The sequence below is a fragment of the Cajanus cajan genome, chromosome 2 (genome assembly GCF_000230855.2).
Source record: "Cajanus cajan strain Asha chromosome 2, NIPB_CcT2T_4, whole genome shotgun sequence".
In the NCBI taxonomy this organism is placed as follows: Eukaryota; Viridiplantae; Streptophyta; class Magnoliopsida; order Fabales; family Fabaceae; genus Cajanus; species Cajanus cajan.
Genome location: NC_138518.1, coordinates 30,230,008 through 30,374,186, shown reverse-complemented (window position 1 = coordinate 30,374,186; position 144,179 = coordinate 30,230,008). Strand labels below are relative to the sequence as shown.

Here is a 144,179-nt window from a genome sequence, read left to right as displayed (position 1 = left end):
TCTTCAGCTTGTACAGTCACCAGTTTGTCACCCACTATGAACTTGACTTTCTGGTGGAGCGTAGAGGGTACAGCTTTCGCATCATGAATCCAAGGTCGGCCGAGGAGACAGCTGTATGCAGGAGTAATATCCATCACTTGGAATTCGACATTAAAGTCGGTGGGTCCAATTTGGATTGGAAGATTGACTTCTCCCACCACTTCTCTTTTAGAGCCGTCGAAAGCTCGAACGATCATGTTGCTTGGGCGCATTTGGACTCCCTTGATTGCCACTTGATCAAGAGTTCTTTTGGGCATCACATTCAAGGAAGATCCGTTATCCACCAAGACTTTCGCGATGTGATACTCCTTGCACTTTACAGAGATGTGCAGGGGCTTGTTGTGATTAGGTCCCTCGGCGGGGATCTCTTCATCGGTGAAAGTGAGGTGATCATTAGCCGTGATGTGGCTAACAATTCCCTCAAACTTGTCTTGGGAGATGGTATGCGACACATATGCTTCGTTCAAGACCTTCGACAGAGCTTGCCGATGCGGTTCGGAGCTTAGGATCAACGACAACAAAGTGATCTTTGCTGGTGTCTTGTGAAGTTGATCCACAATGGAGTACTCGCTTTGTTTGATGAACTTTAACAGCTCATCAGTCTCCTCCTCGGATTCTCTATCTTCCTCGGTTTTCTCCTTTTCTTTTCCTTTATTCTTGGGAGCTTTATCGTGCAGATCTTCGGGAGTGTAGATCCTGCCACTCCTAGTCATGCCCCCAAGTCCAGCGATGTTGGAGATATCGCTGTCGGCAGAAGAATGGACGTCGTATATCCATGGCACAGCCTTATTTGTTTTGTAGGGGAAAGGCCTTGGAGCGATGATCCTTAACGGTGTCGGACCTTCCCTTTCGTCTGTCTTGATTACCAACAACGGAGTCGCCGTGTGTTCGCTTTGCGCAGTTGTTGGTTTGCATTTTATCACAAATGGTGTGCGATCCATTCTGAACATACGCATCGATTAATTCTTTCTTTTTATTAATCTTTATTATTAATTACCAGGAGAGATAAATGCAAAATGAATGACTAATGAGATGCAAAGGCAATAAATCTCAAAAATACGATTTTATTCATTAAAGAAAGTGTACAACTTTTATACAATGCTTTGAAGCAATTTTTTACAATAAGAGAAAAGCCGGTAAAAACCCACAGGCGGGTTCATATTTCTTTGCCATTCATCTTCGGCTTCCTCGACATGACGACCCATTGCTTCAATCTGCGTATGGACCGCTTGGCTCATATCGTCACTGATTTTCTGAGCCTCCTTCGCTTTCTGAGTATAGTAGTTGATCATGGCCTGTAGCTCATTAAGCTCGTCTTCGGCTCGATCCTTCTCCTCTTGGAGTTTGGCCATTTGTGCCAATCCTTCCCTTTCCTTTCTGCGGAAATCGGAAAGGTTTGCGGCTTGTCGTTGAGCGACTTCCCGCCATTGCTGTGCGTCGGATCGAGTCAGAAACAAATCATCTTGCATGTCCTTGATCAACTGTGCCTGCTTTGCATGCTCGGCTTCAAGGCGTGCTATCTTCACATTGACTTCTTGGAGTTGACTACTCGGTTCAACCTTTGGCATTTTGGATGCCCGAGTAGTCTCCTCGTTGAGGTTAGCACACTCATCCTTGAGCCGCTCTATCTCATGGTCCTTCTTCTTGCATTGCCTTTGAAGACCATCAATGGTGAAACTGGATTCTTCGTTTTTCTCTTCAAGAACTCTCATCTGAGCTCCCATGATTTCCAGTTTCTTGGTCAAGGCGTCGACCTGTTCTTGCAACACCCTCCTTGTAGTCGTGGTTGCACAAGAGGTGGATGGTTGTGACACCCCCCTCTCATTCCTCCATTTCTCGTAATTGATGGAAACGGACACCCGAGGCTTTTCAAGCTCGAGATCTCCCTCATAGGTTGGTCTCTCCCACGCTCTTATAACAGCGTGCATATCTCTCTGATGCTCGGGATCGAAAGAGAAACACAACCCTCCCAGCTCCTCTATGGTAGGAACGATTTGGGTCCTCATTAGTTGCCTCATAACCAATTTAGGTGAGTAGGTTATGCAACCTCTGAGGCCCATCAACGGTATGCTCGAATAACTGCCGCATCTTGTCAATACATGGCTCGGACGGAACCAAGGGCAAACCCACGTGAAGTGCTCGATACTCCACTGTTCCATCTCATCCTTCCACTCAGAAGCATATCGGCGGCAGACGGGGATCTTTGAGAAGCTTCTCAACGGATCGGGCAAAGTCCCCATGTGACTAGAGGCGTAGAAATGTGTGATGCCCCACACATATAACAAGGAGGTGCAGCATCGGATGATCTTCCCTTGCTTTTGTTGAGATAGATGAACAGATAGCAAGGTGTCGGCAAGAATAGCGGGCACGGGACTCTTCAAATGCACGTCCCAAGCAAAGAAAGCGTCCATCGCAGCATGGTCCACTGTGTTAGCGTGAAAGGGGAATAGGATCGTCCCAAACACGGCTAACGCAAGAGTCTTGTTGAAAGCTAACCAATCTCCCTCACCAGCCAAGGAAGAAAGGTGGTCTTCGATCATAGCAAGCTTCCAACCCTTGATACTGCCGTTCCCTACTAAGGCAGCTGATCGTAGTGGTAGTTTGACCTGAGTGGCTACTCTCTCTACGGCCACATAGTTCCCCTGAAAAAGGTAGACCCTAGCTGATTTAGGCCACCGTAACATGAGCTCGTACTCCTCTAGAGTAGGAACCAGGTCAAACTGGGGGAACTCAAAACAGTGCAGATCGGGACTCCAGAAGTGAACCAATGCCCTCAGAAAAGCTGGATCCACACAAATCCTCATCAAATCGAGAACTCGCCCATAAGATTTCTCAAACTCGACGCGAGCCTCTCTTGACATCAAGGTACAGAGGTGATCCAACCTCTCAGCACGGTATAATAGGAAGTCCACTTTCTTTAATGGCCTTTGCACCTCCCTAGACCTCTCCATAATCTACAATACAATGCATGATATGAGATGATGGCGATGAATATGCATGCATAGTGTTTATTTGACTAAGCATTATCATGTTTTTCGGGATATTCCTAAGATGATGCATGATATTGCTTGGTTTGGATAAATACGTATTTTTTTCTTTTTGAGTATTTTGTATTTTTTGTATATTTTGGGTGAAAAGGGAAACTACCTATATGAATGCAATGGAGGCAGATGTTAACACCATGTACTAGAAAATCTTTATTTCTATTTATTCTTATTTTTTATTGTAAACAAGAATGTTGTATGTTTAAAAGGTGCAAATGTATGCTCATACAATGTCACATAAAAAATGCACACACAATTCACTCATCCACGAACAGTCACGAGCGAATCACGAGGTAGGGGTATCCTGCAGAAATGGTGCATATTCAAGGTGGTTCTAACTGTTCTCACCAGTCCAAGGCCCCCAAGGTGCCCCCATTATAGGGACCCAATTCCTCTCATCGTAGGTCGATGGAAAGCTCCAACGCACCGTCGGACTCAAGTTCATGGTTATCACCTTGAGTGATGTTTTCCGACAACGGTCTACGGGCACCTATAGACCCATTCGACAACCGGCCGTACTAACATCCACTCCCTATGGTTAATCACTCATGCCCCCCGGGTATAGAGGGAACTGTTGTGTGCAAAGGTTTGTGTGCAGTTTGTATTTCAAACAATTGCGGAATTTAAACATACAACAGTTATTTAAAGCCATATAATAAATCATGTTATCATACAAGCAAGGGGTAACGAAGTAATTTTTAACTATTATTTGTTAAAAACAATCTGTCACTAAATGGGACTGACTCTCGAAGCTTCCCCAGTGGAGTCGCCATCTGTCGCCACCGGCCCGAAACGGGCCTCGGCGGTCGCGAAGACGGTCGAGCTCGCTTTTATTTTAATTTTGAAAATATATTGGATTATTAGAACGACTTGTTCTCAAACTGAGACCTTGTCGATCTTATCCAATTTATTTATTAAATGTCTCACCAATCCATGTTAATCCCAAGCGGGACCCTCCACGGATTAGTGGTTTTCGTAGTAAAAGGAAGGGTTCGTGGAGTCGCCACCAATGTTTTACTCAAAACATTGGAAAAAGGGATAAGGCAATTGATTTTATAAATCAACTTTGGCCATTACAACCAGAGTTGGGTAAGGGAGTCGGTTACGCGTGGGGAAGGTGTTAGCACCCCACAGCGCCCCTTTCGGGTTCCCTATGACAGATTATTTCTAAAATAACAGTGTAAAATTACTAAATTACCCCTATTTATTCTAAGCAATTATAAATTAACTATCTACATGATGAAAGTTTAAATATGCACACAGAAAGCAGTAAAAGGAAGGACTTTAAGAAGAAACCTTTGAAGCGTGCTTTTATATATTTCGTAAAACTGGGAAGCTTTTTGGCGTTCCCTCGCTCTACAAGCCCGCTCGCTCCCTCCTATAAAATTTCGACTACGGAAATCCGGAGGATTTCCCTTCGACTAGGTTCGATCCTCAAGCAAAATGGCTCGGGGCTCAAGAACTTCGTCGGATCAACTCTCCGAGTGATTTCTAGTGCAGAACACTGCTCAAAAACCCCAGAATACTCAAGGAGAGGGTTGAAACTATGTGTAAAAGTGTGGAATGACGTCCAATTGACGTCATATTTATAGGGAATAGGCGCAATACGGGCTACAGAATCAATACGGCCGTATTGAAATTTTTGAACTTCAATACGGTCGTATTGAACTTCAATACGGCTGTATTGAAATTCAGAAATTTCAATGCGCCCGTATTGAGTTCACTGCGGTTGTATTGAAGCTTCAATACGGCCGTATTAATTTCAGTACGGCCGTATTGAAGTTTCAGAAACTTCAATACACCGTATTGAGTTCACTGCGGCCGTGTTGAAGCTTCAATACGGCCGTATTAAGTTTAGTACGGCCGTATTAGGCTTCATTCCCTCCACTTCCTTATTTTAAGCTACTCTAAGACCTCTAAATCTACAGATAGCCATCCTATGGTCTTCTAGGAGTCCTTCTGGCTGACTTTCCTTCGATCTTTGAGGGTCTTCGAGTTTTATTTCCGACCCGGACAATTTTAGGGGTCTACAGCAATTAGCTGATATTTTTACAAAACCTCTACCAAGGGAAAGATTCAATCATTTGAGAATTGAATTGGGAATAATCAATGAATCATGTTTGAATTGATTATGCTTTGAGAGTGAAAATTAGAGATGTTTGGAAGAAAGTATCAGTGACAAATAAGACTTGGTGAAATTTGACAAGTGTTAAAATTTCTGAGAAGCAAAACTTCTCTGGAAAAATCGATTATCTTAAGATATAATCGATTATCTTAAGTAATCCCATGGAAATAATCGATTATTTGGGTAATAATCGATTATCTGGAACATGAAGAATTCCAAGAGTCTCTGAAATAATCGATTATCTGGAACATGAAGTAATTCCAACAGTTCCCTCTATACCCGGGGGCATGAGTGGTAATCCATAGGGAGTGGATGTTAGTACGGCCGGTTGAATGGGTCTATAGGAGCCTACGAGACCGTTGTCGGAAAAACATCACTCAAGGTGATAACCATGAACTTGAGTCCGACAGTGCGTTGGAGCTTTCCATCGACTTACGACGAGAGGAATTGGGTCCCTATAATGGGGGCACCTTGGGGGCCTTTGACCAAGTGAGAACAGTTAGATCCTCCTTGAATATGCACTTTTCTGCAGGAGACCCCTACCTCGTGATTCGCTCGTGACTGTTCGTGGATGAGTGAATTGTTTGTGTAAATGCTTATGTGCAATTGTTTGTGCATTAATAAATAACCTCGTGATAAGGTCTAAAAAATAATCCCCATGCATGAAAATGTCATGACATGAGAGGAAAAACCAATGTGTGAAAATATAATAAAGGAGCATAGGCATCATTATCAATAATACCTCATGCATCCTCATCATCATTTATAGGTTCACTAATACCCTCTCGATGTGAGTGAAAGAGACCCGTGACTATTGAGATTCTCCGTTGTGGAGAGATAATAGCCTAGGGAGGGTGATAAACTTTCATCTTAAAAAGGCAGCGCCTCAAAGATGAAAGATTATCAAGCTCACATCAAGAGTGTATTCATATCATAAATAAGCTAATTAGAATAAACATTCATTTTAGAAAGTGGCTGGTCATCTCTCTGTCCTCACACGCGCAAAGAAAATCAAGAAAATGGAAGCGCTAGAGGAACAAAACAAGAAGCTCACGACCGAGCTTTCACAGCTCAAAGAGCAGATGGCGCAAATGTTGGAACTCATGCGTCACCATAACATTCATGGATCTCATCACAGTGACCATGGGTCCCATCATGAGGGAGAGGAGGAGGAGCATGAAGAAGATCCTCCACATGCCATACCTCTTGGGGCTGGAATTATGATCAAAGAGCCCGAGGTTTCAAAAGAACAATTCCACACCCTAGAGGATCGGTTGAGGGCTATGGAGGGGCATGACTTCGATATTAAAGATGCCGCCGACATGTGTTTAGTGAGGGATATTCAATTCCCTCCCAAATTTAAAGTGCCAGATTTCCCGAGATACGTGGGATCGACTTGCCCCAAGAGTCATCTCACCATGTACTGCCGAAAGATGGCTGCATATGCCACAAACGAAAAGCTCTTGATCCACTGCTTCCAAGAGAGCTTGGCTGATACCGCGCTCAACTGGTATATGCAGCTAGATGGAAATCAAGTATGTACATGGAGGCAGTTGGCCGACGCCTTTCTCAAGCGCTACAAATACAACATCGACCTAACACCTGATAGGTCAGATCTTCAAGCCTTGAGTAAGAAAAATGATGAATCTTTCAAGGCGTACGCCCAACGATGGAGGGAGTTGGCGGCACAGATAGAGCCCCCGCTGTCAGATAAGGAGATGGTGTCCTTATTCATCAACTCGTTGACTGGTCCCTATTACGATAAAATGATAGGGAACACAACGACACTCTTCTCGGACATCATCACCATTGGGGAGAGAGTGGAACAAGGACTTAAAAGTGGGAAGCTGGCTAAGCCTTCCCAATCATATGAAGCTAAGAAGGTCTTCGGGAAGAAGAAAGAGGGAGAAGTCAATGCTATAACCATACCCTCGGCTACTTCCACTTCGAAGTCGGGAAGATCGCAATTCACCCCTGTGAAGAAGTTTGATAAACTTCCGACCACTTATAGCGATCTCCTGCCGAAGCTAGTAGAAGCCAAACTTCTAGCTCTTGTTCCACCAAGGAAGATCGACCCACCTTACCCCGATTGGTACAAGCCACAAGACAAATGTTTATACCATTCGGGGGCACCAGGGCATTCAACAGAGAAATGCCTAGCTCTCAAATACAAGGTCCAAAACCTTATTGATGCCGGGTGGGTCACCTTCGATTCGACAGCGCCCGACGTGAGCAAGAATCCTCTGCCAAAGCAGGAGTAGAGAGAAGAACAAGCCACGATAGGGCCCCTTCATATTTCTCTTTTAGGGACTCATGATCAGTACCCGAGATCATGAGAACCTTTTCATGTAAATAAGGGTTTTTGTACAGTTTTAATACATATCAATAAAGAGGCATTTTTCACATTATTCTCTTTTTTGTTCTTTTCTCTCTTTCCTCATTAACATTAATAATTCTAAACCTAAACAGAACCAATAAAATAATTATGTCTGTAATTGTTCGCTCTGACCGGGATCCAAAAGTTGAGGATGAATGGGTTGAGTTGGACAGTGATGAGGAAACCATTTCTCCGGATCTGCAAAGATTGCTAGATCAAGAAGCTTGTCAAGAGAAATTGGAGACTATAAATTTGGGGCATGGCCGAGAGATAAAAGAGGTCAATATTGGGACCCATATCAGTGATGAAATAAGGACACATGCTTCCGCTATGATTATAATAAAATCATTCTTCATTGCTTATTTTCTTGCTTATAATAAAATTCTAAACCACATTATCTTTAACCCTGTTTGAATAAACATGAATGAGGTTAAAATCATCTTAATAATAATAAACCCACATCATTTTTATGTGGAAGTGTGTGTGACAACTTGGAGCACCTTCCCTTGGCCTTGACAAGTGCCATCATGGATAAAAATAAATCCTTCAAAATAAAAGAAGCTCGGCAGGAAACCCAAAAAGGGGTCTGCGCAAAAATAAGAGCAAAAGACCCGCTAGGAATCCCACAAAAGGGTGACCTAGGCAAAAGTTAGGGTTGCAAAAATGAACAAAAACAAAAGTCCGCTAAAACGCCACAAAAGGGTGTTTTAGGCAAAAATAAGGACAATCAAAAAACAAAAGAAATCCATGATGGTACCATGAACCGAATTCAAAAAGAAAGGTTCAAGAGCAGCTATCCAAGTTGTCAAAATCACAACGTCAATAAACAAAGATTTTCTTAACTTCATAAGTGTTTAATCAAGCAAGCCTAAACACATAAGCCTACCTTGGCCATCCATTCTTACAAAAACCATTTTTGAAAAATAATCCCCTCTAAAACACAAACTTCAAAACAAAAATATCTTTCCCTTCTTTTCTCTCTTGTCCCAAAAGATTTTAGAATAATCTAGTGGAAGCATGGAGAAATAAATCATCACTGATAATGGATCTAATCTGAACAACAAAATGGTGGAAGAACTGTGCCAAGAATTCAAGATCCAACACCACAACTCTTCCCCATATCGGCCAAAGATGAATGGGGCAGTCGAGGCAACCAATAAGAACATCAAAAAATAGTGCAAAAGACGGTTGTCTCATTTAAAGACTGACACGAGATGTTACCCTTCGCTCCTCATGGCTATAGGACTTCAGTACGTCCATTTACAGGAGCTACTCCATTCTCACTCGTTTATGGGGTGGAGGCAGTTCTACCCATCGAAGTCGAGATATTCTATCTAAGGGTAATCATGGAAACAAAACTTTCCGAGGCAGAATGGGTTCAAAGCCAATATGACCAGTTGAACCCTATCAAAAAGAAACGGCTGAACGCCATATGCCATGGTCAAGCCTATCAGAGGAAGATCAAAAAGGCTTTTGACAAGAAAGTCCACCCTCGAGTCTACCATGAGGGAGAGTTGGTAATGAAGAAATTACTACCAACTCAAAAAGGGCAAAATCGGAAAGTGTGCCCCAAATCACGGAGGACCATACGTGGTAAAACGAGCCTTCTCAGGAGAAGCATTGATTCTCACAAACATGGACGGAGAAGAACTTCGATACCCAGTCAACATTGACGTGGTAAAGAAGTACTATGCTTGAAGACGTTGCTTGCATAGGCCTGCTAGGATGAAAACCCAAAAAAGGCGTCCTAGGCAAAAGTTAGGGCAAAATAAAAAGCCCGCCAGTACAAGGGTACTAGGCAAAACAACGGCAAAATTATCCCCGCTAGGATACGTCCTAGGCAAAAGTTAGGGGCAAAAGAATAAGATGTAAAAGCAAAGCAAGCAACGATCGTTTGAATCGAAAACCGAAAGGCGGTTCAAGCGATTATCTTCTAGAAGCAAGCGTCTTGCAGCATCTACACTCCTGGCTCAGGCCGAAGCAATTAGGGGAACGTAAAGAGCAACAATTACAGATATAATTGTTAAGCCCAATGTATATAGCCTACCCTGGCCAGCCATTCTTCAGAAATTTCCTTCTGTATATCTTTCTGTAAAAACACTTGTGAATATCAATAAAAATATCCATTTGTTTCTTTTCTTTCTTGACCATGTGATTATACCTCTGAATTGGTTTTTCATAAAAATTGTACGAAATTCCATTAATAATCGGTCAATAAAAGAAAATTGGAGGGGTTCCTGTAAAATCCATAATCTCCTGCATAAAGGCTCACAAAAATACTCCCTCGCGTCAATGACAGAAAGTCCTCCAAGAAGAAGAGGATAGGGAGAGCCACTCACTTTTCTAAATAAATGAACAAAAATAAAAAATTGTATTGCATTTGTGCATCACACACACATTAGTTGCACATTCAAAGACCTTATCATGAGGCAACTGCATAAAATAGAAAAATAGAAAATTGCTTGTGTATGACAGCAGCAAGCAAAATACAAAGATTCAGAAAATCAACAGCATCATACAGAATAATTGAGCCTGGAGAGGCTTGCCGAAAGAATACTCTCAAAATAACTGAGCCTGGAGAGGCTTGCCGAAATAATACTCGTACAGAATAATTGAGCCTGGAGAGGCTTGCCGAAACAATACTCCCACAGAATAATTGAGCCTGGAGAGGCTTGTCGAAATAATACTCCTTCAGAATAACTGAGCCTGGAGAGGCTTGCCGAAATAATACTCTCTCATAATAACTGAATTTAATTTCTTTAGCACTTTTAATTTCTGTACAGCAAAAGCCAAAAACATAAAAAAGGCAAAATACAGAAAAAGCCAAATCAGAAGAAAAGGCAAAATACAGAAAAAGCCGAAAATAAAAAAGGCAAGGATATAGAAAATCCAACAAACAATTTGTACCGAATAACTAAGCCTGGAGAGGCTTACCAAAATAATACTCCACATCCTCCACAGTATGCAGAATAACTGAGCCTGGAGAGGCTCGCAGAAATAATACTCCCCAGAGGGAACCTCAGCTCAAGCTCACGGAAAAATCCCCAGCGAGAGCTATCAAAGCAAAATCGACGCAATCCCCAATGGAAGTGCGATCATCCAAACAGTATATACAAGTCAAAGGACTTCACACTTCCTCAGTGGAAGATAGCTCTCTAACTCAAGTGTCGAGTGAGGCTAAGCCTGTAGAGGCTTCCTAAATAATACTCTGGGATACATAAGATCCCTCATTCCCCAATCGCCTACATAAGAGGCACTCCTTCAAACAGAAAAAAAATCAAAAAAAATCAATAAATATTCCCCAAGCGGAATTTGGCACTCAGCCGAACACTGAACTCCAATTCCTCAGTCGCCTACATAAGAGGCACTCCTTCAAAAGGAAAAATCATAAAAAAATCAATAATCATTCCCCAAGCGGAATCCGGCTCTCAGCCTATCATTGAATATCAAGATGATCTGCCTAATAGAAGAGGCCAATCACAACCAATGACAAAACCCCCTGGCGGATAACAGCCTACACAGAGGCAATAAAATCCAAAAATTAAAAAGAGTTACCCGAATAAGGATAACCGGGATACTCCACCAACGTCAAAAGGACGTCAGCCAATCATAAGGCACTGCTCATCTCAGAAAGAGCATCTTCGTGTCTACACCCCAAGGAAACAGAAATTCCTCAATGGGCGCCAACTACTCAATGGAAAGTTGGGACACAAGAACCTATGAGTAACTGCACATCCCCTAGACGGATCCCTGCGTTATCCAGCCCTCAGTGGCACAAAAATCAAAAACAATCGTCGAAACAGCATCGTGGACTGTGGAGACAAAATCAACATCCAGAATCCCCAGCGGATAACAGCCTACACAGAGGCAGCAAAAATCAGAAAATCAAAAAGAGATACCCGAATAAGGATAAACCGGGATACTCCACCAACGTCAAAGGACGTCAGCCAAACATAAGGCATCGCTCAACTCAGAGAGAAAGAGCATCTGTGTCTATACCCCAAGGAGTCAGAAATTCCCCAAGGGTACCAACAATGCAATGCAAGTTGGGGCACAGGAACCTGTGAATGACTGCACATCCCCTAGATGGATCCCTGCGTTATCCAGCCCTCAGTGGCACAAAATCAAAAAATAACCGTCGAAGCAGCATCGTGGACTGTGGAGACAAAATCATCACAAATCCCTGAAAAGGAGATATTCACACTACCCCGTCGTCACAAACACGGAGGTACACAGCTTCTGGCTCGAGCAATGAGCGAAGCTATCTCTGGAAAGGAGGCACTCACTGCTTACCGTCGTCACAAAGGTACTTAGCTTCCGGCTCGAACAAAGAGTGAAGCTAAGCCTGGAGAGGCGGTACTCACAGCTTCCAGCTTGGGCAGCAAGCAAAGCAAAGCCTGGAGAGGCGAAACTCACACTGCTCACCGTCGTCACAAAGGTGCTTAGTTTCCGGCTCGAACAAAGAGCGAGACTAAGCCTGGAGAGGCGAAACTCACACTGCTACCGTTGTCACAAGGGTACTTAGCTTCCGGCTCGAACAAAGAGTGAAGCTAAGCCTGGAGAGGCGGTATTCACAGCTTCCAGCTTGGGCAGCAAGCAAAGCAAAACCTGGAGAGGCTACTCGACAATTTTCCACCGGAAGACACTACAAGTCAGAAGGTTGGCTTATTACCCGGACAATTGGGTCAACTCCTTTACTTGTCAATCGATGCACTAAAAAGACCGTTTGACTAAGTAAAGGGGGGGCAGCTGTAGACCCCTAAAATTGTCCGGGTCGGAAATAAAGCTTGAAGACTCTCGAAGACGGAAGGAAGATCAGCCAGAAGGACTCCTGGAAGGCCCTAGGAGGGTTCTCTGTAGGTCTAGAGGTCTTAGAATAGCTCAAAATAAGGAAGTGGAGGGAATGAAGCCCAATACGGCCGTACTGAACTTAATACGGCCGTATTGAAGCTTCAATACGGCCGCCGTGAACTCAATACGGCGTATTGAAGTTTCTGAAACTTCAATACGGCCGTACTGAAATCAATACGGCCGTATTGAAGCTTCAATACAGCCGTATTGAACTTAATACGGCCGTATTGAAATTTCTGAATTTCAATACGGCCGTATTGAACTCAATACGGCCGTATTGAAGTTCAAAAATTTCAATACGGCCGTATTGCTTCTGTAGGCCGTATTGCGCCTATTCCCTATAAATATGACGTCAATTGGACGTCATTCCACACTTTTTCAGAGAGTTTTAACCCTCTCCTTGAGTATTCTGGGGTTTTTGAGCAGTGTTCTGCCCTAGAAATCACTCGGAGAGTTGATCCGACGAAGTTCTTGAGCCCCGAGCCATTTTGCTTGAGGATCGAACCTAGTCGAAGGGAAATCCTCCGGATTTCCATAGTTAAAAGTTTTTAGAAGGAGCGGGCGAGCTTGTAGAGCGAGGGAACGCCAAAAAGCTTCCCAGTTTTACTCAATATATAAAAGCACGCTTCAAGAGGTTTCTTCTTAAATCCTTCCTTTTACTGCTTTCTGTGTGCATATTTAAACTGTCATCATGTAGATAGTTAATTTATAATTGCTTAGAATAAATAGGGGTAATTTAGTAATTTTACGCTGTTATTTTAGAAAATAATCTGTCATAGGGAACCCGAAAGGGGCGCTGTGGGGTGCTAACACCTTCCCCACGCGTAACCGACTCCCTTACCCAACTCTGGTTGTAATGGCCAAAGTTGATTTATAAAATCAATTGCCTTATCCCTTTTTCCAATGTTTTGAGTAAAACATTGGTGGCGACTCCACGAACCCTCCTTTTACGAAAACCACTAATCCATGGAGGGTCCCGCTTGGGATTAATATGGATTGGTGAGATGTTTTAATAAATAAATTGGATAGGATCGACAAGGTCTCAGTTTGAGAACAAGTCGTTCTAATAATCCAATACATTTTCAAAACTAAAATAATAAGCGAGCTCGACCGTCTTCGCGACCGCCGAGGCCCGTTTGGGCCGGTGGCGACATTTGGTGAGAAGAAACTCAAGAGTCACTGTAATAATCGATTGTCTTGGGAAATAATCGATTATCTGAGTAGTGGAATTTGAAGGGCCACTGGAATAATCGATTATTCTATGAATAATCGATTATCTGGGTTGTGTTAGGAGAAAATACCCTCTGTTATAATCGATTATCCTTAAAATAATCGATTATCCATATCAGATTGTGTTTTTAAGGGATTTTACTGATGCAAATAATCGATTATTTGCATAAATAATCGATTATTTGGACTGCTCTTAAAATTCCTGAAGCATTTTTAAACGGTTATCTCCGCGCCAACTTTTAAAACCACCCATTACTCTTATACCCAGACTGTGCTAGGGCATAAAACACTTCTCCCAACTTCTCTTCTCTCATTCTCTCATTTTCTCTCAACCCACAAAACCCTAACTCTCTCAAACCCTCTCAAATCTCTCATCTTCTTCATTTTCTTCAAGACCCATCCATGGCTTCTTCATCCAAAAGACCAAAGAAGCTTGAAGTGAGGGGGAAGAAGCGTCCTCTACCCTCTAGGCAGCTGATAACTAAGTGGTTTGCTGATGAGAAAGCTCAAGAGTACTATTTTGAGTGGTATGCCGGACGGAGAATCATTCCTCCAAAGACTCTTAAACTTGATTGGTTTAAGAATGAGGGTTTCAGTTTTTGTTAAGTCTCAATTTTACCTCTTTTTGGATGAGACTTATTGAACAAATTCCACTCATCCTTTGAACCATTGCAATATAATTGTTCTATTTTTGGTTCATTTTGTGTGTAGATATAACTAACCTAAATTTAGCTAACAATACCTTAATACACCTCATTTTTGTGCAGGTATTGAGCTAGAGAAGTGAGGATTGAAGATTCTTAGGATTGGGAATCCAAGAGGCTAAGGAGCAGAGAAGAAATTGCGCCGGGCGCAAGATGACTCGCGCCGGGCTTGAGAAGAACAGAGTCTGGAAGCCATGGCGCCGGGCGAGAGAATACACGCGTCGGGCGTGGTCGAGACAGAGAGTGCATGAAACTCTCTGGAAGGCATCGCGCAGGGCGTAAAAGGAAATTGTGCCGGGCTTACACTGAGGCAGAAAATGCACAGAAGAGTCCGCGCCGGGCGCGAAGACTTACACGCTGGGCGCGAAACCCTAATCTGATCTCCCTGGCTCGTATTTGAAGCCATTTTCGGGGGAGGAACCCTCATTCTCGCATTGGGCGCCTCCAGGAGCTGCGGAAGGGATTCCCAGGGCTTGGGATCGTCCGTGTGCGGATCTTTCCTTCGGTTCTTCACTTCCTCTTCCATCTCTATTTTTATATTTGCCCTCATTGTTGTGAGTGGTTCCACCCATTTTTGTGGGGTTAGATGTAACCAACGTACTCTATTGTAATCCTTATGGTTTTAATGATATATATACATGTTGTTTTATTCTTTGTTGTGTTTGTTTCTATTCTTAATGCTTGCTTTGGATTGATCACCCTTTGCATGATTTAAGGTTCCATGGGTATTGGAAAATAACCTTTGAAACTAGTTCTGAAACATATGCCTAGTGGTGATTGTATCTAGGGATAGAGCTTGACCCATTAGTAGTCTTAAACCCTAGCCCGTAATGCGGGTGTAGATATTGGGTACTCAAGGGATTGATATTCAATATCCGCACCTAGGCTCTTTCTCTAAGGGATTAGGTTTGAGTAAACTCTTGGGTTGACTAAGCAATGAATTCAACAAGAGAATTACGTTTGGTGAAATCTTACCCCCACAACCTCACAATACCACAATACCATTCCTTACCTTTTCCACTCACAAAACAATATTTATTTACAGCTTTCATTCCAATAGTCACAACTTTGAATTCACTGCACAAACTATGAAATTGGAATTATTCTTTAGTCACGAATAGTCAATAAATGCTTATATTACCTTCTAATCCCTGTGGATACGATATTTTTACTACTTGAACGGCCGGTATACTTGCCGTGTGTTGAGACCGTTGATATAATTAAATGAATTTACAACTATTAACAAAAGTGTTTCAACGGAAATCTCAACAGTTTTCCAACCCTTCTAGAGCACCAGGAGCTGAAGGGGTTTTTGGAAATGGAAGGTCCCTACTATCCTGAGTTAATCAGGTTATTTCTCTGTTTCGCCTCGAGTAATGAAGGAATCATGCAATCGGTGGTGAAAGGAAAGCTGATTCAGTTGGACGGGCCAACTTTGAAGGCGGCTGCAGGTTTGATCGGTACTGGACAAGAGAAACCCCAACCTTTTAATTTTGGGGATTTTGAAGAAATGATTACATTCCGGGACTGTCAAAGGAACCCGTTGAACACCAACTACGAGAAATTCTTGGCGGGAGGTATGAAAAAGAACTCTCGTTTAATTTCTTTTATTATTGCCTGGATGTTGAAACCTAGGTTGCACAATCATGCTCAAATGTCAAGGGATGACATTTTGTTGATGCATGTTATCAAGAAGAAAATCAAGATCGATTAGGTATCGGTCGTAAATGACTGTATATGGAAAGCAAGGCGAAAGGAAGATAGTCCGATTCCATATGCTCTTTTGTTGTCTAAGATTTTTGAAATTGCTGGTATAGATTTATTTGGGGAAAGAAAAATAATTTTGCATGCTTCGAATAAAATAGAGAAGTCTTCGTTGCATCACATGGGGATGCTTAAACAAGAAGACAAATGAGTGTTTAAAGGCGATGTACCCCCTACCCCGGAGCCGGCAACTGATGAAGACGGTGTTCCGTCACAAGATGAGGATCAGCCACCACAGGTGGAAGCTGAACCAAGCAGGGAGTCTGAAGCGGAACCAAAACCATTTTCACCGTTTGAGCAAATAATGATCAACAAGATGGATGTAGTGATGGAAATATCGAGAAGACATGAGTCTTTGTTTTCCGGTATTCTTGACAGATTTGATGACCTGGACCATGAAGTGAGGCTGATCAAGACTCAACTTGGCATACCGGAGGATGAAGATTGATCTTTGTTTTGTTTAGTTTTAATTAGGATTTTAAATTCTGGTTTGAAACAATTAATTTCGATTTGGTTGTAAGGTTTCTAATTTCTGAACAATTTTAATGCTTTTTGTTGAACAATTAAATTTTGATGAATTTGGAGTTTATTTTGCTGTTATGATGGCTTGATTATGATTTCAAAGTGTGATTTGGAATGCTGGTGCTGAAATGCTCTATTTTTGTGAGCATGTGTGGTGATATTTTAGTTTTGATTTTGCTGATTGGAATGCTCTGTGTGTTTATATTGTGGTAATGTGTTTCTTGGCTTGACTTGTTCTGAATTGGTGTACAAATGATTTAATTTGGATTGTTGAACCAAAGTTTTTTTACTTGGTTATTGCTGGACATACTCTGTACATGGCTTATAATTGTCAAACTTGGCTTACTTTGTTTTTGATAATGCCAAAGGGGGAGAAAAGGTTAAAAGGTTGTGTGTATAGTTGTTGTTTTTGCAGGTATTGTGTAGGTTTTATACAGGTTTTATATGCTGGAATTAAAGGGGCAATGGCTAAGAAGCCTTGAAGCACAATATCATTAGCATTGGATTGATATAATATGAATCATGGGTTGTCATCATCAAAAAGGGGGAGATTGTTGAGCTTAGTGAGTTTTGATGATCACAACACAAGTGTACAACAACAACTTGGAAGCACAAAGACAAAGTCAAAGAAGAGTCAAGAGAATGTTATGTAATAGTGCTATGTAATAAAGTATAGAGTTTATAAATTGTTTTGATTGAGTTTTTATGTTGTGTATGCTTTGTGCATGATCAAATCTATATCTAAGCTAAGTAGAGAGTATATGATGATGAGTTAAAACATTGAAAAGTTATTTTGAGACTTAAAATGATGTTTTAAGTACTAACTCAAAATAATCGATTATTGTTAAATATAATCGATTATTTCAGCAAATAGGCTGAGTAGAATGTCTTATCGATTATTTGCCAAAATAATCGATTATCCTAGGAGTAACTCTCTGGAATAATCGATTATCTAGCTAAATAATCGATTATATTGTTCTTGGTTGATTTCCAGAAAATCAGAAGAACAAAATATTTGATTATTCTTTAAAATAATCGATTATCTCGGTCTGAAACTTTTATAAATAGTTTGAACTTTGAGAAACTTCAGACAAGAGTTAGAACTGATAATCAATTTGCGAAAAACGTTTTGTGGAGTCTTTGTGACATCTTGGAGAGTTTTCTTTGTGAAATCCAAGAGTGAAAACGTTTGTGAAAAGCTTGTGAGAAGATCATCATCATCATATTTTTGAAAGGGGAAGATAAAGATTTGTTCAAGAATTCCAGGTGAATTCGTTCCTTTGTTCTTTGTGAATACTTGTAAATCTTGAGAAAGGTTTCTCAAGTGGTAAAGTTTCTTGTAGTGGGTTTCTACCAGAGGTGCTTTCTTGAGGTCAAGATAGTGGTTATCTTTTAGTGTTGAAGTATATGCATGTGTGTGTGCTTGTAAACCTTCTTGCTTAAAGATAGTGGAGCAAATCTTAATCAGGTGTTGATTAAGGACTGAATGTAGGTCACATGTGGAGTGGCTGAACCAGTATAAAAGACTTGTGCAATCTTCTTCTACCTTATCTTTTACATTGTGTAATTTCTTGGTTAAACTTTAAAGAAGATAAAACTTGATTAACAAGTGTATGTGAATTTTGTTGGTTTAAATCTGAATTAGAGCATTATTGTTGAACCTTATTATGTTGTAATCAAGTGAGCATATTGCATTCATATTTTCATAACAAGTCTTTAGAAAAGCTTCATTTGAAAATTCAGTCTTAGAAAAGTTTAAAAGTGAAATAAAGATCCTAAATACTCTGATAATTTTTAAAGGTTCATAGATTTCAATTCACCTCCCCTCTTGGATTGTGTCATTCTTTTCTAACAACCGTCATGCCACCCTTCTTTGGAACCACTTGTACAGGGCTCACCCATGAACTATCAGAAATAGGGTAGATCATACCGGCATCCAACAACTTAATCACTTCCTTCTTCACTACCTCCTTCATCAGAGGATTAAGCCGCCTCTATGGTTGAGCAACCAGTTTGTACTCATCCTCCATAAATATTTTATGCATGCAATAAGCTGGGCTAATTCCCTTGAGATCAGAAATATACCAACCAATTTCCCCTTGATAGAACTTCAATACTCTCACAAGCTTCTCCTCCTCCAATGTGGATAAGGAACTACTTATGATGACCGGTTTACTTCCACCTTCCTCTAGAAACACATACTTGAGATGAGAAGGAAGTATTTTTAACTCAAGCTTAAGGGTATTCACCTCCCCTTCCTCTTTCAAAACTTCTATATGCACCGAATTAGGTGTTACCTCCTTATATGAGTCAAGGCTCTTCAGCGAAAATGAATGACTAGCGGAAATGGATTTTCATTGTGAGGCCCACCATGAATGATAGACTAGCGGAAATGAAGCCTGCACTCCTACAGCTTATCAGCTCTCATCAATTTTCTGGTCTGGATCATGAAGACCCACATACTCATCTCTACACTTTCTATGAGTTGTGTGGTTCAGTTGGAGTCTCAGGGGCTGATGAAGAGGCATTGTTCATGAGGTTGTTTCCTTTTTCTTTGAATGGGAAGGCTAAGGCTTGGCTTTATTCTCAGCCAAACCAAAGCTTAACCACTTGGAGAGATGTGGAGACTAAATTCTTAGCCAGGTTCTTTCCCCGTCCAAGAACACTAAGGCCAGAACTGCTAAGGTGCGGATGAGCCATTATGTGAAGCATGGGAGAGGTACAAATCACTGTTGAGGAGGTGCCCTAATCATGGTTTTGAGGTGGAGTTGCAAGTTCAAACTTTCTGTAATGGGTTACAACCTCAAACCAAGATGATACTTGATGCTTCTTTTGGGGGTTCAGTTATGTTCAGAATCGCAGAAGAGGCTATCACCATCATTGAGTCCATGGCCTCCAAAGATTTTAGGAGCCAGCATGGTAGAAGCTCTTCACACAAGAGGGGAGTTTTGGAGTTGAGTACTCAAGATGTAGTGTTAGCTCAGAATAAGCTACTTTCCCAACAAATTGAAGCCGTGAATCAACAGATGGCCAAGCTACCTCAACAACTTGATAGACCATGGGCCAAGGGCCCAGTGACCAGAGCTATGGCTAGGAGGATACAGGAAGAGCTGGATCTAGAGAAGACTAATGGGCTTGTCAGGCCCAAGATAATCTTCACTTGGAATGCTCTATCATGAAGAGAAGGCCTTAGTTCTACTTGTTTATATTGTACAGTTTATACATAGTCTTGTGTATAGGTTATTTTTGCCTTTGTATTTGTGAGGCACTTTACTAGCTTTTTCTAGTGTTTGTATATTGATTTTGAGGTAGGTTACTTGGAGAGTTTAACTCCATTTAACCTCCCTAGTTGACACACTCATTCTTTATTTTTCAGTAGGAAAAAGGGGGTGACATTTAGCAAAGTTAGGGAGTGTGCTTAGAAATTGGGCCAGAGTTGGGCCTAGGCAAAATTTTACATATTGGACTCTTTTTGCTCCTAATTTTTCATAGATTTGATTTAGCTAGGTTTCATCATCATATGATGAACCTAACTAAACCAAATCAAAGAATTTCAAATTAAATCAAGGAGCAATTTGAACCATGGGCCGCCTAGCTTGTTTCCTTCTCCTTGGCCGAATTTTTCAAGCATTCTTACTTGAGTTTGAAGCTTGTCTTGCAAGCTTCTAAACTCAAGCAAGGTTAGCTTAACCTTACCTTGGTTCCTAAAAGAACCATGGTCAAGGTTTAGCTTCTCCTAGAAGCTAGCTAAACCGTAGGAGTTTAAGTTAATCCTACCATGGTTCTTAATGAACCATGGTTAGGAATAACTTCTCCTACAAGCTACTATTCCCTATATATTTGATTTTCCTACACTTGTACTCACTTTTGAACATTTGGAGAATAAGAATTCTGATTTTTCTCTCCCACTCAAGAGTCTCAAAACCGAGAGAACTTCCACTCTAGGTTTTCTCTCAAAGTTCTTCTACTTTGAACTTGGTTCCTTAAGCTTCTACCCCAAGCTAAGGAGAACCAAACCTCCTTCAAGGTCTTCCACTCCATTGAAGCTTCTTCAAAGGAGATTTCAGAGTTCCTAAGGAGTAAACCTCAAGAAGCATCACGGTCCAAGCATGGAGCTATTGAAGATCAACAATCATCTTCAATCTAGTTCCATCATTTTTGGTATCTAGAGCCTAGTGCTCTTGAGGTTATATCTTCTAAATTTTTCTTCATTGAATCCGTGTTGTTCCTTCCTTATTTTGTCTAAAATTGTGTTTGCTGAATGGATCTAAGTCTAATACATATTTTGATGGATCCTTATGTCACATATGAAATAATTGATTCATGATTTTTGCTTGTTCCTAATTCCTTGAATCAATTCGGTTTGTGCTTTAGGTTCATGTACTTGTGCTTTTGATTTTTGTTTGAGTCTTCTCCATTCCTATAACATGAGTCCGTGATTGGACATTGATAATGTTTAGTGTATTTTTTTTTTTTGAATCATATGTTTTGTCTAGAGTCATGTGTAGTCCTTTGAATGTCATTGATTCCTAGACTAGCTTGTTTGACCTAATTTTTTGCTTTGTGTTTTTGTGTCCGAAAATTATTGAATATTTTCTTGATAAATCTGTACCTTACTATATGAGCTTTTGATTTACATGTTTGAGTTCCTAATTTGCTATTAGTTCTAGCAAATTTCCTAGAGTTAGGTTTCCTTTATGTCATATTAAAAGTTTTGTCAAGAAAAGTTCATAAACACTCTCCTATTAGGTTTCCTTGTGTCTTGTGTTGTGGCTGAAACTTATTGAAATTTTTTGGACCTTAAAACAGAACCAAAACAGAGGTGTGAGTGTCCTAATTGCTTGAGAAAAACAAAGAAACAAAGTGCTTAAAAATTTGACCTAAAAAAATACTACAAAATAGTGAAGCACTAGTGAAAACATACTTGTGAACACCTCTTGTTTTGTGTCATAATTTTGCTGCAGTTTTTCTATATTGAAACCGAGACATATAAGTGCTTAAAAGGCATTGAAACTCCTGAACATACAAAGAAAAATAAGTGAAAAATAATTTGCAAAAGAAAAAGAAAGAAAATAGCAAAAGAAAAGCCAAAGGAGTGAAAATTTGAGAAAATATTGCTCTCGGTTTTGATCTATTTTGTGTGACATTTTTGTGTTGGTCCAGCCACATATTGTGTCTTGTTTTTGTTCATAATCTTAGCTTTTAATTTTGTAATCCATTCTAGTGCCTTTCCTAGGTTACTCTTGTGTGTACTAGCTTCCAAATTTGCCTTAATTTTTGCTTGTCAATTTGTGGAACTCTTTCTAGTCTTGTCTCATTTTCTTCTACCACTTGGTGTAGCCATTCTAAATTGTTCATTTTCAGTTTTAGCACTAATATTCAGTCTTGAAGGTGGTTGAGTGCTTCTTGAAAGGTGTAGGAGGCCAAGGCAAAGGACATCCACTTGAAGGCTTTGGTGGTTGCTTAGGGAGTTTGTTCTCTCTTGGTGGCTAGGCTCTTGGAAACACCTAGAAGTGACTAACATCAAAGTTGCTTCTAAAGAGAGGAGTGAAACACCTTGTGAGGCTGCAGTTGGTGGCTGATTTGGAGCAACAAGAAACTAAACCAATTGTGAAAATTTTTGTGAAAATTTAGAACTAAATTTAGTGACGGAAATTTTGGTTTCTAAAACCTAGTTTTTCATTACAAAATTCGTCTCTAAATTTGTTCTAAATTAGTGGCTAATTTGTTTTCCTTGAAATTAGGTTCAGCCACTAAATTCATTTGAGAGTGAATTTACATTTCATTTGGAGTGTAAATTTACATTTCATTTGAAGCAAATTTGAATTTCATTTACCTTGTAATTTTGTTTTCTAAATTTTTGTACAAGGCCTTTATTAAGGAGTGTCTTGGAGTGCCTTTGGTGTATCTCCATCTCTCCTTAAGAACTTTTATAGTAATCCACGTTTAGTACTTGTGAGAGTAGTCCTTGAAGGTCTTTGGTGCCTTTCAAGCTCTCACTTAGGTTTACTTGCTTTCAACGTCTAGTTTATGTTTTCTTGTCTTTAAGTTTTCAAGCAATTTATGTTTTAAGCAATTTATGTTTTCAGTCATTTAAGTTTTCAAGCAATTTATGTTTTCATGCTCTTTATGTTTTCAAGCATTTTATAAATTGTACACATAGGCACTTGCTTGTTATTTTCTTTAGAAAAGTTCTTTGTGAAAATTGTTTTGTGCAAGACAAAAGTACAAGGGGGTTTAGAGATTTTTACTTGAAGAGGCTTGGTTATTAAGTGGCTCTTTAGTAGCTCACCTCCCTCCAAAGTTCAATTTGTACTCTTAGACCTCTAAGTTCCAAGTCTAAAGCACTCCAAAACCTTATTTTCATAAAAACTATTTTTGTGTGAAAAATATCTCTTGAATTAAAATGTCTCAAGATTCCTCCCATAGTGAAAGTGATGGCTCTCCAAAAAGTCTTTCTTACATTACTAAAGAGCTCAAATCACTTAAACTGTGGAAAAAGCAAGAGTCCATTCAAAGAGAGAAGGAAAGAATTGAAAGAGAATGACAACTTGCTTATCTTGAGGAAGAGTTGAGAATTTTAAGACAAGAGGAGGAAAAATTGAAAGAAGATATGAAGAAACATAAGAAAAAGAGTAGGAGCTCACATTCCCAATACACATCCCCTAATGAAAGCATGAATCAAGGGGATCACTACCAACATACTCCTAGGAGAACTACTAGGCCAAGGGAAGTCAAGGTTGACCTCCCACAATTCTTTGGCAAAGATGATGTGGAGTCTTATTTAGATTGGGAAATGAAGGTTGAGCAACTCTTTGCTTGCCATAGGGTAAGTGAAGAGAGGAAAGTACCTTTGGCTGCCCTTAGCTTCCAAGGGCATGCCATGTATTGGTGGACAGCCCTAGAGAGAGAGAGACGCCTCCACAATGATCCTCCAATTCAATATTGGAATGATCTTAAAAGTGCAATGAGGAGGAGGCACATTCCCACCTACTATGGGAGGGAGCTTATGAATAAGCTCCAAAGGCTCCAACAAAGAGACATGTCTGTAGAACAGTACAGGCAACAAATGGAGCTATTAATGATGAGGGCTTGTATTAGGGAAGAGGAAGCTACTACTGTAGCTAGATTTTTGAGTGGTCTTAATTTAGAAATAAGAGACCAAGTGGAGCTACTACCCTACAGGGACCTAAATGACTTGGTCCAACTTTGTGTAAGGGTAGAACAACAAAGAATGAGGAAATCTTACAAAAATAGCTCCAACTCTTCATTTCTAAAGAAAGATTCCAAGAAGGAGGAAAAAACTTTTGAAAAGAAGAAATCTTTTGAACCCTCCAAAAATTTAGCCACAGAAAAAGATAAGGGAAAGGGAAAGGACACTACACACACTAGTTCTAGGACTAGTGATATTAAGTGCTTTAAATGTTTAGGGAGAGGCCACATTGCCTCCCAATGCCCCACAAAGAAGGTAATGATCATGAGGGGGCATGACATTTATAGTAGCCAAGATGAGGCTACTACTTCCTCTAGTAATAGTGAGGAAGAAGCAAGTGATCAAGAGAAAGGTGTAGAGTCTACTTTTCCTTATGAAGGGGAGCTCTTAATGATTAGGAGACTCCTCAACAACCAACCTAGTGATACTCTATCACAAAGAGAGAACATATTTCATAATAGATGCAAAGTTTCAAACAGTGCATGTTCTCTCATTGTTGATAGTGGCTCATGGTGTAATTGTTGTAGCACTAGGCTGGTTGAGAAGTTGGGTTTAACTACTAATTCCCATCCTAAACCTTATCAACTCCATTGGATTAATGAGGATGGTGATTTAGCAGTTGACCAACAAGTAAAGGTCAAAATTTCCATTGGGAACTATGAAGATGAGGTGCTATGTGATGTAGTACCAATGGAAGCTTGTCACATCTTATTAGGAAGGCCATGACAATTTGATAAGAAAACCATGCACAATGGCCTTACTAACGAGATTACCTTTACTCATAAGGAAAGAAAGTTTGTGCTTCATCCTCTTTCTCCTCAACAGGTGGCTGAGGATCAAGCACAAATGAAACTCAAAAGAGATAGTGAAAAGAGATTTATAAAAAAAGAAGAAAAGAGAGAAAAAAAAAAAGTCTGTGAAACTTAAGGATAGAGAGGAATCTAGGGAGAAAGGAGTTCCCTCCCTAGAGTTCGTTAATCAAGAGAATAAAATTTCCAAACAAACCCTCTTGATTCAACAACCCTCTTATTTCCTTCTCTGTAAAGGAACTCTTTCTTGCACTGCCACATCTAGTGGACATGAGACTTTACCTAAGGGGGTAAAAACACTTTTAAAAGAATTTGATGATCTATTTCCTCCCGAGGGTCCAATGGGCCTTCCTCCTTCTAGAGGAATAGAACATCAAATTGATTTGGTGCCTGGAGCTAGCCTACCTAATAGGCCTGCCTATAGGACCAACCCCCAAGAAACTAAAGAAATTGAGTCTCAGGTCCAAGATTTGTTGGAGAAGGGCTGGGTTCGAAAGAGCTTAAGTCCTTGTGCTGTTCCAGTGTTGTTGGTTCCAAAAAAAGATGGCAAGTGGAGAATGTGTTGTGATAGTAGAGCCATCAACAACATCACTGTGAAATATAGACACCCCATCCCTAGGCTTGATGACATGTTAGATGAGCTTCATGGAGCCATCATATTTTCTAAAGTTGATCTTAAAAGCGGATACAATCAAATTAGAATCAAAGAAGGAGATGAATGGAAAACCGCTTTCAAGGCCAAGTTTGGATTATATGAGTGGTTAGTGATGCCTTTTGGGCTCACCAATGCTCCTAGTACATTCATGCGTCTCATGAATCATGTCCTTAGGGATTGTATAGGTAGATTTGTAGTAGTTTATTTTGATGATATTCTCATATACAGTAAGAGTCTAAGTGATCATATAGGACACTTAAGGCAAGTTTTTGATATTCTTAGGAAAAATCAACTTTTTGGAAATTTAGAAAAATGTACCTTTTGTGTAGATAGTGTAGTTTTTCTAGGGTTTATAATTAGTAAAAAAGGGGTTCATGTGGACCCCGAGAAAATCAAGGCCATCCAAGAATGGCCCACTCCTAAAAGTGTTGGAGATATTAGGAGCTTCCATGGTTTGGCAAGCTTCTATAGGAGGTTTGTTCCTAATTTCTCCACACTAGCCTCCCCATTAAATGACTTAGTCAAGAAGAATGTGGAATTTATATGGGGAGAGAAACAAGAAAATGCCTTCATAACCTTGAAGCATAAGCTTACCCATGCACCACTTCTAGCTCTACCTGATTTTTCAAAAACTTTTGAGTTAGAATGTGATGCCTCTGGAGTTGGTATAGGGGCAGTTTTGTTACAGGGTGGGCACCCTATTGTATATTTCAGTGAAAAACTCAAAGGTGCCTCCCTTAACTATCCTACCTATGACAAAGAGCTCTATGCCTTGGTTAGGGCCCTTCAAACTTGGGAACATTACCTTATTCCCAAAGAGTTTGTCATTCATAGTGACCATGAGTCACTTAAATATTTGAGGGGCCAAGGCAAGCTAAACAAAAGGCATGCTAAGTGGGTAGAGTTCTTAGAACAATTTCCATATGTGATTAAATACAAGAAAGGGAAAAATAATGTTGTGGCTGATGCCCTTTCTAGGAGACACACTTTGTTAATCTCCCTTGGATCTCAAATCTTGGGATTTAATCACATTAAGGAATTGTATACTAATGATCTCGAATTCAAAGAAAATTATACCCAATGCTTAGCAAAACCTCAAGGAGGTTTCTATATTTCTGAGGGGTACTTGTATAAAGAGGGAAGAATTTGTATACCCCAAGGATCTATAAGAAAACTCCTTGTTCAAGAAAGTCATGAGGGTGGTCTCATGGGGCACTTTGGAGTTGAAAAGACTCTAAGTTTTCTAAAAGAAAAATTCTTTTGGCCCCATATGAGAAGGGATGTTGAGAGGTTTTGCTCTAGATGTATAGCTTGTTTACAAGCAAAGTCTAAAGTAATGCCTCATGGCATCTATACACCCTTACCTGTTGCTAACTCTCCATGGGTTGATATCAGTATGGATTTTATTTTGGGCTTGCCCAAGACCCAGAGAGGCATGGATTCTATTTTTGTGGTAGTGGACAGATTTAGTAAAATGGCCCACTTTATACCCTGCCACAAAATAGATGATGCAAGCAACATAGCAAGACTCTTCTTCAAGGAAGTGGTTAGACTTCATGGTCTACCCAAAACTATTGTCTCAGATAGGGATACTAAGTTCCTTAGTCATTTCTGGAAAACTCTTTGGAGTAGGCTAGGAACTAAATTACTTTTCTCTACTACTTGTCACCCACAAACTGATGGGCAAACGGAAGTAGTTAATAGATCCCTATCTACAATGTTAAGGGCAGTCCTTAAGGGTAACCATAAATCTTGGGATGAGTACTTGCCCCACATTGAATTTGCTTACAACAGGGTAGTCCATAAGACTACCAAAATCTCACCTTTTGAGGTTGTATATGGTTTTAACCCTCTTACTCCTTTAGACCTAATACCCCTACCAGATTCTTCTCATTATTTTCATAAAGAAGGGGTATCGAGGGCTGAATTTGTTAAGAAATTGCATGAGAAGGTTAAAACTCAAATACAACAACAAAATGAGAGAACTGCTTTAGATAGTGTCGCCACCGGCCCGAAACGGGCTTTCGGCACTCGCGAAGGATGGTTGGACTCTTTTATTGTTTTGAAAAGTATGGATTGCTAGAATGACTTATTCTCAAACTGAGACCTTGTCAAACGAGCAATTTTATTAAAAGGCTCACCAATCCATGTTAATCCCAAGCGGGACCCTCCATGGATTAGCGGTTTTCATAAAAAGGAAGGGTTCGTGGAGTCGCCACCAATGTTTTACTCAAAACATTGGAAAAAGGGATAAGGCAATTGATTTTTATAAATCAACTTCGGCCATTACAACCAGAGTTGGGTAAGGGAGTCGGTTACGCGTGGGGAAGGTGTTAGCACCCCACAGCGCCCCTTTCGGGTTCCCTATGACAGATTATTTCTAAAAATAATAGTGCAAAATTACTAAATTACCCCTATTTATTCTAAGCAATTATAAATTAACTATCTACATGATGACAGTTTAATATGCACACAGAAAGCAGTAAAAGAAGGGATTTTTAGAAAAGAAACCTCTTGAAGCGTGCTTTTTATATATCAAGTAAAACTGGGAAGCTTTTTGGCGTTCCCTCGCTCTACAAGCCCGCTCACTCCTTCCTAAAAATAATTTTTGACTATGGAAATCCGGAGGATTTCCCTTCGACTAAGTTCGAATCTCCAAGCTAAATGCTCGGAATTCCAGAACTTCGTCGGATCGACTCCCAGAGAGATTTCTAGGGCAGAACACTACTCAAAAACCCCAGAATACTCAAGGAGGGAGTCAAAACTCAGTGGAAAAGTGTCAAATGACGTCAAATTGACGTCATATTTATAGGAATGAGGCGCAGTACGGCCCCTGGGGTCAATACGGGCGTATTGAAGTTTTTGAACTTCAATACGGCCGTATTGAATTCAGTACGGCCGTATTGAAGTTCAAAGACTTCAATACGGGCGTACTGAGTTCGCCGCGGCCGTATTGCAGTTCAAAATACTCGATACGGCCGTAGTGAACCTCTGGGAGGCCGTATTGAGCTTCATTCCTCCCACTTTTCTTATTTTTGCTATCCTAAGACCTCTAGACCTACAGAGAACCCTCCTAGGGCCTTCCAGGAGTCCTTCTGGCTGATCTTCCTTCAGTCTTTGAGAGCCTTCTAGCTTTATTTCCGACCCGGACAATTTTAGGGGTCTACAACTGCCCCCCCTTTACTTAGTCGGACGGCTTTTTGGTGTACCGGCTGACAAGTAAAGGAGTTGATCCAATTGTCCGGGTGATGTGCCGACCTTCTGACTTGTAATGTCTTCCGGTGGAAAATTGTTGAGTAGCCTCTCCAGGTGAGTGCATACCTCGGCGCTTCTGACATCCTCGGTAGCTGAGTTTACCCTCTCCAGGGTCAACTTCACTCGACGCCCGAGCCGGAAGTTGAACACCAATGTGCCTCTGACGACGCTGATGGTTGAGTACTGTCTCTCCAGATCTTGAGTACCGTCTCTCCAGACTTTGAGTACTGTCTCTCCAGACCTTGAGTCCCGTCTCTCCAGACTTTCTTTGAGTACCGTCTCTCCAGACTTTGTTTGAGTACCGTCTCTCCAGACTTTGTTTGAGTACCGTCTCTCCAGACCTTGTTTGAGTACCGTCTCTCCAGACCTTGAGTACCGTCTCTCCAGACTTTGAGTACCGTCTCTCCAGACTTTGAGTACCGTCTCTCCAGACTTTGAGTACCGTCTCTCCAGACTTTCTTTGAGTACCGTCTCTCCAGACTTTCTTTGAGTACCGTCTGTCCAGACTTTCTTTGAGTACCGTCTCTCCAGACTTTCTTTGAGTACCGTCTCTCCAGACTTTGTTTGAGTACCGTCTCTCCAGACTTTGTTTGAGTACCGTCTCTCCAGACTTTGTTTGAGTACCGTCTCTCCAGACTTTCTTTGAGTATCGTCTCTCCAGACCTTGTTTGAGTACCGTCTCTCCAGACCTTGTTTGAGTACCGTCTCTCCAGACCTTGTTTGAGTACCGTCTCTCCAGACCTTGTTTGAGTACCGTCTCTCCAGACCTTGTTTGAGTACCGTCTCTCCAGACCTTGTTTGAGTACCGTCTCTCCAGACCTTGTTTGAGTACCGTCTCTCCAGACCTTGTTTGAGTACCGTCTCTCCAGACTTTGTTTGAGTACCGTCTCTCCAGACTTTGTTTGAGTACCGTCTCTCCAGACCTTGTTTGAGTACCGTCTCTCCAGACTTTCTTTGAGTACCGTCTCTCCAGACTCTGAGTATCGTCTCTCCAGACTTTGTGCATACCTCGGTGCTCTCGACAACTGGGTAGCTGAGTATTGCCTCTTAGGCTTTGAGATGATTTTGTCTCCATAGTCCACGATGCTGCTTTGACGGTTTGTTTTTGATTTTGTGCCACTGAGGGATGGATAACGCAGGGATCCGTCTAGGGGATGTGCAGTCATTCATAGGTTCCTGTGCCCCAACTTGCATTGCATTGTTGGTACCCATGGGGAATTTCTGAATCCTTGGGGTGTGGACACAGATGCTCTCTCTTTGAGTTGAGCGATGCCTTATGTTTGGCTGACGTCCTTTGACGTTGGTGGAGTATCCCGGTTGTCCTTATTCGGGTGACTCTTTTCAATTTTCTGATTTTGTAGCCTCTGTGTAGGCTGTTATCCACTAGGGAATTCTGTCATTCATTTCTTGACTGGCCTCTTCTGTTAGGCAGATAATCTTGATGTTCGGTGCTTGGCTGGATGCCGCATTCCGCTTGGGGAATATTTATTGAGATTTTTTTATTTTTTCTCCTTTTGTAGGGATGCCTCTTGAGTAGGCGATTGGGGATTTGGGGACCTTGTGTATCCCAGAGTATTATTTAGGAAGCCTCTGCAGGCTTAGTCTCACTCAACGCTTGAGTCGGAGAGTTATCTTCCACTGAAGAAGTTTTAAAGTCTTTTGACTTGAATATACTGCTTGGATGATCATACTTCCATTGGAGATTTTGACGATCTTGCTTGATAGCTCTTGCTGGGGATTTTGAATCCAAGAGCATGAGTTGAGGTTCCCTCTGGGGAGTATTATTTCTGCGAGCCTCTCCAGGCTCAATTATTCTGTTTACTGAGGAGTATTGTTTCGGCAAGCCTCTCCAAGCTTAGTTATTCTGTACAAACTGATGAGTATTGTTTCGGCAAGCCTCTCCAGGCTCGGTTATTCTGCGGGAGTATTATTTCGGCAAGCCTCTCCAGGCTCAGTTATTCTGTGCAATCTGTTTGTTGGATTTTCTATATCCTTGCCTTTTTTCATTTTCGGCTTTTTCTGTATTTTGCCTTTTCTTCTGATTTGGCTTTTTCTGTATTTTGCCTTTTTTATGTTTTTGGCTTTTGCTGTACAGAAATGTTTCTGAGGAGTATTATTTTGACAAGCCTCTTCAGGCTCAGTTATTCTGAGAGAGTATTATTTCGGCGAGCCTCTCCAGGCTCAATTATTCTGAGAGAGTATTATTTCGGCAAGCCTCTCCAGGCTCAATTATTCTGTACGTTTTATTGATTTTCTGAATTTCTGCATTTTATTTGCTGCTGTCATACACAAGCAATTTTTCTATTTTTTCTATTTTATGCGACTGCCTCATGATGAGGTCTTTGAATATTTCTTTGTGGCCAATACGGCCATATCTATTTCAGTACGCCCGTACTGAGTTGAAAATTTGTTCTTAACCCTGTTTTTAGTACGGGTGTACTGAACATGATACGGGCGCATTGTTTTTTCTGAAGTTTATATTTTTTTGTTTTTTTTTTCAATAAACAGAGAATAAGTGATCTTCCATTACACCTATCATCTGTATGCATGTATGCAGTATGATGCACCTAATTCTATTTGATTTACTTTTCAAAAGAATTAACCGATGCGTTTCTCTGTTTGGATTTTTGCCACTCCTCTAGACGGGCTGTGTGCTGCCGATTTCTGTAACCGAGGAATGATGCATGTTATATTGAGATTTGGTGTCATCAACCAAATGATTTTCCTTTCCTTTAGAAGATGTGTCAACCCTCCTATTGACTACTATATCTCCATGTTTCCACTAGATTATTCAAAAATCGTTTGGGACAAGAGAGAAAAGAAGGAAAGGATATTTTTTTTCGAAAGTTTGTGTTTTAGAGGGGATTATTTATTTTTTGAAAAATGGATTTTGTAAGAATGGCTTGGCCAATGGTAGGCTTAAGTGTTTAGGCTTGTTTGATTAAACACTTATGAAGTTAAGCACGTCTTGGTTATTAACATTTGTGATTTGACAACTTGGATAGCTTTTCTTGAGCCCCTTTGTTGAATTCAGTTGGTGGTACCATCATGGATTTATTCTGTTTTTCGATTGCCCTAACTTTTGCCTAAAACACCCATTTGTGGAGTTTTAGCGGGCTTTTGTTTTTGTTCATTATTTTGCAACCCTAATTTTTGCCTAGGTCACCCTTTTGTGGGATTCCTAGCGGGTCTTTTGCTCTTATTTTTGCGCAGTCCCCTTTTTGGGTTTCCTGCCGAGCTTCTTTTATTTTAAAGGATTTCTTTTTATCCATGATGGCACTTGTCGAGGCCAAGGGAAGGTGCTCCAAGTTGTCACACACACTTCCACATAAAAATGATGTGGGTTTATTGATTATTAAGACGATTTTAACCTCACTTATGTTCATTCAAACAGGGTTAAATAATGTGGTCTAGAATTTTATTGCAAGCAAGAAAAGAAGCAATAATGAATAATGAAGAATGATTTTATTATAATCATAGTGGAAACATGTGCCCTATCGAGGCTCGGGGGTCGGGCTGTCCCCGAGGAGTAATCTCTAATAGTCATCAGGTTTACACATCCCTATCGGAAGGAGGAGAACACTTGATGCCGACGACCGGCCTTGACGCTTGTGAACCGGCCTTCCTAAAGATCTGGCTTAAAGAACGTCGAGAAGGATCTTGATTCCTCTTCGTTCTTTGATCTTTGTTAGGGTTGTATCCTAACCCTTGTTTCCCCGGATTGTCCTTGATAATGGGTAGCTCCGGGATTCCTTGGGAGTCCTTGCCTAATCCTTGTCCCGGCAAGTATCCGTTCTTGGTGAGCATGGAGGCTACCTTCTTCATTTCTCGGGGAAACGTTTCGACATCGGCGATTTCCAATGCTTGGAAGGCGGTTTCTAAAGCTTCCTCCGCTGCATCCACGTAAGGTATGGTGGATGGTTTGCTGATGAGTATGTCATCTTCAGCTTGTACAGTCACCAGTTTGTCACCCACTATGAACTTGACTTTCTGGTGGAGCGTAGAGGGTACAACTTTTGCATCATGAATCCAGGGTCGGCCGAGGAGACAGCTGTATGCGGGAGTAATGTCCATCACTTGGAATTCGACATTAAAGATAGTGGGTCCAATTTGGATTGGAAGATTGATCTCTCCCACCACTTCTCTTTTAGAACCATCGAAGGCTCGAACGATCATGTTGCTCGGGCACATTTGGACTCCCTTGATTGTCATTTGGTCGAACGTTCTCTTTGGCATTACGTTCAAGGAAGATCCATTATCTACCAAGACTTTAGCGATGTGATACTCCTTGCACTTTACAGAGATGTGCAAGGGCTTGTTATGATTCGGTCCCCCAGCGGGGATTTCTTCATCGGTGAAGGTGAGGTGATCACTAGCCGTGATGTGACTAACAATCCCCTCAAACTTGTCTTGGGAGATAGTGTGCGACACATATGCCTCGTTCAAGACTTTCGACAGAGCTTGCCGATGCGGTTCGGAACTTAGGATCAACGACAACAGCGTAATCTTTGCTGGCGTCCTATGAAGTTGATCCACGATGGAGTACTCGCTCTGTCGGATAAACTTTAACAGCTCGTCTATCTCCTCCTCGGATTCTTTTTCCTCGGTTTTCTTTTCTTCTTTTTCTTTATTCTTGGGGGCTTTATCATGAAGATCTTCGGGAGTGTAGATCCTGCCACTCCTAGTCATGCCCCCAAGCCCAGCGATGTTAGAGATATCGCTGTCGGCAGAAAAATGGATGTCGTATATCCACGGCACAACCTTATTCGATTCGTAGGGGAAAGGTCTTGGAGCAGTGATCCTTAATGGTGTTGGACCTTCCCCTTTATTCGTCTTGATTACCAACAACGGAGTTGATGTGCGCTCGCTTGGCGCGGTTGTTGGCTTACAGTTAATAACAAATGGCGTGCGATCCATCTTGAACATACGCATCGATTATTTCTTTCTTTTTATTAACGTTTATTAATGAATTACTAGGAGGGATGTATGAAATGCAAACCTAGATCCCTCCATGATCTTTGATAAGAATGCATGATATGAGATGATGGCGATGAATATGCATGCATTGTGTTTATTCAACTAAGCATTATCATGTTTTTAGGATGTCCCTAAGATGATGCATGATATTGCTTGGTTTGGATAAATAACCCTTTTTTCCTTTTTTTTGGGTATTTTGTTTTTTGTATTTTTTTGGGTGAAAAGGGAAACTACCTACATGAATGTGATGAAGGTAGATGTTAACACCATGCAATGGAAGATCCTTATTCCTATTTATTTTTATTTTAAAAGAATAGGAATGTTGTATGTTTAAAGAAATGCAATGTATGCTCAAACAATTTCACATAAACAATGCACAAACAATTCACTCATCCACGAACAGTCACGAGCGAATCACGAGGTAGGGGTTTCCTGCAGAAAGGTGCATATTCAAGGTGGTTCTAACTGTTCTCACCGGTCTGAGGCCCCCAAGGTGCCCCCATTATAGGGACCCAATTCCTCTCATCGTAGGTCGATGGAAAGCTCCAACGCACCGTCGGACTCAAGTTCATGGTTATCACCTTGAGTGATGTTTTCCGACAACGGTCTACGGGCACCTATAGACCCATTCGACAACCGGCCTCATGGCATCTATACACCCTTACCTGTTGCTAACTCTCCATGGGTTGATATCAGTATGGATTTTATTTTGGGCTTGCCCAAGACCCAGAGAGGCATGGATTCTATTTTTGTGGTAGTGGACAGATTTAGTAAAATGGCCCACTTTATACCCTGCCACAAAATAGATGATGCAAGCAACATAGCAAGACTCTTCTTCAAGGAAGTGGTTAGACTTCATGGTCTACCCAAAACTATTGTCTCAGATAGGGATACTAAGTTCCTTAGTCATTTCTGGAAAACTCTTTGGAGTAGGCTAGGAACTAAATTACTTTTCTCTACTACTTGTCACCCACAAACTGATGGGCAAACGGAAGTAGTTAATAGATCCCTATCTACAATGTTAAGGGCAGTCCTTAAGGGTAACCATAAATCTTGGGATGAGTACTTGCCCCACATTGAATTTGCTTACAACAGGGTAGTCCATAAGACTACCAAAATCTCACCTTTTGAGGTTGTATATGGTTTTAACCCTCTTACTCCTTTAGACCTAATACCCCTACCAGATTCTTCTCATTATTTTCATAAAGAAGGGGTATCGAGGGCTGAATTTGTTAAGAAATTGCATGAGAAGGTTAAAACTCAAATACAACAACAAAATGAGAGAACTGCTTTAGATAGTGTCGCCACCGGCCCGAAACGGGCTTTCGGCACTCGCGAAGGATGGTTGGACTCTTTTATTGTTTTGAAAAGTATGGATTGCTAGAATGACTTATTCTCAAACTGAGACCTTGTCAAACGAGCAATTTTATTAAAAGGCTCACCAATCCATGTTAATCCCAAGCGGGACCCTCCATGGATTAGCGGTTTTCATAAAAAGGAAGGGTTCGTGGAGTCGCCACCAATGTTTTACTCAAAACATTGGAAAAAGGGATAAGGCAATTGATTTTTATAAATCAACTTCGGCCATTACAACCAGAGTTGGGTAAGGGAGTCGGTTACGCGTGGGGAAGGTGTTAGCACCCCACAGCGCCCCTTTCGGGTTCCCTATGACAGATTATTTCTAAAAATAATAGTGCAAAATTACTAAATTACCCCTATTTATTCTAAGCAATTATAAATTAACTATCTACATGATGACAGTTTAATATGCACACAGAAAGCAGTAAAAGAAGGGATTTTTAGAAAAGAAACCTCTTGAAGCGTGCTTTTTATATATCAAGTAAAACTGGGAAGCTTTTTGGCGTTCCCTCGCTCTACAAGCCCGCTCACTCCTTCCTAAAAATAATTTTTGACTATGGAAATCCGGAGGATTTCCCTTCGACTAAGTTCGAATCTCCAAGCTAAATGCTCGGAATTCCAGAACTTCGTCGGATCGACTCCCAGAGAGATTTCTAGGGCAGAACACTGCTCAAAAACCCCAGAATACTCAAGGAGGGAGTCAAAACTCAGTGGAAAAGTGTCAAATGACGTCAAATTGACGTCATATTTATAGGAATGAGGCGTAGTACGGCCCCTGGGGTCAATACGGGCGTATTGAAGTTTTTGAACTTCAATACGGCCGTATTGAATTCAGTACGGCCGTATTGAAGTTCAAAGACTTCAATACGGGCGTACTGAGTTCGCCGCGGCCGTATTGCAGTTCAAAATACTCGATACGGCCGTAGTGAACCTCTGGGAGGCCGTATTGACCTTCATTCCTCCCACTTTTCTTATTTTTGCTATCCTAAGACCTCTAGACCTACAGAGAACCCTCCTAGGGCCTTCCAGGAGTCCTTCTGGCTGATCTTCCTTCAGTCTTTGAGAGCCTTCTAGCTTTATTTCCGACCCGGACAATTTTAGGGGTCTACAGATAGAAGCAAGGGAAAGAAAGCCCTCATTTTTGAGGAAGGGGATTGGGTTTGGCTTCATTTGAGAAAGGAAAGATTTCCTTCTCAAAGGAAGTCTAAACTCAACCCAAGAGGAGATGGTCCCTTCCAAGTCCTCCAAAGAATAAATGATAATGCTTATAGGTTAGATCTTCCCAGTGATTATGGAGTGAGTAACACTTTTAATGTGAGTGATCTTATTCCTTTTACAGGCTATGGTGAAGAAGATGAACCTACAGATTTGAGGACAAATCCTTCTCAAGAAGGAGGGGATGATAGACCATGGGCCAAGGGCCCAGTGACCAGAGCTATGGCTAGGAGGATACAGGAAGAGCTGGATCTAGAGAAGACTAATGGGCTTGTCAGGCCCAAGATAATCTTCACTTGGAATGCTCTATCATGAAGAGAAGGCCTTAGTTCTACTTGTTTATATTGTACAGTTTATACATAGTCTTGTGTATAGGTTATTTTTGCCTTTGTATTTGTGAGGCACTTTACTAGCTTTTTCTAGTGTTTGTATATTGATTTTGAGGTAGGTTACTTGGAGAGTTTAACTCCATTTAACCTCCCTAGTTGACACACTCATTCTTTATTTTTCAGTAGGAAAAAGGGGGTGACATTTAGCAAAGTTAGGGAGTGTGCTTAGAAATTGGGCCAGAGTTGGGCCTAGGCAAAATTTTACATATTGGACTCTTTTTGCTCCTAATTTTTCATAGATTTGATTTAGCTAGGTTTCATCATCATATGATGAACCTAACTAAACCAAATCAAAGAATTTCAAATTAAATCAAGGAGCAATTTGAACCATGGGCCGCCTAGCTTGTTTCCTTCTCCTTGGCCGAATTTTTCAAGCATTCTTACTTGAGTTTGAAGCTTGTCTTGCAAGCTTCTAAACTCAAGCAAGGTTAGCTTAACCTTACCTTGGTTCCTAAAAGAACCATGGTCAAGGTTTAGCTTCTCCTAGAAGCTAGCTAAACCGTAGGAGTTTAAGTTAATCCTACCATGGTTCTTAATGAACCATGGTTAGGAATAACTTCTCCTACAAGCTACTATTCCCTATATATTTGATTTTCCTACACTTGTACTCACTTTTGAACATTTGGAGAATAAGAATTCTGATTTTTCTCTCCCACTCAAGAGTCTCAAAACCGAGAGAACTTCCACTCTAGGTTTTCTCTCAAAGTTCTTCTACTTTGAACTTGGTTCCTTAAGCTTCTACCCCAAGCTAAGGAGAACCGAACCTCCTTCAAGGTCTTCGACTCCATTGAAGCTTCTTCAAAGGAGATTTCAGAGTTCCTAAGGAGTAAACCTCAAGAAGCATCACGGTCCAAGCATGGAGCTATTGAAGATCAACAATCATCTTCAATCTAGTTCCATCACAACTTCAAGCTATGCAAACTAATGTCCCTCCTATGCAACAAGTGTTATCTTGTGATTTTTGTGGAGGTGACCACCCTAATGGTTATTGTGCCGGATCATCCAGTTCCCAAGGTGAAGAAGTGAATTATATGGGAAATTAAGGGCGGAAAAATTTCTCTCAACACCCCTATCCTCAAAACTCAAATCAGGGGTGGAGAAATAATTATGGTGGAAACAAGCCAGATATGAATGCTTCATCAAGTAGCAGGCCTCCACATCAACACCAACACCCACCTTTATATGAGAGAACCACCAAGTTGGAAGACACATTGCAACAATTCATGCAATTGTCTATGTCCAACCAAAAGAACACTGATGCTTCAATTAAAAATTTGGAGATACAGGTGGGGCAAATAGCAAAGCAGCTAGCAGAGCAGCAAAAAGGTTCTTTCTTAGCCAACACCGAGCAAAACTCGAAGGGGCACTTGAATGTAGTATCTACAAGGAGTGGTCGGGAATTTGTGGTGAAGGAGAGTGAGAAGAAGAATGAGAGCAAAGAAAAAATGACATGGGTGTGGAAGATGATGCTAGTGTCGATGAAGAGATCATCTTAGAGGGCCCAGGAGTATGGAGAAGGAGTGAAGGAAGTGAGATGGTTGATGAGAATAAAATGAAAAATGAAAATGATAAAATGAATGAGAAAAAGAAAGAAATTGAAAAAGAGAAAGACGGAGTTAGTAGAGAGAAAAAGAAAGCACCCATGGAGGAGAGGAGTATTGTAAAAGTGCCACCCACCAAGAGCCTACCATATCCTCATGCACCTTCAAGAAGAGATAAGGAGAGGCAATATGCTCGGTTCTTAGAGATTTTCAAGACCTTGCAGATCAACATTCCGTTCTCCGAGGCATTAGAGCAAATGCCTACTTATGCCAAGTTCATGAAGGAGCTACTCACCAAAAAGAGGAAATATTTTGAAGAGGAGACTATTACATTGGAGGCGGGATGTAGTGCCATTATTCAGAAGATGTTGCCAACAAAATCTAAGGACCCTGGTAGTTTCACTCTTCCAGTCACTATTGGGAGTTTAGCTATTGGGAAGGCTTTGCTTGATTTGGGGGCTAGCATCAATCTTATGCCCTTATCTATGCTTCAGAGGATTGGTGATTTTGAGGTGAAACCTACTCGCATGACTTTGCAGTTGGCTGATCGATCTGTGAAGTATCCTCATGGCATAATGGAGGATGTTCTGGTGAAGGTGGACCATTTTTTGTTTCCCACTGATTTCGTGGTGATGGATATAGAAGAGGATATTGATGTACCTCTCATTCTTGGCCAACCATTCATGAAGACTGCACAAGTTCTAATTGATGTGGATGATGGGAAACTTAAGGTGAGAGTGAATGATGAAGAAGTCAACTTTGATGTTTTTGATGCCATGCACTACCCCAAGGACAAGAGTAGTTGCTTCCGGGTCGATGCGACGGCCTTATTGAAGATACCAGGAAGCATGTCTCTTTTTCCACTCCTTTGGAGAAAGTCTTAATCAATGTGGTAGAATACCTCCATGAAGAAGAAGATAGAGAGATTGAGGCATGTCTGAAGATCCTTGACTCATATAAGGAGGTAACACCTAATTCGGTGCATATAGAAGATTTGAAGGAGGAAGGGGAGGTGAATACCCTTAAGCTTGAGTTAAAAATACTTCATTTTCATCTCAAGTATGTGTTTCTAGAAGAAGGTGGAAGCAAACCGGTCGTCATAAGTAGTTCCTTATCCACATTGGAGGAGGAAAAGCTTGTGAGAGTATTGAAGTTCTATCAAGGGGCAATTGGTTGGTCTATTTCTGATCTCAAGGGAATTAGCCCGGCTTATTGCATGCATAAGATATTTATGGAGGATGAGTACAAACCGGTTGCTCAACCACAGAGGCGGCTTAATCCTGTGATGAAGGAGGTAGTGAAGAAGGAAGTGATTGAGTTGTTGGATGCCGGTATGATCTACCCTATTTCTGATAGTGCATGGGTGAGCCCTGTACAAGTGGTTCCAAAGAAGGGTGGCATGACGGTGATTCAAAATGAGAAGAATGAGTTGATTCCTTCTAGGACGGTCATGGGTGGAGAATGTGTATTGATTACCGAAAGCTCAACAAAGCTACAAGGAAGGATCATTTCCCACTCCCATTCATGGATCAGATGCTTGAGAGATTAGCTGGCCAAGCTTATTATTGCTTTCTCGATGGGTATTCAGGCTACAACTAGATTGTGGTTGATCCGGAAGATCAAGAGAAGACCGCTTTCACATGTCCTTTTGGTGTATTTACTTATCGAAAGATGCCATTTGGACTGTGCAATGCTCCTGCAACATTTCAAAGATGCATGCTAGCTATATTCTCCGACTTGGTGGAGAAGAGCATTGAGGTTTTCATGGACAATTTCTCTGTGTTTGGGTCTTCATTTGATGAGTGCCTAACCAATCTTGAAGTGGTGCTTAGAAGATGCTTAGAGACCAACCTTATCCTCAACTGGGAAAAATGCCATTTCATGGTGACCGAGGGGATAGTCTTGGGGCACAAAATCTCTCACAAAGGCATTGAAGTTGACCCCGCCAAAGTGGAGGTAATAGAAAAACTCCCTCCACCCATCAATGTCAAAGGTATTAGGAGTTTCTTGGGGCATGCTGGCTTTTTCAGGAGATATATTAAAGACTTTTCAATGATAGCCAGACCCCTAGGTAATCTCCTAAACAAAGACACTCCTTTCTGTTTTAATGATTATTGTCTGAAAGCTTTTGAAGCTTTGAAGGCTAGACTCACCTTTGCACCCATAATCACTGCACCGGATTGGAAACTTGATTTTGAACTCATGTGTGATGCTAGTGATTATGCGGTTGGGGCAGTCTTAGGCCAAAGGAGGACTAAAACTTTTCATGCTATTCACTATGCGAGCAAGGTGTTAAATGAGGCACAAATTAATTATGCCACTAGTGTTTGCATTGGAAAAGTTTCGGTCTTATTTGATTGGTTCCAAAGTGGCAGATCATGCAACAATTAAGTATTTACTCACCAAGCTGGATTCCAAGCCAAGACTCATTAGGTGGATTCTTTTACTTCAAGAGTTTGATTTGGAGATCAAAGATAAGAGTGGCAAGGAAAATCTGGTTGCTGACCACCTCTTAAGGCTTATAAATGATGAGGTGACCATGAAGGAGAGGGAGATCCTGGAGGAGTTCCCTGATGAAAAACTACTTATGGTGCAAGAGCGGCCTTGGTTTGCGGACCTAGAAAACTTCAAGGCAGCTGGAGTTATACTTGAAGATTTCACATGGCACCAGAAAAAGAAGTTCCTGCGTGATGCTACCTATTATGTGTGGGATGATCCTCACTTGTTCAAGATTGGTTCAGACGGCCTACTGAGGAGGTGTGTTTCAAGAGAGGAGGCCAAGAGTATTCTATGGCACTGTCACAATTCTCCTTATGGAAGACATTTCAATGGAGAAAGGACAGCTGCTAAGGTGCTTCAATATGGTTTTTACTGGCCGACGCTCTTCAAAGATGCCCAAAGTCATGCCAAGCAGTGTGATAGTTGTTAGAGGGCCAGGGGAATCACAAGGAAGCATGAGATGCCCTTACAGAACATGCAGGAGGTTGAGGTGTTTGATTGTTGGGGCATAGACTTTGTTGGACCACTGCCTTCTTCCTTCACAAATGAGTACATTCTTGTGGCAGTGGACTATGTCTCAAAATGGGTTGAAGCTATTGCTACACCCAAGGCGGATGGCAAAACAGTGGTGAAGTTCCTCAAGAAGCACATTTTTAGCAGATTTGGCACCCCTAGGGTACTTATCAGTGATGGAGGTTCACACTTCTGTAATGCTTAGTTGGAGAGGGCTCTAGAACACTATGGAGTCCATCATAAGGTTGCTACCGCCTATCACCCTCAAACCAATGGTCAAGCTGAAGTTTCTAACAGAGAGATCAAGAGGATTTTTGGAGAAAACTGTGTCATCTTCAAGGAAGGATTGGTCTACAAAGCTTGATGAAGATTTATAGGCTTATAGAACCGCCTTCAAATCTCCGATTGGAATTGGTGTATGGGAAAGCTTGCCATCTTCCTGTAGAACTTGAGCACAAAGCTTATTGGGCTTTGAAGATGTTAAATTTTAATCCTCTCAGTACTGGTGAGAATAGGAAGTTGGAGCTGCATGCTCTTGATGAATTGAGGCTTCAAGCCTATGAATCATCCAAGCTGTACAAGGAGAAAGTCAAGAGCTATCATGACAGGAAGATTCTCAAGAGAGAGTTCAGGGCAGGCTAGTCAATGTTATTGTTCAACTCCAGGCTCAAACTCTTCTCTGGAAAACTAAGATCTAAATGGTCTGGCCCTTTGAGAGTCAAGGAGGTGAAACCCTATGGTGCCATAGAAATTGAAGATCCTGAGGCACAAAGAAGCTGGGTTGTGAATGGACAGCGACTGAAACCCTACTTGGGTGGAGAAGTTGAAAGACTCTGTTGTATCCTTTCTTTCAGAGACCCTTGAAGTCTCTTCTAGTCAGGCTCGAGACATTAAACAAGCGCTTCCTAGGAGGCAACCCAGAGATCTGAACTTTGTTTCATATGTTTTTCAGTTACTTGGTGTTTTAGTTTTGATTGTGAATGTGTGTTATAGTTATATGCTATAATTGTTTATGTGACTTGCATTGTGATTGTTTGTGTTGTATGCAATTGTGTGAATCATGCTTGAATGGGTAGATATAGATTAGATCCTGTTAGGAGTGTGAGGAGTGGAAAAGTCAGGTAAAACCTTCATAGAGTTGACCACATCGGGCGCGACATAGCCACGCCCGGTGCAACTAGAGCCATTTGGTCTCTGCCAAGCCTCACGCCGGGCGTAATTCTATTTTGTCTGGCCTAGCATTCATTAGAGACCCCTTGAACAACCACGCCCGGTGCATTTTTATTGGCACGCCGAGCGCATTAAAGGCTAGAGGCTCTAGGGGTAGCACGCCCGGTGCACTCATGAATGCGCCCAGCGCATTAATCACTGGAAGATCCCTGCCTTAAATACGTCGGGCGCGTATCTGTCAAGCCCGGTGCATTGAATGCTTGCTCGTGTTTACCCTAAATACGCACGGCGCGATACCAGGTAAGGGAAACCCTTGGGCTTCTTCTGATAGCAAGCCCGGCGCATGAATTGCATGCCCGACACGTCGTTTTAGTTGCCCTTAACCACTTTCCCCTCTTCCCCACTCTCATTTCAACCTCTCAACTACCCACAACACTCCCTTTTCTCTCAACTTCTCCTTCACCTCTCTTCCCTCTCTCACGCCCCATCACCTCTCTCAACTCTCTCACGCCCCCTCTTCCTCCCATCACTCTCTCTTTTCTCCCATAAACATCTCCTTCCCACTATCTTTTCTCCACATCCTTCATCCCTCCGGCGTGGTCAACGTTTCGCACTCTCAAGAGCACGCACCTGCCTCTATTTCCTCCTCAATCAACTCCACATTCAAGTAGGTTTTCGTGCTTAGTGTTTTCTTTTCTTTTGTAACTGGTTCTTCATTTTTTCTTAATTTTGGGTTGCCATGGGGGTTCCGCTAACCTGCATTGGGGGTTTTGGCACCAAAAGATGGATTTTTTTATGCCCTTGTACGCAAGGCTGTTCTGTAAAACCTTGGGGTTTTGAACATGAGCCAGGCGTGAAGAACTACGCCCAACGTGCTTAAATAATATAACCCCTCTGGTATTTTTGCGCCCGACGCAATTTTGTTTTGCGCCCGACGCATACACCTCTGGCCCCTTTGTTTTTGTTGTGTTTTATTTTCTTTTTATGTTTCTGTGCTTTATGTGGTTAGATTGTTCTAGTTTAGTTTCTTTTTTTTCCAATTCATGTTTCAATTTCGGTCTAAGGCTAGTCTTCATTTTGCGTTACCTAAAATGTTCATCCTTGTCTATCTTGTTATTCTCATCTGTCTGCCTGGGATTTCTTGTGTTATTTTCTACAAATGGCCTCCGCAAGCAAACATCCCCGCTCCGACCAACCGGGTCAGCCTCCCCGCAAGCAGAGTCACCCTATTCCTGCCAATTCCTCACCAAACGTAATGAGGCACATTTTGAGTCCATCATTGGCAGGAAATTCATTTTAGAGAGGCAGGTTGAGTTGGCGACGTCGAGGCACAAGAGTTCCAAATTGAGCTGCATAGGTGCTGGTGGGACAAGCTTGGCTCCTACCCCTTCCAGCCAATATAGTTGTAGTCAAGGAGTTCTATGCCAATGCCCTGAGACCAAAGGAGGGCATTGTGCCATATTCCAGCTATGTGAGGGGTGTGCGAGTCCCCTTTGACGCCCAGACGATTAATGACTTTTTGGCGACTGCACTGACGCTTGAGGAGAAATGTGAGTTTGGGAACTAATCGGGCACGACGATGGACCCTGTGGTGGTAGAGGTTGCCATATGCATGCCCGGGGCAAGCTTTCACAAGAATCGAGCTCAGCAGCCTCTCCACGTGAAGCGCCAGGATCTACTACCGGTTGTCAGGATTTGGTCCGCATTGGTGCATGCCAACATCCTCCCGTGCTCACATGTTTCTGACTTGCACTGGACCAGGGCCATGCTGATGTACTGCATCATGAAAGGGAGGACCGTGGACCTGGGCAGGATCATCTGTGTGGAGATCTCGGGATGCGCCAACTCTCCTCCCTCCGCCGCCCTTGGACATCCTTCTCTCATCACGTAGTTATGTCAGCTGGCTGGTGTCGATGTCCACTCGCCACCATTTGAGGGTCCTGGCCGGTCGATTGATAGCAAGTACATCTCTACATATTGCCAAGACTGCCCACCACCGGCCATTCCCACACCAGAGCCCATTCATGCTGCTGGGCCTCAAGAGGACGTGCCCATGGATGATGCTCCTGCTCCAGGCCCTCCACTCACTATCCATCAACATTTTGACGCTCTAGAGGGCCGCATGGACAACTTTATGTAGAGGCAGGAGGGACGGATGGACACCTTTATGCAGCAGCAAGAGTCCCTCCACCGTGGCCAGATCTTCATTTTAGATGCCTTCAAGAATTTCACGTTGCACTCCGCTCCCGGCTACCAGTTCCCTTCCACTGCGGATTATCATGCCTACACTGGTTGGCCTGGGGACAAGGCCCCTTTCTTTGGGGGGTGGAGCTGCTGAGGATGCTAGAGCTGCTGCTGATGAGGGTGGAGCAGACCCCGGACTTGATGATGACCAAGCTCCATAGATGGATGCAGATGGAGCCTACCTTAGACCACTTATTGTTTTTTGCAGTTTATTTTTGTGTCTTTTAATTTTAGTTGTTTAATTATTCTTGTTTAAGAACTCTGTTATATTTAGTGTCTTTTTGGTGATTACTCTGTTCGTTCCTTTTTGTGAATATTATGCTTTAGCACGGTTTTTAATCTTGTTGATACTTGCTTTGCTTGTGGTCGATTATGGATTGTGGTTTGCTTGATGTTTGTGGTACGTGTACCTTAGACATTTTCAAGTCACGTTAGATCTTTAGTTCATGACTAGTTGCATACGGGTTTCAATGTTGTTCATAGTATTGAGCCGAGTTTGGTAATCTGTGGATGCATAGCTGGGTGAGGTTTGAGCCTAAATACTGATGAGTGAACTACGCTTAAGTTGCATGATAGACTTTGCTTGAGTTTCCCTGGTGGTTGCTAGTGTTGTGCATTTATATGATCAAGGCATTCATATTCCTTTATTTTGCTAACCATCTAAGCCAAAAAAGCCATTTCCACTTTTTACTTGACCCATAGCTTCCTAAGCCTAAACACCACACCTTCCACTTATCCCAAATTGTGAAAAAAATTAACCATAACCTTTGCTTTGGTTAAGAGAGTAAATTGATGACATTAAACAAGTTTAGGAGAGTTGAAGAATGAGGAATTTTGGGAAGAAGAAAGTATGTGGTCAGCCATTAAAAAAAACAAAACAAAACAAAACAAAACAAAACAAAACAAAACAAAACAAAACAAAACAAAACAAAAACAAAAATATTAAGATGCAAAAGTGTAAATATGCATCACATAAAGGCTAATGGCTTGGATCCGGTTAAGGGCATGTACTAAAATGTTGTATTGGGGTATGGAGAGGGACATCATTGTAGAATCTCAATTGCTCTCTTAAGCCATAACACCTTCAATCCTTGAAAAACCATAAGATTGTTATTGATTTACCTAGATTGCCCTAATAAAGACCTTGTGATAAGTGCCTGCATTTGTATTACCATTGGTTCCATTTGGAAACGAATAGCAAAGTTGAATTATGTGGTGTGAGTAGTAGACTTGAGAGAAACACTCACCATGATACACTAGTATGCATAGAGAGAAACACTTTCCTAGTGAGGATGCATTCATAGATGGTCATTAACTTTTCTCAGCTCTTTGATCTCTTTTGAAACCTTTATTTGCACCTTGTCATGTTCTATTGCAATAATTGTGACAAAAAATTCATCTAAGGTTCATGCTTGCGAAAAGAAAATCCAAGGGAATTAGGATGTAGAATTTGACATACATGCATTGATTGGTATTTGCTAGATCAATTACCTGTTGCTTGAGGGCAAGCAAGGTTCTAAGTGTGGGGGAGTTGTTAAGTCTCAATTATACTTCTTTTTGGACAAGACTTATTAAACAATTCAACTCATCCTTTGCACCATTGCATGATAATTGTTCTCTTTTTGGTTCATTTTGTGTGCAGATATAGCTAACCCAGAATTTAGCTAACAATACCCTAATACATCTCATTTTTTGTGCAGGTATTGAGCTAGAGAATTGAGGATTAAAAACCCATAGGATTGGAAATTTAAGGAGTTAAGGAGTAGAGAAAAGTAACTGCGCTAGGCGCAAGACTACCCGCACCGGGCGTGAGCAAAACAGAGTGCCACACCTCTGCAAGTCATACCTGCGCCGGGCACGAGACTACTCTCGCCGGGTGTGATCGAGACAGAGAGTAACTCAAACTCTCTGGAAGGCATTGCGCCGGGCGTAAAAGGAATTGTGCCGGGCGTGTCCTGAGGCAGAGAGCAACTAAGCTATCTGGAAGGCCCTGCGCCGGGCGCAAAGACTAATGCACAGGGTGTGTAATCCTAATCTGACTCCCTAAGCTCGTGTTTGAAGAAATCTTCGAGGCTTTGCTCCTCATTCGCACATTGGACGCATTCTAGGAGCTGAGGAAGGGATTCCCGGAGCTTGGGGTCGTTCGTGTGTGAGTCTTTCCTTCGGTTCTTCATTCTCTCTTCCATTTCTATTTTTGTTTTCCCCTTATTGTTTTGAGTGGTTCTACCCAATTTTTGTGGGGTTAGATATAACCAAAGAACTCTATTGCAATCCTTACGTTTTTAATGATATATATACATGTTGTTTCATTCACTGTTGTGCGTGTTTCTATTCTTAAGGCTTGCTTTGGATTGATCCTCCTTTGCATGATATAGGTTCCATTTGCTGTTGAAAAATAACCATTGAAACTAGCTCTAAAACAAATGTCTAGTGGTAAATGTATCTAGGAATAGAGCTTGACCCATTAGTAGTTTAAAACTCTAATCCGTAATGCAGGTGTAGATATTGGATACTCAAGGAATTGATATTAATTATCCGCACCTAGGCTTTTTCTCTAAGGGATTAGGTTTGAGTAAACTTATGGGTTGACTAAGCAATGTATGTAACAAGAGATTAAGGATTCATTAGTGTAACGTTCGGTGATATCAGACCCCACAATCTCACAAAATCATATACCATTTCTACCCTTTTCCACACACAAACAGATATTTTTATAGTTTAACATTCCAGTAGTCATGACATTTAATTCACATTCACATGACAAACTACTAAATTAGAATTATTCTTTAGTCACGAATAGTCAATAAATGCTTATTTTACCTACTAATCCCCGTGGATACGATATAATTTACTACTTGAACGTACGGTACACTTGTTGTGTTTGAGACTGTTGACAGAATTAAACTGATTTACAATTATAACAAAAGTAGTTCAATGAAAATTTCAACAATTGTCCTCATCATCAGATGTAAGTTCTTCGTCTAGAAGAACCATTTTTTGTCTAGCTGTTGTTGCTACAGCAACTAGAGGTTCAAACTGTTAGAAAAGAATGGCACAATCCAAGAGGGGGGGTGAATTGGATTCAATGACCCTTTAAAAATTTATCAGAGTATTTTGGATCTTAATTTCAATCAAAACTTTTCTATGACAGAATTTCCAAATGAAGCTCTTCTAAAGACTTGTTATGAAAATATGAATGCAATATGCTCACTTGATTACAACATAATGAGGTTCAAAAATAATGTTCAATTACAGATTTAAACCATCAAGATTCACATACACTTGTTAATCAAGTTTTATCTTCTTTGAAGTTCAACCAAGAAATTACACAATGTAAAAGATAAGGTTGAAGAAGATTGCACAAGTCTTTTATACTGGTTCAGCCACTCCACATGTGACCTACATCCAGTCCTTAATCAACACCTGATTAAGATTTGCTCCACTATCTTTAAGAAAGAAGGTTTACAAGAACACACACATGCATATACTTCAACACTAAAAGATAACCACTTTCTTGACCCCAAGAAAGCACCCCTTGTAGAACCCACTACAAGAAACCTTACCACTTGAGAAACCCTTCTCAAGATTTTCCACAAAGATTCACAAAGAATAAAAGGAACGAATTCACCTGGAATTCTTGAACAAATCTTTATCTTCCCCTTTCAAGAATATGATGATGATGATCTTCTACCAAATCTTTTCACAAACGTTTTCACTCTTGGATTTCACAAAGAAAACTCTCCAAGATGTCACAAAGACTCACAAAAATGTTTTTCACAAATTGATTATCAGTTCTAACTCATGTCTGAAGTTTCTCAAGGTTCAAACTATTTATAAAAGTTTCAGACACAGATAATCGATTATTTTAAAGAATAATCGATTATTTTGTTCTTCAGATTTTCTGGAAATCAACCAAGAACAATATAATCGATTATTTAGCTGGATAATCGATTATTCCAGAGAGTTGTTCCTGGGATAATCGATTATTTTGGTAAATAATCGATTATTACAGCAAGGCATTCCACTTAGCCTATTTGCTGAAATAATCGATTATATTTAACAATAATCAATTATTTTGAGTTAGTTCTTAAAACCTCATTTTAAGACTCAAAATAACTTTTCAATGTTTTTAACTCATCATCATATACTCTCTACTTAATTTAGACAAGATTTTCTCATGCACAAAGCATACTAAGTACACAAAATATAGAAACACATTCAAAACAATCTATATCCTAAGTTCTATTACATAGCTCCATCTCATAGCATTTTCTTGATTCTTCTTTGACTTTGTTTTTGTGCTCCAAGTTGTTGTTCTCATGTTGTGATCATCAAAACTCTTCAAGCTTCTCCTAAGCTCAACAATCTCCCCCTTTTTGATGATGACAACCCATGATTTCATGACAACCCATGATTTCATATAACCCAATGTTATAATCTTCAGCCATTGTGCCTTCTTTAGCCATGGTGCCTTTGAATTCATTCCAACCTGCACAATACACACACACAAGCACAATACCTGCAAAAACAACTAACAACTATATACACACAATATACATCAACTATATACACACAATATACATTTCTCCCCCTTTGGCATTATCAAAAACAAAGTAAGCCAAATTTAACACTAATAGGCCATATATAGAATATGTCCAGCCACTTTCCAAGAGAGAAACAAAAACATTGGTTCAGAAATCCAAACCAAGTTATTCGTGCATTATTGAGCCACAATTCAAACCAAATTAAGCCAAGAAAATATGTCCATAAAAAACAGAGTATGCCAATTAGAACCAAAAATAACCACACACATGCTCACACAAAAACAGAGCATTTTGCGCCAGCATTCCAAATCAAACTTTGGAATCAAAATCAAGTCAACATCTCAGCAAACCAAACTTCAAATTCATCAAATTTTAAATGTTCAACACCATAAAGCAGATAAATTGTTCAGAAATTAAAATCATTACAACCAAATTGAACTAAATTGTCCCAAAACAGAATTAAAAACTCCTAATTAAAACTAATCAAAGAAACAAAACATGGATCAATCCTCATCGTCCGGAATACCAAGTTGGGTCTTGATCAGTCTCACTTCATAATCCAAATCATCAAATCTGTCAAGAATTCCAGAAAACAAGGACTCATGCCTTCTTGACATTTCCATCATTGCATCCATCTTGTTGATCATTATTTGCTCAAATGGTGAGAGCGGCTTCAGTTCCGGTTCAGACTCCCTTCCAGGCTCAGCTTCCACCTGTGGTGGCTGATCCTCATCTTGAGACGGAACACCGTCTTCATCTGTTGCCGGCTCCGGTGTAGGGGGTACATCACCTTTAAACACCCACTTGTCTTCTTGCTTGAGCATCCCCATGTGATGCAAAGAAGACTTCTCAATTTTATTTGAAGCATGCAACACAATTTTTCTTTCACCTGTCAAATCTACTCCAGCATTTTCAAAAATTTTAGATAGCAAAAGAGCATATGGAATTGGTCCGTCTTCCTTTCTCCTTGCTTTCCAAATACAGTCATTTACTACTGACACCCAATCAATTTTAATTTTCTTCTTAATGACATGCATCAGTAGAATGTCATCTCTAGACATCTGAGCATGGTTGTGTAACCTGGGTTTTAACATCCAAGCAATAATAAAAGAAATTAAACGAGAGTTCTTCTTCATACCTCCCGCTAAAAATTTCTCGTAATTGGTGTTCAGAGGATTCCTTTGGCAATCCCGGAATGTGGTCAGTTCTTCAAAATCCCCAAAGTTGAAGGGTTGGGGTTTCTCCTTTCCGGTGCCGCTCAGACCCGCAGCCGCTTTCAATGTCGGTCCATCCAACCTGATCAGCTTCCCTTTGACCACAGATTGCATAACCCCTTCATTAGTTGAGGCAAAGCAGAGAAATAACCTGATTAACTCAAGATAGTAGGGTCCATCCATCTCTAAAAATGCCTTCAGCTCCTGGTGCTCCAAAAGGGTTGGAAAGCTAAAACCCTCGTTCTTGAACCAATCAAGCTTCAGGGTCTTTGGAGGAATGATTCTCCGACCAGCGTACCACTCAAAGTAGTATTCTTGAGCTTTCTCATCTGCAAACCACTTTGTAATCAGCTGCCCAGAGGGAAGAGGACGCTTGCTCCCCCTCACTTCAAGCTTCTTTGGTCTTTTGGATGAAGATGCCATGGATGGGTCTTGAAGAAAATGAAGAAGAAGAGAGATTTGAGAGAATTTGAGAGGGTTAGGGTTTTGAGGGTTGAGAGAAAATGAGAGAATGAGAGAAGAGAGGTTGTGGGAGGTGTTTTTATGCCCTAGCACGTTCTGAGTATAAGAGTAATGGGTAGTTGAAGAGTTGGCGCGTAGATAACCGTTTTAGGAAATTTTAAAAGAACCGACCAGATAATCGATTATTTATGCAAATAATCGATTATTTGCATCAGTAAAATCTCTTAAAAACGAAATCTGATATGGATAATCGATTATTTTCAAGATAATCGATTATTACAGAGGGTAGTTTCTCCTAACACAACCCAGATAATCGATTATTTACAGAATAATCGATTATTCCAGTGACTTCTCAGATTCCACCACTCAGATAATCGATTATTTCCCAAGATAATCGATTATTACAGTGACTCTTGAGTTCCTTCTTACCTGATACTTTCTTCCACACATATCTTACTTCCATTCTCAAAGCATAATCAATTCAAACTTGATTCATTTATTATTCCCAACTCAATTCTCAATTGGTTGAATCTTTCTCTTGGTAGAGGTTTTGTAAAAATATTAGCTAATTGCTTGCTTGTTTCCATAAACTCTACAACACAATCATTCTTTTGAACATGATCTCTCAAAAAGTGGTGTCTTATTTCAATATGTTTTGTTCTTGAGTGCAACACAGGATTTTTGGTCAAATTTATTGCACTAGTATTGTCACACCTTAAAGGAATTTTGTTCAACTCAACTCCATAATCTCTTAGTTGTTGTTTCATCCAAAGAATTTGAGCACAACAACTTCCAGCAGCTATATATTTAGCCTCAGTTGTACTCAAAGCAACACAAGCTTGCTTTTTGCTATGCCATGAAACAAGTGCACTACCTAGCAAGTGACAAGTTCCACTTGTGCTCTTTCTATCTAGTCTACACCCAGCATAGTCTAAATCTGAGTAACCTATTAGACTTATTAGTGAGACTCCCTTTGGATACCACAACCCAACATTAGTTGTACCTTTCAAATACTTAAGAATTCTCTTCACACTCTTCATATGAGATTTTTTAGGATTAGCTTGGAATCTTGCACATAGGCACACAACAAACATTATGTCAGGCCTACTTGCTATCAAGTACAAGAGTGATCCTATAATGCCTCTATACTTTGAATTATCAACAGCAATTCCTTTCTCATCTCAGTCAAGATTGCAATTGTTTGATATTGGTGTGGCAGCCTCCTTACACCCTTCCATACCAAACTTTTTCAGAAGTTCATTGCAATACTTGCTTTGACTTATGAAAATTCCATCATGCATTTGTTTGACTTGCAATCCTAAAAAGAATGTAAGCTCTCCCATCATTGACATTTCAAATTCTCCTTGCATGATTTTTGCAAATTCTTTACATAGAGAGGAATTTGTAGATCTAAACACAATGTCATCCACATATATTTGTACATACATTGTATCATTTTTAAATTTCTTGACAAACAATGTATTATCCACCTTTCCTCTTTCATAATCACTCTCAATTAGAAATTTGCTCAGCCTATCATACCAAGATCTAGGAGCTTGCTTCAAGCCATAGAGTTCCTTTTTGAGCTTGTACACATGATTAGGATTCTTGAAATCCACAAAGTCAGGTGGTTGTTCCACATATACTTCCTCTTGTATAAATCCATTGAGAAAAGCATTTTTCACATCCATTTGATAGAGCTTGAAATTCTTTATAGAGGAATAAGCAAGAAGTAGTCTAATGGCTTCTATCCTTGCTACAGGGGCAAAAGTCTCATCATAGTCAATTCCTTCTTCTTGATTATACCCCTTAGCCACTAGTCTTGCCTTATTTCTTAGAATTATTCCTGATTCATCAAGCTTATTTCTGAAAACCCACTTAGTTCCAATAATTGGATGATCTTTTGGTGATGGCACTAAATCCCACACTTCATTTCTTTCAAACTGATTTAGTTCCTCTTGCATGACCATTAACCAATGCTCATCTTTAAGTGCTTCATCAATGCTCTTAGGTTCAACTTGTGACACAAATGCCATGGTGTTGCAAATATTTTTAATTGCACTCCTAGTTGAAACACCCTTACCAATGCTTCCAATTATGTTGTCCATTGATAAGTCTTTTGTGGTTTTCCATTCCTTAGGCAATTGTTCACATGTTTCCTTTGCTTTCTCAAGTGATTCACTCTCCTTAGGCACTTCATTAGGTTCATTCTCCAATAGGGATTGATCAAGCAACTCATTTAAATCTTCAATTTCAGTTTGCCTAGACTCTTGCTTATTTGACTCATCAAATACCACATGGACAGATTCTTCTACAACTAGAGTTCTCTTATTATAAATTCTATAAGCCTTACTGTTTGTAGAGTATCCTAGAAATATTGCTTCATCAGCCTTTGCATCAAACTTCCCAAGTTGCTCTTTCCCATTGTTCAGCACATAGCACTTACACCTAAACACTCTAAAATATGAAATGTTAGGCTTCTTTCCTTTGTATATTTCATAGGGTGTTTTCTTCAATATAGGCCGAATCAAAACTTTGTTTAACACATGACAAGCAGTGTTAATAGCATCAGCCCAAAAATATTTTGGCAAGTTTGTTTCATTCAACATTATTCTAGCAAGTTCATCTAAGGACCTATTCTTTCTCTCAACAACCCCATTTTGTTGAGGTGTTCTAGGTGCTGAGAAATTATGGTTTATACCATGTTCCTCACAGAATTTCTGAAACATCAAGTTTTGAAACTCACCTCCATGGTCACTTCTTATAGAGGTGATGTTTGAGCACTTCTCATTTTGAACAAGTTTGGCAAATTTTCTAAAGGCATTAAAAGCATCATTTTTATTTGCAAGAAACATGACCCATGTGTATCTAGAATAGTCATCAACAATTACTAAGCCATAGTAGTTTCCGCCTAAGCTCATGGTTCTTGAAGGACCAAACAAATCCATGTGAATTAATTGCAAAGGTTTAGATGTGGAAATCTGATTTTTGCTTTTAAAGCTAGCCTTCACTTGCTTGCCCTTTTGACAAGCATAACATAGTTTGTCTTTTCCAAACTTGAGTTTAGGTAGACCAACCACTAATTCTTTCCTACTCAATTTATTCAAAAGGTCCATATGAATATGTGCAGCTCTCCTATGCCAAAGTCATATGTTTTCTTCTTGAGTTATTAGACACTTAGTGTTTGACATTGTTATAGAGTGTTCTAAGTCAAGCATGTATATATTGTCAATTCTTTTACCAATGAATCTGATTTCTTTACTCTTTTTATCACATATCAAGCAACATGTATCATCAAATTCAATTTTAAAGCCTTTATCACTCAATTGACTAATACTCAGCAAATTATGTTTCAAGCCATCAACAAGCAAAACATTTTCAATCAATGTTTGAGAAGAGGGATTACCAACATTGCCATGGCCAAGAATTTTTCCCTTATTATTGTCACCATAGGTAACATAACCTTCATTCTTCAATTTCAGATTTGTGAATTTTGAAGGATCCCCAGTCATATGCCTTGAGCAGCCAACCAAAGTAGATTTTTGGCCCTCAAGCATTCCTACAACAACAATTCAGAGGAAAAATTTAGGTACCCATGTGAAGGGTCCTTGTAGGTTAGTTCTCAGCCTTTGACTCTTTTCAACCCAAACCAACTCTCCATTTGGAACTCCATATTTCCTAGAATAACAGTTCCTAATTGTATGGCCCTTTTTGCAGCAATAAAAACAAGTTGTTTGTCTAGAAAAGTTACTTTTGAATTTTCTAAAGTTTTGACTTTTCACAAAAGCTACTTTCTTTGACTTAAATGGCATGCTCATACTTTGGTTAAAACCAAGTCCACTCCTATCAAAAGTGTTTCTTTGTTTTCCCAAAAGAATGTTCAAGTTTTCATTTCCATTAGTGAACCTTGCAAGTGTAGATTTTAAATCAGCATTTTCTTTTTCAAAAATTTTGCAATGTTCACAACCATCTTTTGAGGAGTGAGCTTCACTAAAGTTAAACATAGTTTGAAGATTTTCATGCTCATGCTTCAAATCTTCAAGCTTTTGTTCAGCTTCAATTAAAGCATTTTCATACCATTTCAGCTTGTTTTTCAGCTTTGAATTTAAGGCTCCTAATTTAACAGCTTCTTCATGGATTTGTATAAAAGCTTCTTGGAGCTGATCATAATCCGGATTGGATTCAAGGTCAGAGTCACTTACAATTGTGTCATGGTCAGTTCCAGCCATCAAACACAAGTTGTTCTCCTCACTTTCAGATTCTTCATTTGTTGTGCTTGAGTCATTGTCTTCCCAAGCAATATAGGCTCTTTTTCCTTTTCCCTTTTTCTTAACCTTCTTCTCCTCTTGTTGCTTCGTCAAGAGATTTGGACACTCAGCTTTCATGTGTCCCGGTTTTCCACATTCAAAGCAATTAAAGGAGGATGTGCTTGCTTCCTCTTTCTTGTTTGTCTTTTTGTTGAATTTATAGGGAGAGTTCTTCTTTCTTCTCATGAACTTTCTGAACTTCTTTACCAGCAGATTGAAGTTCTCGATTTCGGAATCATCGGAGCTTGTTTCTTCACACACCTCTTTACCTTTGGCAGATTTCAAGGCTTTTAATGACACTCATTTGCCTTTCTTATCTTGCTGCTCATGTTCATCAAATATGTGCAGCTTTTGCTCATGCTCCCTCAACTTCCCAAAGAGAGTAGCTAATGTCAAGGAGGTCAAATCCTTTGATTCTTCAATGGCTGTCACCTTTGCTTGCCATGATCTGTCCAAGCATTGCAGCACTTTTAAATTCAGCTCTTCCTTCTCAAATTTCCTGCCAAGGTCAACAAGGTGATTTATCAAGTGTGTAAATCTCTTTTGAAAATCAGAAATAGATTCACCATTTTGCATTCTAAACAGCTCATATTCTCTTATGAGAGTATGCTTTCTCGATCTCTTTACATCACTTGTTCCTTCATGAGTGACTTGCAAAGTATCCCACATTTCTTTAGTAGATATGCATTGTGAAATTCTAAAAAATTCATCAATAGACAATGCAGATGTTATTATGTTTTTGGCTCTCTTATCATGTTGGGCTCTTTTCTTTTCCTCATCACTCCACTCACTCCAATGTTTTTCCTTAAGCCCACCATCATCATCTTTTTTCATAGGAATATAGGGTCCATTTTCTATAGCATCCCATACAGCAATATCAATAGCTTCAATGAAAATTCTCATCCTAATTTTCCAATAGACATAGTTTTCACCATTGAAAACAGGAGGTCTATGAATAGACACACCCTCACCATAGGGTAAATTGTTGTTGGCCATTTTTGAAATCTTGAATAACTCTCAAGAACCTTGCTCTAGATACCAATTGTTAGAAAAGAATGGCACAATCCAAGAGGGGGGTGAATTGGATTCAATGACCCTTTAAAAATTTATCAGAGTATTTTGGATCTTAATTTCAATCAAAACTTTTCTATGACAGAATTTCCAAATGAAGCTCTTCTAAAGACTTGTTATGAAAATATGAATGCAATATGCTCACTTGATTACAACATAATGAGGTTCAAAAATAATGTTCAATTACAGATTTAAACCATCAAGATTCACATACACTTGTTAATCAAGTTTTATCTTCTTTGAAGTTCAACCAAGAAATTACACAATGTAAAAGATAAGGTTGAAGAAGATTGCACAAGTCTTTTATACTGGTTCAGCCACTCCACATGTGACCTACATCCAGTCCTTAATCAACATCTGATTAAGATTTGCTCCACCATCTTTAAGCAAGAAGGTTTCAAGCACACACACATGCATATACTTCAACACTAAAAGATAACCACTTTCTTGACCCCAAGAAAGCACCCCTTGTAGAACCCACTACAAGAAACCTTACCACTTGAGAAACCCTTCTCAAGATTTTCCACAGAAGATTCACAAAGAATAAAAGGAACGAATTCACCTGGAATTCTTGAACAAATCTTTATCTTCCCCTTTCAAGAATATGATGATGATGATCTTCTACCAAAGCTTTTCACAAACGTTTTCACTCTTGGATTTCACAAAGAAAACTCTCCAAGATGTCACAAAGACTCATAAAAACATTTTTCACAAATTGATTATCAGTTCTAACTCATGTCTGAAGTTTCTCAAGGTTCAAACTATTTATAAAAGTTTCAGACACAGATAATCGATTATTTTAAAGAATAATCGATTATTTTGTTCTTCAGATTTTCTGGAAATCAACCAAGAACAATATAATCGATTATTTAGCTGGATAATCGATTATTCCAGAGAGTTGTTCCTGGGATAATCGATTATTTTGGCAAATAATCGATTATTACAGCAAGGCATTCCACTTAGCCTATTTTCTGAAATAATCGATTATATTTAACAATAATCGATTATTTTGAGTTAGTTCTTAAAACCTCATTTTAAAACTCAAAATAACTTTTCAATGTTTTTAACTCATCATCATATACTCTCTACTTAATTTAGACAAGATTTGCTCATGCACAAAGCATACTAAGTACACAAAATATAGAAACACATTCAAAACAATCTATATCCTAAGTTCTATTACATAGCTCCATTTCATAGAATTTTCTTGATTCTTCTTTGACTTTGTTTTTGTGCTCCAAGTTGTTGTTCTCATGTTGTGATCATCAAAACTCTTCAAGCTTCTCCTAAGCTCAACACAAACTTCATGGGAGATGTAGATGATTGACGCTTCCTTGTTGAACGCGTCACACGCTGCCCTTCTCCGATTTCTTTCTTTATTTCTATTTCTTCAGTGGGATCAGGAATGGTGTAGTTTACAGGCATTTTCCCCATATTAGACTTTCCGAATATGATAGGATTTAGTCGTTTGTTTGACCCCATATTCATGATCTTCTGCTTCTCTTCCTTGTTTTTAAGAAAGTGGAACGTGTGATAGACGTTTTGATCCCAGAGGATTTTGTTTAGAAGCATGGTATGTACTATGAAATTTTTGTGATCTTTCAAACATCCTTTCCAATGTTGAAATAGTGTTTGAGGCAGGTCGAAGGCGGTTCCTGTCATCATATGGTATAAACAGAATTTGTGCACATCTGATATGCTATCTTTGCCACCTATCTTGTGGAGAATTGATTTGTTTAGAATTTGTTGATAAATCTTGGCCTTTTCTTCAAGCTTGTTGTAACCAATTGGTTATGTTTAACCTTTTTTGTGAAGAGCCTTGGTGATTTTTGTCAGCCCACCAACATCAGACATCCACTCTTCCTAGTAGATGTTTTTGGCTCTCTCGCATCCTACTGCTTGAGTAATGGTGGAAGGAGAGATTTTGACCATTACCCCGAGCACCGTTCCTTTGAAGTACCCTTGATGGATCCTCAAGGATTCGTAAAACGTCTTTATCAGCCCAGGATAAACAACTTCCTTAATGTTGAAGTACCCAAGTATTTCGCAGTTGGCCAAGTCCTCATAGATAGGTATACCCCACTCCTGCATTTTGTTAATGTCAAAGCAATGCTCTAAGTACATAACTAGTTTTTCCTCTATAGAGAAAGTATGAGCACAGTCAGTAGCTTCGCGCATTTCTGCGAGAATGTCCACATTTTCAGCGTTTCCAGTTTGTGCGGCCATTGTAGAGGAAAATAGGGTTTCTGAGATGAGCGATTAGGGTTTAGAGATTTGGGACAGAAATGAAGAGTTTTGAGTTTCAAAGATATGAGGCGTAGGGAGTACGTTTTCGAACACGAAGGAAGATATAAAGTTTTTTTTTAAACAGAAGAATAATTTCTGTTTTTATTTTCCATATGATTCACATGACATGGCGCCTTTTTGCCTTCCTTATGTATAGAGTCGTGCAGCTCACATTAATTTTAGGTTCGAGGATATGTCTTTTCAATTTAAACGCCAAATTACTTTTTGTTACCATTTTTTATGACCAAAATTAATTTTTTAAATGCAGAGAATGTTTGTCTCCGACTATCCTTAACAGATTTATTCATCTATTAATGAGGGACATTACTTGGGAATATGATAGGCTGAATTTTCAGATGCAAGAGCCGAGTATTTAGACGCATGGGAAATCACTTAGACAATTCATCAGACTAAGATTCTCAGACGTAGTAATTTCTTACTGCCTTCTGAGGAATATTCAAGCACTGAAGTTCTGTCAAGCTTTTTTTTTGTATTACAGATGAAACTGAAATAGTTATGACATCAATATTCTAAAGTATTATCATAAACAACACTTACAACATTTAGCATATACTTAAATGAGGTAAAGAAGGATATACTTACTTGGTTAGTTGATTCTCTTTTTCTTTATTTGCTTTGGTAATCCTTCGTTCTTTCGTGGATCATTATATTCCCCTACATTGTTAGATGCTCAACCCAAGGGGTCAAGCTCTGATACCAATTGAAGTTAGACATGAAACACATAAAAAGGGGGGTTGCATATGTGTGTGTTGGTATGAAGGAATTTTATAAACATTTTTGCAAGAGTAATGTTCTTTATCCAATGTACTTTTAGATACCAGACGGTTATGGAGAATTTGTTTAACACAAGGTCATTGCGTTGGAAAGATTTATCGTCTATTGAAGGAAGATATTTCATATAACAATAATGATTGAAGCTCTTGCATTTTCCTTTTCAAGATAGTTTCATTTAAGGATAAGTAGTAGATAAAGCTTTTCAATGTAATATATTTGTTAAACGAAATTTGCGTCTTCGTCTGAAAAGTAGTTTAACAGAAGAATTGACACTAGACAATGTTTTTCACATGGTTTGTCAATTAAGAAGAATTTGCGTCTCCTCCAGGCTTTACAAGTATTATTTCCCTAGTCTCTTCAGGCTTTACACATGATAGCTAGACATGTTTGGTTTGAGTGTATGGTTTACTCTCATAGACAGGATACATAAATTGGCACACTCACTATGGTTTGATCCTAAGATGTACATATTTGAAAAACTTTGTAGTTTATAGAGACGAATACATTAATGTACATTTGACTCTATACACTCTATCTCTGGTTTTTGTTGCATCATGGGCTAGATATCACTCTTTTTCTCATTTGCACCATTTCGGGCCAAACAACCAACCTTTTAAGGTTTGATGTTGAGACTTATATATAGTCTTGTGAAATCTTCCCGTTGCAAGTGTTCGTTGAAGCAGATATAGTCGTTCACGACCAGTTTGATCTTGTCATTTAATGCTCAGATTCTTGCATTAAATGTTGCTCTTGTGATAGACCTTGTTTGAAGTATTCTTTATCTTGGTAGCAACAGTGTCTAATTTTAGCAGAGACCTAAGAACCCTTTTGTCTTTTTCTAGTCTCATAGCTGTGGAATTTTGTCCTTGTTTGAAAAAGTAATGTACTTTTTCTGACACATGCATGCTTTTAGTTTTAGGCTTGATTTTCTCCTTTCTTCTTTTCTTCTCACAATTTCGATGACTTCGTGTGTTCTCCTGTGAGTGTGGACGACATTCAAATTGTCCTATGAAACTTGATTTCTCAGGTGGTTGCGTGACAATTTTCGTCTGCGTCTGGTAGTAATCTATGTGTAGCTCAAGGCTTGTCCTTCATCTGAGCATTTGTTATTAACGCATTGACTTTTTCTTTTATCTGGTCAACTTGTATATGGTTAGATTTTCAAATGATCTTTGACCATCCTTCATCTGAATCTTTATGTTTCGCTTTAGATTGTGCTTGACGCGCTTTCGTCTTGTTCTTGATTTGGCTTGTTGGATGCTTGTGTTGGCCTTTCGTCTTTCGTCTTGTATCATTTGATGCATATGCTTGTTCTTCATTTTTCCTGTACTTATGTTCTTCTGAAACACTAGCACACTTGTTAGAGATAACCACATACATTATATTTATCACACTCAAAACCTTTCTGGAAATTGCTTCGTCTAGCTTAACAGATGTAGGAGTAACACTTGCTTGTCGTGCTAGCTAATAGTCAAATATGTATCTCACAAGTGTACTAACCTTTCGACCTCATGGTAAGAGTAAGGATGTCTTTGGTGAAGTAGTTTGAGACATATTCGATACACTTGTAATTTTAGTTTCTACCTGACCTTTCTATATGTACTTTAAGCATGAGTGAGACGTATTATCATTCCTATATTGTTTTTGTGTTATTTATTTTGTTTGGACTAAATGCTAATTTCATGTAAGACACAAGTTGATTATGATGAGCATGCTAGTGGTGAAGTTTAGACTTCTTAGATAATTGTTTTACATGGAATTTATTTTGCATAATGTGACATGGAGGATTGAGAAATAAATTATAATCCTTTATTATATAATTGTCGGTTTTATTAATGTTTTTGTTATTTATTTTATCTTTATATTGAGACCTTGTAAGATCCTTTGGAGTGACTATTTTTTTTTCTTCTTGTTATTAAGTTTTTCATTTAATTTTTTATAAGAATAATTAATAATGTGAACCCTTTGCCCTTCAAAAAATGGATATAATTATATTTATTTTTCATAAATTAGTTAATTTAATAATAACATGGGAAAAAATTATATCAGCAATAATTTCTAGTCATATAAGATAACAAGGAAAAAAAAAATTACATGTCAAATAAGAAGAGATAAGAGAGAAGGTAAAACTCATCTTATAGCTAATTGGAAAAAAGAAATTGTATAATAAACAAGTTGAAGAATAATAATAACAAGATTCAAATTTATGTCGTTAATTCAAACCCACTAAAGATAGAAGCAAAATAGAAATTATATTTGATAAATTTACGGTGCTTTGATTACTATTTTAATTTTCAAGTTTGTTTATTTGTTTTGGTTTAAGTTTACTTATAAATAATTGATGCATAAATTATGTCTTTCATTTTGAAGTGTAAATTCATATAAATATGAATATTTTGGTTTTCACTAATATGAATATTTTAGTTTTCACTATATCTTATGGTTTACCTATTTTTGAGTATGGTTATGATGCAGTAATATTTTTTGTTTTATAAATTATTTTTGAATTATATATTTAAATAAAATTGAACATATTTTTGTCATAACTATGTATTAATGATATTATGAATTTAGTAAAAGTTAGTTCGTATATCGCATGCCACCAATTCAATAAAAATAAATTTGATAGAGTTTATGTAACAAAAGTTTTTTTATCATCATATTTTTTTTATCATCTATTTCTATCAATTTATCCTTTTTATTTTTACTACACTTCGCACCTCTATTTTTCTGTTTAAAAATAAGTATAAAAAAATGTTTAAAAATAAAATAAACTAAAATAAGGAATTTAAAAATAAAATACAATAAAAATAGGAATTTAAAAATAAAAAATAAGATAATAAAAGTTATTTATAGTAAGTTATTTATATGTAGAAGTTTAATATTATGTAGTTATTATAAATCACTTTTCATCGAATCACATACTATTATAAGTTGTTATGTTAGTCGATTTTTATTGAGCTTATAAAACAAAATCATGATATACTAATTTTACACTTCTTGTCGAAACTTATGCATTGAAAATTGATAAATGACAATGGAAAAGTTTAAGAGGCGAGAGAGAATATTTATTTATCAAATTCTGTTCTCATTATTTAATAACAAGATTCATTTTTGAGTCTCATCCATCTTTTATTTTTCCTTTGTTACTTGCATATTCTTCTACTTTATTTTTTCAAGTTAATGCTTAGTGTTTTGGGCTTTTAGCCCCCTTGTTTACCAAAAAAAAAAAAAACATATATTTCCACAATCTTTAATAGGAGAAAAAATAAAAAATAAAATTAATACTTTATAAAAATTGTAAAGAGCCTTATAATAAAGATCACAATTTTCTTTTAAATTGTGCCTTATAATAAGAAACGAGAGAATAATATGGAGTAGTCATAGAAAATAAGAGATATAATGGTCCTAAAAAAATAGAGAACAAAAAGATGTTACTTAGCCAATATTCTAATTATATATTGCATTAGTTTTTAAATTTAATTTCAATAATTTTTTGAAAACATTTATACCTATTATAACGGGAATATATTTTGGTAACCATCCTTTTGATTTTCATTTTTATATTAGACATTATTATCTTTAGATTTAACAATTATCTTCTTTCAAAATTTCTTCCAAAATCTAAACTTATTATAAAGAAGATAAGTTTTGGTAATTACTAACCACCTTTTTTGTTTTCATTTTTATATTAGACATTATATTCCTATATTTAACAATTATCTTCTTTCAAAATTTCCTAAAAACCCTTTTAATTTCCATTTTTATATAGGACATTATTATCCTTATATTTAATAATTATCTTCTTTCAGAATTCCTTCAAAAATCTATATTTATTATAATTAAGGAGATAAGTTTTGGTAATCATTAACCACCCTTTTGATTTTCATTTTTGTATTATTAGACATTATTATCCCTAGATTTAATAATTATCTTCTTTCCAAATTCCTTCAAAAACCCTTTTAGTTTCCATTTTTATATAGGACATTATTATCTTTAGATTTAACAATTATCTTCTTTCAAAATTCCTTCAAAAATCTATACTTATTATAAATGAGACAAGTTTTGATAACCATCCTTTTATTTTTTATTTTTGTATTTATCATTATTATCCAAAAATTTAACAATTATCTTCTTCCAAAATTCCGTCAAAAATAAATATATAAAGACATGAAATATCTCTTTCTCTACTAATTTATCAATAATAGTAAATCATACTGTAAATTATTAATTTAAAATATAAAATATAATTTATATGTTAAAATTATTTATTATAAAATTTATTTATAGCAAATTATTTATATATAGAAGTTTAATATTATGTAATTATTATAAATCACTTTTAACCAAATCACATACCAATATAAGTTATTATGTTAGTTGATTTTATTGTGTTTATAAAACAAAATCATGATATACTAATTTACACTTATTACTTATCAAAACTTATGCATCGAAAATTGATAAATGACAAGCAAATAATTTAAGAAGTGAGAGAAAATATTTATTTAGTAAATTATTTTCTCATTATTCAATAACAAAAAACACATATTCCCACAATCTTTAACTGGAGAAAAAATGAAAAAAATTAATACTTTATAAAAATTTAAAGTGCCTTATAAAAAAGATGACAATTTTCTTATAAATTGTGTTTTATAATAAGAAAGGAGAGAATAGTATGGAGTAGTCATAGAAAATAAGAGATATAATGGTCTTAAAAAATAGAGAACAAAAAGGTGTTATTTAGTCAATATTCTAATTATATATTGCATTGATTTTTATATTTAATTTCAATTATTTTTTTTATAGAATCTAACCCTATTATAAAGGGAATAAGTTTTGGTAACTATCTTTTTGGTTTTAATTTTTTATATTGCACATTATTATCCTTAGATTTAACAATTATCTTCTTTCAAAATTCCTTAAAAAATCTATACTTATTATTAAGGAGATATATTTTGAATCCCAAACATGTGGTTCAGCGATAGAGGTCGATCCACGCTTAAGCAAGGTCAGGATTCGAATCTTGTCTTGTGTATGTAACCGCGTTAAATCTTGGGGCTTGCTATCCCACCCTTTGAGGTGCCTAGTCACTGCTATCGGCCCTGATATAACAGGGACGAACAAAAAAAAAAGAGATAAATTTTGGTAACTACTAACCACCTTTGATTTTCATTTTTATATTGGACATTATATCCCTATAGGTAACAATTATCTTCATTCAAAATTCCTTCAAAAATCCTTTTTATATTGAACATTATTATCCTTAGACTTAACAATTATCTTCTTTCAAAATTTCTTAAAAAATCTATACTTAATATAAATGATAAGTTTTGGTAACTACCTTTTAATTTTCATTTTTGTATTAACCATTATTATTCATAAATTTAACAATTCTCTTTTTTCAAAATTCTGTCAAAAATAAATATATAAAGAGATGAAATGTCTCTTTTTCTATTAATTTATCAATAATAGTAAATCCTAATATAAATTATTAATTTAAAATATAAAATATAATTTATATGTTAAAATTATTTATTTTTTATAAATTTTAATTAATATAATTAAATATATAAAATATTTATTTATGATAAATTTTAATTATATTAAAATAAAATACTAAGCTCTGTAAATAATTACTTAAAATTTTTCACACCTTTTAATTGTAATTATTTATGCATATTTAAATTTAATTATTTTTATCATTTATTTTATTTCATTTTAAAAAAAAATATAAGAAGACATGTGGTATTTTTTACGTAGTTAAAATAAATACTATATTATGTATAATTTAAAATATGTTATATTTTAAATTTATAATAATAATTAAATTGTAATTTAAAATCATTCTGCAATAAGAAGCAAGTCTTACTAATACTATATATACCCCTCCCTTTTCCATTTTGCTTCTTTCCCACTGTGCTTCTCTCAATACCAAAATCAAACTTCTCTCTTTTTATCGAACAAGAACAACTTGTTTTGGTTTCCTTCTATTTGCTGCAATGGGAACCTCTCTTCTTCGCTCCCACGATTGTCTTCATGGCCACAACGCAATGCCCCTCTATTCATCTTCCATTAGATCACAAAGAAACCCTAACCCTAACCCTAATCCCAATCCTTCTCACACTCGCCGGCGGAAGCTCTACGACGGCGATCGCTCCGGCATGGTGGTGAAGGGCCCCGGCGCGAACCTCGTCATGGGCCAAGTCAAGATCCTGAAGAGAGGCGAGAAGTTAAGCCCCGACGACGCCCGCACCGCTTCCGACGAAGGTTTCGATTTGGTCTTGGGATCCACCAACCGCTTGGGGCCGGATCCGAGTTCCGTTCCGGTCCCCGGATTCCTCGCTCTGAGGCGGTGATGATGCGTTGCTTTTGGTTGATTCTGTTCGGATTTCGGCGATCGTCGCACGCACTTGAGGCGTCACGTGAGGACTCAGGAGTGGTTGTTTGTTGGGAACTTTCTTGATCGTTTGATTCAATCGCGTGGTAACTCGGAGCTTTCCTTTGGCCGTTGGTGCGAGCGAATGGGGAAAAAAATTCAAGGCGAAAGGGCGAGGCTTGTAGCGATCAGGGTTTAACTTTTGGTGCCGTGAGGGAGGGTTTAGGTCACTGTTGAAGACAAGAATATGCTATCCTCTTATACATTGTTAGTGTTGTTTTAGTATTTGAATTAACGCTTGTGTGTGTGTGTTTACTGCGTTGGGTATTGCTTATTGGATGCGTTTGTGGTGTAGTTGTGAAACTTAATGCAATAAAATTTATAGTGCTGTACATTATTGTGTGATTGCCATGATAGTTGAGATGAGATATCTCTGCATGATTTGAGTTGAACTTTTTGTGTTGTTCTTTGCCGGGGAAAAGTTGATTGGATTCACTGATCAGGGGTGATTTTAGTATTGGCAATTGGTGAAAATGCAAAATTGACGTAGCCAATAAAACTTACCAAATTCCAGACACGTGTTAAAGGAACAGCTTGATGCTTGTTTGAGTTGATTTGAGTGAGTTTACACTATTCTGCATTTATCATTCAATTTGTTGGTTCGATCATTGTATGGATAATAGGTTTGAGAGTAATTTACTGGAACTACTTCATGTTGAATGTTGGTGAATTGTAAATTAATTTTATTTCGCGAAATAAGAGATTGATGTCATACTATTTCGTTTATTAACCTTCCTAATTCCTACTAATTTTTCTAAGGTAGAAGGCTATTTAAATTTTTGGATCCAACTTAAAATGGCATGCTCTAATGGACTTATATAGCATATGTTTCGCCACAAATTTAAAACTTTTGTGAGTTTATTTATTGGAATTAAAAAGAACATTTTTTCGGAGGAGCTGTTAGAAGCTGTTATCTCCTATTAAAACAAGTACTTACTACCCATATTTCTAAATTTGCCAAATCTCAAGGAGCTTTGGTTTTTGTGACCTTTGAAAATTATATACGAATTCCAAATACGTTCTATTTGCAAATTTCCCTATTCTGAACTTAGAAATTTTGCATCTCATTTTACATTCATTTCTTGTTCTGTTATAATTTTCATGTCATCTATTATGAATTATGAATACGACTGAACTGGATGTTGTAATGGTTTCACTACGGCGTGTGTTTCAAAATTGTTGTTTAAGCATTTCAATGCCTGCTGAACGGTAATTGAAATGCAAGCACCGCAATGCTTTGGTATCAGTTTCAAATTCCAATTACGCAACAAAAGAGAGAAGAAAAAAAATGTGGGTATGCAAGTTAGTCTTAGCCTCTTATCTCTGGCTGTTTAAACTGGTGATGAATTAAATTTAAATTACCTTCATCTTTTTCTTTTGTTACAGCTTGTACGGTTGTACCATTATAGTATTTCATTGAGACGCTAATACACTAGCATGGCGATCGTACTCTGTGGACACTGACCTGATGGGTAATTGAAGGGTTTTTCACCATAATAAATTAAAAAAATAAAAATTACTAAAATAAATTAATAAAAAAAAATATTTACTAAACTAAATAGTTTTGACTACGATGGAACAGGAGGAAGACAAGAAAATGTTAGGTTCGGTGACGATTTTTGGAAAACGTCAATTTGAACGATGATTTCATGCATGCTTGTAGGAGGGAGGGAGTTTTTTTTCATGCAATAATGAACACAAAACGCCACCATAGTTGACGTTTTGTGCACATGCACAACTCAACAGAAAACGTCAACTATATAGACGTTTTGTAGACATTTAGGCTGAACAAAAAACGTCAATCCTATTGACATTTTGTATACATCTAGGCTTGAACGAAAAACGTCAACCCTATTAACGTCTTGTACACATCTAGGCTTGAACGAAAAATGTCAACCCTATTAATGTTTTGTACTCATCTGTTTGTCCCCCTAGTACTCAGTGTCCCACTCCTCAATGCTTAGTGCTCCTTGCAGTAGAAAATTACAAAGCTTGTGAACTTGAAGTCTCATCCGCGTGAACATGAAGTCTCATCATTTGTTTGGCTACACGTGAAGGTAAATTCATTATCCTTGACTACCCATGAAGCTTTGTAGTAGAAGTTTTTTCATATATAGATGAAGGAAATGTTCTCACTAATATTTTTTTAAAAACTTAAAATAAACATAAACACAGACATACTATAATTATTTAAAAACATAAAAAAATTAAAAAAAAAAATAAACATACTTCTTCTCTTTTCTCCTCTTTCTCTACTCCTTCTTCTTTTCTTTCTTTTTTTTCTCCTCTTATTTCTTTTTCTTCTTTGAAACACTACTCACACCTCTTTTCTCTCCCTCGGCCTTACCATCTTTTTTAAAGGGATGAAGTGCGAATCTAACACTTCATGGACCATGCATATTGCACCAAAGATGAGACTCATGCATGTTGCCTCTGTCAATCAACACACTACACTCATGCATGTTGGCTCTGTGTGAAGAATGGATTACAGGAACACAAAAAATGTCACCTGCCATGACATTTTCTATTTACTGTGCGTAGGAAAACAGACAAGGCAGTGTGGCAAACACAGTGTGGTAGAGGCAAGTGAAAGGCAACAACTCGTCAATGAAATTGACGTCTTCGACTACCAACGAAAGTCGTCACAGTGGTTGACACTTTTTTTTGTATTTGTTAAAACTGTGCTTTTGTAATTGAAATTTAGTTATTATTATTTTTTATTAAGCATTAACGGAGTCAATAAGTGGTTCCTAAACGTTAGGAGCAAGATAATTATGTTTTAATTTTGCTGAAATCCTGGTTAGGTGCATTTTGTTTTCAAATTATATATTGTACTGCAGCTCATTGAAATAAAATGTGAGAGAATAATTATTCATTTTACTCTTCCACAATACGTATTGTCTTTCTCTTCTTCTCTCAGTTTTACGATCCTCACCATAAAACCTTCAGATTGGTATCAAGAGCTTTCTTCTTAGAAGGACATGTGAGTGAACCTAGTAAAACCCACCATAAAAGCCTATACACCTTGTTTCAGTTCATCATAGATGGATTCTGAAACTCCTTACACAGCACTAGCACCGCCTGTGTTTGATGGTGATAATTATCACATCTAGGCAGCAAGAATGGAGGCACACCTTGAGGCAAATGACCTTTGGGAAGCTATTGAGGAAGACTACGATGTTCCTCCTTTACCAACCAATCCAACTATGGCTAAGATTAAACATCATAAGGAGAGGAAAGCAAGAAAGTCAAAGCAAGAGCTACTTTGTTTGTTGCTGTCTCACAAGACATTTTTACCAGAATCATGACAATCAAATCAGCATTTCAAATATGGAATTTCCTCAAGGATGAATATGAAGGAGATGAAAGGATCAAGGGAATGCAAGCACTGAATCTGGTTAGAGAATTTGAGATGCAAAAAATGAAGGAGTCAGAAATAATCAAGGAGTATGCTAACAAACTTCTTGGCATTGCAAACAAGGTGAGATTACTAGGTACTGAATTTTCTGATTCAAGAATAGTTCAAAAAATATTGGTAACAGTTCCTGAAAAATTTGAGGCTTCTATTACCTCATTGGAAAATACTAAGGATTTGTCAAAGATCACCTTGGCAGAACTTGTAAGTGCTATGCAGGCCCAAGAGCAAAGGAGCAAAATGAGGGATGAAGTTTATGTGGAAGGAGCATTGCAAGCTAATTTGCAAATCAACCAAGTAGAAAAGAAAAAAAATGAAGAATTACAAGAAGAACTTCAAAGGTTCAGAAGCAGCCACCAACACCAGCAAAAATAACGAAAAAGGGAACAAAGAGTTTCCTCCTTGCAAGCATTGTGGCAAAATGGGTCATCCTCCTTTCAAATGTTGGAGAAGACCCGATGTCAAGTGTGAAAAGTGCAACAAGCTAGGACATAATGTGAGAATTTGCAAAAGCAATTTTCAATAGAAGAATGAGGCTCGAGTTGCTAGCCAGCAGGAGGAAGAACAATTGTTTGTAGCAAAATGTTTTACAAACAGTAGTTCAACTCAATGTTGGTTAGTAGACAGTGGTTGTACCAATCACATGACCCATGATCAAGAGCTTTTCAGAGAGCTGGACAGATCAAAGGTATCAAAAGTTAGAATTGGTAATGGTGTTTTCATTACTGTTGAAGGAAAGGGAACTGTAGCAATTGAAAGTTGCAAAGGTACAAAATTAATTTATGATGTTTTGTATGTGCCTGAAATTGATCAAAACTTGCTTAGTGTCGGACAATTACTTGAGAGGGGATTTAAACTCAAATTTGAAAATAAGCATTGCTTTATTAAAGATGTCAATGACAAGGAAATTTTCAGTATTAAAATGAGTGGCAGAAGTTTCACACTTGATCCGATGGAGGAAGAGCAGGCAGCATATCCAGCTACTACAAATAGTACAGAGATTTGGCACAAAAGGTTGGGTCATTTTCATCATGCAGCTGTGTTGAATATGCAATGAAAGGAATTGGTTCGTGGCTTACCTCACTTAGATTATGAATTACCAAGTTGCGAAGCATGTCAATATGGCAAGAAAACAAGATTACCATTTAAGCAAGCAACTTGGAGAGCAACAGAGAGGCTGCAATTAATTCACACTGATTTGGCTGGACCTCAAAGGACGGCTTCACTTAAAGAGAGTAAATATTATATCATCTTCATAGATGATTTTTCCAAAATGTGCTGAATTTACTTTCTCAAGTCTAAGTCAGAAGTTGCAGGTGTATTTTTGAGATTTAAGCAGTGGATTGAAAAGCAAAGTGGCTGCATGATTCAAGCTCTGAGGTCTGATAATGGCAAGGAGTACACTTCAGAACAATTCAACATGTATTGTGAGGAATCTTGCATTGAGCATCAATTAACAACTCCTTATACCCCTCAACAAAATGGGGTTAGTGAAAGAAAGAACCGAACGATAATGGAAATGGTTAGATGTATGCTTCATGAAAAAGGGTTACCTAAGGAATACTGGGCAGAGGCTGCAAACACTGCAGTATTTTTGCTAAATAGACTACCCACCAAAGCCGTTGATGGGAAGACTCTTTTTGAAGTTTGGTATGGCTATAAACCTTTTTTAAAAAACTTTAAAGTATTTGGATGCTTGTGTTTTACTTATGTGCCACAGATTAAGAGAGACAAGCTTGACAAAAAGGCTGAACCTGGTGTATTTGTGGGATACAGTTCAGTTTCTAAAGCTTATAGAATTTTCCAACCTCACACAAAGAAAATTCTGATAAGTAGAGATGTGCACTTCATGGAGAATGAGAAATGGAGTTGGAATAATGTAGAAAAAAATTCAACAACTGACTCTTCACACAATCAAGATGAGTTAGTTGATCATATTCCTGTAAGAGGCACTAGATTGGTCTCTGATATTTACCAAAGGTGCAACATTGTTGTCCTTGAACTTGCGGGGTACTGGGATGCAAAAGAAGATCCCAAGTGGAGGGCTGCAATGCAGGAGGAGCTAGCCATGATTGAAAAAAATCAGACTTGGGAACTTGTTGAAAAGCCTGAAGATAGAAAAGTCATTGGAGTTAAATGGGTTTTCAGAACAAAGCTTAATGCAAATTTCTCAATCAACAAGTACAAGGCCAGACTCGTAGTAAAAGGGTATGCACAAATTCTTGGTGTTGATTATTCTAACACTTTTGCTCCTGTGTCTAGATTGGATACAATTAGATTGATGCTAGCAATGGCTGCGCAAAATGGCTGGAAAATATTTCAATTAGATGTTAAATAAGCTTTTTTAAATGGAGAACTGCAAGAAGAAATATATGTGGAGCAGCCAGAAGGATTTATGAAGAAAGGTGAAGAAGATAAAGTCTGTCTTCTTAAAAAGGCCCTCTATGGCCTAAAGCAAGCACCAAGGGCTTGGTACAGCAAGATAAATGATCACCTATTGAGCATATGCTTTGCAAAAAGCTTATCCGAGTCCACTCTTTATGTGAAACATAAAGGACATAACCTTCTCATAGTTTCCCTCTATGTTGATGATCTTTTAGTGACTGGAGATGACACAAGACTGGTTGAGGAGTTCAAACAAGAAATGATGCAAGTCTTTGAAATGACAGATCTTGGTCTCATGACCTATTTTCTTGGAATTGAGATAAAACAAAGTGTGAATGAAGTTTTTATCTGTCAAAGAAAATATGCAAAGGAAATTTTGAAGAAATTTCAAATGGAGGAATGCAAATCTGTTAGCACACCAATGAATCAAAAGGAGAAGTTGAGCAAGGAAGATGGTGCTGATAAAATTGATGAAGGATATTATAGGAGCTTGATTGGATGGCTAATGTATCTCACTGCAACAAGGCCGGACATTCTATTTGCTGTAAGTCTCTTGTCTCGTTTTATGCATTGTGCAAGTGAAATGCATTTAAAAATAGCAAAAAGAATATTGATGTATGTTAAAGGCACTATTGATTATGGTGTCAAATTTGAGAAGTGTCAAGAATTCAAATTGTACGGATTCTCTGATAGTGATTGGGTTGGATTTGTTGATGACATGAAGAGTACTTCAGGATATTGTTTCAGCCTAGGCTCTGGAGTTTTCTCATGGTGCACAAAGAAGCAAGAGATTGTAGCACAATCTACTGCTGAAGCTGAATTCATAGCTGCAACAGCAGCTGTAAATCAAGTTTTATGGTTGAAGAAGATTTTAAGTGATTTACTTTTACACCAGAAGAACAAAACTGAAATTTTTGTTGACAACCAAGCAGCAATTGCTATTGCAAACAATCCAGTGTGTCATGGGAAGACTAAACATTTCAATATCAAGCTCTACTTCTTGAGAGAGATGCAGCAAAGTGGAGAAGTAAACTTAGTTTACTACAAGACTGAAGATTAACTAGCTGACATATTTACAAAGTCATTGCCTATCAGCAAATTTGAACTTCTAAGGAAAAGAATTGGAGTTTGGAAAAAAATTGGAGTTTGCAGTTCCTAAAGCAAGGAGGAGTGTTAAAACTGTGCTTTTGTAACTGAAATTTAGTTATTATTATTTTTTATAAAGCATTAACGGAGTCAATAAGTGGTTCCTAAACGTTAGGAGCAAGATAATTATGTTTTAATTTTGCTGAAATCCTGGTTAAGTGCATTTTGTTTTCAAATTATATATTGTACTGCAGCTCATTGAAATAAAATGTGAGAGAATAATTATTCATTTTACTCTTCCACAATACATATTGTCTTTCTCTTCTTCTCTCAATTTTACGATTCTCACCATAAAACCTTCAGTATTGCTTTGTGCGATACAAAACATCAGCTACAATGACGTTTTTTTTGTATTGCTTTGTGCAATACAAAACATCAGTTACAATGACGTTTTTAATGATCCAGTCACTATTCCTCTTTGCTACGTGCATTGGAACTCGTCATTGGAGCTGACGTTTTCTTTATCTCTCTAGTTTAGTTTGGTAAATAGTTTTTTTTATTAATTTATTTTTAATTTTTATTTTTTAATTTTTATTATGGAAAAAAAGCCTGCAATTGAAACCTGTCTTAGTATTTTCTTTTCTTTTCTTCAACGATTATGTCCAATTCCATGTGTATAACCAGTAAGCAGGGTACCTTTATAAATGTTTGATCGAGATTCCTCTATGGTGTAATAACTATTTAAATATCTATCCATTATTCTCGACTTCAATAAATAGACAGTTAATAAAAAATAATAAAAAAAAAGGTAAACTTTCCTGTTCTGGATGCTATTTGACACCATTTCTGTATCAAGTAATTCAGACAGAACTATCATCAGTTGTGAGACATATCCTCTTCCAGAACCAGTGCTTCCTCCACATAAATGACATCTCTTCAATGGGAATCCCTTTGGTTTCAGGTAGGAACATATAAACAAAGATGGTCATGATGGCAATCCAGCCAGCAAAGAAGAGAAAGATCCCAAACTTGAATGAGCAGAGAAGAGCAAGGAAGACTTGGGCAATTATGAAAGTGAACAGAAGGTTCACAGCAACTGTGATGCTCTGCCCTGCTGACCGGATTTCCAAAGGAAATATCTCACTAGGGACTGTCCATCCAAGTGGGCCCCATGACCATCCAAAGGCTAAAACAAATAGGCAAATCACCACAACCACCAAAATTGAAAAGCCTTTTGACAATTCTTGGTTTGGTCCAAACTTGATCCCTAAGATAATGGCCACTATAACCTGCTCATAAGAAAAATGAAAGTAAAATCATTTGTTCCACACAGTATAGTAGACTGCACCTCTTCTCATAGAGAAAGGGAATCTTTGAATACGAGTATAAAAGGGCTTTTAAAATTTTCTCTACACAAATATTACAGAGAAATTCTTAAAAATCCTTTTAAATTGTACAAACTCTAAACATTTATAATAAGTAATCACTTTTCAAATTGCAAGAATCTTGACTTTGCCATATTAAATCTATATGCTACCATTTGCACCTTATGTTTCATACCATTTACAGAGACCCTATCCTAAGAAATATTATATGTTAATAAAATGACCGCCTTAGATCTTCATATAGCATGATTTCTGAAGTTAAGCATCATAAACTGCATGGGTTTTGGTCTGGCTTCTAGCATTATTTCTCACCTTAATGGATATTTCAAACATGATTAGTTTGCATGAGACAGCTTTTCTTACCTGGCATGTGATCATTTGTATTCCGCCACTGATAAGAAGAACTCTCCTGCCCAACCTATCTACTGTTGCTATGGAAATGAATGTTGAACCAGCAAGAACACCACCCGTCAAAGCTGAAGAAATGAGTGATGCTTCTCCACCAAATCCCATGGTTTGAAACAGCACCGGAGCATAGAAGAGAATGGAATTTATGCCAGTCAGGATCTGAAAGGTAGGCATGAAGATTGCCATAACCAACTCTGGCCTGTACCTTCTTTCAAGGATGTTACGAAATGGGTGCTTTATTGACTTTGCCAACTCGCTTGCATCAACCATATCTTGGAACTCTGCATCTACCTGGTCGGTTCCTCGGATTTTTGCTAGCAGTGTCTTTCCTTTTTCCTTAAACCCTCGTTCGATTAAGCTATTTGGAGTGTCAGGAAGAAATATCCCTCCCATAGTCATCAAAATAGCTGGTACTGCAGCCAAGCCTAGGGATAGTCTCCAACCCCAATGCTTGATGTTTTGTGTTCCATAATTGACCATGTTAGCTGTGAAAATCCCAAGAGTGGTTGCAACTTGAAACAACATGTTCAGGCCTCCTCGAAGGTGTGTCGGTGCCATCTCAGACAAATAAAGCGGAATAGCCTACAAAACAACCACCAGGAGGAGAATTTTTCAAATTTCAAGGTATAACTTGATTCTCTTTTAACTCAAGCATATTGTTTCCATCACATTAATACCTTTCTTTTCCTGTAAATTTTTTAACTTGTGTTAACATTTACATCATTATTCTTATTTTTTAACACTCACCTTTCAAAATACTTGTTGGGATAATCTAGAAGTAGGCTTTAAACAAAAGGGGGGAGTTGGTTTCTCCTTTTATATGAAGATATCTCAAGTTATTACACCTAAAAAGGAAGAAAAAATAAGTTTGTTTCTGCATAAGGATTGGTCATAGATTAAAGAAATGTGTTACTACCTGATTTCCAAATCCAATGCCAACACCAAGCATGACCCGGCCTAAGATCAACATTGACAAGTTAACAGCTGAAGCATTCAGAGCTGATCCAATAAGAAAGCTGATACCGCCACCTATGATACTTGCTCGACGTCCATACTTTCTTGTCACAGGAGATGCCATCAGGGTTGCAACTAAACCAGCAATGTATAGAGAAGAGGTAAATGCTGCAAGGCCCTGATTGTCGTACTTGCAGTAGTTGTTTTCATGTGCATGCGATTTTTGTCTGTATACTGAGGGGAAGAACTCTTCAAGAAAGTCGTCCATGGATGTAACCCCTCCTGTCAATCATTTTTTTATTTATCGGAAAATGTTAATTGTTGTTGTTATTTTAGTGGGAAGATTCAAACTCACTCTGCTTATCACTCCAACCCTATTATGTAAGGATTAGAGAAATAAGTTTAGTTCCTAGGAAAAAGAAAATGATCTACTGTTGTGCTTGTACGTTACCTTAACCTAATAGTCTTCTTATTTATGAGTAATTAGTTCAATTACTGGTATAACTAGTACAAGCTCAAACTCACCATTGGTATGACTAATACATGTAAAATGTAAAATTAAGGACAAAGATCATGAAAGATAATTAAATATAGCTTATATATTATATAACAATGTGAAAACAGTTTTCCCTTTTCAGTTCCTCACATGAGTTCTCAAGCATCAATAATTTGTGTTCTCAAGCATATTTAAAAATTGAATGTGTATAGGATTTAAAGTTTAGGGTTCTCAAGCATGATTTGTGTTCTCAAGCAGAGTTGATGCTTCATATTGCATAATGAGGCCATGTTCCAATACTAGCCTGCCTTTCCTTATTCTCTGAGTTGCATATTTAATGATAAGATGGGTATTCCGAGGTCCAAAAACGAAAGAAACTAAACCAAGTGGATTAATAGGATATATTAGAATATTATTTAGTTTATATTTTAATTTTCTATTATGACACTTGGAGGATCATCTTTATAATTATTGTATTAGATTATAAATAATGTAGTCTCTTAGTTTTTGGGATATGAATGAAAATGCTTCCATTTATCTTTATCTTTTTTATAGATTTTAAATGGTAGATTTTAGTATAAGAATAATTATAGCTTTTTTGCTTCCTAACAATATTTATGTGATAATGAAGTATTTGATTCGAGAACCTTTTTTTGTTTGTAGAAGATAGTAAAAATAATTTTTATTACTTTTGATAAGATCGCCTTTTGATAATTAAAAGTGGAAACAGAATCTGAAAGGATTTATTATCATTTTGTGATTCTGAATGAAAGTGAGGTTATAAATGATTCCAAGGCGTCCATAACCTTTACAGCGTGAAAGTTGTTTATCGTGGTCCCGTGTCTGGTGCAGAGACTGAAAAGTTTTTATTATTTTTTATTTTTAGATCTTTTAGTACTGCAAACGACACATCCAACTTTGACTATGTTAAGTTGATCCGGGTGAACTTAAATATGGAAGCAAATCCTTCTCGCCACCAATTTTTTCCGACCACTAAACTTGAATTTAAAACTCTACTTACTGAAAATTAAACTCTTTTACTGATTCCATCAAGCATAGGTGACTTCATTATCACATGAGGAAAATAACATCACATAACAAGCGTAAGCGATGTGATGAACATGAATTGTTCAAAAGCAGTTTAAGTGAACTATTTTCTTATTCAATAATTGACATATGAAGAGGGACAGAATGGTCTGAATATGGAACTGAAGACTGCCATGACTTTTCTATTAAGGCGTGGAGATTGAACTGGATTCACAATAATTGTTATGACAATTTCAGGCAGAGAATTGGACAATAGTAATAAGCCACTATATTTTCAAATTGGTAAGGTGGTAAGTGATTGGATTTGCACCAGTTTATGTAGATTAACCAGGATCTTTTTTTTTAATTATTATTTATTTAAATTATACTGTTTGAAATTTTGAGATGAGAATTGGGAATCTCATCTTCTAGAAACAGGAAAAGGGGGTCAAGATTGCACACGGAACAACCAAAAATAAATTCATATCTTGAAGTTCTAGAGCAGAACCTCTTGTCAGATATTCAATTCATGCCAATTGGGCGTGGACAGTGGTACAAAATCATTTCACGGTTCAACACCTCTCTTGTTAGAGCTTTCAATCACAACAAGTTCTAAAAGTTCTGATAGCCATAACGACCATAAGGCATCTCAAGTTTGATTCATAGTAAGAATTACGAAACATGAAAAACAAGAAATCATGGAAGCTATGATTGAGGATATGGATTTTGTAAAAGTAAGAACCTGAAATTCCAATATCATAGCCAAAGAGAGAGCCTCCTATGGCAGCAACAATGCAAGCTATGAGGACATAAGGGGTGACTCTTCCCTTGTACTGTTCTGCCCTCTCCTTGGTCACAGTACCCGTTGTGAAAGACCCACCAGCCATTTCTTCAATTCTTCTTTCTCACACTGAAAAGGAGAATGAATGCTTTTAGTTTATATCACTCATACTGCACTACTAGTCAAAACTTATGTAAGTCGTACCAACCCATGTTCTGAACAAAGATAGAAAATAATTAGTGATAGAAGTTACAAACTGTATTTAATGCTTGGGTGTGTTTTTGCACGAGTGGCACACTCAGGCATGATCTATATTTTATCTTGTCATTTCTCAAGATTATTGAGTGTGAACGTGAATATGTTGGATCAACTTTATCTGCAGTGTCTTAATTGCACTGATAACTGGGTGCAGTTTTGACCCTCTCCAAACCCCAACCTACAGAAATATGAGACACGTTTAGTGCATTTCTACCAATATCCTAGAATCCGATGAAGCTGGGCATTGGGTTTAGTACCGAAATCTGTCCAAATTTTATGTGTTTTTATTTATTTGGCTGGGTTGCATAAATGGAAGACTCGGTCTTAGTTGACTTTTTCTTTTCTCCTTTATTAACCTGTAGATGGTGATAATAGTAATTTATAAACTATGATTTATGATCTATAATAATATATTATGGTGATATAACTTTTTTGTGTATACATTTTATTAAGATGATTAGTTTATATTTCAGTCATTATTTTGCAATTTTTATTATTTTTATTTTTATTTTAAATAAATATAAAGAGACATGAAGTGTTTTTTTTAATGATGATAATAATAATAAAATAATCATATTAAGTTATTTATCAAAACAGATGAAAATAATTTAATTAAATGTATTATAAATTTAATTTTTATTGTAAAAGTAACTATAGAATTAAACTATTTAATTATTAATATATTTAATTATAGGCTTAAATATATTTTTAATCCCTCAAATTTGAAATATATATCTTTTAATCTTTCAAGTTTAAAACTTATGATTTTAGTCTTTATAATTTCAAAAAAAATATTATTTTAATTTTATAATATATTTTTTTCTTTAATTTAAAACTTGTGTTTTTAGTCTCTAAAGTATTAAAAAAATCTTATTTTAGTTTTTTTGATCAATTATATTATTAGTGATCTTATGGGTTAAAACAATATTTTTATAATTACATGAATTATAAAGATAAATTTTAAATTTTAAAGATTAAAATAATATTTTTTTAGTGATTTAGGGCACAAGTTTTAAAATTAGGAGAGAAAAAAAATATCCCCAAATTTAAAAAATTAAAAACATAATTAAATTTGAATTGTATTATACATAAATATTTCTTTTTAACAAAGCATGTTACTTATATTATTAATAAATCAATAAATCAATCAACACATTCACTTATATAAAAGAGAGAAGTATCTTATCAATAGATTTGATAAAAAATTAATATTATTAAATGAAAGTAATAATTAATATATTTAAAATTAGAATAATACTTTTATATTTAGGATAAATCTTTCTTTATTACTATTAAAAAAAAAAACAAGATGAGTATATGGTATGCAGGTAAACTGATTTCAATTCTCAAGTTATGTGAACATTTTAATGAATTTATAACTTTATTATGTATTTTACTCGGTGGAGCCAATGTGCAAAAAGATAATTAATCATTATTTTCTGATACATGATTTGGGTGGCTCTTTTTTTTTTTTTTTCGGCTTGGGTTGCTTTTAATGAATAACTGATGACATTTAATATCATATTAGACTTTGGTGCAATACTAAAGAGTTTCAGATGTCATCTGATTTGTCCTATGTGTTTGATAGAACGTGTCCGGTTCCTTTTAAGAATCAAAAAGGCAACGTAGTCGGTCAAGAAGCAATTTGAATAACTCAATATTAGTAATAGACTAATTTACAGGTGAATTAATTACTGCGTTATATATTTGAATTATCGAGTTAAATATATCGATTTCTAATAATCACCTTATATTATATGTATTGATTAAGTTCATACATAAATTTGATCATATAATCAATATATTGAGTTTGACACATCAGTTTTTAATTTAACTAGTCAACATGTATTGTTATAATCACAATAATTATAGAATTGATTAAAAAAAACAGATAAATATAATTAATTAAGAAAAGGTATGTGTAGTATGATATGTAAGAAGAACGACAAATAGATTAACTAGATTATCATAGTCCTTTTTACATGTATTTTTAATGCATTATAAGTAAAAGATTGAATAAAATAATCACTCTATTTGAGTGTGTTATGGTAAGAACATTATGACGTCCAATGGGGGATTGAAGTAAAATTCCTATACAGCCTATGGTTTCAACTTCAAGCCATACTTATGGGAGCTGTAGATCAAGGAACACTAGCCATGGAAGATAATGCATCATTGTGAAGATTAATAAATCATATCAAGATCATGCGACAATAAAATGTTGAAGCTATGAAAACGATGCATCACTAACATGAAGTTGATCTCTTGACAGTACGTGTTGAGAATGAAACCATTAAAACTCAATAACGATAACAACCAGAAAATGAACCCAGTCATGCTTATATTGAAGAAGAAGAAGAACATCATTCTTCTCCTAATCATACACACTAATTCAAACATGCGGTCACTCATAGACAATCTCACCACTTACAAGGTCATCAGATTGTCTAACCACACCCTTTCATCGATGGAATTATGGAAATCCCCCTTCTAGTAGGGTGGAAAACATTAAACATCGGATGATATGATGACACTTCCGATTCTAATGAGCACATTGATGCTTACATCACTCAAATGGATCTCTACACAAATGAAGATACTATCATGTGTCGCATCTCATCATATTACCTCGGTTGCTCTTTCAAATTTGCGTCAAGTAGATGATGAATCATTGAGAAATTCATGGAATGCTTTGTTAGTGTCTCCATAAAAATTTGTCATCTCAATCCTATAGTTGTCCTACATTCCATGCTCATGACTCTCAAACCCGAACCCTTTTGTTGACAATTTATGTCATCGACAACCAGGTAGTATGGATGAACTTTGTGCCAAAATTGTTGGGTACATATAGATGGAAGAATATATTGAGTTTTGAAACAAAGTTAAAGGATACATCCAACGAAAATGAAGCAAGTGGTAAAGAAAAATTAAAAGCGGTCAATGAAACAAAATTTAAGAGACCTTATCTAACATGAGATCCGAGATATGATTTTTATACTCCATTGAGTATACCTTGGGTTAATATTTTAGAAAAGGCTAACAATACATATTTGACCTCCTTACCCCTATTTAGGCACAATCCAATAAACACGGACAAGAATAAACATTGTTGTTACCATAAAAACTATGGCCATACAATCAAAGAATGTTGGACATTGAAATAAAAGAACTTATTCAAGCCTCATGGAGGTTACTGTTGACGAGGTATAGGTTCTGGATGTAATCAAAATTATCATGGTTGTCAAGATCGACACACTACAAAAATAAATTGTAAGTGACACATATCTTATAGTAACATAATATTTGTTACTAAAAATTACTTTTACATACACTATAATATATTATATGTTGGTATATTATTAAAAAGTGTAAGCATAAGTTATAGTGACACACAATATATATTGTTGAATCTCATTCAAAATCAACACTAATATTATATGTAACTATATGTCAAATTAATTTATACTTACATATATTGTACTTATAATGACATTTTTTATATGACACTATATGTAACATTTCTTTTAGTGAAAATGAAGAGCACCAAACCACAAATAATGTAAAAGAACAAGGTAGAGAGAAAACTAATGACAACAAAAATATCTGTGGAGTGATCAATACCATAGCAAGAGGTTTTGTAGAAGGAGGAAGCACAAACTCAGCAAGAAAATGACATTTGAGAAATGTTCATAATGTCAACAACATGACCAACATTCTCTGTAAACCAAGTCCTCTTATTATTTTTACTAATGATGATTATAAGGCTATCAACTTAAATCAAGATAACCCTATGTTATCTTAGTAAAGATTGCAAATTGGGAATACAAAAGATACTCATCCACCAAGAAAGTTTCGTTGATGTTTTATATTGGTCAACCTTCCTAAAGTTGGATATTTCACATAACCTTATTCAACCACATATAGAACCTTTGATTGGTTTTATTGGAGAAGAATTATAGACTTGAGGATGTGTAAAATTGTTGACAAACTTTGGAAATTTACAAAACTCGAGAAATTTTTTTGTCACATATTTTTTGGTCAAGGCATCAACATCTTATAATATACTCATTAGAAGGCAAACCTTGAACAACTTGGAGTGACTAGCTTAACACCTTATCTAACAACGAAGCTCCTAATAACAAATGGAGACATAATTACAATCAAAGCTAATCAAAAGGTTCTGAAAATATTATATATGTTGAAAGTTTGAAGGTAACACCTCTGGAAGTTGTTAGCAAAACAACATCTCCTTCAATGATAACTCATGTTGAGGTTGTTGATTTGACCGACTTAGATCCTTGAGCAAATATGTAAGATCACAAATCAAATTCCATTAATAAGCTTATTATTACCATTTTTATTCAAAAATTATGAGAAATAGTATTACAAAAAGTATAATAAAAAACTTTAATCGTAGATGAATTTTTTATTTTTTAAGTATGGTAATTATGAGATTTTAGCCCTCTAAATTTTAATGAAACAATTTTAGTTCCTCAAACACTATAATTGTGTGATTTTAATCATCAATATTAAAAATTTAATAATATTTATTATCCTATCCCACATGTCATGAAACTTATAATAAGAGAAAAATCTATTGACTTTAAACATCTGTTGACTTTTGGAATATGTACTTATTTTTGTGAGACAAGTACAATTTTTTTATATGATAACAAAAACAAAATATCTTATTTTTGAGAAAGAAATCCTCGTATGCATTCGGAAACTAATTTTTTAATTTTTAATGAATTTCCTCAACTAGACTAATATAAAATACGAGGCTGATGCGTTAAGAATGATAGAGATTTTTGATTAATTTTCTTTTAATATATTTATTAGATCATCTTAATTATCTAATATATTTATAGTTCGTAAAATTATATTATCATATACTAATTTATATTTATGAAATTATTAATTTATCCATAAATATAATAATATTATTGATATCAATTTATTAATAATATTATAAAACTAATAATATATATAAATTTTATTTATTTAATAAAAATAAATATATACAATTTGATTCATTAATAAAATTATATATATATATATATATATATATATATATATATATATATATATATTATAGGATATGCTTTTGTGTATTTTTTAATAGAGTAAGAAAGATTACGATATCTTTGTCTCAAACATGAAATCACAATTGAATATACTACTCTATCTTTATAAAGATGGATTCAGTGAAAAGAAATTATATCTTCATAAAAAATAAAAGTATGACATGAAACCATTGTCATTATATATCTATCTCAACCTTTAATACTAGACCGATTCTAATGTCTTTTTAATTATGTATTATTATATTATTATGAGTATATAAATTGGCATGTAAATGTACACAAAATTATATATAATAATAATTAATTTTTTTAATCATTTGAGAGTATATAAACGTGGCGTGGTTTTACCGTAAAATTTCCTATAATTAGAGGCGATTGACAATATTATTTATGCAAATAAATGAATGTTTGGAAATGTGGGGTCCTGGTGTGACCTTGTACCAAAACATACCGAGCATGATGGAGCGTGGTTTGATCTCAAACCACATATAAAAACTTTAAGCCTACATTAGGTGTATGATTACAACACCAGCTTTACTTTCAAATTTAAATAAAGACTTTATTACCTTCAACGTGATAGAAACGAAAAACGATTCAGAGCTATCCTACGAGGCTGAGGAGAGGATAATATGGATTCCCTTTACTTTCTTTCCCCTTAAATCATTATTCATTGAAACACGTAACAAGTTGACAATATAATGAACACGGATTTATGGAGAAGAGCACAAGAAATGGACGGGCTTACATGCCTTGAAGAAACAAATCATTTCTACTTTCTAGATGTGTAATCTCTACAATGGAATATTAGCCTAGTTGAGGAAATTCGTTACCAACAAGATTCACAACCAAGCCAAAATAATCACCCTAGCTATCAAGAAATACGAGCTGGAAAGCAACTTGCATTTAATTCAGCACTTGATTATACAGAAGTTATAATACACGTACATATACCTCACCCTTTACGTAACCACTAACCACAATAAAAATAATTGACCCATAGTTACAAAAAAGTCAATACAGTTGTTATCCTGTGAGCCCCATAATATATATATTGATGTAGTTGTTTATAAGTAAAGCTGTTCCACCTGGTCCCTAAAATCTTATATCATTTACAATTTGACAAGTTGTTTGAAATCTTCATCTCCCTATCATCTGCACTCGTCATCTGCACTCAATTTTAAAGAAGCTGCTCCACCACCAGACAGTTGAACTACAAGCTCTGACTTTGATTTTTTCCTGTAATCACAGCCGATTATCATCGTTCTTCAATAATTAATTAAGAAAATCAAATACTTAGGCACTTTCCCATTGGTTTGCAGTCTGCTCAGAGTATGCCACTTAAGAAGCCCCTGCAAGAGATACACACACAATAACCAAAAAAAATTGCTTGACATAACTTGCCATATAGGGGTAAGAACTAATAATGGTCTGAGGATAAAGTTACTAACCAAATCCCTGAGGCTTTCCTAGTTTCATTACTGCAAAATTGTCAGACAAATAATTCAATGGAATTCTATTTTGTCAAGCTTAAATGCTACAAAAGAAAGTTAGATAAGATGGAGCAAGCTTGTAACTTCTAGCTCATAAAAATAACACATCAGTTACCTTGGTTTTCCTTGAAAAGCATCGTTAATTTCATCTGTGGTAGGCCTCTGTGGAAATGTAGACAAAATAACATACTTCTCCTTTCCAGGTGATTCATCTACCCTCTTGTAAAGCTCATATTGGTATGGATAAGTCATCCTAAATCACAATAAGTGAATTTAGAGTACCATACTGCGTGACTACTACTGGCAGAAGATAGAAAATGTCTTTGTATTTTGACCATATCAAACAATTAAATATCTAATTTGGTTATTTCAAGCAATCTAATCATGATAACGGTGTTATACTTTCTACATTGTTAATTCCTTCACCCAGTCACCCCTTGCATTGAAGGAAAAGAAAATTTTACACCAGCCGGAGGAAACGTGAATCAATTTGGTTTGTTTTTATGAACATATGGAAACACAGTCTTCAATTATTTTTTTTCTCTCTAGTTCCCAAAAATCCATTTTTCTGATCATTTAAAGTTTTGAGAGTATTCAGTGAAGCAAGCCAAGACAGCATGGAAGTTCAATGTTATCTTTTCTCAGTACACTACGCCTTCTTTTCTTATCCAAGTCAGTCAGTGACACATAAATTAATAAAAAATCTTAATGATGCATATATGTTACTGTCTAACCTGATAGCTCCCATGATGGGATACTGGGTTCCTGCATAATACAGAAGCCGAAAGAAGTAGCAACTTTCAAATGATGCTGCATACTTGAGTCTCTGGTCCCTCCCCATTGTCTAGTGATTAAGAAGGCAAAGTTATAACCATACTTTTTCAAGAATAAATTGATATCTTCAACTTGCTGGTTTAGTACTCACTTGCATAATACCGCTAGAACCAGGCAAATCCTAAATTCATAGAACTGTGTCAGTTTTATTAATGAGTATAACAGAATGTAAAGATATTGTTTAAAAAGGGGTTGAAAGTTGCAGTATAAACATAAAATGATCCTCAGGAAGACCAAGCAACCAAAGATATTCTATGCTTCTACGAAAACTAAACTGTCTGAATATATTCTATACTTGTAAGGTTAATACGGTTGTTGGTTTCACCACCTAAAAACAGTAATAGTGTAGAACAGATTAGCAGAAAAGTATCAAGATGTAATTTACTCAATTTTGCTAGAAAAGATGTTGTAATTAATACAAGCATTCAAAAGTGCACCTCATGGTGCTACACCGAGTTCTACAAAGCAGTCTGTCACTGTAAGGTGATTCTTAACATCTAAGAATTGAAATCCAAAAAAGCCTGTGTTACGAACCAAATTCACAAAATATAGAAGAAACAAAGAATGTTTTGTTGCAATCTAACCCTTCTTTGGAACAGTGGGTTCCTAAAGATGATGAAAAGAATTATAGAATAAAACTCGGGTCTTCAACAGCTTGCTCTCTCCCACAACCAAATGTCACTTAAAACGTCCCCTGTCCCACCCCCACCCCCAGCTGTAACAGCTCTAACTTCCTCCCAACATTTCGTCAGTTTCAGGTCCACTTGAATAGGGTCTAGACTTCTTTCTATTTCTCCTTATACAGACACACTTAATAGCTGGTCTAACAGTCTATTGCCCAATTCTATCAAAAAATGAAATTGCCTCTAATCATGACAAAGCCAATCTTCCTTTCAGTAGTTTTATAGAACTAGTTAGTTATTCAAAAAGGTAGAAATAATTAAAAATCACTTATCAGCATGCAATTGAAGATACTAGGCTAAACTATTTGGCAAATAGTTTCTAACTCTAAGTGTAAACTGGTTATATGAATCCCATCTTACAACGAAGTTTGGTCAACTAGGCATGTTACGAAGTTGACTTAATACTGAATCAGGTTTAGATCATTCTTATTTCGTTAAGTCATGACAATTTGAAAAAAAAAGCTGTAAATCATAAAGCTATTTCATGAAATAGATTTGAACTGTAATATAAGAGCTTGGAACTGAACCTTAAGCCTAGCATTGATTAGGATAACTGGTCTGTGTTCGGCAGCATTGGTCATGGCTCTTAGATCCTGTATTTACAACCTCAAATATTAAGAGAAAAAAGAGAGAACAGCATGATGAAGTTGAAGAAAGCATGCCAAAATCTATCAAGAAAAAATGGAAGGAAAAAAGGCCTCAATAGATGTTATATCAGTAAAATATGTAAAATTCTCATTCTATCCACTTACATCAATAATGCAATTCCCAACAGCATTTTGAGGAGCCACCAAGATATACATGTCATCTTGCTCCTCAACCTCTGCAGCACCTGAAATTGGAAATTAAACTCTAGATATTAAGATTTAGTGGGTGTTTGGTAACACATTTAGGATCCATGTACACTGTAAAATCACATTGCAAACAACACAAAAGTAACAATTTGTTGCTTCAAGGACAAGGATCCATGTTGAGTGCAAATCAACGTGTTACAAAACACACTGTTAAGCTAGACTCTGGGATACAAAAATCTAAAGGTGTGCAGCAGGTAAATACAAGGGCATTGATATACATTATCAAAACTGTAACAACAGAACCATACAAAGTACAGCTCATTGATATACCTATAGAACCAATATTGATGAAGGTTCCTTTTGCTCCATAATCACCCCAATCCATGAACTCTAAAATCTTACGAGTTCCAGCAAGCTGCAAAGGCATTCCAGCAAGAGCACCTTCTCCCATCGACCCTTGTACACAAACCTGCATGATGAAGATAAAGAAATTTAAATAAAAAACATTGTGTCCAACAATTACAGACAATAGTACAGTTATACCATTTAATTCTCTGGACAATGAAAATAATATTCTTGTACCATTTTATTCTCTGGACGATGAAAAAATATTCCATGTCAAAACAAAAGGAGCAAGAAAGATACCTTAACCCGTTTTCCATCATCAGCAAAAGAAAGGGCAAGATCTCGAACAAGTTCCATCAAGGTACCTATTCGATACACATCCTGTAAACCACAATGAGGTCAAATCAAAGACAGTTATAGGAAATGAAAATATAAAGATGTCCATACCATTTCTGGGTTCAGTTCAGGAATGTTGATATCAACCTGTTTGATTAGGAATTACAAATAAAGCAGATATCAGCATCGGATCCAAGGGAATTAAAAATAGTACCAGTCAGCATACATGGTAAAAGCTTAATATTTTCCGTCTGACCTTCCTACCCTTCATTCACCTCAGTAATCAGTTATGTTATTACTCTCTCTAACATAGAAAGAATATTCTGCATGCAAAAAGAATGTTGATTCTTATTACTTTTTTTTTTATATATATATTTAAATATGCAACGTTTTTCTTGGGACAGAATAAGTAAGAATGGAAATGGTTAAAGGTATTGCAAATGCAAGGATCTAGAGTCACTCAAATAATAGGAAGCATCAACTAGTTGCAGATTTTAGATAATAGTTCCATACCTTCAACCTAGTTTTTCCATCATTGACAGCTCTTTGTGTAGCTTGTAGCACATCATCATAGAAATATTTCCTGATTTCCCGAGAATGGGGAATGTTATTTAGCCTAGTAGGAATCCCTCTCCACTTATCCTGTAACAAGCTAAGGCAAAATAAGAAACAATGTACAAAGAAGGCTTTCATAGCAGATAGGAGGAAAGTTTTTCAAAATAAAGAAACAAATGCCTTTTAATAAAGTACAACCATCTACCTGGCTCAAAGATGTCTGTCCTTTCTTTGTATCAAGAATTGATTTTTCTGAATTAAAAGAAGTTAGTAAAGGATCTTAAAAAATATGATTAGTTCCTGCTTATTGCATATTAAACCCCATGTCAATATGTCCAAATGTTATTAGCATCTCAATCAGAAAGAAATATGTGCTCCCGCATATCATAACAAAACTAAATAACAGGACTTCAAAAGTTATGCTTAATTGCACTTTTGGTATCTCTGCAATAAGTAACTGCAATTTGAGTTTCCCACTAACTTTTGCTTGAATTCTATTTCTCAATAATATACTTTTGCCTAAATTTAACCCCATATTTTTTGAATTGTTACATGCACATGCCTTTTTTAGTTTCCGTCTACTTAATAACTTCAATCCTCATTTTCTACTCAAAATCTCTAAAAACTAAATTAATTAAACCAATCAAAACCCTCCTTTTCCTCGAAACCCACCAATCAAAACATTATAATTCACCAAAAATTAAAAAATTCCCCTTCTTCAAAACCCCAATCCCACTTACAAAATTCATTAAGAATTTTGATCATGTTCTTACCCAATTTCCAGATTCTGAACTAATTACATAATTTCATATCTTAAGATTTTCCTAGTGCCCTAATTATTTGACCAGAAAAAAAGGTTTTGGACGGTTTTAGGTAAATGATAACTTAGAAAAGGGTTAGATTGACAATTTAAAAATTGGGGAGTTAAGTTCAGATGAAGAATTATTATAGGACCTAAATAGCGCGTTAACTAATATGGAAGGAACAAAATGCAATTAAGCCTGGAATTTTTTTATTAAATACCATTTCAAGATTGAGAATATGGAACACACATCCACTTGAGTTGATGAATGACATGCCTTCAAAATACACAGGTTCATTTGGTTTCAGAAAATATTATCTTATCTTTTTTTTTTTTTAAATAATTAAAAAAAGGCCACTTTGCTTTCACTGTTTTCTATACAAAATTTTTAAAACCAGAAAAAAAAAAAAAAAAGTGGAAACAAGGTGATACTTTTGTAATTATTTGTGAAAAAAATAACGAAAATAGAGAAGTACTTATGAAATTAAACAGACTCTAAATTTTCAACCCCTACAAATATGTCATGGGTGATGTTTGACATATGCTCTTGAAGCTTCATACCTCCTGATTTCATTATTTTCACTTTATCCTGTTGCAATTGAGATAATACAGATTCAATTTCTTTGAAAACTTTTTCTTTTGAATGGCTGCCATCAATCTGTGCATATGACAAATAAGTTAAATGTGAGTGATTGTCTCACTAGTTCACATCAAGACATAAGACAGACAGATGAGAATGTGAATAATCTCCAATGACCTTATGTGCTATGTTTGAGTAAGAGGAAGATGCTGCTTCTGCATTTTGCTTATAAATGTTTAGGCGAGATTTGACCTGGAAAGCAACAGACAAGCATACACAAGGTACTTCACAAGGACACTAGATCCACTTAGTTATTAATAGGAAAAATGTAATCTTAATAACAATACAACAGAAGCACACTAAAGCAGTTTTTCTTCTTCTATAAGACTAGCTAAATGGCTACATAATATAATTTTCTGCAACTAAGCATTGAAATAAAAAAAAAAATATGAATGTAATTTCATATTATGGATATGAAGTATAAACAAGCCCAGTGAGACATAAAAAAAAAATAGAGAAGGTGGTCTAAAACGAAAAGAAAAAACAACATGCTTAGAACATGACATTGCAAGCTCATGAATACAATTTAGTGCTGTTAAGAATTACATGCACCAATCCTTTAGAATTCCTCCCTTTACTAACATCAAGTCATCAATGATAATTCACCTGTTTATATATCTTTTGGACCCCAAATGCTGTTACTAGAGAAGGAAATTTGATGAAGAGTCTCAAATTTAGAAGAAATCATATGTTTTATATATTATTTTAATCATAAGATACATCACTTTTATACACGAGCCTGTTGACTATTTTAGGAAATAGGAACAGCCTATTCTAGGGGACAAATCCTTGTGATTGTGGGATTGTTATTCTAGGGAACAAATCCTAGCTTGGATATAATTCTTTCACCTGTTTATATATCTTTTGGACCCCAAATGCTGTTACTAGAGAAGGAAATTTGATGAAGAGTCTCAAATTTAGAAGAAATCATATGTTTTATATATTATTTTAATCATAAGATACATCACTTTTATACACGAGCCTGTTGACTATTTTAGGAAATAGGAACAGCCTATTCTAGGGGACAAATCCTTGTGATTGTGGGATTGTTATTCTAGGGAACAAATCCTAGCTTGGATATAATTCTTTCAAAGTTACAGTTGTTCAACCCTTGGTGAGTATGTTTGCAAGTTGACCTTGAGTGGACACATATGGGGTGCAAATCAAGCCACTGTCAAGCTTTTCTTTGATAAAATGTTTATCCACCTTGATATGTTTAGTTCTATCATGCTGTACCGGATTATGGACTATACTAATTGCAAATTTATTGTCACAATATAACCCTCATAGGTTCATCCCATTTTATCCTTAAGTCTTCCAATATAATCTTCAGCCATAACAATTCACAAATTCCTTGGGCCATTGCTCGAAATTCTGCTTCAGCACTAGATAGCTACCATACTTTATTTTTTGCTCCAAGTTACTAGGTTTCCACCAAGGAAGGTGCAATATCCATTAGTTGACTTCCTATCCACAACTGAATCCGCATAATCAACATCTGTATATGCCTCTAGACTAACATTCTTGTTTTGTTTTAACAAAATTCCTCTTCTTGGAGTCCCTTTTAAATACTGGACAATTCTAAGGGCAGCTTGTAAATGTGCTTCCTTTGGTTGGTACATAAATTGGCTAACTAGGCTCACGGCAAAGGCAACATCTAGCCTAGTGTAAGATAGGTAAATGAGTTTGTCCACAAGCTTTTGGTACATTTCCTTATCCACAACAACATCCTCCTCCGCACTTCCCAACTTTATATTTGGGTCAATTGGTGTACTTGTTGGTTTGCAAGCTGACTTACCTGTTTCCTTAAGCAAGTCAGTAATGTATTTTTGTTGAGATATGAAGACCCCTTTCTCGGAATGGGCCACTTCAATCCTCAAAAAATATTTTAGCTTCCCTAAGGTCTTGATTTCGAATTCCTTGGCAAGGCATTAACTCAACCTTTGCTATTGCTTTTCATCATTCCCAGTTACAATGATATCATCCTCATAGACCAATAGTATTGTTACTCCCCCTAAATTAGAATTCTTGATAAATAAAGTGTGGTCCCCTTGGCTTTGTTTGTATCTAAGGCTTGTCATGACTTTAGTGAATCTCCCAATCGTGGTTTGCTGCCACTGACAAAATTACCTTAACCATGTTCATTTTGGAAATTGGTGCAAAAGTCTCCAAGTAATCCACTCCATATGTTTGAGTGAACCTGTTAGATATAATTTTATCTTATGGTTATTTTATCTTATGGGCCTAGGCCCACTACTTTGTATTTAAACACATCTTTTGCTTTGCAATACACAAGGAATATGTTCTCTTCATTCACCATCACTCTCAACATGGTATCTAGAGCCTAATCCTTGACCTCCCGGTGGACCCACTGTTCATCGGTGCCCGGAAAACGTGTCTCATTCCGTTTTCCGGCTACCCACCCTGTCGTGTCTCATTCCGACAATTTTTTCTATTTTTTAGGGTTTTCTTCGTCACTGCCGCCGCCGTCCACCGCCGCCGCCGTCGACTTTCCGGCCGGCGACCCACCCACCCAGGTCGCCCTGCTCCGGCGACTCACCCGCCACCATCGCACGCGCCCTCACGCGCCGATCTCCTCCTCGCGCGTTTTCTCTCTCCTCCACGCCGGCCGCCGCGCGTGGCGGCGCGTCCGGCCACCTTTCCGGCAGCGACCACCGGCGCCGGACTCGCCCAGACCCCCTCTACCCCGATCTGTGATTTGTTTTGTGATCGGTCATCGTTTGTCACGGGTCTCTTCCTTCTCGGGCCGTTTCTTTCTCTCTCCTGTTGCTGTTTCTCTCTCCTATTACAGCATCTATGGCTTCCTCTTCCGCTGCTCGGCCTGACTCTGCTATTTTCACTAATTATGTCAATGTCCCTCTTTCCATTGACAAGTTAGATGGCACCAATTATGATACTTGGGCTTCGGATATCAAGCTCTGGCTTAAGGGACAGGATTATGTTGCTCACCTTACCCAGACAGCTGCTTCTATTGATGAGAAGGATCGTCCTCGTTGGTTGAAAATTGACGCTCAAATTTGTAGTATCCTTAAGTCGACCATTCATCCCTCCTTAAAGCAAATTTTTCGTGCCCATGAGACATGTGTTGATTTATGGGAACAAGCCCGAGTGTTATACACCAATGATACTCAACGTCTCTATGGTGTGTGTCAACATCTCCAGAATATCATCTCTCCCCGACGCCTTGATGGTTCCATGGCTGAGTATTTGGGCAAAGTTCATGGCCTCCTACATGACTTCAATGAACTTTTGCCTCCTGCTGACACTCCTGCCAAGGAACTAGAGCAACGCCAAACATTCTTTATGTTGATGGCACTGTATGGGCTTCCTGATGAGTACTCTTCCATTCGTGATCAGATTTTGGAATCTCCGACCGTGCCTACCTTGAACTCGGCTTGGTCCACTCTGTTGCGTGTGCACTGCAAGTCTTCCCCTGACATCTCTTCTTCCGCTACCACTGGCGACTCCTCTGCTTTGGTGTCTCAACGTGATGATCGTCAGCGTTCTCGCAAACCGGGCAAAGGTCGTCCTAAGTGTGATCACTGTCACAAACTGGGTCACACAATTGACCGTTGCTATGTCTTACATGGTCGTCCCCCTCGCCCTGCTAGTGCCGTTGCCCACACTGCGTCTCCTGTCTCGACTGCATCTGGTGCTACCCCCTCTGACAGTTCTGGCTCTGGGCCCCCAGCTCTCTTCAATGACTTCCTTACATGGTATGAAGAACGTCAAGCTTCCAATTCCACTGCTTCTGTTGCGCACACAGGTCCTTCGTTTGTTGGTCTCACTCACTCCACCTCTCTTGGCCCTTGGGTCCTAGATTCTGGTGCTACCGATCATATTTCTGGTAATCGGTCTCTTTTCTCATCTCTTTCTACCTCTGCTTATTTACCCTCTATCACTATGGCTAATGGTTCTCGCGCCACATCTCATGGTGTTGGTACTGTCCATCTTTCTCCTTCTCTCTCCATTGACAATGTCCTTTATGTCCCAGAGTCTCCCTTTAATTTATTATCCCTTAGTCGTCTTACTCGTTCTCTTGATTGCCTTATTTCTTTTACTAAAGATTCTGTTTTCTTACAGGACCGGAGTTCGGGACGGATGATTGGCACCGGATGTGAGTCTCATGGCCTTTATCACCTACGCACCTCTGCTCCTGTTGGTTTGGTGGCGGATTCCCCTACCCTCATCCATGCTCAATTAGGTCATCCTAGCCTTGCCAAGCTTCAACACCTTGTACCACGTCTGTCTAAGTTGTCTCAGTTGTCGTGTGAGTCGTGTTAGTTAGGCAAACATAGTCGTAGTTCTTTTTCTCCGAGTGTCCACAAACAAGCATCGTCTCCTTTTGCTTTAGTTCATTCTGATATTTGGGGGCCGAGTCGGGTCCCGTCCACTTTAGGATTTCAGTATTTTGTCACTTTTATTGATGATTACTCTCGATGTACTTGGTTATTTTTAATGAAATCTCGTTCTGAATTATTTTCCATATTTCAATCTTTTTATAATGAAATTCAAACTCAATTTGGTGTTTCTATTCGTACTTTTCGTAGTGATAATGCTCGTGAATACCTTTCTCACTCCTTTAAAGCCTTCATGGCTTCCCATGGCATTCTTCATCAGACTTCTTGTGCATATACCCCTCAACAAAATGGGGTGGCTGAGCGCAAAAATAGACACCTTATTGAGACCACTCGCACCCTCTTACTTCATGGTCACGTTCCTCAAACTTTTTGGGGTGATGCTCTTCTCACTGCTTGTTATCTCATCAATCGAATGCCATCTTCTGTCCTTAACAACCAAATACCTCACTCTATTTTATTTCCCTCTCAACCTCTCCACCCCCTACCTCCTCGCGTCTTTGGATCTACGTGTTTTGTCCATAATCACAGTCCTGGCCTTGACAAACTCTCCGCTCGGTCTCATAAATGTGTCTTTTTAGGGTATCCTAGGTCTCAAAAAGGGTATAAATGTTTCTCACCCTCCCTTCGTCGCTACTTAATCTCAGCCGATGTCACCTTTCTTGAGTCTTCTCTCTACTTTTCATCTACTTCCTCTTCTCCTACACCTGTCCTTGCCCTTTCACCCTTACCTCTTGTCTTTGATACTCCTCCTGTGTCTGCTGTGTCACCCGACCCACCACCTCCGCCTCCACTTCAAGTTTATCATCGTCGGCAACGCTCCAACCTTCCCATTGGACCCTCACCCGACTCTACTTCGGTGCCACCTCCTTCGTCTCCTCCGGCCCAACCACTTGAGTCTGACCTCCCTATTGCCCTTCGGAAAGGTAATCGTTCTACTCGTAATCCTTCCCCTCATTATATTACTCTGAGTTATCACCGGTTATCCCCATCCCAATATACTTGTCTTTCTTCTCTTTCTTCTGTGTCTATTCCTAAAAATGTAGGTGATGCCTTGGCCCACCCTGGTTGGAAACAAGCCATGCTTGATGAACGGTGTGCTCTTCAGAACAATGGTACTTGGGATCTTGTTTCTCTGCCTCCTGGGAAGTCTGTGGTTGGATGTCGATGGATCTTCACAATCAAGGTTGGTCCTGATGGCACCATTGATCGACTCAAAGCTCGTTTGGTCGCCAAAGGTTATACTCAAATTTTTGGATTAGACTATAGTGACACTTTCTCTCCTGTTGCCAAGATGGCCTCTGTCAGATTATTCTTAGCCATGGCTGCTCTTCGTCGTTGGCCTCTCTATCAACTGGATGTTAAAAATGCCTTTCTTCATGGGGATTTGCTTGAGGAAATTTATATGGAGCAACCTCCTGGGTTTGTTGCTCAGGGGGAGTCTTCCGGTTTGGTATGTCGTCTCCGCAAATCACTTTATGGTCTTAAGCAGTCTCCAAGGGCATGGTTTGGTAGATTCAGTACTGTAGTCCAACAGTTTGGTATGACTCGAAGCGAAGCTGATCATTCGGTCTTTTATCGACATTCCACTGCTGGGTGCATCTACTTGATAGTGTATGTTGATGATATTGTTCTCACTGGTAGTGATCATCATGGCATTTCTCAGATAAAACAACATCTTTGCCATCACTTTCAGACAAAAGACCTTGGTAAACTTAGGTATTTCTTGGGGATTGAGGTAGCGCAGTCTACAAATGGAATTGTAATATCTCAAAGAAAGTATGCATTGGATATTTTAGAGGAAACTGGGCTAATGAATTCCAAGCCCGTTGATACACCTATGGATCCTAATGCTAAACTTCTACCAAGTCAGGGGGAGCCTTTCTCAGATCCTGAGAGATATAGAAGACTGGTTGGGAAATTGAATTATCTCACGGTAACTCGTCCCGACATCTCTTTTGCAGTTAGTGTGGTGAGTCAATTTCTCAATTCTCCATGTGCAGGACATTGGAATGTAGTCATCCGCATTCTGAAGTATATCAAAGGTGCTCCAGGAAAAGGTTTATTATATGGCTACAACAATCATACCCAGGTTGTGGGATACTCAGATGCAGATTGGGCAGGCTCTCCCTCTGACAGGAGATCCACCTCAGGCTATTGTGTCTTTATTGGCAATAACTTGATTTCGTGGAAAAGTAAGAAGCAGAATGTAGTGGCAAGATCTAGTGCAGAAGCAGAATACCGTGCCATGGCCTCTGCTACGTGTGAGCTTATTTGGCTCAAACAGTTGCTTAAAGAGCTGAGATTTGGCGAAGTTTCACAGATGACTCTCATATGTGATAACCAAGCTGCCCTGCATATTGCCTCAAATCCAGTATTTCACGAGAGGACCAAACACATTGAAATAGATTGTCACTTCATTCGTGAGAAGATTTTATCTGGGGACATTACTACTCAGTTTGTTAACTCTACTGATCAGTTGGCAGATGTCTTCACCAAATCATTACGGGGTCCTAGGATTGATTATATTTGTAACAAGCTTGGTGCATATGATCTATATACACCAACTTGAGGGGGAGTGTTAGATATAATTTTATCTTATGGTTATTTTATCTTATGGGCCTAGGCCCACTACTTTGTATTTAAACACATCTTTTGCTTTGCAATACACAAGGAATATGTTCTCTTCATTCACCATCACTCTCAACAGAACCCTTTGGCCACAAACCTCACTTTATACCTCTCAATAGTCCCATCAACCTAGTACTTCACCGTATAATCCCATTTGCACCCAGCAAGTTTTTCCCAAGGTGGTAGGGTGACTAGCTCCCAAGTATTATTTTTTTTCCAATGCCTCCATCTCCAACTCCATGGCTTGTTTCCAATTTTGTTAGTTAATGCCTCAAACACAAAGGAGGGTGTAGTTGTGGTGTTTAGGCTTGTGAGAAAGGTTTTATGGGTAGGTGAGAATTTTTCAAAGGATAGATAATTTGTCAATGGTAAGGTTGTTGTTTGGTGCAGGTTCTGGTTCCTTTTCTAAGGGCAATTGGGAGGTCTAGGTTATGGTCCACCTGTGCAATTGGTTTTTTAGAAAGAAATTCATCACACTCAGCAGAATTAGAGTTTATAGGATCAAAAGGATTTACCTCATGTAATGATGTAGGGTTGGATTCTTGGACATGAGTAGATCTTGGAATGACCTTTCCTCTGCGTGTGTACATCAGATTTTTTTCCAAATTTTGTATCATCGTATGACCCAGTTGTTGGTCCTACACCTACTACTGGTCCTATTGGTGCAGGGATTTGATTCTCCTTGTTCCTCTTCAGCCTCGACTTCATAAATAATAATAGTATTTTTTCCAATTTCTGATTTAACAATAGCTTTTCCAATTTCTGGTCCATAGGACAGATTTGGTAGTATGAGAGGCTCATCTTCTTCTCTTAAATTCTCCCCCTGATAATGAGGTTGGTTAAAGTAACTCACTCATTTATTGAAAGTAACATCCCTTGACACAAAGAATTTTTGGAAAGGAGGATGAAAGCACTTATATCATTTTTGTGTGGTTGAGTATCCTAAGAAAACACACTTTATTGCCCTTGGATCAAGTTTTCCCCTTCCATTACTATGAACATGTACAAAGGAGACACACCCAAAAGTTTTAGGTTGAAGTTTATTTGTTGGGGCTATATGTGGATAAAATGAGTTCAGGACTTCCATAGGGCTTTTTGAGGATTAAACTATAGAAGGTAATCTATTAATTAAGTAAGTGGCAGTTAGTATGGCTTCCCTCAAAAAAATTTTGGAACATTATTTTGAAAAAAGAGTGCTCTAGTTTGGTCTAGTAAGTGCTCATTTTTCCTTTTTGCGATCCCATTTTGTTGGGGTGTGTGTGTACGCAAGGATTCATGGATTATCCTTTCCTTTTTGCAAAAAGAATTTAGAGTATGATTGAAGTAATCTTTGGCATTATCAGACCTAAGTTTCTTGATGTTGACCCTAAATTGAATTTTGATCATTGAAACAAACTATAAGAAAACAGAGCTAACCTTAGATTTGTGTTTAAGAAGGAAAAGCCATGTTACGGTTGTTACCCTTGTACAATCATCTATAAAGGTTACAAACCATTTAGCACCTAAGATATTAGGAACATTAGAGGGGCCTCACACATTTGTATGAACAAGATAAAATGGAGAAATGCTCACTTTATTGTTAACAAGAAAAGGTACACGCTTGTGTTTGGTAAACTCACACACCTCACAATGAAGACTCCCCAAATTTAAATTTTTAAACAAGAAAGGGAACAGTAACTTTATGACCCGAAATGAAGGATGTCCCAAACAACAATGAAACAATTGAATTTTTTCTTTGCTGGCCATGGAGGACTCAAATATCAGATAGTGACTCTCATCAAGCAAATTTGAATCTTCCATGTAGTAAAGACCATTCAATTCTCTAACATGTCCAATCGTCCTCCCTGATTTTTTGTCTTGCAATATACAAGAGTTGTTATGAAATACAACATTACATAAGAGGTCCTTTGTAATTTTTTGGATAGATATCAGATTTGTGGACAGTTTAGGGACATGAGGAACATTTTTTAGTTTAGAGATTGGTGTCATATGGTCTGTGGCTCCAAAGTCTAGAATCCAATAATGAATGAAAGGTGTATTTGAGACATTAAATCCAAAAGAAAATGGGAACTCACCAGAGTATGTCAATGAACACGTACCTGTGGGTTTCTCCAATTTACTAAGCAAAAAACTTACCTTCTCTAACTCCTCATGGTTGAGTTGGATGGGTCCTTCTTGACTTTCTAGACCAGCAGCAACATGAACCTGCCCCCCTCTCCTTGGGTGCCTCCTTTGTGTCCTCAATCTTTACTTTGAGGTTTTCCATCCAACTTCCAACATTTGTCCCTCGTGTGGCATGGCTTGTTGTAATAGGTGCACCATACTCCTTCATTTTTCTTCTCCCCATTTGAAAGAAGGCTTGCTTTCTTTTGTTCCACAACCATGACTGTTGCTCCTTCAACAATCATAGTTGAACTATTAACAGTTGGGGTCTCTAGCATTAGGCTCCTTCTACTCTCTTCACTTCGAATAATTATGACTACTTCATTGAGTTTAGGAACCTTCTCCTTTCCCAATATTTGGATTTTGACTTGATCATATTCTTGGTTTAGACCTACCAAGAAGTCATACACCCGGTCTTGTTCAATGTATTTCCTTAGAATTATTGAATCCTGAGAACACTTGGCCTTTATGATCCTGTAATGGTCCAGTTCCATCCATAATGATTTGAGTTGATTAGCATATTCCATGACAGTTTTAGTGCCTGTTTGGCTGCCATAGATTTTAACTTGACCTCATAAATATGGGCAGCATCATTTGCCTTAGAGTAGGTTTCCTCTATTGCAATCCATATTGCCTTTGCAGAATTGAGGAACATGCATGTATCGTTGATTTCCGGAACCGTTGAGTTCCCTAGTCATGCCATGATCATGGAGTCTTCTTCATCCCATGAATTGAATCTAGCATCTCCTTTAGCAGGGGCATCATCAATTAGATGGCTGACCTTTCCTTTCCCTTTCAGGACGGTCTTAGTAAGTTTTGACCATTTGAGATAATTTTTTCCATTCAATGATAGGCAAAGTGGACATTCTAGAGTTCACCCACATTCTGGAACTTGTTGTCTCCATTTTCTATGACTGAATTTATAATTTCAACCATTACAAATATGTGCAATTAAGGTATAGAGAAGCAGACCGATTTAGGGCCTGGAACAGTAGGGAAGCACACAGCAATGAAAGATGTGATGAGCATTTGGGATCACACAGCAATGAAATTCTAGGGTTGCACAGCAATGAAGGTTGTGATCACATGATCAGAGGCTCCCAAGGATTAAGAGCTCTTATACCATCTCAAATTTAGAAGAAATCATATGTTTCATATATTATTTTAATCATAAGATAAATCAGATTCATACATGAGCCTATTGGCTATTTTAGGAAATAGGAACAGCCTATTCTAGGGGACAAATCCCTGTGATTGTGGGATTGTTATTCTAGGGAACAAATCCCTATAATTGTGGGATTGTTTCTAAATATAGAAACCTAGTATTAATAACAATATACAACAAATATAAAGAATTAAAATACAATAGGAATAATATCTAAAACTTCCTAAAATATATTTTGATAAAGACAATGGTTTACCCCCACCAAACTTATTGCAAATTTGCAATATTTAGAGGAAGAAACCAAATCTCAAAGAGTAATATGTAAATGCAGCACAAATTGAACTGTTCATGCATATGAATGACATTATAATACAATTATGCCGAGACTGATAAAACTTCCTTCTCGATTCAGTTGAGAATACAGTCTTAAAAATTAAAATATGACAATTAAGATCTTTAAATTCTCTTGAACATTCTGATCAAACTTGTCATACAACAATTCAAAATTTTGTCCATGGCAACAAGTATTAAGGAGATCATTTCATGTTGAATATATCCTTTCCAGCTACCAATAGTATAAATAACAAATAAATTTTCAAATGATACAGCTTATGTTCAGTACCTACAAAGAGAGCCACAAAAGGAAAGGAGTATAATATATCGTACCTTCTCTTCAGTGTCATCAGGTCGAGTTACCAACCTTGCTTTGATTTCTTCATCCTGAGGTGGAAAAAATTTTAGATGATATATCTTCCCTGTCACTGGGTCTAATCTTCTACCAACACATCTGTCGATCAGAATTTCATCAGGAACCTGAGTATTAGAAAAATTATCAACTTAGCAAGGAAGATGAATCTATTAATTTCTAATTAACATCTATATATGTTGCACACAAAACTCTAGTATTACGATAAGAGTTTGTTTGGATAATGTCTAAAAGGGCATTTGAAAACTTCTATGCGGAAAATAAAGAGTATTTTTCAGCAGAAATTTTTTTAAAAATCTTTCTGGACTTGTATTTCAACAACAAAAGCTGTCCAAGTCATATGTTTACCATAAATAGGTTACATTTGTCCAAACAATGTGAAACTATAGAGTGAAAAAAAAAAAAAAAACAACTTATTAAGCTTACACAAGGTTGTAAATTACGGTTGTGATCACAACTGAAATTTTGTTGCAATAATTAATGTTGCAGAAAATTGCAAACAAATGTGACTGGGCCTTCATGTTGCATTCCATATTTTAAAATCTTATCTTAAAAAAAAATTGCTAGTCACACACTCTTTTTCTAACTCTCTCTACCATTGGTCGACAGGAATTTGTTAGAAATTATAAATGTTGGTATGCCCCGACTAATTCAGGACACTAATCGACTCTTATCATTTTCTAATAAGATTCCGTGAATAATAGATAAAGTGTGACTAGCATTCCTCTATAAACAAATGCAAATTTTGCTGTTGAGATTCTGAAAGAGGAAAAATAAAATAAAATAAACGTTTGACATACATCTAAAATGATATACACATCGGGCCGTATCTGCATTTTCTCGAGACTCTGCGCTTGGCCCAAACTCCGAGGGTACCCATCAAGAAGCCACCCCTTTTGCTTTGCATCATCACGAGACAATCGTGCCGCCACCATCTACAAAAGGGTTCAAAGTAAGCAAAGCATGCATTCAACATTTCATTTTGATGGCACGAAAAGTGAATAAGAAATAACAAACTCCAATCCAAAGCGACCAAACTTAGACAATATCATACAGCTGTCACAATTTCATCAGGAACCAAGTGACCCGCGTTCATGAACTCCTTTGCTTTATTTCCAATTTCAGTCCCAGCCGCTACTTCTGCTCTTAGCAAATCCCCCGTTGATATGTGCACCAATCCAAACTGCACAACAATTTTTTATTACTACATAAAATACATGATTTCTTTATTTTATTTTTGATACATAATTAATTGAAAGGGTATGGCATGTGGTGGTAACGAACCTTTTGGACAATCAATTCACATTGTGTGCCTTTGCCCGAGGCAGGTGCACCTGATATCATGACCTTGAGAGGCTCGCGTGTGGAACAATTCACTTTGAGTGTCTTGATAGAGAAAATGACACGTGTAAGGAAAATTCATGGAAGATGAACAAATAAAAGTAAATAAATAAATGGAACCTTGGGGGTTAATGGAAATTGGGTGTGGCAGCGGAGGCCAAGAGGTCGAGTGTGGAAGGAGAATTGGCGGAGAGGATGATGGGTGGAAGAAGAAGACGGAAGGGGTGTGGATAGAAGAGAAGGAGAGGGGGTGAGAGTGGTGCGGTGGTGGAAGGAGGTGGGTGTGGAGCTCAACATTGTTGCTTTGAGATAATGTGACACACAGACTCTGGTTAGTTGAGTGGTTCACGTACACTCACAGACACAAAAGTAACAAATGTCTCTGCTGCTTTTTTCTTTAGCATTTAGCTCGAGACAATTATCCCCGATAATCTTACATAATTTTGGTGGATCACATTTCTAAATTTCTTATTTTTTAAAAAAAATTGTTTATGAAATTAGTGTTACAGCTAGTTTTCAAACTTTCATGAATTTGAGTTTTAGAGAGATATGTTAAATTGAGATTTTAAAAAATAATTTTAATTTAAAAAAGATAATTTTAATTTTGTGAATTTAATTGATGTTAAAAGATTTTGTAGAAATGTCATGATTTCTAATTTTTTTTTTGAAAAATTTTAAAAACTTTAATTTTAATAAAAATTTTGTAATTCAGATTTTAATGCATTTTGATGGATTTATATTATAAGACTTTAAAGGATTTTATGGATTTTATAAGAAAATATGGATTTGCAATATTGCAAGATTTAATAAAAAAATATATAATATAAATAATAAAAAAATAAAATTAATATAATTTTTATATTTAATAAATAATTCCTCTCAAAAAAAAATATTTAATAAATAATTAGCTTTAATATATTTTTAACTAATATATTAATACAAGTTCAACTTGTATCTTAAATACAAATAGAGATCGTGACTTCAAAATTGTGAAGTGTCATTTAAAGATATTAAATATTTTCTCAATCATTTTGAAGGTCATTATCATGATCAATAAAGTCTTTTTAATATATGTTTCAAAATTTTATATTTTAATATTAAATTTTATTATAAATAAAAAGTTTAATTAATTTAAAAAATTTAACAATAAATAATATTTAATAATACAAAATCATTTTAAATATTTAATTATTAAAAAATATTGATAAATTATACATTAATTGATAAATAAATAAAAATAGGAGAAGAAGAAGAAAGAAAGAGATAAATGAAAGAGATGAATAAAAAGAAAAAAAAAAGAAAAAAAAAAGAGAGATAGAAAAGAAAAAAAAAGCAAGAAAAATGAGAGAGGATGAGAGAGAAACAAGAATATGAGACAAAAAAGAAAAAGAGATAAATGAGAGAAATAAATTAAAAGAAAAATGAAAATAATATAAAAAAATAATGAGAGAAGCAAGAATGGTGAGAGAGAATAAGAGGGGGAGGGGGGAAACAAGGTGGGAGAAACTCACTTTATTTGATTTAAATTACTTAAAATCTAAAATGAAAAAAATTTAATTGTATTATTTTTCTTTTATAAATCAAGGAGAAAAGAGTGAATACAATGGAATAATATATATATATATATATATATATATATATATATATGTGTGTGTGTGTGTGTGCGTGTGTGAAATAATATGAAATTTAAACAGTCTTGATAAAAATATGAACAACTTAGTTAACTTACAAACAAACTTTACAGAAAAGTTTTGAATATGAGAAGAACCAATTCTTCAAAATGGTTTGCCATCTCATTATTTAAAAAACAATTTTGCTTAAAAGCATTCACCACTTGTTTGTAGTCTTACTCGATAATGACATGGTAAATTCATCTCCAACACCCATTTTATTGTTTCATATAATGCAAAAGCTTCAGTTTCATTGGGTCAAATTAATCCCCTTGACCAACCTATTTTTCCAAAAATAAAGTTTTCATGGTGATTACGCATACAAGCCGCAAAATCATATTGACATGTGTCCAAAATTATAAGAGATAGAAATTGATTTATGGAAATTCTCATCTACATGCTCGTTTCTTCTCCGCCAATTTGTCCAAAATAACTTCTCTTTAACATTAGAATGTAATGATGATAGCCTGAGAAAAATGAATTCCTTGAATTTCTCCGTATTAAGTGTTGATTGCTGAACTAGAGGCCAAATACCATAATGTTGGCAAACTATGCGAGCATGATCACGACCAAAAAAAATATGCCAATTAGTTTCGACATCATTCTCACAAAAAGAACATGTTAAAGGACATAGCACACCCTTCAAGTGTAATCTGATCCTGCTTGGTAATAGACTCCTAGCCACCCTCCAAATCAGCAACATTTTTGTGGAATTTTTAAATCTCAAATTTGCAACCAATCACTATGCTCTTTCAAATATTCATTATCAATCATATGGTCCATTATATGATTGTTTACGGTGAAATTTGTTTTAAGGATTCTTTTTACTCGGACTAGCACAATCAATGTTTCACTTTAGGTATGTTAACGTTCTTATGGATTTGAAACACAATGCAAAGAAAAGAGACAGAGTGGAAACTTTCAATAATTGCTTGTCTCTAAATATTCGTTAAGTATTATCAAGCAATAATGTTCATGTATGTAAATACTTAAATGCACAGAATGAACAACACGTATATTAGCAATGCAAATCATAGTTCATTTCGTACAATGGTCAAATTACATTATACATGAAAGCATATTGATCAAAGTATACGAATACACTACGTGATTAAAAGAAGAACAAGAAAACTATTCTACTTCTACTCCTAAAAAGAGAAAAGAAAAGTGGCCGAGAAATAACCATACCCAAAAATGATTCCTTGCACGAAAGCCATATGCGCAGGCAGAGAGTGCTTCAGATTCTAGTCTTAGTATGAGTTTTCCGACCTCCGTAAAGATGGCTAACTCTTGAATTTATAGAGCCAACCAAAAACGGTTAATTTTGTGTGTGCAAGCCATTATACGATAACCGCTCTCCACTGTGCTCAATACGTGGTTTTAAATTGTAACTTCTCAACCGCCTCCCCACGTGTTCTATTTCTCTCGATGTGGACCTTGATAACTGCTTTAGTGCACTCACGGGAACTCCAAATAACTTCCCTGATTTTCGAGTATATTATTGTTCAACTCGAAAATGATTCTTTTCGATCTTGAACATCCATCACCCATAGCACCCATAGATGTCAACTTCATGTTTTCCGAGGAACCTCATGAACTATTTCGACTCATGCTATTTTCGAGTATGCCTAACAAATGCCCCCCTAGGAATTCAGTCGAGGTGAGCATGCTTTTACTTACTGCGAGGAGAGAATTGAATTCCTATCAAGAATCATTTTTTGATTCTTCATCGAGATGATTTAGGTACTGCCTTTATATTTCTTCGATGAAAACCGATCCTGACTCCGCATTTAATGCAAATGACTATTTTTTATATGACATTAACTGCCCTGACGGCGCATGTTTACGGATTTTCCCAAGTTTCATCATTGTGATACGTTTTTTGGCGGCCGTTTTTAACGTTTATTTGAATTTCAAATTAACTGATGGGCTTGTTTTACCCTAGGCCCGTTTAAAACCCTTTTTTACCCTAGAGTGAAAACCACTTGCACCATTGCTTTTCTTCGCGCCTAAGTTTCCTTGCTTCCTCTTTGCCTTGTTTCTTGATTTTCTTCTCCGGCGAACTCTGTGCACCTTACTTTCTTGCCTTCATTCTTCAAGTAGTATGGCCTCCTCTGCTGCGTCTACTTCTGCCGCTGTGGCCTCCACCATTTCTCCTACCGCAGCTTCTGCATCATCTCCAATCTTAGCTACTGCTACATCCATGGCCACTGCCCCCGTAACCACAATGGCTACTACAACTTCAACCCAGGCGGGTTCTTTATTAATGGCTGATGCTCAAGTGTGCAAGGTCAAAGACGGGGATGATACCTTCGTCCCTATCCCAAGCATGGAAGAAGCAAGCCTTAAAATCTTTCAATCCCAGGTACTCCTTCCTTTCACTCTTGCCAATGGTAGTACTCATGCTTTTTTAGGTCCGTTTATGGGTCAAAATAAGAAAAAATTTGGGAATACTCTGTCGCCTGAAGACGCGTCTTCCTTACCCTTCATCCATTCTTCAGAAATAGATCTATCTTTATTCAACGATACCACTAAGATTTTTAGGGCTTTTCCCCCTCTTAAAGATAGACACCTACAGTGGTTACTTTGTGTAGAACAAGCAATGAGCTCTTCTTGGGTAGAAGCTGGCATATTCGAGTTTATTCAACTCGCCAAATTTGATCTACATCTCTTTGACCCTCAAATGCTCCTTTCTTCCATTTTCTTTTGGAATAGAGAGACTCGTGCCTTCGAGTTCCCCTGTGGTTTTGTTTGTCCTACACTGTTGGATATTGCAGCGATAACTAGTTTAACCCCTATAGGAGATAGATTTCACCCTGATGCTGTTGAAGAAGAAATTTCGATGAAGGAGGTTTCGATTACCTGGGACAAGAAGACTTACCTAGCCTTCATTAATGCTCATGTAGGACAACCTGGTACCCCTGTTTCAGAGTCTGAACATATTGCTTTTTTGATGTATTGGTTATCTACATGAGTTTTCTGTACTCCTTCTCTTCAGGTTCCGAAATATTATTACGTTTTAGCACAGGCCTTACACTTAAAAAAGAAGATTTGTTTGAGTAAACTTTTATTAGCTTCTCTGCATACATGTCTCGATGAAGCCTCGGAAAGCCTTTTCCGAGAATCTGGCCCTCGAAACCTGTCTGGACCCTTACAGCTACTACAGTTGTGGTTGAATGCAATTTTGGAAAGAAAACTTTCTCTGAGTTCTTCCTTCACACCCACATGTGAACTCGAAGGAGCCCGCCTAACCACGCTTACTCCTCGAAAGCGTTTAGTCGACAACTTCTCGAAATATATTGATGCAATCCTCAGTTTCAATCAGTTTAGCGAAGACTTGGCTCCGTTCATACGTACCTCTTTGATAGGTCCTCCTTGGCTTCGTCGAAGAAATCAAGTCTGGAATATGACACCGGATTCTGTTGAGACGTGGTTTGGGTTTTTATCCTGGGACGTCATTATGTCAGGCATGCGACAAAAGGATGTCAGAATTTACCCCTACCAACCTCAACTTTTTGCTCGACAATTCGGGCTATGTCAAATGAAATCTCTCCTTCTTCGACGCAGAGAGAGTATAGATGCCGACATTTGTGTCAAAAGAGGGGATTATGAAGAAGTGTTAGAATTCATCTTGCGTCCTGATAAACAACTCCACCTCGTACCCTGCTCTTTTTCTCCTTCTTTCTTAGTTTCTAGATGCTTTCTTCATTGGTGGTGTGAGTATTATGTTGACAAAATAATCGACTTCGATGCGTTTTTGAAGAAGCTGATTAATTCTCCACTTTTTTTGTAGGGACCCAAACAATCAAGTACTTTCAAGAACCGACTCATTATTTATCAATTTGAGCAATTTTTTTAAAGTCTGTTATCGACCTGACAATGTAATATTCATTTTTCTAAAGGGGGTATTTTTGTAATTTCTATTAATGGCATTTTCGCAAATTTTATTAAAATTTGAGGGGTAAATGGGTAACTTGGAACGGGCTGTTTCAAAATTGGAACGGGCCGTTCCAAGCAATAAAAAGACACTAAATTTTAAGTTGGGAACGGGTCCAGAACGGGCCGTTCTGATTTTGGAACGGGCCACTCTGGAGGGAGAACGGGCCGTTCTGGATGAGTCTCGGAACGGGCCGTTCCGATTTTAGAATGGGCCGTTCTGCTTTTGGGAACGGGCCGTTCCGATTTTGGAACGGGCCGTTCCAGTTTAAAAATTTGCGTACATTTGAAAGATTCGGAACGGGCCGTTCCGAATTCAATACGGGCCGTTCCGGGTGACTCTGGTAGCCTATATATAGGAGGCAGGGGGTGAAAAAAATATAACTGGAGAGAAGAGAATCCTAGAGAGAGAAAGTGGAGAGAGAGAGAAAGAAAGAGAGGGGAGGAGAAAAGAAAAGAGGAGAGAGAAAGAGGAATCCAGTAGAGGAGGTTCTGCCAGGGGAGAGAAAGAGGAGAGAGGTGGAGATTCTGCCCGAGTTTCGATCCTTGTTTAAGGAGAGAGGTGGAGATTCTGCCCGAGTTTCAGTTCAGGTTTATCCAAGTAAGGGTAGTGCTTATAAAATTAATCTAGGGTGTATGAGCATGATAGGAATAGTATAATTTTAATATGCTATTTTATGTGGAGATTTTCATTTCACATAATATAATTTGGATCAATTGATGGTTGTTTTGGATATTTAATTATTTATATTATTATTATATTGACAAATTGGCATGGTTATGGTTATGTTTAATTATGGAATATGCTATGTGTATGTGGTTTGGAAAAGTAAATAGGACTTAAAGGAGTAAGGTTATGGTATGGATTAGATCTCTTGGTGAGATCAGGATATAATCTTTGGAAAAATATGGAATTTGGGAATCCCATGGTGAGGATTCCAATGTGGAACTTTTCCAAAGGTTATATAATAAACCACTTCAGATGTTAGGTGGATTCTGAAGTACTCCTCTAAGTATTCTATTTGCTACCGGTATGGGTCTAGGCCGAGTCATACCGATGGATGAGGTGGCCCCACCAGGGTTACGTGACGACGTAATCCAACTGTATATTTTCCATGAGAGGTTAGGCGTGGGACATGGGTTGCTGACTGTCGCCACCCGCCGAAACGGACCTTGGCAATCGCGACGATGGTCATGACTCGTTTTATGGTTTGAAAAGTGGTGGATTGTTAGAACGACTTATTCTCAAACTGAGACCTTGTCGAACTAACAATTTTATTAAAATGATTCACCAATCCATGTTAATCCCAAACGGGACCCTCCATGGATTAGTAGTTTTCGCAAAAGGTAGGGTTCTTGGAGTCGCCACCAATGTTTTACTCAAAACATTGGAAAAAGGGATAAGGCAATTGATTTTATAAATCAACTTTGGCCATTACAACCAGAGTTGGGTAAGGGAGTCGGTTACGTGCGGGGAAGGTGTTAGCACCCCCACAACGCCCCATTAGGGTTCCCTATGACGGATTATTTATTAAATAATAGCGTAAAATTACTAAATTACCCCTATTTATTATAAGCGATTATATTAAATATCTACATGATGACGAATTTAAATATGCAACAATCAGAAAGCGGTAAAAGAAGGGATTTTTAGAGAAGAAACCTCTTGAAGCGTGCTTTTTATATATCAATGAAGTTTAGGAGGCTTTTTGGCGCTCCCTCCCTCTACAAGCTCGCTCGCTCCTTCCTAAAAAATAATTTTTACTATGGAAATCCAAAAGATTTCCCTTCGACTAAGTTCGAGACTCAAGCAAATGGCTCGTGACCCAAGAACTTCGTCGGATTGACTCTCAGAGCAATTTCTAGGGCAGAACACTGCTCAAAAACCCCAGAATACTCAAGGAGAGAGTCAAAACTGTGTAAAAAAGTGTCAAATGACGTCCAAATGACGTCCTATTTATAGGGATGAGGCGCAGTACGGCCCCTGGGGTCAATACGGCCCGTATTGAGTTTTTGTACTTCAATACGGCCGTATTGAATTCAGTACGGCCGTATTGAAATACAGAAACTTCAATACGGCCGTATTGGTTTCAGTACGGCCGTATTGTAGTACAAAATGTGCAGTACGGCCGTACTGAACTCCAAGGAGGCCGTATTGAGCTCCAAACCTCCCACTTCCTTATTTTTAGGTACTCTAAGACCTCTAAACCTACAGATAGCCATCCTATGGTCTTCTAGGAGTCCTTCTGGCTGACTTTCTTTTGATCTTTGAGAGTCTTCGAGTCTTATTTCCGACCCAGACAATTTTAGGGGTCTACAGCTGCCCCCCCTTTACTTAGTCAAGCGGCTTTTTAGTGTACCGGTTGACAAGTAAAGGAGTTGACCCAATTGTCCGGGGAGTAGGCCATCCTTCTGACTTGTAGTGTCTTCCGGTGGAAAATTGTTGAGTAGCCTCTCCAGGTTGAGTATTAGTCGTCGCCTCTCCAGGCTCATGCATACCTCCGTGTTCTTGACAACCTCGGGGTAGCTGAGTACCGCCTCTCCAGGCTATACCAACGTGTTCTTGACAACCTCGTGGTAGTTGCATACCTCCGTGTTCTTGACAACCTCGGGGTAGCCGAGTACCGCCTCTCCAGGCTATACCAACGTGTTCTTGACAACCTCGTGGTAGTTGCATACCTCCGTGTTCTTGACAACCTCGGGGTAGCCGAGTACCGCCTCTCCAGGCTATACCAACGTGTTCTTGACAACCTCGTGGTAGTTGCATACCTCCGTGTTCTTGACAACCTCGGGGTAGCCGAGTACCGCCTCTCCAGGCTATACCAACGTGTTCTTGACAACCTCGTGGTAGTTGCATACCTCCGTGTTCTTGACAACCTCGGGGTAGCCGAGTACCGCCTCTCCAGGCTATACCAACGTGTTCTTGACAACCTCGTGGTAGTTGCATACCTCCGTGTTCTTGACAACCTCGGGGTAGCCGAGTACCGCCTCTCCAGGCTATACCAGCGTGTTCTTGACGACACTGGCAGTTGCATACCTCCGTGTTCTTGACAACCTCGGGGTAGCGTGAGTTTGCCCTCTCCAGGGATTTGTGATGATTTTGTCTCCACAGTCCACGATGCTGCTTCGACGATTGTTTTTGATTTTTGTGCCACTGAGGGCTGGATAATGCAGGGATCCGTCTAGGGGATGTGCAGTTACTCATAGGTTCTTGTGTCCCAACTTTCCATTGCGTAGTTGGTGCCCATTGAGGAATTTCTGTTTCCTTGGGTTGTAGACACGAAGATGCTCTTTCTGAGATGAGCGGTGCCTTATGATTGGCTGACGTCTTTTCGACGTTGGTGGAGTATCCCGATTATCCTTATTCAGGTGACTCTTTTTGTTTTTCTGGTTTTTTTGCCTCTGTGTAGGCTATTATCCGCTGGGGAATTTTGTCATTGATTGTGATTAGCCTCTTCTGTTAGGCGGATCATCTTGACGCTTGATGTTTGGCTGAAAGCCGATTTCCACTTGGGGAATGATTATTGATTTTTTTTTTTTTTTGATTTTTTCTTTTTGAAGGAGTGTCTCTGAGTAGGCGAATGGGGATTGAAGATCTTATGTATCCCAGAGTATTATTTAGAAAGCCTCTTCAGGCTTAGCTTCACTCATTGCTTGAGTTGGAAAGCTATCCTCCACTGAGGAGGTCATAGTCCTTTCGACTCGGATATTCTGTTTAGACGATCAAGCCCTCCTTGGGGAATCTTGCTGATCTTGGTTTGATAGCTTTCACTGGGGAATTTGGCCCGTGAGTGGAAGCTGAGATATCTCTGGGGAGTATTATTTCGGCGAGCCTCTCCAGGCTCAATTATTCTGATGAGGGAGTATTATTTCGGCAAGTCTCTCTAGGCTCAGTTATTCTGAGAGAGTATTATTTCGGCAAGCCTCTCCAGGCTCAATTATTCTGTGGGAGTATTATTTCGGCAAGCCTCTCCAGGCTCAGTTATTCTGTACGAGTATTATTTCGGCAAGCCTCTCCAGGCTCAATTATTCTGTACGAGTATTATTTCGGCAAGCCTCTCCAGGCTCAGTTATTCTGTACGATGCGATTGATTTTCTAAATCTTTTGCCTTTTTTGTCGTTTTTGGCTTTTTCTGTATTTTTGCCTTTTTTGTCATTTTTTTGGCTTTTTCTGTATTTTTGCCTTTTTTTCGTTTTTTGGCCTTTTCTGTTGACTGTTGTCATACACAAGCAATTTTTCTATTTTTCTATTTTATGCAATTGCCTCATGATAAGGTCTTTGAATGTGCAACTAATGTGTGTGTGATGCAAAAATGCAAGTTTGATTATTTTTATTAATGTTTTTTAGAAAAATGAATGGCTCTCCCTATCTTCCTTTTCTTGGAGGAATTTCTGTCGTCGACGTGAGGGAATATTTTTGTGAGCCTTTTATGCAGGAGATTACGGATTTTATAGGAACCCCTCCAATTTTCTTTATTGACCGATTATTAAAGGAATTTCGTACAATTTTTATGAAATACCAATTTTAGAGGCATAATCACATGGTCAAGAGAGAAGAGAAAGTGAATAGATATTTTATTGATATTCACAAGTGTTTTTACAGAAAGATATACAGAAGGAATTTCTGAAGAATGGCTGGCCAGGGTAGGCTATATACATTGGGCTTAACAATTATATCTGTAATTGTTGCTCTTTACGCTCCCCTAATTGCTTCGGGTGAGATGTCTGAGCCAGGAGCGTAGATGCTGCAAGACGCTTGCTTCTAGAAGATAATCACTTGATCCGCCTTTCGGTTTTCGATTCAAGTGATCGTTGCTTGCTTTGTTTTTGCATCTTATTCTTTTGCCCCTAATTTTTGTCTAGGACGTATCCTAGCGGGGATAAATTCGCCTTTGTTTTGCCTAGTACCCTTGTACTGGCGGGCTTTTTATTTTGCCCTAACTTTTGCCTAGGACGCCCTTTTTGGGTTTTCATCCTAGCGGGCCTATGCAAGCAACGTCTTCAAGCATAGTACTTCTTTACCATGTCAGCGTTGACTGGGTATCGAAGTTCTTCTCCATCCATGTCTGTGAGGATCAATGCTCCTCCTGAGAAGGCTCGTTTTACCACGTATGGTCCTCCGTGATTTGGGGCACACTTTCCGATTTTGTCCTTTTGAGTTGGTAGCAATTTCTTCATTACCAACTCTCCCTCATGGTAGACTCGAGGGTGGACTTTCTTGTCAAAAGCCTTTTTGATCTTCCTCTGATAGGCTTGACCATGGCATATGGCGTTCAGCCGTTTCTTTTTGATAAGGTTCAACTGGTTGTATCGGCTTTGAACCCATTCTATCTCGGAAAGTTTTGTTTCCATGATTACCCTTAGAGAAGGTATCTCGACTTCGACGGGTAGAACTGCCTTCATCCCATAAACGAGGGAGAATGGAGTAGCTCCTGTAGATGTACGTACTGAAGTCCTATAGCCATGAGGAGCGAAGGGTAACATCTTGTGCCAGTCTTTAAATGAGACAACCATCTTTTGCACTATTTTCTTGATGTTCTTATTGGTTGCCTCGACTGCCCCATTCATCTTTGGCCGATATGGGGAAGAGTTATGGTGTTGGATCTTGAATTCTTGGCACAGTTCTTCCACCATTTTGTTGTTCAGATTAGATCCATTATCAGTGATGATTTATTTCTCCATGCTTCCACTAGATTATTCTAAAATCATTTGGGACAAGAGAGAAAAGAAGGGAAAGATACCTTTATTTTGAAGTTTGTGTTTTAGAGGGGATTTATTTTTCAAAAATGGTTTTTGTAAGAATGGTTAGCCGAGGTAGGCTTATGTGTTTAGGCTTGTTTGATAAAACACTTATGAAGTTAATGAAATCTTGTTTATTGACGTTGTGATTTTGACAACTTGGATAGCTTCTCTTGAACCTTTCTTTTTGAATTCGGTTCATGGTACCATCATGGATTTCTTTTGTTTTTTGATTGTCCTTATTTTTGCCTAAAACACCCTTTTGTGGCGTTTTAGCGGACTTTTGTTTTTATTCATTTTTGCAACCCTAACTTTTGCCTAGGTCACCCTTTTGTGGGATTCCTAGCGGGTCTTTTGCTCTTATTTTTGCGCAGCCCCCTTTTTGGGTTTCCTGCCGAGCTTCTTTTATTTTAAAAGATTTCTTTTTACCCATGATGGCACTTGTCAAGGCCAAGGGAAGGTGCTCCAAGTTGTCACACACACTTCCACATAAAAATGATGCGGGTTTATTATTATTAAGATGATTTTAACCTCATTCATGTTTATTCAAACAGGGTTAAAAATAATGTGGTTTAGAATTTTATTATAAGCAAGAAAAGAAGCAATGAGAAAGAATAAAGAATGATTTTATTATAATTATAGCGGAAACATGTGTCCTTATTTCATCACTGATATGGGTCCCAATGTTGACCTCTTTTATCTCTCGGCCCTGCCCCAAATTCACAGTCTCCAATTTCTCTTGATACGGTTGGAGTAGACGAGCTTCTTGATTTAGCAGTCTTTGCAGATCTGGAGAGATGGCCTCCTCATCACTGTCCAACTCAACCCATTCATCCTCAACTTTCGGATCCCGGTCAGAGCGAACAATTACAGACATAGTTATTTTATTGGTTCTGTTTAGGTTTAGAATTATTAATATTAATAAGAGAAAGAGAGAAAAGAACAAAAGAGAGAATGATATGTGAAAAATGCCTCTTTATTGATATGTATTAAAATTTGTACAAAGACCCTTATTTACATGAAAAGGTTCTCATGATCTCGGGTACTGATCATGAGTTCCTAAAAGAAAAATATGAAGGGGCCCTATCGTGGCTTGTTCTTCTCTCTATTCCTGCTTTGGCCGAGGATTCTTGCTCACGTCGGGCGCTGTCGAATCAAAAGTGATCCACCCGGCATCGATAAGGTCTTGGACCTTATATTTGAGAGCTCTACAGTTCTCCGTTGAATGCCCCGATGCCCCCGAATGGTATAAACATTTGTCTTGCGGTTTGTACCAATAGGGATGAGGTGGATCAATCTTCTTTAGTGGAACGTAAGCTAGGAGACGTGCTTCCACTAGCTTCGGCAGGAGGTCGCTATATGTGGTCGGAAGTTTATCAAACTTCTTCACAGAGTTGTATTGCGACTTTCCTGACTTTGAAGTGGAGGAAGACGAGGAAATGGTTATGGCGCTGACTCCTCTCTCCTTCTTCTTCCCAAAGGTCTTCTTAGCTTTAAATGATTGGGAAGGTTTAGCTAGCTTCCCACTTTTCAGCTCTTGTTCCACTTTTCCTCCAACATGATGGGACTCATGGTCACTGTGCTCAGCCCCGTGTATGTTGTGGTAACGCATGAGTTCCATCATTTGCGCCATTTGCTCCTTGAGCTGTGAGAGCTCGGCTGTAAGCTTCTTATTTTGTTCCTCCAACGCGTCCATCTACTTGATTTTCTGCGCGCGTGTGATGACAGAGAGATGACCAGCCACTTTCTAAAATGAATGTTTAATTAGTTTATTTATGGGGATGAATACGCTTTTGACATGAGCTTGATAACCCTCCATTTTTAAGGCGCTGCCTTTTTAAAACGGAGTGTTACCACCCTCCTTGACTTATGATCCCTCCCCAACGGAGAATCTCGATAATTATGGGTCTCTTTTACTCATGTCAAGAGGTATTGGTGAACCTAGAATGCATGGTTTATGAGGATGCATGATATCTTATTGGTAATGATGCACATGCTCCTCACTTTTATTATTTTTTCACACATGGTCTTTCTTCTCATGTCATGGTATTTTCATGCATGGGATTATTCTTTAGACCTTATCACGAGGTTTATCATTAATGCACAAACAATATCACATAAACCTATACACAAACAATTCACTCATCCACGAACAGTCACGAGCGAATCACGAGGTAGGGGTATCCTGCAGAAAAGTGCATATTCAAGGTGGTTCTAACTGTTCTCACCGGTCTGAGGCCCCCAAGGTGCCCCCATTATAGGGACCCAATTCCTCTCGTCGTAAGTCGATGGAAAGTTCCAACGCACTGTCGGACTCGAGTTCATGGTTATCACCTTGAGTGATGTTTTCCGACAACGGTCTACGGGAACCTATAGACCCATTCGACAACCGGCCGTACTAACATCCACTCCCTATGGCTTTCCACTCATGCCCCCGGGTATAGAGGGAACTGTTGTGTGCAAAGGTTTGTGTGCAGTTTTTATTTCAAACAATTGCGAGAATTTAAACATACAACAATTATTAAAGCCAAATAGATAAACATGTTATCATACAAGTGAGGGGTAATAAAGTAATTTTAAACTATTATTTTAGAAATAATCCATCACTAAATGGGACTGACTCTCGAGGCTTCCCCAGTGGAGTCGCCATCTGTCGCCACCCGCCGAAACGGACCTTGGCAATCGCGACGATGGTCATGACTCGTTTTATGGTTTGAAAAGTGGTGGATTGTTAGAATGACTTATTCTCAAACTGAGACCTTGTCGAACTAACAATTTTATTAAAATGATTCACCAATCCATGTTAATCCCAAACGGGACCCTCCATGGATTAGTAGTTTTCGCAAAAGGTAGGGTTCTTGGAGTCGCCACCAATGTTTTACTCAAAACATTGGAAAAAGGGATAAGGCAATTGATTTTATAAATCAACTTTGGCCATTACAACCAGAGTTGGGTAAGGGAGTCGGTTACGTGCGGGGAAGGTGTTAGCACCCCCACAACGCCCCATTAGGGTTCCCTATGACGGATTATTTATTAAATAATAGCGTAAAATTACTAAATTACCCCTATTTATTATAAGCGATTATATTAAATATCTACATGATGACGAATTTAAATATGCAACAATCAGAAAGCGGTAAAAGAAGGGATTTTTAGAGAAGAAACCTCTTGAAGCGTGCTTTTTATATATCAATGAAGTTTAGGAGGCTTTTTGGCGCTCCCTCCCTCTACAAGCTCGCTCGCTCCTTCCTAAAAAATAATTTTTACTATGGAAATCCAAAAGATTTCCCTTCGACTAAGTTCGAGACTCAAGCAAATGGCTCGTGACTCAAGAACTTCGTCGGATTGACTCTCAAAGCGATTTCTAAGGCAGAACACTGCTCAAAAACCCTAGAATACTCAAGAAGAGAGTCAAAACTGTGTAAAAAAGTGTCAAATGACGTCCAAATGACGTCCTATTTATAGGGATGAGGCGCAGTACAGCCCCTGGGGTCAATACGGCCCGTATTGAGTTTTTGTACTTCAATACGGCCGTATTGAATTCAGTACGGCCGTATTGAAATACAGAAACTTCAATACGGCCGTATTGGTTTCAGTACGGCCGTATTGTAGTACAAAATGTGCAGTACGGCCGTACTGAACTCCAAGGAGGCCGTATTGAGCTCCAAACCTCCCACTTCCTTATTTTTAGGTACTCTAAGACCTCTAAACCTACAGATAGCCATCCTATGGTCTTCTAGGAGTCCTTCTGGCTGACTTTCTTTCGATCTTTGAGAGTCTTCGAGTCTTATTTCCGACCCGGACAATTTTAGGGGTCTACACTGACATGTTTCACCGTATCAACACTTGGTTTGGATGGTGTTGAGGCCAACATTTGGTTTGGATGTGTTGGTTACATCATGGATTATACAGTGGTGTGACTTTGTTTTGGATATGGAATATGTATACATATGGTATGGATTGTATACATTGGTTATGGATTATTTTATTATCATAAAATATGTATACATTGGCATGGACGTGTATACATTATATTCTGGGTTGGTTTATATTTAGCTTGAAAATGACTTATTGGTCTGGATAAATACTGTGGATAAATATCTGTTTAATGATATTTTATTATGATGTACTATGATTGGTTTTATATGTGCTAACCCTTATATTTCCATGTTGTGGACTGTGATGATCTCACTATGTGGGGGAGCAGATCAGGTATGAGGCTTTGGGATAGCAAGGAGTCTTTTGGATAGCTGCTTTGAGAAGTGGCTAGGTTTAGAGCTTGACCAGCACCTAGGGTGTCTTATTTTGATGTTTTCATGACGTTGTAATTATATTATCTTTTTGGATTACTGTATAACTTTACTGAGGATGATGACTCTGTTATAAAAGATTATATTATATATTTTGGAAACAATTTATATGTTATTGTATATTTACACTCTAGCGTAGCTGGCTTTTGCTCTATTTTCTTTATTTTATATTATTTTATTTTGGTTGGTTATTGATGTGACGGTCTAGGGTGGGTCGTTACAATTTTAGTATCATAGCTGGTCGAGTCTCTTTAGGGTTTGTGGGAAATGGTCTTATTTTGTTTCTGTTGAGTGGAAATAGATTTTTTTGAAAGGAATTTCTTATGTGTTTTAGTGTAAACTCATGGGTTCCTTGATCTTTTATCTTTATTAAGATGGTTGGTAGGGGAAACCATTCTCATCCTTCTTCAGGTGTAGATGAGCGACAGATTGCTCAGGCTATGAAGCTAATTGCTGCTGCTATTGGACAACAAAATACTTTGTTGGCTCAAATGGAGACCAACCGGGCTGCAGCTGAAGCAGCTAGGACTGAAGTACCTGATGAATATAGGGGCTTGTCAGAGTTCAGAAAAGGGAATCCTCCTCAATTTACAGGTGTTGATGGACCTGAAATTGCTGATCAATGGATTGAAGAGATGGAGAAAATCTTCATGGTGATGCAATGCCCCGAGGAGAGGAAGCTAGTTTATGCTGTTTATATGTTGGTGGGTGAGGCTAGTTTCTGGTGGAAAGGTGCTAAAGCTATGATGGAAGCTAGAGGGGAGGCGATAAATTGGGAAAATTTCAAAAAGGTATTCCTAGAGAAATATTTTCCAGATAGCGCCAGATATGCTAAGGAAACTGAATTTTTGAGACTGCAACAAGGAAATATGTCAGTACAAGAGTATGTGGTCAAGTTTGAACACTTGGCTAGGTATTATTCTCAAGCTATCACTGAAGCCTGGAGATGCAGGAAGTTTAGTGAGGGTCTAAGATTTGAGCTGAAAAAGACTATTGTCCCTATGGAAATTATGGAGTTCCTAGTTCTAGTTGAAAAGGCAAAAACAGTTGAGAGATTTGAAGGAGGAAATAGAGTGGCAAAGGGTCTAGAGGGATCATCTGGATTTGGGAGGGGGAAACATCCTCAAAAGAGACCATCTCAGTTTCAAATTGGAAATGCTAATAAGAAACCGATGGGGACTACTACCACAAGAGATGTTCAGAGTATTAGATGTTATATCTGTGGAGGCCCACATATGATGAAGGACTGTCCTACAAAGAACTATACGTGTTTTAAATGTGGCAAGGTGGGTCACATGGCTAAAGATTGCAATGTCAAAAATATTCCAGCTAGAGAGAACCAGAAAGTGGATCGGCCTACTACAGCAGGTCGTGTTTTTGCTTTGACAGGTGCTGAAGCTGAAACGTCATCCGAGCTGGTAAAGGAAAAGGGCAAAGCTGATGGTAATGATATTTCTATTTTATTTGATTCTGGTGCTTCACATTCTTTTATTTCTTATGAGTGCGTGGCAAGGTTAAATTTGGTTGTGAATTCTTTGTGTGTGGATCTAGTTGTTTCTACCCCAGCTTCAGGGTCTGTTTTGACTTCTGAGGTTTGTTTGAAATGTCCAGTGGAGGTGGAAGGGCGTTGTTATAAAGTGAATTTGTTTTGTTTATCTCTATCTGAGTTGGATGTGATTTTAGGGATGGATTGGCTTTCTGCCAATAGGATTTTGATAGATTGTTCAGAAAAGAGATTAATCTTTCCTACTGTTGAACAGGAGAGATTTATTTCTAGTGGACAAGTGGATGGGTTGTTAAAGGGTGGAGCTCTTGGGTTTATGATCTTATCTTTTATTAGTATAGAGAATGAAAATTTGTTGAATAATATTGATGTTGTTAGAGAATTTCCAGAGGTTTTTCCGGATGATGTTCCGGGATTACCACCAAAGCGAGAGTTGGAATTTAGTATTGATCTTATACCAGGGGCGGGACCAGTGTCTATTTCTCCTTATAGAATGGCACCAGCGGAGCTATCTGAATTGAAGAAGCAGGTTGAAGAACTTTTGGAGAAACAGATGATCAGACCTAGTGTCTCTCCGTGGGGAGCACCCGTGTTATTGGTAAAGAAGAAGGATGGTGGCGTGAGGTTATGTGTGGATTACAGGCAGTTAAATAAATTGACAATTAAGAATAAATATCCATTGCCAAGAATAGATGATTTGATGGATCAGGTAAGGGGAGCTACTGTTTTCTCCAAGATTGATTTGAGATCTGGGTATCACCAGATTCGGGTAAAGGAGGAGGACATACCAAAGACTGCTTTCAGGACTCGGTATGGCCATTATGAGTATGTTGTCATGCCTTTTGGAGTGACGAATGCTCCAGCTATTTTCATGGATTATATGAACAGGATTTTCGGACCCTTTCTGGATAAGTTTGTGGTGGTGTTTATTGATGATATTCTGGTTTATTCTAGATCTATGGAGGAACATAGAGAACATCTGAGGATAGTTTTGCAAGTATTGAAGGAGAAACAATTATTTGCAAAGTTGTCAAAATGTGAGTTTTGGTTATTTGAAGTTAAGTTCTTGGGTCATGCGATTTCTGCACAAGGAATTGCAGTTGATCCTACTAAGGTGGAAGCGGTTTTGAGGTGGGAGCGTCCGAAATCAGTTACTGAAGTTAGAGGTTTTGTGGGATTAGCTGGCTATTATAGAAGATTTATAGAAGGATTTTCTAAAATGGTTATGCCTTTGACACAGCTGACTAGGAAGGATCATCCTTTTATATGGACGGAGAAGTGTGAAAAGAGTTTTCAAGAATTAAAAGAAAAGTTGACGTCGTCTCCAGTATTGATTCTGCCAGATCCTAATAAATCTTTTGAGGTTTATTGTGATGCATCTCATCAAGGTTTAGGATGTGTCCTTATGCAAGATAGACAGGTTGTGGCCTATGCATCTAGGCAGTTAAAGACTCATGAATGGAATTATCCTACGCATGATCTAGAGTTGGCTGCGGTGGTTTTTGCTTTAAAGATTTGGAGGCATTATCTCTATGGAGCAAAATTTGATGTGTTCAGTGACCATAAGAGTCTAAAATATTTGTTTGATCAGAAAGAGTTAAATATGAGGCAAAGGAGGTGGATTGAGTTTTTGAAAGATTATGACTTTCAGTTAATGTACCATCCAGGTAAAGCAAATGTGGTAGCAGATGCTTTGAGTAGAAAATCTCTTCATATGTCTTATATGATGGTTAGAGAGATGGAGTTGGTAGAGAAATTCAGGGATATGAATCTTAATGTTGTGATTGCCCCAGATTTTATTAGTTGTGGTATGACTACCATAACTAGTGATTTCTTGGAGATGGTGAAACAAAAACAAGTTCAGGATACGAGATTGAATAAGGTTAGAGAGTTGTTGGGTTCTGAGAAAGCTGAAGGATTTGAACAAGATATGGATGGAATCTTGAGGTACAAGGGTAGAATTTGTATTCCACAAGATAAAGAGTTGAAAAAGTTGATACTTGAGGAAGGTCATAAAGTAAGTTGAGTGTACATCCGGGTATGACAAAAATGTATCAAGATTTGAAGAAAATGTTCTGGTGGAATGGTATGAAGAGGGAGATAGTCGAGTATGTTGCATCTTGCATTGTGTGTCAGAAAGCTAAAGTAGAACATCAAAAACCAGGGGGTTTGTTACAAATGATGGAAGTGCCAGAATGGAAATGGGATAGTATAACCATGGATTTTGTTGTTGGATTACCAAGATCTGCTAAGAATTGTGATTCTATTTGGGTGATCGTGGATACATTAACTAAGTGTGCTCATTTCCTTCTAGTGAATATAAAGTGGTCCTTGGAAAAGTTAACTCAATTGTATATTAAGGAGATTGTTAGATTACATGGTGTGCCTTCCAGTATCATATCTGATAGGGATCCTCGTTTTACTTCTCGATTTTGGCAAAGTTTGCATCAGGCGTTAGGGACTAAGTTAAGACTCAGTTCTGCTTATCATCCACAGACTGATGGGCAGTCTGAGAGGACTATCCAATCTTTGGAAGACTTGTTGAGGGCTTGTATTTTGGATCATCTAGGGAATTGGGAAGAGATGTTGCCTTTGGTTGAGTTCACTTATAATAACAGTTTCCACGCAAGTATAGGAATGGCACCTTTTGAGGCTCTGTATGGGAGAAAATGTCGAACACCTTTGTGTTGGTTTAAAGAGGGAGAATCAGTGATGGTGGGACCAGAGATCATCTTACAGACTACTGAAAAGGTGAAACAAATTCAGGAAAGAATGAAAGCTGCTTAGAGTCGGCAAAAGTCTTATGCAGACAAAAGGAGGAAACCTTTGGAGTTTTCAGAGGGAGAACATGTATTTTTGAAGGTAACTCCTACCACAGGTGTGGGAAGAGCTATCAAAGCTAAGAAGTTGAACCCTAAGTTTATGGGGCCGTATCAAATTCTCAAGAGGATTGGACCAGTGGCATACCAGATTGCATTACCTCCATTCCTTTCTAATCTGCATGATGTGTTCCATGTTTCACAACTGAGGAAGTATATTCACGATCTGAGTCATGTCTTGGAATCAGAGGCAGTGCAAATTAAAGAGAATCTAACTTTTGAGAAACAGCCAGTTTCAGTGGCAGATAAGAAAGTTAAACAATTGCGAGGTAAAACTATCAATTTGGTGAAGGTTATTTGGGATGAGTTTACTAATGAAGCCACTTGGGAATTGGAAGACAAGATGAAGGATCAATACCCATATCTCTTTTTAAGTAAGTGAATTTTCGAGGATGAAAATTTTTGTTGTTGGGGAGAATTGTAATATTCATTTTTCTAAAGGGGGTATTTTTGTAATTTCTATTAATGGCATTTTCGCAAATTTTATTAAAATTTGAGGGGTAAATGGGTAACTTGGAACGGGCTGTTCCAAAATTGGAACGGGCCGTTCCAAGCAATAAAAAGATACTAAATTTTAAGTTGGGAACGGGTCCAGAACGGGCCGTTCCAACTGGGAGAACGGGCCGTTCTGATTTTGGAACGGGCCATTCTGGAGGGAGAACGGGCCGTTCCGGAAAGAGAACGGGCCGTTCTGGATGAGTCTCGGAACGGGCCATTCCGATTTTAGAATGGGTCGTTCTGCTTTTGGGAACGGGCCGTTCCGATTTTGGAACGGGCCATTCCAGTTTAAAAATTTGCGTACATTTGAAAGATTCAGAACGGGCCGTTCCGAATTCAATACGGGCCGTTCCGGGTGACTCTGGTAGCCTATATATAGGAGGCAGGGGGTGAAAAAAATATAACTGGAGAGAAGAGAATCCTAGAGAGAGAAAGTGGAGAGAGTGAGAAAGAAAGAGAGGGGAGGAGAAAAGAAAAGAGGAGAGAGAAAGAGGAATCTAGTAGAGGAGGTTCTGCCAGGGGAGAGAAAGAGGAGAGAGGTGGAGATTTTGCCCGAGTTTCGATCCTTGTTTAAGGAGAGAGGTGGAGATTCTGCCAGAGTTTCAGTTCAGGTTTATCCAAGTAAGGGTAATGCTTATAAAATTAATCTAGGGTGTATGAGCATGATAGGAATAGTATAATTTTAATATGCTATTTTATGTGGAGATTTTCATTTCACATAATATAATTTGGATCAATTGATGGTTGTTTTGGATATTTAATTATTTATATTATTATTATATTGACAAATTGGCATGGTTATGGTTATGTTTAATTATGGAATATGCTATGTGTATGTGGTTTGGAAAAGTAAATAGGACTTAAAGGAGTAAGGTTATGGTATGGATTAGATCTCTTGGTGAGATCAGGATATAATCTTTGGAAAAATATGGAATTTGGGAATCCCATGGTGAGGATTCCAATGTGGAACTTTTCCAAAGGTTATATAATAAACCACTTCAGATGTTAGGTGGATTCTGAAGTACTCCTCTAAGTATTCTATTTGCTACCGGTATGGGTCTAGGCCGAGTCATACCGATGGATGAGGTGGCCCCACCAGGGTTACGTGACGACGTAATCCAACTGTATATTTTCCATGAGAGGTTAGGCGTGGGACATGGGTTGCTGACATGTTTCACCGTATCAACACTTGGTTTGGATGGTGTTGAGGCCAACATTTGGTTTGGATGTGTTGGTTACATCATGGATTATACAGTGGTGTGACTTTGTTTTGGATATGGAATATGTATACATATGGTATGGATTGTATACATTGGTTATGGATTATTTTATTATCATAAAATATGTATACATTGGCATGGACGTGTATACATTATATTCTGGGTTGGTCTATATTTAGCTTGAAAATGACTGTCGCCACCGGCCCTAAGCGGGCTTTCGGCATTCGCGAAGGATGGTTGGACTCGTTTATTTGTTTAAAAATGTGGATTGCTAGAATGACTTATTCTCAAACTGAGACCTCGTCAAACGAGCAATTTTATTAAAAGTCTCACTAATCCATATTAATCCCAAGCGGGACCCTCCATGGATTAGTGGTTTTCGCAAAAGGAGGGTTCGTGGAGTCGCCACCAATGTTTTACTCAAAACATTGGAAAAAGGGATAAGGCAATTGATTTTATAAATCAACTTTGGCCATTACAACCAGAGTTGGGTAAGGGAGTCGGTTACGCGTGGGGAAGGTGTTAGCACCCCACAACGCCCCTTTCGGGTTCCCTATGACAGATTATTTCTAAAATAACAGTGTAAAATTACTAAATTACCCCTATTTATTCTACGCAATTATAAATTAACTATCTACATGATGACAGTTTAAATATGCACACAGAAAGCAGTAAAAGGAAGGATTTAAGAAGAAACCTTTGAAGCGTGCTTTTATATATTTCGTAAAACTGGGAAGCTTTTTGGCGTTCCCTCGCTCTACAAGCCCGCTCGCTCCCTCCTATAAAATTTTGACTATGGAAATCCGGAGGATTTCCCTTCGACTAGGTTCGAATCTCCAAGCTAAGTGCTCGGAATTCCAGAACTTCGTCGGATCAACTCCCAGAGAGATTTCTAGGGCAGAACACTGTTCAAAAACCCCAGAATACTCAAGGAGGGAGTCAAAACTGAGTGTGAAAGTGTCGAATGACGTCCAATTGACGTCATATTTATAGGGAATAGGCGCAATACGGCCTACAGGGGCAATACGGCCGTATTGAAATTTTTGAACTTCAATACGGTCGTATTGAAGTTCAATACGGTCGTATTGAAATTCAGAAATTTCAATACGCCCGTATTGAGTTCGCTGCGGTTGTATTGAAGTGTCAATACGGTCGTATTGACTTCAGTACGACCGTATTGAAGTGTCAATACGGTCGTATTGACTTCAGTACGGCCGTATTGAAGTTTCAGAAACTTCAATACGCCGTATTGAGTTTCGCTGCGGCCGTATTGAAGCTTCAATACGGCCGTATTAAGTTCAGTACGGCCGTATTGGGCTTTTTCCCTCCACTTCCTTATTTTGAGCTATTCTAAGACCTCTAGACCTACAGAGAACCCTCCTAGGGCCTTCGAGGAGTCCTTCTGGCTGATTATCCTTCAGTCTTCGAGAGTCTTCAAGCTTTATTTCCGACCCGGACAATTTTAGGGGTCTACAGCTGCCCCCCCTTTACTTAGTCGGACGGCCTTTTGGTGTATCGGCTGACAAGTAAAGGAGTTGACCCAATTGTCCGGGTATTGTGCCGACCTTCTGACTTGTAGCGTCTTCCGGTGGAAAAATGTTGAGTAGCCTCTCCAGGTGGGTGCATACCTCGGCGCTTCTGACATCCTCGGTAGCTGAGTTTACCTTCTCCAAGGTCAACTTCACTCGACGCCCGAGCCGGAAGTTGGACATCAACGCGCCTCTGATGACGCTGATGGTTGAGTACCGCCTCTCCAGGCTTAGCTTCACTCTTTGTTCGAGCCGGAAGCTAAGTATCCTTGTGACGACGGTGAGCAGCGTGAGTTTTGCCTCACCAGGCCTTGCTTTGCTTGTTGCCCAAGCTGGAAGCTGTAAGTACCGTCTCTCCAGGCTTAACTTCACTCTTTGTTCGAGCCGGAAGCTAAGTACCTTTGTGACAACGGTAAGCGGTGAGTACCCCTTTTCCAGAGATAGCTTCGCTCATTGCCCGAGCCGGAAGCTGCATACCTCCGTGTTTGTGACGACGGGGTAGCGTGAATATCTCCTTTCCAGGGATTTGGTGATGATTTTGTCTCCACAGTCCACGATGCTGCTTCGACGGTTGTTTTTTGATTTTGTGCCACTGAGGGCTGGATAACGCAGGGATCCGTCTAGGGGATGTGCAGTCATTCATAGGTTCTTGTGTCCCAACTTTCCATTGCGTAGTTGGTGCCCACTGGGGAATTTCTGATTCCTTTGGGGTGCAGACACAAAGATGCTCTTTCTGATGTGAGCGGTGCCTTATGATTGGCTGACGTCCTTTCGACGTTGGTGGAGTATCCCGGTTCATCCTTATTCGGGTATCTCTTTTTGATTTTCTGATTTTTGCTGCCTCTGTGTAGGCTGTTATCCGCTGGGGATTCTGGATGTTGATTTTGTCTCCACAGTCCACGATGCTGCTTCGACGATTATTTTTGATTTTTATGCCACTGAGGGCTGGATAACGCAGGGATCCGTCTAGGGGATGTGCAGTCATTCATAGGTTCCTGTGTCCCAACTTGCATTGCATTGTTGGTACCCTTGGGGAATTTCTGACTCCTTGGGGTATAGACACAGATGCTCTTTCTCTCTGAGTTGAGCGATGCCTTATGTTTGGCTGACGTCCTTTGACGTTGGTGGAGTATCCCGGTTTATCCTTATTCGGGTAACTCTTTTTAATTTTTGGATTTTGTTGCCTCTGTGTAGGCTGTTATCCACTGGGGGATTTTGTCGTTGATTTTGATTGGCCTCTTCTGTTAGGCAGATTACCTTGATGTTCAATGATTGGCTGAGAGCCAGATTCCACTTGGGGAATGATTATTGATCTTTTTATGATTTTTCCTTTTGAAGGAGTGCCTCTTATGTAGGCGACTGAGGAATTGGAGTTCAGTGTTCGGCTGAGTGCCAGATTCCGCTTGGGGAATACTTATTGATATTTTTGATTTTTCTCTTTTTGCAGGGATGCCTCTGAGTAGGCGATTGGGGAATGAGGGATCTTATGTATCCCAGAGTGTTATTTAGGAAGCCTCTGCAGGCTTAGCCTCACTCAACACTTGAGTTGGAGAGCTATCTTCTACTGAGGAAGTGTTAAGTCCTTTGACTTGTATATACTGTTTGGATGATCGCACTTCCATTGGGGATTGCGTCGATTTTGCTTTGATAGCTCTCGCTGGGGATTCGTTCCGTGAGCTTGAGTTGAGGTTTCTCTGGGGAGTATTATTTCTGCGAGCCTCTCCAGGCTCATTTACTCTGTACAGTTGGGGGATGAGGAGTATTTTGGTAAGCCTCTCCAGGCTCAATTATTCTGAATGAGTATTGTTTCGGCAAGCCTCTCCAGGCTCAGTTATTTCTGAGAGAGTATTATTTCAGTAAGCCTCTCCAGGCTCAGTTATTCTGATGAGAGTATTATTTCAGCAAGCCTCTCCAGGCTCAATTATTCTGAGAGTATTATTTTGGCGAGCCTCTCTAGGCTCAGTTATTCTGAAAGATGTGAAATCTTTGTCTTTTTTTTTTTTTTTTTTTTTTTTGTCGACTTTTGACTTTTTCTGTATGTTTGCCTTTTTTGTCATTTTTTTGGCTTTTTCTGTATTTTTGCCTTTTTTGTCATTTTTTGGCTTTTTCTGTATTTTTGCCTTTTCTGTTGTTTTTCGGCTTTTTCTGTACAGGAATGTCTCAGTTATTATGAGAGAGTATTATTTCGGCGAGCCTCTCCAGGCTCAATTATTCTGAAAGAGTATTATTTCGGCGAGCCTCTCCAGGCTCAGTTATTCTGAGAGTATTATTTCAGCAAGCCTCTCCAGGCTCAGTTATTCTGAGAGTATTCTTTCGGCAAGCCTCTCCAGGCTCAGTTATTCTGAGAGTATTCTTTCGGCAAGCCTCTCCAGGCTCAGTTATTCTGTATGACGCTGTTGATTTTCTGAATCTTTGCATTTTGTTTGCTGCTGTCATACACAAGCAATTTTTCTATTTTTCTATTTTATGCAATTGCCTCATGATGAGGTCTTTGAACGTGCTATTAATGTGCGCGATGCACAAAATGCAAGTTTAATTATTTTATTTTTGGAAAAAATGAATGGCTCCCCCTATCCTCTTCTTTTTGGAGGAATTTTGTCATTGATGTGAGGGAGGATTTCTGTTATTGCCAATACGGCCGTTATTCATTTCAGTACGCCCGTATTGAATTGAAAATTTGTTCATAACCCTAATTTTGGTACGGGCGTACTGAACATGATACGGGCGTATTGTTTTTCTGAAGTTTATATATATATATATATATATATATATATATATATTTTTTTTTTTCAATAAACAGAGAATAAGTGATCTTCCAGTACACCTATCATCTGTATGCATGTATGCAGTATGATGCACCTAATTCTATTTGATTCTTTTTTCAAAAGAATTAACCGATGTGTTTTTGTGTTTGGATTTTGCCATTCCTCCAGACGGACTGTGCTCTGCCGATTTCTGTTACCGAGGAATGATGCATATTTGATTTTGGTGTCATCAACCAAATGATTCTTCCCTTTCTTTAGAAGATGTGTCAACCCTCCTATTGACCACTATATCTCCATGTTTCCACAAGATTATTCAAAAATCGTTTGGGACAAGAGAGAAAAGAAGGAAAGGATATATTTTCAAAGGTTTGTGTTTTAGAGGGGATTATTTTATTTTTGAAAAATGGTTTTTGTAAGAATGGCTGGCCATGGTAGGCTTATGTGTTTAGGCTTGTTCGATTAAACACTTATGAGGTTAAGCACATCTTTGTTATTAATGATTGTGATTTGACAACTTGGATAGCTTTTCTTGAGCCCCTTTGTTGAATTCAATTGATGGTACCATCATGGATTTATTCTGTTTTTTTCTTTTTTGATGGCTCTTACTTTTGCCTAAAACACCCATTTGTGGTGTCTTAGCGGGCTTTTGTTTTTATTCATTATTTTGTAACCCTAATTTTTGCCTAGGTCACCCTTTTGTGGGATTCCTAGCGGGTCTTTTGGTCTTATTTTGTAACCCTAACTTTTGCCTAGGTCACCCTTTTGTGGGATTCCTAGCGGGTCTTTTGGTCTTATTTTGTAACCCTAACTTTTGCCTAGGTCACCCTTTTGTGGGATTCCTAGCGGGTCTTTTGCTCTTTAGGATTTCTTTATCCATGATGGCACTTATTGAGGCCAAGAAAAGGTGCTCCAAATTGACACACACACTTCCACATAAAAATGATGTGGGTTTATTATTATTAAGATGATTTTAACCTCATTCATGTTTATTCAAACAGGGTTAAAATAATGTGGTCTAGAATTTTATTGCAAGCGAGAAAAGAAGCAATAAAGAATTAATGAAGAATGATTTTATTATAATCATAATGGAAACATGTGCCCTATCGAGGCTCGGGGGTCGGGCTGTCCCCGAGGAGTGATCTCTAATAGTCACTGAATTTACACATCCCTATTAGAAGGAAAAGGACACTTGATGACGACAGCTGGCCTTGACGCTTGTGAACCAGCCTTCCTAAAGATCTGACTTAAAGAACGTCGAGAAGGATCTTGATTCCTCTTCGTTCTTTGATCTTTAACAGGGTTGTATCCTAACCCTTGTTTCCCCGGATTGTCCTTGATAATGGGTAGCTCCGGGATTCCTTGGGAGTACTTGCCTAATCCTTGTCCTGGCAAGTATCCGTTCTTTGTGAGCATATGAGCTACCTTCTTCATTTCTCGGGGAAACGTTTCAACATTGGCAATTTCCAATGCTTGGAAGGCGGTTTCCAAAGCTTCCTCTGCTGCATCCACATAAGGTATGTTGGATGGCTTACTGATGAGTATGTCATCTTCAGCTTGCACGGTCACCAGTTTGTCACCCACGATGAACTTGATTTTCTGGTGGAGCGTAGAGGGTACAACTTTCGCATCATGAATCCAAGGTCGGCCGAGGAGACAGCTGTATGCAGGAGTAATGTCCATTATTTGAAATTCGACGTTAAAGATAGTGGGTCCGATTTGGATTGGAAGACTGACTTCTCCCACCACTTCTCTTTTAGAACCATCGAAGGCTCGAACGATCATGTTGCTCGGGCGCATTTGGACTCCCTTGATTGCCAATTGCTTGAGCGTTCTTTTTGGCATCACATTCAAGGAAGATCCATTATCCACCAAGACTTTTGCGATGTGATACTCCTTGCACTTTACAGAGATGTGCAAGGGCTTGTTACGATTCGGTCCCCCAGCGGGGATTTCTTCATCGGTGAAAGTGAGGTGATCACTAGCCATGATGTGACTAACAATCCCCTCAAACTTGTCTTGGGAGATAGTGTGCGACACGTATGCCTCGTTCAAGACTTTCAACAGAGCTTGCCGATGCGGTTTGGAGCATAGGATCAACGACAACAGAGTAATCTTTGCTGGCGTCTTATGAAGTTGATCCATGATGGAGTACTCGCTCTGTCGGATAAACTTTAACAGCTCGTCTGTCTCCTCCTCGGATTCTTTTTCCTCGGTTTTATCTTTTCCTTTTTCTTTATTCTTGGGAGCTTTTTCTTGTAGATCTTCGGGAGTGTAGATCCTGCCACTCCTAGTCATGCCCCCAAGTCCAGCGATGTTAGAGATATCGCTGTCGGCAGAAGAGTGGATGTCGTATATCCACGGCACAGCCTTATTTGATTCGTAGGGAAAAGGCCTTGGAGTAGTGGTCCTTAATGGTGTTGGACCTTCCCCCTTGTTTGTCTTGATTACCAACAACGGAATTGACGTGTGTTTGCTTGGCGCGGTTGTTGGCTTACACTTGATAACGAATGGCGCGCGATCCATCTTGAACATACGCATCGATTTAATCCTTTCTTTTTATTTATGTTTATTAATGAATTACTAGGAGGGATGTATGAAATGAATGACTCCTAGATCCCTCCATGATCTATATGCATGATATGAGATGATGATGTTGAATATGCATGCATTGTGTTTATTCAACTAAGCATTATCATGTTTTCGGGATGTTCCTAAGATGATGCATGATATTGCTTGGTTTGGATAAATAACCCTTTTTTCCTTTTTTTGGGTATTTTGTTTTTTGTATTTTTTTGGGTGAAAAGGGAAACTACCTATATGAATGTGATGAAGGTAGATGTTAACACCATGCAATGGAAGATTCTTATTCCTATTTATTCTTATTTTAAAAAGGAATGTTGTATGTTTAAAAGGTGCAATGTATGCTCAAACAATTTCACATAATCAATGCACAAACAATTCACTCATCCACGAACAGTCACGAGCGAATCACGAGGTAGGGGTATCCTGCAGAAAAGTGCATATTCAAGGTGGATCTAACTGTTCTCACCGGTCTGAGGCCCCCAAGGTGCCCCCATTATAGGGACCCAATTCCTCTCGTCGTAAGCCGATGGAAAGCTCCAACGCACTGTCGGACTCGAGTTCATGGTTATCACCTTGAGTGATGCTTTCCGACAACGGTCTACGGGCACCTATAGACCCATTCGACAACCGGCCGTACTAACATCCACTCCCTATGGCTTACCACTCATGCCCCCGGGTATAGAGGGAACTGTTGTGTGCAAAGGTTTGTGTGCAATTTATATTTCAAACAATTGCGAGAATTTAAACATACAACAGTTATTAAAGCCAAATAGATAAACATGTTATCATACAAGCAAGGGGTAATAAAGTAATTTTAACTATTATTTGTTAAAAATAATCTGTCACTAAATGGGACTGACTCTCGAGGCTTCCCCAGTGGAGTCGCCATCTGTCGCCACCGGCCCTAAGCGGGCTTTCGGCATTCGCGAAGGATGGTTGGACTCGTTTATTTGTTTAAAAATGTGGATTGCTAGAATGACTTATTCTCAAACTGAGACCTCGTCAAACGAGCAATTTTATTAAAAGTCTCACTAATCCATATTAATCCCAAGCGGGACCCTCCATGGATTAGTGGTTTTCGCAAAAGGAGGGTTCGTGGAGTCGCCACCAATGTTTTACTCAAAACATTGGAAAAAGGGATAAGGCAATTGATTTTATAAATCAACTTTGGCCATTACAACCAGAGTTGGGTAAGGGAGTCAGTTACGCGTGGGGAAGGTGTTAGCACCCCACAACGCCCCTTTCGGGTTCCCTATGACAGATTATTTCTAAAATAACAGTGTAAAATTACTAAATTACCCCTATTTATTCTACGCAATTATAAATTAACTATCTACATGATGACAGTTTAAATATGCACACAGAAAGCAGTAAAAGGAAGGATTTAAGAAGAAACCTTTGAAGCGTGCTTTTATATATTTCGTAAAACTGGGAAGCTTTTTGGCGTTCCCTCGCTCTACAAGCCCGCTCGCTCCCTCCTATAAAATTTTGACTATGGAAATCCGGAGGATTTCCCTTCGACTAGGTTCGAATCTCCAAGCTAAGTGCTCGGAATTCCAGAACTTCGTCGGATCAACTCCCAGAGAGATTTCTAGGGCAGAACACTGTTCAAAAACCCCAGAATACTCAAGGAGGGAGTCAAAACTGAGTGTGAAAGTGTCGAATGACGTCCAATTGACGTCATATTTATAGGGAATAGGCGCAATACGGCCTACAGGGGCAATACGGCCGTATTGAAATTTTTGAACTTCAATACGGTCGTATTGAAGTTCAATACGGTCGTATTGAAATTCAGAAATTTCAATACGCCCGTATTGAGTTCGCTGCGGTTTTATTGAAGTGTCAATACGGTCGTATTGACTTCAGTACGACCGTATTGAAGTGTCAATACGGTCGTATTGACTTCAGTACGGCCGTATTGAAGTTTCAGAAACTTCAATACGCCGTATTGAGTTTCGCTACGGCCGTATTGAAGCTTCAATACGGCCGTATTAAGTTCAGTACGGCCGTATTGGGCTTTTTCCCTCCACTTCCTTATTTTGAGCTATTCTAAGACCTCTAGACCTACAGAGAACCCTCCTAGGGCCTTCGAGGAGTCCTTCTGGCTGATTATCCTTCAGTCTTCGAGAGTCTTCAAGCTTTATTTCCGACCCGGACAATTTTAGGGGTCTACAATGACTTGTTGGTCTGGATAAATACTGTGGATAAATATCTGTTTAATGATATTTTATTATGATGTACTATGATTGGTTTTATATGTGCTAACCCTTATATTTCCATGTTGTGGACTGTGATGATCTCACTATGTGGGGGAGCAGATCAGGTATGAGGCTTTGGGATAGCAATGAGTCTTTTGGATAGCTGCTTTGAGAAGTGGCTAGGTTTAGAGCTTGACCAGCACCTAGGGTGTCTTATTTTGATGTTTTCATGACGTTGTAATTATATTATCTTTTTGGATTACTGTATAACTTTACTGAGGATGATGACTCTGTTATAAAAGATTATATTATATATTTTGGAAACAATTTATATGTTATTGTATATTTACACTCTAGCGTAGCTGGCTTTTGCTCTATTTTCTTTATTTTATATTATTTTATTTTGGTTGGTTATTGATGTGACGGTCTAGGGTGGGTCGTTACAGACAACATTGGTCGAACCATTTCGACGCATCCGTTTCTCTATCGAAAATGGTACAAAGGAACATTCGCTCGAAAAAGGTAATTAATCCTCGAGGAAAAACTGATTTTGAAAAATTTTGTCCTAAAAACATACCCCCTCATCCAAATGCTCTTTTTGGTTTAGCTAAATATTTGTCTTACCCTCCTTGGGTAAAAACACTCGACCCACTTTACTTTGAGAATAAAGCGATCCTTGTAAAGAACCGAGTTACTTACGCGAGATGTTCCCTGTATGATTTTTCTCGAAGAAGATGGTGGCCACTATGTTGGGTCGATAACACTAATCTTCCCCCTGGTAAATGACTATGACCAAGAAACTTTCTCGAATTTTTTATTGTATTTATCTCATCTTTTATGCTGTTATACAACTGCTGTTTCTCAACGTGTTCCCCAACACGTCGAACAAACTCCCGATTAGGAAAGTGACGATGATGATGATGCGAAAGGGTCATCACTTAAAGGTCGCAAATGAAAGACCGATTTCGACAAGGTTTCTTTACGCACCAAGGTATACTTCTTTTCAAGCAAACTTGTTAAACATATTTCTTGATTTGTTTGTTCCCCTTTACCTATTCTGTTTCTGATATTTCTTCAGAGTATTGAAACCTCTAGAAAACAAAAACTGGACTCGGGCAGCACCAAAACTGTAAGTACACTATTTCGCCTTAATATACTTTGCTACTCTCTATTTCGAGCTTTAATCATCTCGAGTTTCTTGTAGGTCTCGACCACAAAGAAGCTTGACAAATGAAAGGGGAAGTTGGTGATACCTCTTCAGAAGAAAACCCTGAAGCCTTCTGGTGAGAAACTTCTTAAAGATGCGATGAAATCAATTCCCAAGGTATCTTCATTTTGATTTCGATTACATTTCCTTTTTTCTTCGACATTTCTAAGATATTTGTTCATATTAGGACGTCGAAGTCATCCAGATTGACTCTTCTCGGGAAATGTCGAAAGATATTCCTTTCACTAACAAAGTATCTCAACAGGTCTGTTCTTTTCCACACCTTCCTTTTGATCTTTCTTTGGAATATCTTTCTAATCTCATCACTTGTTTATAGCTGGCCACGCCTCAATTAAATTTTATTGAGATTGCTTCAGTCGTGGCCTCAATAGAGATCCCTCTTCAGGTCGAAGAGGGCAAGGTTCTCAAATATGAACCTTTGGCAAATATGGAGATCCTCGAACAATCTACTCAAGGTGAAGCTTCTTTCGAGCTTCAACCCCATTTGAGTCCAAATAAGGGTATATTTTGTTTATCTTTCGAACTTTTATTTCATGAGTCTTAACGAACATATGTCTTACACATTGTGTTGATCTATAATAGGTTCGACTGAGTCTCCTAAACCTTTTACCGCTTTACCCTCGACCCAAGGAGGTGCCACTTCTTCTGTCCAAGCCCTGTCCTCCATTCCTTCCACAGACTTGGATTTGATGAGTTTCTTCAATGAAGAGGATGAAGATATCGAAAGTATCTTCGAGGTTCTAAACAACTGGACGAGTGGTCCATCTGGGTCGGAGAAGGAAAAAGAAAAAGTTGTCGAGCAAGTTTCTGAGACACCATCTTATCAACCTTTGCTCGAATCTTTTCGATCGAAAGCATATGTAGAAGACCTTGATCAAGCTTTTCTCATTCCAGAGTTTAAGACAGAGGTGGGGCAGATGGTGGAAGATCTGTTGTCTTATTCAGATCTTCCTCCTGAGGTCCATTTCGAGCTGCAGGAATTTATCAAACCATTTAGCCTCGCATGGGACCTTCGAGCTCAATGGTCCACTGCATTTCAAGAACTAGCCCAAGTTGAAGTCGAAAGCGAGGGGGACCGTGCCAAGCTTGAGAACCTCCGTCATGAGTTGATTTCTATCAAGAAATCAACGGAAGAGATGATCTCTGCTTTGCAAAAATTGCAGAAAGAGGAGGGAGATATAGAAAGAACTATCGAGGCTTTGCAACATGAATTAGATAAGACTCGCTCGAAGAAAGATGCTATAAAAGTTCAAAGCCAAGAAATCAAGCAACGTCAAACAGGTCTTAAAGAGGAAGGCAAGGTCATATCTTCCAAGCTTGCGAAGACCTTGGAACAAAAGAAACATCTAGAGGCTCAGTGTTCTTCTCGAAGGCAGAATTTGGACAAGGCCTATCAAGCTTATAAAGATTTTAAGTCCAAGTTCTGTAATCATTAAATTTCTATTTTTTCGATCTTTGATTCCTTTCGATTTATCTTTGGTCTGTATTGAACGATTAATATTCTACCCTTTTATGAAAGCACTTTAAGTATTTTCCGTTCATCACTTTGCTTACATTCGAATTTATCTCTTTAATAACGTATGCATTTTTCAAATATACTTGCTCGACTATAAAGGGGCCCTCCCAATTATAAGACCACTTTCCAAGGTATCGAGATTTCTGATCCATGGGAAGGATCACTTTTAACACCAAGTCTCCAACTCGAAATCGTTGTGTTTTGACCCTCTTATTGTATGATTTCTCGACTCTTTCTTTTTGTTGAACAAGGTTTTGCAATGCAATTAATCTTTCTTCCTCTAAAGAAATCAATTCATCATACATTAAATTCCAATAATCCTCAATAGGTAATTCATTTTGTTTCTGTATATGAATTGATTGCAAGTTAATATCTATAGGAAGAATAGCCTCGTGCTCGTACACTAGTTTATATGGGGTGGTTTTTGTAGCATCTCTCGGAGAATTTCTGTAAGCCCATAATACTTGAACAAGAGTTTCATGCCAGTTTCGAGGCTTGCCAGAGATACGTTTCCTTATTAAACCGATCACTACTTTATTTGCGGCTTCTACTTGACCATTTTCTTGTGCATAATATGGTGTTGAAGTCATCCATTTAATTCCTCGGGATTCAGCATATTGAGCAACTTTTCGACCTGTAAACACTGTGCCTTGATCAGAAGTGATTGTTTGGGGAATCCCAAACCTTATAATAATATGATCTTCGACAAAATCGATTATATCCTTTTGCTCGACTTCTTTTAAGGGAATTGCCTCAACCCATTTTGTAAAATAATCTATGGCAACCAATATATATTTATGATTTTTTGAGGAAGGTGGATGTATTTGCCCTATTATATCAATTGCCCAACCTTGAAATGGTCAAGGCTTAATAATCGAATGCAATTCAGTTGCAGGTACCTTTTGTATTGGTCCATGTTTTTGACATTCTTCACAGCTTTTTGCGAATTCGATACAATCCTTAATCGTAGTTGGCCAATAAAACCCTTTCCTCGATAACACCCATTTCATCTTTTTACCTACTTGGTGTGCTCCACAGATGCCTTCATGTATTTCTGCCATAACTATATAACTTTCATGACTTCCAAGGCATTTGAATAAAACTCCATCGAAACCTCTTTTATATAATTCATTATTCAGCAAAACATAATTGAGGGCTTGGAGTTTGATTTTTCTTTCGACTTTCAAATTGGGGTTTTGCAAATATTCGACCAATTTGCTTCTCCAATCTTGTTGACTCGAAGAACCAACACTTAGGGTCTCTAGATGGCCTATCAATTCGTTTTCTGTATGGATCAGATACTCGAGACATTCCTTACTTATTTTATACCCTGAAGCCATCTGGGCCAATTCATTTGCGATGGTATTCGAGTCTCGAGGAATATGTTGTAACTCAACTTCATCAAACACATTAAGTAACTACACAGCTCGAGTTTTGAATTCAATTAATTTCTCGTTTAAACACTTATACTCTTGAGTTAATTGCTTGATGACTAGTTGTGAATCACCTCGAATTGATACATTCCTAGCACCTAACTCTTTGAGAATCTCGAGTCCCGTTATTAATGCCTGATACTTAGTTTCATTGTTCGAGTATCCTTTGTATGTTTTTAATGATAATTTAGTCGGGAGCCCTTCGGGAGAAATGATTAAAAGACCTATCCCAGTGCCTAATTCGTGTTTCGAGCCATCGAAAAATAATTTCCAGGGCTTAGTAGTTAAGTAAATAACTTCTTCAGTTTCTTTCGAGTGATCTGCAAGAAAATCTGCAATTACTTGTCCCTTAGTTGCTTTTAACGGCTCGAAATTTAACGAGTATTCAGTTAACGCAAGTGCCCATTTGCCAACTCGAGAATGTAAAACAGGTTTACACAATATTACAACATCACAAGGCCTAATATAGTATTTCAACTTTGTACAAGCAACATAAAGACTTAAACATAATTTCTCTAAAGGAGTATATCTAATTTCTTCCCCTACTAACATTCGACTTAAATAATAAATGACTCTTTCGATGCCATTATCATCATTTTGCGCCAGCATGCCCGCAATAGTCGAATCGCTAGCTGAAATATACAACTTTAATTGCTTCCCCTTAGAGAGTGGTGCAAGCACTGGAGGATGAGCCAAATAAACTTTGATTTCATCGAACGCTTTCTGGTGCTCTTCATTCCATCGAAATTCTTGCTCCTTTTTCAAACGTAAAAGAGGAGAAAACACTTTAGCTTTGCCAGACAAGTTCGATATAAATCTTCTCAGAAAGTTTATTTTACCTAGGAGAGATTGAAGTTCTTTCTTGTTCGATGGAGGTTTAGTCTCCATGATAGCTTTCGTCTTGTTTCGATTCACTTCGATCCCTTTTTGGTGTATGACAAACCCCAGAAATTCTCCCGCTGTAACACCAAAAGCACATTTTAGTGGATTCATTTTTAAACCATGTTTTCTCATTCTCTCGAAAGATAATTTTAAATGGCATAAATAATCCTCCTTTTGTTTCGACCCAACAATTATATCGTCAATATAAACTTGTACAAACTTACCAATTAAATCATGGAATATTAAATTCATTGCCCTCTGATAAGTGGCACCTGCGTTTTTTAGTCCAAATGGCATCATCACCCATTCATAGACGCCTAAAGCACCTGGACATCGAAAATAAGTTTTCGATAAGTCTTTAGCTGCAATATAAATTTGGTTATATCCAAAATAACCATCGAGTAAACTCATAATTTCATTACCTGCAACAGCGTCTATCATAGTTTCAGCAATGGGCATAGGATATTCATCCTTGGGTGTTGCTGTGTTAAGATCTCGAAAGTCGATGAAAACTCTGAGTTTCCCATTCTTTTTTATAACAGGCACGACATTCGATATCCACTCAGCATATCTTGAAGTTCTGATAAATTTTGCTTTCAGTAATCTCTCGATTTCTTCTTTGATTTTCTCGATTACTTCAGGAGCGAATCTTCGAAGGCTTTGCTTGACAGGTTTTTTTCCTGGGATCATGGGTAGCCTATGCTCTACCAATCCTCGATCTAATCCTGGCATTTCATCGTAATCCCATGCAAAGCAGTCTTTATATTCATGCAAAACTCGAATTATTTTCTCCTTCAATTCCCCTTGCAAGAACTTGCTAATATAAGTCACTTTTCTGTTCTCAACAGTTCCCAAGTTAATTTCCTCGAGTGGATCTTGAGATTCTAATTTATGTTCTTCCTTGGTTGCTCTTTCGAATCCCAACGGTGAATCATCGAAAATACAGTCTAACTTGAGTTCTGACTCTTGCCCTTTACCTTTTTCAACTTTTCGACCTCCTGATCCATTTTAATTCCTATTTTTTCTTTTTCTGTTTGACTCGAGACGACCTGGTCCCCTTGTTTTTTCTCTATTTTTTCTTTTTCTTCATTCTTTTCGACTTCGAAGTCTATCTCCCCTTTATTTCTTTTTTGTTTTTCTCCTCTCTTTTTGACCTCGAACTCTATTCCCTCTTTCTTTGTTTTTTGTTTTTCTTCGGCCACAGTGGCCGTGCTATTTTCGTCAATCTCAGCTTCATTTGTATGTACCTCCCTGTCTTGTCTTTCCTCGGCCATGTTGGCCGTTCGATTGGCCATGTAGGCCGATATTCGAGCTAAGAAGCTCGAATAAGGATCTTCATCCTTCATTCCTCAATTGGAGCCGAATCTTTTTCGGCTCGAATTACAAAACCTTTCTTCACATCCCAGCAGAAAGTTTTCTTAACTCCTTCTTCCTCATCCATCACTCCAGAGTTGTAGGCATCAAAAGGCTTGGTCTTTGCAAATGCTGTTAATTGTTGGTCAGAAAAATACATACCAACCTCATACGTTTTCTGGTCAGCCTCAAGAACTTCCAACCCTTCATCATCGTTGTAGAAGAAAATATTTTGGTGCACTGTGGAAGGGATAGCTCCTACCCCATGGATCCACTCTCGATCTAGCAGGACGTTAAAATTCTCCTTGGATGGCGTTACGATAAACATGATCGTCCTCTTCACACTTCCAATCTGCACATCAAGCAGAATCATACCTTCAGGGTGTGAAGATTTTCCTGCATAATCTGAGATCAATATATTATGAGGCTTCAAATCGGCCATAGATTTCCCAAACCTCTTCAGCATCATCTTGGGCAAGATGTTCATAGCTGCAGCTCCATCAACCAATACCTTATTCACCTCGTGACCTTCGATCATTAAGGTTAGTAGTAAAGGTTTCAGATGACCCTTCATCTCTTCGGTAGGGGAATCGAAGACAGCCGAATTAAACTTGGGGATAACCCTCGAGATCTGATTAACCCACACGATCTTGGATTCATAATTGGGATCATCAAAGAAATCTTCTCAATGAATATCTTCTTGTTCATTTACAGACTCCATGGCCCCAGCATACTCGGAAGGCAGAATTGATACTATTCCACAGATGTCTTCTAGAGAATCATCGAATCCGCTGCCGAAACAATCGGTTATCAGATCTTCATCGTCTTCGATGAATTTCCAAGATGATTTGATGGAGTTTAGGTTGAAGCAATGGATGGATTCTTGCTTCTTGTGACCTTCTCCGAAATTTGAAGACCTTTTCCTTGAGCTTGCCACGGATTGAATGATGGAAGAAGGTGATTGAAATGATAGGAGAAGATCCCTAAGCTATGGATGGAAGCATCCAAGCTCAAGAACCAAAAGAAAGCTCACTTTCAAGTTTAGGAATGGAGGTTTTCCTAGAACTAGGGAAGGTGAGATTTCGGTGACCTTTGAGAGAATTTGGGCTGAAGTAAAATTCAGAAATTCTCATTCATCAAAAGTGAATACAAGTTGTTAAGGATCATGCATATATAGGTTCGGCTAGGGAAGCATTTTGGTGCCAAGATTCAAACACCACATGTGGCGCCAAGATTTGAATTCAAATTTGAAATTTGAATTCAAATCTTCACTCCCATGTGCAAGTCCGTGGATCTAGGTGCCCTCATGCATCTTAATTTGATTTAGGAAGCATTTAGGGTTGATTTGGCTAAGCACATGGTCATCCACAAGTGGCACCATCCATGTGATCCCAAATTCAACTTAAATGCCTTCTAAATTAAATCTAGTTTAGCCTAATGAACCTATTTAAGTAATTCCTCAATAATCCTAATCTAATGGCCTAAATACAATGGCCAAGCAAATACAATGGAAAGGAAAAATTACAAGAATGAAAATGAGCCCAATATTGGGTACCAAAAGCCCAAAGGCCCATGGAGCCCAAAACTAGGCCCAATAAGCCTATAGCCTAAAATGTTATCCTATATGGTCCAAAATACAAGACCCAAAATATAGAGAACCTATACTAACATGGTATATACAAGACATAAGAAAAATAGCTAAAACAATATATGGCCCATAAGAAGCTCAACTTGGGCCTTTCAAGCCCTATCGGGCCCATTGGGCCTTGACTGGCCCAATCCTCCATGTCTAGCCCACTCCTCTTGACTCCTTCAATATGTCACCCCTTGCTTTCCTAAGCATGATTCCATCATCCCCTCCCTCTTGAAAAGGATTTGTCCTCAAATCACGAGGATGCATGGAATAAGAATCATCACCTACATACACAACATACCATGTATAAGAGGTGACATGTTCATAGGAAGAAAATGGAATGTGAATCCTAAGAGGAATCCTTCTAACTAACCTAGCAAAGAAAACTAAACTATTAAAATGAGACTCCCTAAAAGTAGAAATAGGATCCTCTTCTAAGTATAACCTAGAATGAAATCCTAAAAATGTAGTGACACTATGACTAAGACAATGAAAAGAATGATTCTTAAAAACTACAACATCTTGCCTAAAATACCCTAAATGGTAGCCTAGGATTTTCCTAAAATATAAAGAAAAAAATACTAGAAAACGTCCTAAACAAATTTGAATCATATTGTTTGGTAGATAAAATGTCTTGGAAAATCTTGAAGACTCATATAAACTATTTTTGTCTTGTAGGGAAAAAGGTAAATTAAGTTCATATGTACTTCCCTTAAGAACAAAAATAGAATATGCAATATGACAAGATATATCTATCAAACAATATATTCCAAAATTTGGGTGCTTTATTAGAACAACTAAAGTAGAAGGGGTCCTAAAAATAGGAAAGCTTTCTTCCTGGGGCACCTCCAAGAAAGTAGCATAAGAAGTGAAACTAAATGTAGCACACTCCTTTTTCACTACATCTTGAAGTTGAGATTCATTTGTTGTAAAACTAACTTGTTCTTGAATCTCTACTTCATGACTAGTGGTGACATTAGGGTAAGAGTCAAGGTCTTGTTTGAAGAAGAGAATATTTTGTGAAGGATTTTTAGTGGTAGAACAACTCTCTTCACATACAAGCCCCTCAGAGGATATGTTTTCCTCTTTACTCTTTCCTAAGAGAAATGCTTTTTTTTCTTTTTCTCTTATTTTTCTCAGTTTTGCTTTTGCTAAAATTCTTTCTTCTTTTTGTTTCAAAATGAGAAGTTCTTCCTCCAAAATTGCAAGTTGTGTTTCTCTTTCAATTTTTGCTTTTTCTCTTGTGAACACTTCTTGCTTTGTCGAAAGTGTTAATGGCTTAAGCTTTTGTGAAAAAGATTTTGAACTATGGAATTGAGAACTTCCATGCCTACTTCGGTGCTTATTGTGTAATCTTTCTTCCTTTTCCTTTAATAGCCGAATTTCCTCTTCTAAGAGTGCAAGATGGGCCTCACTTTCAAGTTTTTCTTTAAGTCTATGCTTGGCCTCTTGCTCTCTCCAAACCTTTAATGATCTTAATTCATGTGCTACTTTTGAAATGTCATTGTAGTCACTTGAATTACTATCACTAGGAGGAGTAGAAAATTCTTCCATTATAGGTGAAAGATTTCTTTTGATAAAAGAAGTTTGAAAAGCAATTTTTTATGCAAGGTTAAGACTAAGTACTTGGAGGATTAAGTATACAAATTGAACTTTGGAGGGAGGTGAGCTACTAAGAGCCACTTAAAAACCAAGCCTCTTCAAGTAAAAATTACTAATCCCCTTTGTAGTTAATCTCTACCAAATTCTTTTCAATGAAAATTATTTTTTTTTGATGTTTTGTGAACTATGATATACTAGACGTATGAAAGCAACTAAAACAAGTATTAAGCAAGAATTAAAACTACCTAAACGTGTCCTAGTGTGAGAACTTGAAAGATACCAAAGATCAATCAAGGACCACTCTCACAAAGTACTAACGAAAATGTACACCTAAGGAGAGATGGTTGTGTACCAAAGAGACACCCAAGACACTCCTTTAAATGGCCCAAATACAAGGTATGAATAAAAATTTAAACAACAAAGAACAAGTGGCTTAAAGTAATTTTATGAAAACAGCCACTAAGAATTAGTGATGAATCAGAGACCGAATTTGCAACAAAAAATTTCAAATTAGTAAGGAAAATTAGTCTCTAAAATCCGTCACTAATACTTATATATATATATTTTTTTAAATCAATTACAAATTCAAATTAAATCTCCAAGATGCTTCACGGTTTGTCCAGTCCAGCCACCACCAAATTTCCAGCCAAGAGTGTTTAGTGTTTGTGTTTAAGTAGCCAAATCCGAAAGCCACCTCTAGCTTCCTTCCTCCTCCTTTCCTTAGGCTTCTTTTGATGACCCTTGTAGAACTAGCTTCTAGGAAGATAGGCTAGGTCAAACTTAGGCCACACTTTGATTTGAACAATTATAAGAACAACCAGAAAATATGGAAGAAGTAGGGAAAGACAAGAGTAGATTAAGAGATGACAAGTTTAGATGACACAAATATGTAGATGACTAGAACAAGAAGGAATTTAACCTAGATTGGTTCTAGAATGGATGCTCAAAACCAAAGAAAAACACTCAAGAATAGAATAGCTAAAAATTTGATGATTCAAAATTAAGTACAAACCGATGGGCAATAATTGGAAAATTCAAACTTCTTAATTGGCTTTTACTTTTCAAATTAGGTTTAGCATTTTTTTTAATCACTTTTGTTTTGAATTTCTTTTGATCTTTCTTCTAAATTTTTTTAATCAATTAGGAGTTGCCTTTTGCTGTCCAACATATATGTATCATGTAACTCTCGGTTGTCGCCACCGGCCCAAACGGGCCTCGGCGGTCGCGAAGACGGTCGAGCTCGCTTTTTATTTTAGTTTTGAAAATGTATTGGATTATTAGAACGACTTATTCTCAAACTGAGACCTTGTCGATCTTATCCAATTTATTTATTAAATGTCTCACCAATCCATGTTAATCCCAAGCGGGACCCTCCATGGATTAGTGGTTTTCGTAGTAAAAGGGTTCATGGAGTCGCCACCAATGTTTTACTCAAAACATTGGAAAAAGGGATAAGGCAATTGATTTTATAAATCAACTTCGGCCATTACAACCAGAGTTGGGTAAGGGAGTCGGTTACGCGTGGGGAAGGTGTTAGCACCCCACAACGCCCCTTTCGGGTTCCCTATGACAGATTATTTCTAAAAATAATAGTACAAAATTACTAAATTACCCCTATTTATTCTAAACGATTATGAACAAGATATCTACATGGCGAATAAATTAGATATGCTATACAACAATCAGAAAGCAGTAAAAGGAAGGATTTTGAAGAAGAAACCTTTGAAGCGTGCTTTTATATATTTCGTAAAACTGGGAAGCTTTTTGGCGTTCCCTCGCTCTACAAGCCCGCTCGCTCCCTCCTATAAAATTTTGACTACGGAAATCCGGAGGATTTCCCTTCGACTAGGTTCGATCCTCAAGCAAAATGGCTCGGGGCTCAAGAACTTCGTCGGATCAACTCTCCGAGTGATTTCTAGGGCAGAACACTGCTCAAAAACCCTAGA

The 144,179-nt window shown here is 38.2% G+C and overlaps 5 protein-coding genes and 1 pseudogene across 7 annotated transcripts; 3 read left to right on the top strand and 3 right to left on the bottom strand.

The window, feature by feature from the left end:
• Positions 1-38,170: 38,170 nt before the first annotated feature.
• Positions 38,171-40,567, top strand: LOC145954875 (uncharacterized; annotated as a pseudogene).
• A 28,350-nt stretch (positions 40,568-68,917) lies between these two features.
• Positions 68,918-69,403, top strand: LOC145954874 (uncharacterized). The gene has a single exon (XM_083069560.1). It carries the CDS (start codon positions 68,918-68,920, stop codon positions 69,401-69,403), a length of 486 nt encoding a protein of 161 aa, XP_082925686.1.
• A 268-nt stretch (positions 69,404-69,671) lies between these two features.
• On the top strand, positions 69,672-70,085 carry LOC145954872 (uncharacterized). Its single transcript, XM_083069559.1, has one exon. It carries the CDS (start codon positions 69,672-69,674, stop codon positions 70,083-70,085), a length of 414 nt encoding a protein of 137 aa, XP_082925685.1.
• A 3,091-nt stretch (positions 70,086-73,176) lies between these two features.
• Positions 73,177-78,062, bottom strand: STP7 (sugar transporter protein 7). 3 transcript variants are annotated; one of them, XM_020370353.3, is made up of 5 exons: positions 77,754-78,062; positions 77,511-77,678; positions 75,209-75,528; positions 74,248-74,874; positions 73,177-73,788 (listed from the first exon to the last, which is right to left on the bottom strand). In XM_020370353.3, exons 2-5 carry the CDS (start codon positions 77,653-77,655, stop codon positions 73,360-73,362), a joined length of 1,521 nt encoding a protein of 506 aa, XP_020225942.1. In that variant the 5' UTR covers positions 77,656-77,678; positions 77,754-78,062; the 3' UTR covers positions 73,177-73,359. The 3 variants fall into 3 exon arrangements, with proteins under 3 accessions (XP_020225942.1, XP_020225943.1, XP_020225941.1); XM_020370354.3 differs by having other exon boundaries at positions 77,758-78,062; XM_020370352.3 differs by having other exon boundaries at positions 77,807-78,062.
• A 5,712-nt stretch (positions 78,063-83,774) lies between these two features.
• On the bottom strand, positions 83,775-102,138 carry LOC109808216 (adenylate kinase family protein). Its single transcript, XM_020371114.3, has 19 exons — positions 101,876-102,138; positions 101,699-101,800; positions 101,469-101,597; positions 101,215-101,349; positions 100,375-100,521; positions 89,488-89,562; positions 89,292-89,388; positions 88,134-88,180; positions 87,887-88,015; positions 87,485-87,520; positions 87,338-87,418; positions 87,023-87,161; positions 86,651-86,730; positions 86,426-86,491; positions 85,307-85,336; positions 85,116-85,225; positions 84,497-84,634; positions 84,340-84,369; positions 83,775-84,240 (listed from the first exon to the last, which is right to left on the bottom strand). The coding sequence occupies exons 1-19, from the start codon at positions 102,050-102,052 to the stop codon at positions 84,216-84,218; spliced, it is 1,773 nt and encodes a 590-aa protein (XP_020226703.1). The 5' UTR covers positions 102,053-102,138; the 3' UTR covers positions 83,775-84,215.
• A 34,610-nt stretch (positions 102,139-136,748) lies between these two features.
• LOC145954871 (uncharacterized) lies at positions 136,749-139,572 on the bottom strand. The gene is made up of 5 exons (XM_083069558.1): positions 139,035-139,572; positions 138,068-138,643; positions 137,870-137,971; positions 137,407-137,722; positions 136,749-137,223 (listed from the first exon to the last, which is right to left on the bottom strand). Exons 1-5 carry the CDS (start codon positions 139,570-139,572, stop codon positions 136,749-136,751), a joined length of 2,007 nt encoding a protein of 668 aa, XP_082925684.1.
• Between the last annotated feature and the right edge of the window lie 4,607 nt (positions 139,573-144,179).

Excerpts from the sequence above, each read along its gene's own strand:
- LOC145954871 (XM_083069558.1), bottom strand. The coding sequence starts at position 139,572 with ATGAAGGGTCATCTGAAACCTTTACTACTAACCTTAATGATCGAAGGT. Across the intron at positions 138,644-139,034 it reads CTGCTGGGATGTGAAGAAAG|GAGGTCGAAAAGTTGAAAAA; the intron begins GTTTTGTAATTC and ends AAAATGGATCAG. Across the intron at positions 137,972-138,067 it reads TATGATAGACGCTGTTGCAG|GTGCTTTAGGCGTCTATGAA; the intron begins GTAATGAAATTA and ends TTCGATGTCCAG.
- LOC145954874 (XM_083069560.1), top strand. The coding sequence starts at position 68,918 with ATGACAATCAAATCAGCATTTCAAATATGGAATTTCCTCAAGGATGAA.
- LOC109808216 (XM_020371114.3), bottom strand. The coding sequence starts at position 102,052 with ATGTTGAGCTCCACACCCACCTCCTTCCACCACCGCACCACTCTCACC. Across the intron at positions 89,389-89,487 it reads ACTCAAACATAGCACATAAG|ATTGATGGCAGCCATTCAAA; the intron begins GTCATTGGAGAT and ends TCATATGCACAG. Across the intron at positions 84,370-84,496 it reads GCTTTTCAAGGAAAACCAAG|TAATGAAACTAGGAAAGCCT; the intron begins GTAACTGATGTG and ends ACAATTTTGCAG.
- LOC145954872 (XM_083069559.1), top strand. The coding sequence starts at position 69,672 with ATGACCCATGATCAAGAGCTTTTCAGAGAGCTGGACAGATCAAAGGTA.
- STP7 (XM_020370353.3), bottom strand. The coding sequence starts at position 77,655 with ATGGCTGGTGGGTCTTTCACAACGGGTACTGTGACCAAGGAGAGGGCA. Across the intron at positions 74,875-75,208 it reads GCATTGGATTTGGAAATCAG|GCTATTCCGCTTTATTTGTC; the intron begins GTAGTAACACAT and ends GTTGTTTTGTAG. Across the intron at positions 73,789-74,247 it reads TACAAATGATCACATGCCAG|GTTATAGTGGCCATTATCTT; the intron begins GTAAGAAAAGCT and ends TCTTATGAGCAG.